General features: G+C 42.3%; 5 protein-coding genes and 1 long non-coding RNA gene across 18 annotated transcripts; 5 read left to right on the plus strand and 1 right to left on the minus strand.

Annotated features, from left to right (window-relative positions):
* Positions 1-7,648: 7,648 nt before the first annotated feature.
* On the minus strand, positions 7,649-13,940 carry idh3g (isocitrate dehydrogenase (NAD(+)) 3 non-catalytic subunit gamma). Its single transcript, XM_054608978.1, has 12 exons — positions 13,814-13,940; positions 13,463-13,510; positions 12,574-12,671; positions 12,369-12,484; positions 12,187-12,247; positions 11,872-12,004; positions 10,476-10,609; positions 10,256-10,358; positions 10,008-10,154; positions 9,110-9,204; positions 8,927-8,987; positions 7,649-8,561 (listed from the first exon to the last, which is right to left on the minus strand). The coding sequence occupies exons 1-12, from the start codon at positions 13,892-13,894 to the stop codon at positions 8,460-8,462; spliced, it is 1,179 nt and encodes a 392-aa protein (XP_054464953.1). The 5' UTR covers positions 13,895-13,940; the 3' UTR covers positions 7,649-8,459.
* A 181-nt stretch (positions 13,941-14,121) lies between these two features.
* Positions 14,122-20,090, plus strand: fam3a (FAM3 metabolism regulating signaling molecule A). Of its 2 annotated transcripts, none has more exons than XM_054609002.1 (10): positions 14,122-14,432; positions 15,101-15,132; positions 15,230-15,337; positions 15,689-15,712; positions 15,843-15,969; positions 16,325-16,383; positions 16,484-16,534; positions 16,632-16,716; positions 17,746-17,872; positions 18,881-20,090. In XM_054609002.1, exons 2-10 carry the CDS (start codon positions 15,120-15,122, stop codon positions 18,977-18,979), a joined length of 693 nt encoding a protein of 230 aa, XP_054464977.1. In that variant the 5' UTR covers positions 14,122-14,432; positions 15,101-15,119; the 3' UTR covers positions 18,980-20,090. The 2 variants fall into 2 exon arrangements, with proteins under 2 accessions (XP_054464977.1, XP_054464978.1); XM_054609003.1 differs by having other exon boundaries at positions 14,122-14,428.
* A 1,249-nt stretch (positions 20,091-21,339) lies between these two features.
* On the plus strand, positions 21,340-29,982 carry LOC129099626 (uncharacterized). The gene is made up of 3 exons (XR_008531644.1): positions 21,340-21,458; positions 21,823-21,883; positions 29,795-29,982. It is a non-coding gene; the product is annotated as an uncharacterized LOC129099626 (long non-coding RNA).
* Positions 29,983-30,258: 276 nt separating this feature from the next.
* si:dkey-151g10.3 (serine/threonine-protein kinase WNK2) lies at positions 30,259-59,910 on the plus strand. The gene is made up of 24 exons (XM_054608687.1): positions 30,259-30,396; positions 30,487-30,987; positions 40,451-40,623; positions 41,049-41,269; positions 42,449-42,606; positions 42,781-42,869; positions 42,998-43,217; positions 43,448-43,778; positions 44,982-45,787; positions 46,358-48,517; positions 48,801-48,844; positions 49,569-49,704; positions 49,811-49,927; positions 50,024-50,125; positions 50,227-50,275; positions 50,395-50,547; positions 50,648-52,761; positions 52,962-53,208; positions 54,959-55,044; positions 55,141-55,478; positions 55,746-55,981; positions 56,061-56,156; positions 56,240-56,403; positions 56,728-59,910. The coding sequence occupies exons 1-24, from the start codon at positions 30,259-30,261 to the stop codon at positions 57,295-57,297; spliced, it is 9,249 nt and encodes a 3,082-aa protein (XP_054464662.1). The 3' UTR covers positions 57,298-59,910.
* Positions 59,911-60,998: 1,088 nt separating this feature from the next.
* phf8 (PHD finger protein 8) lies at positions 60,999-70,522 on the plus strand. Of its 2 annotated transcripts, none has more exons than XM_054609404.1 (22): positions 60,999-61,283; positions 61,865-62,169; positions 62,381-62,466; positions 62,577-62,703; positions 62,910-63,070; positions 63,198-63,339; positions 63,578-63,764; positions 63,890-64,052; positions 64,176-64,263; positions 64,765-64,871; positions 64,964-65,055; positions 65,854-65,943; positions 66,072-66,353; positions 66,466-66,548; positions 66,645-66,814; positions 66,900-66,985; positions 67,196-67,317; positions 67,625-67,956; positions 68,079-68,174; positions 68,265-68,374; positions 68,460-68,820; positions 68,913-70,522. In XM_054609404.1, the coding sequence occupies exons 2-22, from the start codon at positions 62,072-62,074 to the stop codon at positions 68,999-69,001; spliced, it is 3,072 nt and encodes a 1,023-aa protein (XP_054465379.1). In that variant the 5' UTR covers positions 60,999-61,283; positions 61,865-62,071; the 3' UTR covers positions 69,002-70,522. The 2 variants fall into 2 exon arrangements, with proteins under 2 accessions (XP_054465379.1, XP_054465380.1); XM_054609405.1 differs by having other exon boundaries at positions 60,999-61,171.
* A 608-nt stretch (positions 70,523-71,130) lies between these two features.
* On the plus strand, positions 71,131-115,419 carry huwe1 (HECT, UBA and WWE domain containing E3 ubiquitin protein ligase 1). Of its 11 annotated transcripts, none has more exons than XM_054608390.1 (82): positions 71,131-71,239; positions 72,959-73,024; positions 77,288-77,338; positions 77,512-77,581; positions 79,109-79,207; positions 80,058-80,264; positions 80,375-80,527; positions 80,622-80,684; positions 80,853-80,930; positions 81,051-81,098; positions 81,186-81,354; positions 81,440-81,540; positions 81,766-81,916; positions 82,023-82,150; positions 82,256-82,396; positions 82,526-82,631; positions 82,768-82,875; positions 82,965-83,066; positions 83,233-83,313; positions 83,526-83,632; positions 85,120-85,297; positions 85,385-85,476; positions 85,559-85,779; positions 85,909-85,966; positions 86,797-86,973; positions 87,158-87,403; positions 87,771-87,904; positions 87,997-88,109; positions 88,205-88,387; positions 88,512-88,728; positions 88,831-88,953; positions 89,082-89,319; positions 90,550-90,924; positions 92,766-92,888; positions 93,550-93,645; positions 93,788-94,057; positions 94,999-95,151; positions 95,284-95,411; positions 95,539-95,620; positions 96,044-96,220; positions 96,330-96,881; positions 96,992-97,187; positions 97,405-97,572; positions 97,663-97,811; positions 97,900-97,966; positions 98,787-99,010; positions 99,094-99,305; positions 99,406-99,588; positions 99,918-100,090; positions 100,179-100,318; positions 100,914-100,989; positions 101,179-101,277; positions 101,415-101,542; positions 101,627-101,786; positions 102,199-102,427; positions 102,550-102,728; positions 102,821-102,910; positions 103,361-103,521; positions 103,642-103,684; positions 104,511-104,888; positions 105,101-105,311; positions 105,697-105,821; positions 105,907-106,127; positions 106,285-106,676; positions 106,861-107,515; positions 107,638-108,352; positions 108,466-108,557; positions 108,993-109,149; positions 109,473-109,605; positions 109,810-110,012; positions 110,112-110,353; positions 110,920-111,022; positions 111,304-111,453; positions 111,585-111,830; positions 111,919-112,036; positions 112,128-112,268; positions 112,360-112,647; positions 112,846-112,951; positions 113,211-113,328; positions 113,778-113,959; positions 114,273-114,463; positions 114,560-115,419. In XM_054608390.1, exons 4-82 carry the CDS (start codon positions 77,537-77,539, stop codon positions 114,660-114,662), a joined length of 13,770 nt encoding a protein of 4,589 aa, XP_054464365.1. In that variant the 5' UTR covers positions 71,131-71,239; positions 72,959-73,024; positions 77,288-77,338; positions 77,512-77,536; the 3' UTR covers positions 114,663-115,419. The 11 variants fall into 11 exon arrangements, with proteins under 11 accessions (XP_054464365.1, XP_054464358.1, XP_054464367.1 ...); XM_054608383.1 differs by having other exon boundaries at positions 109,473-109,604; positions 109,797-110,012; XM_054608392.1 differs by having other exon boundaries at positions 104,511-104,825; positions 109,473-109,604; positions 109,797-110,012.
* Positions 115,420-125,453: the final 10,034 nt, after the last annotated feature.

A 125,453-nucleotide genomic window follows, 5' to 3' on the forward strand; every position in this document is an offset into this window, starting at 1 on the left:
AAGCCGTGACAGGGCGGTAATGACGCTGTGTCAATGGGCCAAATGGGATGGACTGTCAAGTTTCAGTGAATGACATGGAATTAGTTGTTCTCTTCTCCACTTCCTTCCTGCTGTGATGGACACGTTTTATGGCGAAGTGAAGGCCATCTCTTTGAAGTATGCCACATTACACATTTCACAAGTAAATGCAGAATATGAAGGGAGACCATGTAGATTGTTGTATCACGGACTGAGGTTAGGCTCTTTCTACAAAGTAAACCATCTCTGGGTGGTCCCTGATCTTCCTAGATCTTCAGCGGATGTCCTGAGTACTATAGGACATATGGAGAGTTACATAAATATCCCAGCCTGGCTCATAGGGTAATTTAGCAGGCAATCAGCCTGAATAACTCCATAGTTTATAAATACAAACCACGTCATTTGTCGTTGGTGTTCAAACATGTTCTAAAGATGAAGACATCCTGAGGAAGAGCAACATGTCCAAGTAAAAACCAAGTAAAACCAAAATGTCTTGATTAACTTTTAATGGGAGTTTACAACACTGAATGGGTGTGAACAAAGGTGTAAAGACAGACAGAAGGAGATATATTTAGAATGCATTCTTCTGTGTGTCCTCTGTGTTTAGTGGAGCAGAGCAGGGATTAGGCCTGATTTCAGTATCGTATTTCCTTGGAAAATGAGCCGGCGATGTAGGGAGTTGACAGTGTACAAAAGGCGTCAGAGCTTGTGCTTTGTTGCTGTCCTGAATCCCTCCGTCAACCCACACTCAGTTTCTCTTCTGCTTCTTTAATCCCACCTGCCTCCTGGAAGGACTCCCCCCTGTTTCCCTCCCTCCCCAGGCTGCCTCTCCTTAAGCAGAATTTTAAAAGCACCTTTCGGGGAAACGCATAAACAGATAACTTCTGAGGACTCTTTAATGACGATGATGATGTTTTAGTGTTTAGTGTGGACACAAAGAGAGTGTAGAAGAAGACGTTTTGTTGGCCTGTTAGCTGAAATGAGCCAGAACAAGTCACAGTAAGTACCACGCAGTCACATTGTGCACTGCTTAAGTCAGTGCAGGAGCCAAGATATGGCAAAATAGATAAGGGCTGATCCTGTGTGAAGACTAAACTGTTAACACTAGTGCAACATAAAGTAATTGCTTGGAAAATGACAGCATGAAGTCATAGCAAAATCTAGATATTAAAGCCATATGTTGAACACAAAGTCGATCTTCAGCTGGGTTCTGTGCGTTGTTTTTCTAAGATTAGGCAATTGATGATGGGAAGGCATGGATAAGGAAGGTGGAGGAGCTTTGAAGTGGGTAAAGGGAAGGGGCCAGGCAGGTATGTGCATTTGAAGGGTTGCTGAAAGAAACATCAGGTCAGCAGCAGTGAAAGAATGTGAGGAAAAAAAAGCATAAGTGCTGAACTTTGCTCCTCAGAGCCAATAACAACTCAAGGATATGAATGTTGAAAATCATATATTTCAAATAAAGCCCATACAAGCGCAACATAGTGCTACTGCTACTACGCACATAATTCCATCTTCATCCCTTCCAAAAGCAGGATAAAGGTTGGAAATAAAAATATATAACCACTGTCATTGTTTTAATATTCAACTAAGAAAAATATCCTAAGTGATAAAACCTAATGGCAGTACATCAGTCGAGAAAGGTAAAGTCAGAGGCAGAGGCGGCTTACTGCTTCATTCTATCTGTATTTACCCAAAGACTGGTTTGATTGTTGGACTTTTCAAAGATGGCAAGATAAAAGAGGAGATGGATGGTAGGTCACTGCTACATTGTGTTTTTATATTTGCCTTGTCTTAGGTGGCTTTGCACCGAGTCGCATCAGGTATGTCACTGATTAGCCTGCCCCGAAGCCGGGTGTGTTCCTGCTGCTAGTAAAAATCTCACTGTGCTTCCTGTCTGCAGCCTCACAGATTGTTCACCAGGTCCGTGCACGCCACAAACTCATCCCACAGTGAAAAGTCAGCATACTCGCTTCTTTCATTAGAACATAATCAATACAAACTTGTCTTACTTGAGCACCATCTGCTACAGAAACCCACTTCGGGTTGCGTTAGAACAATGGCACCCCCTCCACCCCAGACTGCAAATTTCATTTTAGGAACCAGACGCCGTTTATGAAGAGCAATGCAGACAAGAATCCTGGCAAAGCTGTCACAGTGAATGCAGATATATAATCAAAGCTGTGTTTTCTGGTGGATTTGCGGAAATCTGTTTTCATCAAAACTCTTTAGAGATGGTTCGTCCCAGGAGAGTGGGGAGAGCACTGCAGACATTCAAAACAAGGGAGGGGGTCAATATACATAGAAAAGAGGAAATAGTGCCAGATTATATGAGACAGAAAAAAGGGAGAGACTCAAGAGACGCAACTCAGGATTACGTTTAACTAATGCTGTTAAGGACAGGTTATGGATAATGGTACAGCAGGAAGAATTTGGAGTTAAAGTAATGGAAAAAAACAACATATTAATGTCACATTTCTCATTTTGGGAGTTTAAGAGGGATTGAACATGTCTTTTGGTATGACATAGCATTTACTCTCTTAATAGCATGTGTCTGGCAGCAGGTGGGGTCCCGGCCAGGTCGAGGAGATGAACGCTCACAGAGTTCACGGAACTGAGTCACTGGTCGTGGATGAACCTCAAGACATTTATTAGATTAAACTACATGAGTGTCACTAGCTTTGTTTTGGCAACCAGAAGAACACACAGTTTTTTTTTTTCAACTGGCGAATACAGAACTGGAAAGTGGGGGGTTGCCGAGTTGTCAAAGTGCCAAGACGTTCCGATTTCAGGGGAGCCGGGTTGTGATGACATCAGGGCAGTGTAATGCAGCTTGTCATGAGTGCAGCATGCATGACTTGATGTAATGTAACTCTGACAGTGCCACCTGAACTCCCAGCTAGCGCACAGACGGTAAAACATTTGATAGCATTAGAGACAGATCTAAAGAGAGAGAGAGAGATTAAAAGAGAGAGAGAGAGAGAGACAGAAATATTGGCAAGCATGGAAGAATTGTTTCAGATGGAACAAATAGCCCATCAATAGCCCCTCAATCACTGCTTTACCTCTCCTCCCTCCCTTTCTTCCGCTCCAGTATACATCTGGCCAAAGTGCAGCAGTGACCTAACTGTTTTCTCTCTGATGAGGGACAACACATCAACATTCTCAGGAAACCTAGCTAGCAACACAACTAATTTATCATAAACATAAAACCAAACAGAAATAGCTCACAGGCTCCCCTCACTCTCACTATGCAAAGAGGCTTGCAGTGCTGGGGAGAGGGTGGAAAAAAAGTGTGTGAGGTAGGGAAAGTGAGCAAGACCGACAGGTTCCTATTTAGACACAATGCAATAAAGCACATTCATGCTGACACCCCTCCCCCATAACCCAACATTTAACCACCATGGACCTCACACAGGGCAGGACCATGTAGAGGGCTTCCTCGTATATAGCACAGGTGGAATCGGTTTCTCTGCCTGGAGCTAAAAGCATTGCTCCAGTAAAAGCATATGCAGATGTGTACATAAATATAAATATATGACACAGGTATGTTCATACACACAGCAACGCCCGGAGCATCAGATTTCACCCCCTAAGGAATAATGGGAAGCACTAAAGACTTACAAATTGATTTTACAAGGTGCAAGATAAGTGCTGGAGTCACATTAAAACAAGTGTGTGGGTTTATTTTAAAATAAGTAACTATGTACTATATTTAAACAATGAGGTCATAGTGTGGAGCCCCCTGTATCTACTAAGGGCTTTGAATCGTATCAGGGTGGTTGGTAAGAAAGATAGTCTCTCTGCGTGACCCCGGTTCAAGCATGTTGGCCTTCACGTGCTCCCTGGACTGTCCCTATGTAACGTAGTGCAACCCTAGCAGATGGAGGGATACATGTTCTGCAGGTGGACGAGCGATCAGCCTTAAACTGGAATAGTCGAGCAACCAAAACAGAAAACGGTTCTGTTCTTATGCATCACTTCAGTTTTATCGGAGCAGCAACGATAAGCACCTTATGCCCTCACTAGGTGGTATCCCTCTGGTGTTAAAACCATCCCTGTAAAAAAAACTGTGTGCAGCTCCTGATAAAGCGGTAGGCAGTAATCAGGTGCTTTATTGGCTCCTTTCAATTTGAAAGATAAGGTGGTGATGAACTGTGTCAACAGCTTACAGTGAACTCCCTGGTTATCAAACTATAGCTGCTACATATATCACACTATTCTTCCTCCCACTTCCAACCAAAACCTCACAACCCCCCTTACATTAGCCTGACACCCTATCTCTCCCCCTATCCTCCAGCCAAGTCTGCGCTCTCTCCCCCTCAGTCCTCTGCATGCTGTATCCCTTGACCTCCTTTCTACATGAAAACATCACCGCTAACCTCTCCCAACTACTCTTTCATAAGTCTTCTATCATAGGAGCTGTCACTGTAGAGGAAGACACTGGATGTCCCTGGAAAGAGAAAGATACACAGAGAATCCAAAACACACACACAGCTGGGCCCAAGCAATGGAGAATAGCTGACCACTGACGTAGCTTAATGTAGCTAAGCCATAGCTGTGGGGGAAAATAAAAAAAGCTCCATTAACAGAGAGCAGAGCCGGCTGACTGAATGCAGCTGTGCTCCGCAGAGCATGATCATGAGGGAAGTTGACTGATTATGATCACCTGCAATGCACTGCGTAGCGTAGCAGAGCTGCTCAACATGAGAGGAGGGGGCATATTCATATGAAGTGGAAATTACACACTGGATATTGGATTACACTGAGTGACTAGTAGTGTGTGTGTGAGGGAAAGAGTGACAGAGAGAGAGGGACTCTGGAAATGATCAGGAGCAAGCTAGGCAAGATTGATTGCCAAATAAAAAACATTTTAAATATCAGTATCATATCTCATGACTCAACCTATCAGATTAGCATTTATCTTCCAAAGGCGAATGAAAAATATTAAACTGGTGTTTAATCTACTAAACATCTCCTTCATTCCTCACCACTAAAGGTAAGGAATGAAGGTAGACGGAGATAGAAGGTGCAGGTGAAAGAGCAAAGTAAAATATAAAACAGCTGCGAATTTAATGACACACCGATATGAGTGTACATGGTACTACTAGGTAATTACTATTGTTTTGCATGCTTAGGCCTGTAATTTATTTCTTATACATCCTGCCATTCACGCCTCTCACGCATGCTCACCCATGAACTCCTGCTGTCATCATCTGGGGCTGTCAGTCCTGATATCAGCTGTTCTCATCGGCTGCTCACATCAATCAAGTAGCACAGCAACACACCTACATTGTTAGCCTATCATCTCGCTGCCCTCTCTTTTTAAATCAGATTCTGTCCCTGCCTTAACGACATTCATGCTGCTGTTAAACGAGCGCCCTTCTATCTCCCCATCACCACCCAGTCGTCACAGATTCATCCGCCTCGTCAGCCCCTCAGTCTCAGAATCATTAGCCACCACCAGCAGACTCCATGGGGGGATTTATCTTTGTGTTGCTTAGGTCAGATACCCCTCGATTGCAAATCTCCCCGTCACTATAGTCTAGAAAATCAGACAGCAGCGAGGGAAATTTTAGCTTTACTTCCTACAAAAAAAAAAAATCTCACTTACATCTAGTGGTTTCTGGTCATGCAGATAGTTTGCTTTAATTTGTGCTGGACAGTTTTTAGATATCTGTCTGTGTCTCAGCCTCCCCTCCAATATCACAATTTGTTTTGTGGTGTTCAAAGTTTGAAACATTGCTTTTAACATCTCTTTAAGTGTCCCCATTATTCTGGATAAACACAACATGCTGTGAACAGTTTTCATAAGGACTATTTAGAGCTCTGAGATCTGGAGTATCAGGGACACTGTTTCCTGAAAGAAAAGCTGGCGTTGAATTTTCCAAATGTGATTTCTCAATGCTGTCAGCACCACAAATGAAATACCATATACCTCATTTGTATCAGAATGGCAGCACAAACCTCAGAGATAGATATCTATAAAACTGGGCACATGAAACCAAAACTATTTGTATGGCTTGATGACATTTAGGGTAAGAGTTTTGGTTTCTGAAAGATGGGTGAACCAACCCAGTCTCTTATTAGCAGACTGGACCCCTTCACAGGTTTTTACAAAACTGAATGGTGGCCCTTAAAGTTTGACATGGCCGGTGATTCCTTGCAGCATCTCTCTCTCTCTCTCTCTCCAAACACTTGAACATCTGCCTCATGGGCCGGCTCTAGCGGAGGCTCAGGGGGGACTTAGGGGGAGGGATGGGGGGGAGACCGAGAGAGTGTGTAGTCATGGACAGTGATGAGGTAAACAGCGAGTGGAAGAAGACAACGAGAGAAAGCTGGCCCAGGGTGTTGAACCTTTTACAGAAAGTACAACAAAAATTGATTACTTCGAAATCTCTGTAGAGTGAATGACTGACATGAATGGAGAGGGAGTAATACAGTTAAAAACGGCCAACTGGCAGAGGCCAATGTACACGCATAGTAATCCCCTGGACATTTCACAAGCCACACCATTGTATATATGAATGTTGATTCCGGAGGACAACTAAATCTAAAAAAGGAGCCTCACCACTAAGTATTTCCTCGCTCAATGTGAATATACTTTAACGGAGAAAATAGTTTGTAACTTTCTCACAGAATTAGTCACATGATAAAGTGCCATTACAATGGGACGTGCCCTATCTTGTTGACCATAATCAGAGAAAGAGCAGCGAGCTGGGATTATTTGTACAATATATGTGAGCGAGAGGTCGCTGCTGAACCACTATAGAATGTATCTGCTCCTCCTCCTGCAGCTGGTGCCTCAGAGGGCCAGGGACGTTTTTCTTATAATGACTGTGTGGTCAGAGTATTAAAAAAGATAATAGATGGAGCAATAATTGATGGTTTGGTTTTACCAGGTGAAACTATAATAAATGGTCCGGTTTCATGCTATATGAGGATAAGCCAAAATCCTTCACGTTTGTCTTAGAAACTTGTAGTCTAAAGCCAAGATTCTGATTCCTAGAAATCCCTTAAAAAGAACCAGAATTATTTTCAATGCTGCCAATATGTGGATCTCATGGTCTGCTGATTCCCTACAGCTTTTTCACACTAACGTCAGAGCAGTAATTACATACACACAGTGATTCATATATTCTGCATTTTTGTTATTGCCAGACAGTGCATGTAACAGAGCGCACATGCACATACAGCTGTGCACAATTCGATCCAAGTTACAGTTTAGTGGCAACTCTAGAAAGTGGTGCTGCCACCTATTGGTGAAATGTAAAAACAGCAACTTCTTATTCAATGCTGCGAGTAAGATGTTTATGGAGCGTGAAATTGTTAAACAAACGTAAGGATCAGTGAGCTTTATCTAATTTGGAGAAAATAATCTTTATCCCCAGCTGAAGGCCAAATAGCTTTTCTCTTTGAAGCTGAGGCTAAGAATCTAGATACCTCTTAAAAACAAAATGTTCCTGTTTGATAAAGGCTTTATAAACTCAGCTGCCAGTTTTTATTAGTCCTGCTATACATCTGACCTTCATGAAGGTTATAATGTTAAAGTGTATGTATAGTTTTAAAATCTTTAAAACTAATTTGAGAGATGTTTCATATTCAAATTTTGGTCCAAAAAGATCACAATAAGGTAGGTTATTTCTTTATTTATAGTATTTGTGTTATACAGTATACATAACCACCCACAGATATGATACAAGTCTTTTCATATCCAACTTAAGAACTCTTGCCTGGTTTAACTAAAAGACAACAGCATATTTTTGTGACATGACCCTAACTTAGTTACCTTAATAAACATCTCCTCTGACACAGTATGTGAAATAGCTACATCACCATTTTAAAGTACAGTTGATCTGATGTGAACACGCAGGACAGTACATTTATAAAAGGCAACTCGATATTTAAGTTACAGTATGACAAAAAAAAAAGGTAAGGCATTAAATAAACATTGGTCTCTTTTTTAATAAAAAGGCAGTAACATAAATCGAATGTTGAAAATAAATAACGATCCACATTTACGAGTGCAGAGTTGAAAATGCATGGTCATATTAGGATATTTAACATATTTCTGACCCCAGCATGTGTCAGGCCACAGAGAGTCATTTTCATGTCTCATAACAATTTGTAAGACAACAGATTTTCATCTGAATTAACCTGATGAGCTCAGGAAATATCCCTACAGTAGGATTTATCATTTGATATAAGTGATGATGGAATTTGATCAATGGTAAACTGTTTTTTAATAAGTCTTGCGAAGGTCATTATTATATGTGAACCACACAGGTGCGGATAAGAGGTTGTTTGTACAGTTATCAGTAAGCTGTGTGCAACAAAAAAAAGGAAACGTTCTGATGCCAGCATAAGACCTGGCGCTATGGCAACAGACATGCATGGATAACCTGTTCAAACTCACACCTGTGTGTGTGCGTGTGCGTGTGTGTTTAGAGCTCGGATATGAGCGGCCCTTTACTCTGGATGAACTTCATGATGGACTGGACCACATCTGACGTGGTGCCCTGACCCCCAATATCAGCTGTGTGCAACTGAAAAACAAAAAAAGACGGAGTCACAAAACCACAAACTGTTAATAAAATACATAATACATATTATGTCTTAAAAAGAAAGCAGTATGCTGCCTTGCATGATAAGAAGATCAGGTGTTAAAATTAGCTCAAAGATTTAATTAATGTCAATGCAACACAATGTCAAATCAGAGACCATACAGTGTAGCACTTCATAGGAGCTTAGTGACATTGAAAGGACATGATGCTGCTTTGTGTTAATGTATTGTGATGCCCACTGGGAAGCATGCCAGTCCTGCCACCAGGGCCTCTAAGCCTCCTTCACATAACAATGGCGTGTTAGCTTTGTGGCAGTGCGACAGGTGAGGCGAAGACCGAAGACTTACCCTGGTTTCATTCATTGTGGTGAGGATTGCATTTCGGATCATACTTGCGTAGTCATAGAGCCTGGACACATACAGGAGAAAGACTTATTCATTCACTGGTAAACCACAGTGACACAAGCATCACATCTCAGAGGGAACCACAGAAAGGTGCATAGTAAAAGTATTTTATCTGGAAAAGCTTACTTCAGGTGGTCCAGCATCATGCAGCCGGCTAGCAGCATGGCAGTGGGGTTAGCAATGTTCCTTTCCGCAATACTCTTCCCTGTGTTCCTTGTGGCCTGAGAGACCCAGACAATAAGACCAGAAACAAAATCATATTAAATAATAATATTTAATCATTTTCATTGTCCCACCAGGGTTGAGAGGGTTACTTCAAAAAATAAATGAATTCCTTTACAATAACTAATAACCTGTTAAATAATAAAGTCTGTAATTTAATCCAAGTATCACAACATTAAAGTGATGTAACTTAGTTGATTTTCTTTTAAATTAGCTCAATACCAAATATGCAAATAAAGACAAGAGAAAAGAAACATGCTAAAATGTCTCCATTATTTGGTACATAAAGCACAAAAGGGGAACAAAATCACAGCTGTGAAATGTTGTCATAATCATCCAAGGTCTCTAATCATCTGGAACATTAGTGTTGCCGGATTTTAAACATAGAGCAGCAGCTGTACACATTTGAATTTATTCAAATGAACCTACATGCAAATTTCTCGGTTAGTCCTGTTTTATGTTTTGTTCATCTCTTACAAACCTTCTCTTTACGCTGGAATGCCTCTCTGCAAAAACAATAGTCTTGATGAACTGGAAAATGTGCAAACTTTCCTGCTTTGTGATAACTTGCACTGTACTGTGATGTTGTTCCCGTTTTCTACTTTACATACAAAATAATGGGGAAATTTCCACCCAGCTAAAGCAGTTTTTTAAGCCCATTTAGGCCATCGTGGGAGACTTGTGTTGGGAAATTTGAAAATTGTAATCCTTTTCTTGTATCTTAATTACGCAATGTTGTTCCATGTGTTACATTACTCCCCCCAGCATGTGTCCCACTTTCCATAAACTGCCAAACACTCACCGTTTCGAAGACAGCATAGTCCCGACCATAGTTAGCCCCAGGCACGAGGCCAGGCCCTCCCACCAGGCCTGCACACACGTTGCTCACCACGTTCCCATACAAATTGGGCATCACCATCACATCAAACTGCTGGGGCTTGGACACCAGCTGACAACACAAACAAACAAAGTAGTGGGTGGATAATTTAGACATAGCAACATATAGAAACTTTTCCAAACAGAGAGGTATGTAATTGTATCCTTCGTCACCTGCATGGTGGTGTTGTCCACAATCATGCTGTCGAATGTGATGTCCGGGTAACCAGACGCCACTTCCCGGCAACACTGCAGGAACAAGCCATCACCAAGCTTCCTGTTGCAGCAGGAAGGCCAAACTCAACATTTCTAGTACCAAGAAACTCCCAATATCACAGAAGATTCAGATAAACAGACAGTTCAGGCACAAAACCGTTGCCTCAGAGTAACTCACATGATGTTAGCCTTGTGTACGGCAGTGACCCTTTTACGACCTTTATCCCTGGCCAGCTTGAAGGCATAGTCGGCAATCCTGAGGGAGTTGTTCCTGGTGATGATCTTGAGACTCTCCACTACGCCTGATACACTCTAAAAGAAGACAGGATGGAGAACCAATGATGAATAACAGCAAAAGTTCAGGTAGTTGGTGCCGTTAATAATATGGTAACATTATTTGTGAAGCAGCATCTATAAGTGACACGGATCCTTCTTCTGTGTAGAAGGTAACATTAGGCTGTTACATATATTTAAAGGGCTTGCGCAAATTTCATATTAAGGAAACAGCATTAAATGTGGATCTGCCATGTCTTGGCAATAGTCTGTTTAAGGTCAAGATCTGCACCAGTTAGGGCTGCCCCCTGAAACTCTGTTCTAAACGGGAACCGGTTCCAATTTGGTAAAATGGCCAAGTATCAATAAGGTCCAGAGTTAATGGTTCTGCTATCGGTACTTTATAAGTTATGGAGTGAGAGCAGCGTTGCAAACCTCCTCACTGTGCCTGTCGCTTTACACGCGCGCGCACACACACACACACACACACACACACACACACACACACACACACACACACACACACACACACACACACACACACACACACACACACACACACACACACACACACACACACACACACACACACACACACACACACACACACACACACACACACACACAAAGTGTTGCTGCCTTTTACTCCATTAGATGCTGAGAACTCTCGTTGTCACAAATGCAATGAGTCACAAGTAAAGGGGATAATACCAACAATTTATGAATTTAAAACATTTGGCGAAGAAGTAGAACATAAATCTGCAGAAATGCAGTTTGCCACTGTTTGTTGAGCAGCTGTCCATCCACGTCTTCTGCACGTACCGTTAGCGATACCATACGGAGTTTGATAATAAGAATAGTCTAATAAATGAAAGCTTATCATCACTTATGTAATTGTTTAGCTGCAAATGTATTTTAAAGATTTTGGAACTTGTTTCACTGCTGCTCAAGAAAGACTATTTGTATACATCAAGAATAATAAAGCAATACTTATTTTCTGAATTAATTGTCTTTTTTCTCACAATATAATGAGTGAACAGATTAAGCAGTATCTATAAGAGATAACTATATCCATCACTAGCAACAATAATAAAGTATATCAGATCAGTGGGTTTTTTCAGTTCGTAAATTAAGCTGTATTGCATATGGTTAGTACCTCACTCCCATTTCAAAAAGAGAATAAAACAAGAGGAAAGCGTGGAGAAAGACAGACATGGAGAGGAAAGAAGTCTTTTAAGGAGAGAGTATACGCGTGGGTTTCAGGCAACAGTAGAATTGATTGTGTTTCTGTTCCGTCTGACCTCGTGCTCCAGACTGCTGTACTCCCCCTCCGTGTTCTCCCTGATGATCATGATGTCAATGTTCTTGTGGCGAGTCTGAACTCCAGGGAGTGACTGGCAGTGCATCACATTGGCATACAGGTCTAAGCTTGTGCTGTTAATACACACATGGAACAAGAGAGACAGAGAGAGGTGGGTGGTGTTAGGATGTCAGGAATAAACAAAAGGCCAACTGATAATACCAGACACAAAGGCACAAATGATGGGAGAAATGTAAGCCATCCGACAAAAGAGAGCCTATATCAAGAGAACTGAATATGCCATTAAAACTCTTACCGTAGGAGATTATTTCTGGATTTGACAGATGGCGCCATGGTATGATTGGTTTCTATGTTACCTGTCAGGAGAGTTAACATAGTATAACATTAGTGTTACGTGCTTATTATACACTACATGCTTCTCACAGCTGTGCTCTGCTTTCATGATCTGCTTGTGACAGAAAAAAAAAGTTTGCTTGCCTTTGAGGGCAACCCCATTACGACGAATGGCAGTGATGGCATTGTTGATATCATCCTCACTCTCCATGGCAGAGTTGACGTGCACCACCTCAAAGTCCACTGGGACACAGCTGAACCTACAGCATGAAGAGAGAAAACACAGGCTGAGTCTGAGACCAGTCTGTAGTCATCACTTTGAACAGGGTTTAGTTTTAGTCTCACCAACCTGAAAACCTCTCTGACATGATTGAGCAGCTCTGGACCGATTCCATCCCCAGGTATGAGGGTCACAGTGTGTCTGCCTCCATACTTTGCAGGAGGGGGCTGAAAAAATGGCATTTTGTATGTTATTAACTGCACTTCATTTAAAAGAACACAACTGGTGGTATCTGCAAGTTTTACCCTAACTGCAAATCACCTAATTATTAGGTGATTTGCAGTTAGGGTAAAACTTGCAGATACCACCAGTTGTGTTCTTAGGTCCTAATACATAAAAGAACAATGCTGTTAATAAACAACAAACAATGCTGTTAATAAACCTAAATCAGGAAAGAATAACTAATGCAGATTTATCCATAATTTGTTTGACATGTGATATTACATGATTTTATGACTGTAGGTCTTCTAGTCATAGTAAGAGATCTCTTTTTTTTTCCTACATCACAAAACACCAGCATGAAAAGGAAATGTCCCGCTTTGTTTTCAAAGGGATGCATTGTGGTATAGTAAACCACGTCAGAGTCGGCTACTTACAATGTCGTCTCTCTGTTGTTGAAGATGGACAGCAAGGAAAGCAGAAGGACAAGAGTTAGATAGTAGTAGTTTGATAGCCACGTAAAACCAAATCCTGGTAGTAGTGAGTACAGAGGTATTAGAACCTCTCCTTCACCAAGTGGTTGGAAAACAGGTATTTAGCAGTCCCAGTTTAGAATTAGAATAAATACAAAAAGTACCCCACCTGCCAAAGTTGAACCCAAAGCCATACAGCTTGGAAATACCTAGTCAAATGAAGAGCAGTGATTTGTGTGCATGGCATTACAAATACCATTACAACCAAATCACGTCTACTCATCCTCACAAGATGTAAACCCAGAGAGACAATCTGATTTACTCACACAATTTCCGGTCTTATTCCTGTGGCTTGTAAGAGTTGTTCCAAATACCTGAAATACAAAATACAGAGAGAGAGAGAGAGAGAGAGAGAGAGAGTTTTCTTTTACATGCATTTCATCATCGAAGGGTCCAAATTGTTCAGTAAAACTTCAACTCTATATCTGCTCTGTTGAAAAGATGTAGATGAATAGTACAATGATGCCAAATCACTTTACACGTTATGTTTACCATATGACCTTGTGTCCAGATGGAAGTCTCTAAGGCACTAATGTAATAAGATGCTCTTATATCCGGAACCAGACAACAACAACAACAACAACGACAACGCCCACCACCGATGTGACCGATCTTACTTTGACCGTATTTCCAAGGCGTCCACCCCAGAAGGGATTAATGAATTTGGACATCGACAGCACAGCAGTGTGGGCAGCCATCTTGACGTTTAGGAACTGGTCGCGTGCACGATTTGGAGGCGGCGTTGTGCTCGCGCATTATAGTTTTTGTTATAGTAGCAAATATTTATTTATTCAAGCATAGATTAATAGATTTTGTGACAATGCAAGGAGGGAAAAAACGTTTGATTACATATCTGTTAAACTTAAAAAAATGTTTCTTAAATAGTCACATAAATCCGGGTCACGTGAACAACTTGGCGCAGACTCAGTGGTGACTGTCTATATACGGAAGACAAGACAGTTTGGCATAGACTGTTTCACCCCCCCATGCTTGTGAAATGAGAAGTTACGTTATAACAGTCGTGTAAATGGTCGACTGAGGACAGTGACTACAGATTGTTTTCTCACTGAAAGCTGATTTACAGCAGAGGAGCCTCGATGAGGAAACAGCGAAAGAAATAACCAAAGTCCCTTGTGGCGAGAGCAACAGCTTCTCTTCACCGCCCACCGACGTTACATGCGAGCAAAGCTGAGAAGAAAAGGTGCAACAACTCGTCTGAAAGCGTGGAAACAGTAGGTACGATCTGTGCTCTCTCGTTTGTGAGCTCATGTAAGGGATTGATTGTGTTGTCAAAGGAGATACCATGTGCTGCTGCTTGTCTGCGATGCTTTGGGTTCATGTCACTCCTGCAGAGCCATCTTGAATGGGGGGAAAAAGGCTTGGGGTTAAAGATGTCATACTAAACTTGAGGGAAATGTTCCCAAATGAATTGTATTGGAAATGTTATGATTTAAGGGGTTAAATTTATTATTCATATGTACCGTTTTGATAAATGAATACTTGACATATTTAGTAAAACTCTTTAAAGTTGCATAAAAACAATACAAAATGCTAAGTGAAATTCTATTATTGCCTTTTGCTAAAACGCTTGGAATTTTTAATTTATTGTATTTGTTTATTTGTCCTCCTGTACAGTATATGATGTGGACCCTTGTGTCTGAAATAAAGTGAAATAATTATCCCCTACTTTATATATATTTAATTAATAAACTATTCCTTTTATTAACACAGTTTAAAATGTCCTATCATGGTAAATGGAAAATTAAAATATATTTTGATTACCAGTTTTTGACAAAAAAAAGACACTAAAGATTTGCAAAGTGTCGTTAAGAATGTAACTACACTTGGAAAAAGCTTGTCTGAAATTCAAACCAACCTTATGTAGCTTCTCTTTCTCTGTTTAGGTCTATGAGACGGTGAATCATGCGATTAACAGGTTGGTTAAAAATGTTTGTACAAGTACACTCCAGTGGGAACTTGTTGTTCCAGTGTAAATACCCATGTGTCTTGGCTAAACTGGTTTCTCTCGGCAGCCCCCCTTAGAGCCGTGGCTGTGCTGCTGCTGGTGGGGCTCACCTGGCTGTTAGCAAACACCTTATTTGGAGGAGAGAGTGGTTCATCTGTGCGGAGCTTCTTCAGCGGTAAGACAAGCAGTCCTGAAATGATTACTTAAAGGACAGGAAATGAGTTGAGAATAATTGATCAAACTAAAAATGGCAAACATGCTCGAGCATTTGGGGACTTGCTCTGTTTTGTAGAATTAATAATTGAGTATCTTTGGCTTTTGTACTGTTGACATCACCATGTGCTCTGGACTAAGGTAATGAGCATTTCTCACCATTATTGATTAATTGATAAAGAAAATAGTTGACTAAAGATAAGTTGTGAAGGTTGAAGCGTTTGTGACGAAGGGTCTGTTTAATTTGATCAAACAAAGCCTTTTTTTCACATGAGATCAGTTCATTTGAATGCAAACACTTTGTATTTTTCAGGTGCAAGCGAGAAACCAACAGCTGGTAAGTAAAATAAACTATAATATAAAAATGTTATGACTACTCTTCCTGTAAAGTATGATCATGATATGTTCAATGTTGTGCCTTCATTCGTGTTCCTTATCACCATTGACTATTATTTTGTATATTTTAGCGGAACCCCGTCCTCGAAGGTATAAATGTGGACTTTCAGCTCCCTGTCCCCCAAAGCATTTGGCTTTCCGCCTCGTGTCTGGTGCTGCAAATGTCATCGGGCCCAAAATCTGCCTGGAAGACAAGATGTGAGATTCAGTGCTTATCAGTTTGTCTCTGTTCATCTATGTCTTTGTCTCCCCTGCTGTCTTTCTTTATTTTATTTTTTTTGGTTTCACACTCTTGTTCTTTTTTCCCCCTGTGCTGTCATAACCAGGCCTCCAAGCCTGTCTGGGGAGCTGAATGCAAGTATTCTTTCAGTCTGTCTGTCCCCCATTTCTTTGTTTTTGTCTCTAGTCCTGGTTCTAATTATATATGTTGTTGTTTCTCAAGTGCCAGGCAGTGTGTACAAGTGTGTAGATTAATGTGAATGTTCACGGCAACGTAGTGTTCTCCTTAAGTGCCTCAGCTAGCTTTTCAATCATATCTGTTTCTGTCTCAAAGGTTAATGAGCAGTGTGAAGAACAACGTCGGCAGAGGACTCAACATAGCTTTGGTGAATGGTAAGCATGCCTCTTCCCCTTTTAAGCCATTGTGTTGCATTGATATGGTAAGCTCCTGTTGATTATGTTCTAATGACCGCTAACTGGTTCTTTGCTCCAGGGGTGACAGGAGAGCTCTTGGATATGAAGCCCTTTGATATGTGGGCTGGAGGTAATAGAAACCAGACAGTAATGCATGATACGTATTTCACATCTGGTACATAAGGCTATAAACCAAAGTAAATGGCTCATGTGATGTTCTTTCTTAGATATTTCTGACCTGTTGAAGTTTATCCGGCCGCTCCATGAAGGAACTCTCGTGTTTGTGGCTTCCTTTGATGACGCAGCTACAAAGTAAGAATCCATGATGTGCCATCAGTTCCAGTCCAACATCCCTCTCTTTTCTCTTTAGATCCATTCAAAGCAATTTTCACAGATAAATTGTCAGCTTACGTTTAAGGATATTTCATGTTGCAATTTAGGAAATCTTTTGTTGTGAAAATAACTGCTACAGAGAAAAGCATCTGTATATAGTATTTTCATTGCTAAACATCAGCAGGATCAATGTGTAATAAACCAACAGCTGAGTAAAAATCAATATATAATAAGCTAATTTGCATTTGGTACATACTATATATCTTTGAAGTTAAACACTGTGATAAAGCAAAGCTCAAATTGTCACTGACAGAGGTGAGCGGTTTCCTGCATGGGTCCAGGCCTTTTGAGTTCTAGTCTGTCTGATAAGGCAGGGTTAGCAGAGCAGATGGAAATTTTCATTTGAAGACAAATGCCCTGTGGGTAATGAGAAGCCCTTGTGGTGGTTTTGATAATTGCATTTAATCTGGCAGAGAATTGATTTGTTATTGAACACTCGATGCCTTTTGGCATGAGAATAAAGTAAATCTCTCCATTAACCTCAGAATGTCTTTTGGCTTAAAAACACTTCAGGGTTGTAAGAGGTTGAACCAGACAGATAAACTCTGAGACAATATTAAAGCACAAGAGGAGCCTACTGAGAAATACAATTGGCCTGCATTTCATTTCAGTCAACTTAAACAGAGGTTAAGCATTTACATGAACCCGTTAGCCTTTTTGGTTCAGGAGAATGGTAAATGGACTTTCTTTTATATAGCGCCTTTTCCAGTCTTCCCTCCAGTCAAGGCGCTTTACTCTGCATGTCAACATTCACCCATTCACACACACATTCATACATTGATGGCAAAGGCTGCCATGCAACATGCCACCTGCTCACACACTGACACACCGATGGCACTATTTGGGGTTCGTTGTCTTGCAACAGGACACTTGAACACACAGACTGGAGGAGACGAATCCACTAAATAATCATTAACCTGCTACCTTATCCTCATTTCTGGTGGACAGGATGAACGATGAGGCTCGACGACTGTTTGAGGATCTTGGGAGCACTGCAGTGAAGGAGCTGGCCTTTAGAGACAGCTGGGTGTTTGTTGGAGCCAAGGGCATCGAGAATAAGAGTCCCTTTGAGCAGGTATGTAACTATCGATGCTAAACTGTGGCCATGGGTACAAATCATCATCACCTTTTGATGTGATGCTCATTTAGTATAGCTTAGTTTATTTTGCACAATTTAAAGAATACACAAACATAACAGAGATAGATAATCACAGCGCAGGAAAAGGCAGAAGCCCACTGGGCTTATTTGAAGCCTCCAGCTATTTAGTATTATAATTTCACAATATTACAGGGAATACAACATTAATAACATAAGATATGACTGTGTAATATTGTTGAAAAAGTGTTTTTACAAGATATGATAAATACTAACAACAACGATACATTATCAACAACAAAAACGTAAGAAAACGTGATTGTGTCTAGATGTGTATGAGTGTGTGTGTGTCTATGTGTTTGTGCATGTTGGTGTGTGCAAGAAGGGGGAATGTGTTTGTTAATAGGATATTGGTTCATACATCTGCACTGACTCCTGAACAATAGTAATGCTACATGTCGCTATGAGTGAAACAAGAATAGATATCATATAAAACCTCAAACAAGGAAAACATGGACAATAATACACAGGGAAAGCAATTACAAAACCGCAATTAAATGGTCTTTTAAGCATCTTTTGAAACATTTCATAGAATGATAGAACATTTGCCTGCAGTTAAGTGCTTAGAGATGTTGTAAAAAGTAAATCCCCCCTGTGTCATAAAGATTAGTCGCTTACAGTTGGAATGGTAGGATGTAGTCTCTTAATATTGGTGGTAGTGTACACTGCAGATAAGATATCGCAATAAACTAAAGCCAAACGTTTTCCATATTAAATATCCATTCCACCCCTTAATGTAATAACGCATGATAAATGGTCGTGCTTCTATCCTTGTCCACCTTTTTTTTTTTTTTATATTTCAGTAACATGGTAATGCACGCAGTGAAAAACAGGCTGTTGTAAAAACGTACAGTTAAGGTCTGTGAATCCTGATCCCAGTCTGTTTTGTTGACATCAGTTCTGTTTGCCCATGGTTGTTCCCATTAGCGTATGAAGAACAGTAAGAGCAGCAACAAGTATGAAGGCTGGCCCGAGTCTCTGGAGATGGATGGCTGTATTCCTCTGCGGCCACCCCTGGAAGGATAGTTCTGTCTGACACTCTCTCACATACTGTACAGTAACACTCGGGGGGGGCAGCAGCGGCTCCAAATGAATGTTTAAAAAAGCCAGGGAATGGCTGAATGACTGAAACCGCCCCAAGATCTGGGCCACAAACAACATTTAATTTCCCCCTCTCATGGCTGTGGCATGAGTTGACTGCAAATATTTTCTTGGAACTTAATGTATTTCAATTTGCTGTAACTTGTTATAAAGGTTTTGTGCATTAAGCTTTGTGAGCCATATTTGAGCAGATATAATAACGTAGAAACAAGGATATTGTTTGTGTTGGGTTAGGAGAAAACTTGAGAGGCCAAATGTTTGATCTAACGGTGACTAGTGAATGGATGCAGCTGGAGTAGGTCTTCCAAAGCCATTGTAGGATATGGACGTTTCCTCTCTGCAAGCCTGTCTGCATGGTGTCAATATTCAGAGCACGACATGTGATGTTCAGCAGGCGAAATGCACACCTAACTGCAAACAAAATCCAAGTTAGCAGAAGAAAAAAAGAAACGGTTGAGGTACACAAATAGTTTAAATGTCCTACTAGGCACCAGGTCTGTGTGCAGATTTTAATCTGTTAATATACTTTCATCGTGTGATCCATATTTCAGTGATATTGATACTGTTAGCTACCATTGCTTCCTTAGAACTTGATGCACTACACTTATTGCTTGCCACATGTTTACAGATTCCTTCAGGCAAATCTGGCCTAGACCTTTATTCCTCTGATAAAACTATTTATTTTAATACTTTATTAGAAAACACAAGAGATTGATGGTGTGGGTTCATCATAACACTGCCTGTTGTTTCAATGTTGTCTCAGGCCTGCAAGAAATCTTCCAAAAGTGTGCTTTGGTTAAAGATTCACCCTAAGTGTGTGGTTGTGTGTGTTGTCTTTTTGTAAATGTTTAATGTATCCACCTGGCATTTTGCAAGCCTAACAATGAAGGAAATATACAGAAAAACACAGATGGTTAGATATCAGTTTTAGCTGCCTTTGTCTGAATTGTTTTATGTTACCTCTAAGTGTAAAGATTTTTATACAGAGCATCACAGCCAGTCTTTATAATGTGACAACAATAATGATGAATAAAACGGTCTGAATATTTCTTGTGTTGTTTTTTTCCTTGTTTTTATGGGTCCGAAGAAGTCTTGAGTCAACTGGCATACATGAAGAAATGCACTAGAGGGCGACAAAAGTCTAAGTCTGTGTGGGGTTACTCAGTTCATTCTGCTCAAGGCTTTTGTTTCACTAAACATATGTCGTGGTGGAGATAAACACTGCGGACAGAATGTGGAACGTTTCAGGTTTGACGGTCAATTCAGTGGCATCAAACCGTCCTGTTGCACATTGAATCTGAGGCCTGAAATGTAATTAATAGAAACCAGATCCATTTTATTGTGCCATTTAGCTGTGTTATGACCTATTCAAGTGTTGTTTAAAAAAAGTCGTGAATTCGAGTTGTATATGTACAGTGTTTACAAGCACTGTGGGTTATGTGATGTTCAAAGAGAGGCAGAGACCACAAGCATTATTGAGGTAGAATTATTATGTAGTTTAGCGTTTAAGATTATTATCTGGGCTTCTTTACTTACAGACTTACTCTTTTTGGTATTTCTTTATGTCCACAATAAGGTTTAAGATGAGATGCACATAATCTATTTCACTCTTTGTCTTGAGGGGTAATTTGTTTGCAGGCTCCATGTGTCTCTCAAGAAAACATAAAATAAATATTGTGAATTGCTTACACAATATGATTCAATGTCACAGAATAAACTGCAGTATGTACAATAGTTCAATTAGTATCACCTGGACCAACTACAACAGTAAAATGCTACATGCACATTAAGGCTTCTGTAATAATAATCTATACTTTTAAGTACATTACCCTGATTATTCTTGGGTTTGATGTTGAAATGCAGGACTTTTGCTTGTCACAGCATTTGTACTTCTTTCATTTTGGTCAATTATCTTAATACCTCCATCCCTGACACACACACACACACACACACACACACACACACACACACACACACACACACACACACACACACACACACACACACACGTCAACAATGTATTCAAAAGTGTTACAAAGTCATTGGCAATTGTAGAAAAACGGTAGAATGCAGTTTTAGGTTGACCGGCTGCTGCCCTGAAGCTGAAGCGTACGAGGGGCCTTTGAATGCAGCACTAAAGTCACATAACGTGCCGTTGATTTAAACACCCAGCAGCACCGCCACCTTGTGGCCGTTTAAAGTAACCGTCGGCTCTGATCGTCCTCAGCCCGGTGGCGAGCCGAGAGCAGGCAGGCGGAGCGCGCTCAGCGGGCTACACACGCGAACCTGCCGAAGGCCGTTGGACTCGTGCGTTGTCAATGATGCACATAAGTGAACGGTGGTATTTACCGGCTGTACGTGACCGGACAGCCGCACAACGTGGAGCCGTTAAACCGAGCAGCGGGTGAGAACATCCGTAAACCAACGGCCAACAACGGCTGAATTACAGCAAGTGCTCTCTCTCTCTCTCTCTCTGTCTCTCTGTGTCTCTCTCTCCCTCTCTCTCTCTCTCTCTCTCTCTCTCTCTCACAGACCGAGGCTCGACGACTCCGGTGGGATGTTTCGAGCCGACGCACCGCCACGAAGCTCCTGAGATGTGAAGAGGAAGAAACCAAACGGGACCGATAATTTTTTTTTCTAAAGCTTTTTTTTTTTTTTTTTTTTTTTTTTTTTTTTTTGTGAATGTATTTTTTTCAGTGGGTGTAAAAAAGATAATAATTTTGTGTACATGTTGTGAAATAAGGTTTTTTTTTTTTTTTTTTTAAAAGAACTACAGGAATCACAATAAATCCGGGGCTGAGCGGAGGAGTACTATGTGTTACATTGGGGGTGAGTCATGTTTGTTTATTTCATCTACAAATCAAATACTATTTATTTGTAATATAAAGATAAAAACCTCCAAGGAAGATATTATTGTATCCTGTCAGTTTAAGCACCACGAGATGGCTCATTAGCCCATGCATCCCCTCCTGCTCACATCCTCTGTGGACAGCGTTCAGTCAGGTGCAGACCTGCAGGCAGACCGCCACACAGGCCCTCATTCAGCCCAAGATTTAAAGATGCTCTTATGCTCTGGAGATACTAGAGAACAGGAGATTTAGGGATGTTCGTCTCAGTCACTACGCGTTAGTCTTGCATGGTGACTGTACTTTGTGTCTCTCACCGTTTGCATGGCGTTTCTGAAGTCAGCTGAGCTACCAGCTAGCCAATGGCTGCTCTCCATGGTGCTTGCACGTCCAGACAGCACTGTGTCGTAGCCTATAAATAACATACATTAGATGCATTCTGCCTCAGAGCCACTGACTACCACATGACCGGTCGCATCATAGGGTTTCTTTGCTCCAAGCAATCTCCACATATATATATATATATATATATATATATATATATATATATATATATATATATATATGTGTGTGTGTGTGTGTGTTTGGATAGAGAAATCAGATCGGCTGCAGATACATGAACATTAAATAGCATTCATATCAAGCGCTCCCTCCTTTACTCCTCTTGTATTTATTATTCATTGATAAATATTTGACAACATTGCATCTGTTAGTCGCACTGTAAGCCATAGTGCTGTGCTCAAAACATTAGTGAGGATGCTTCCTCTCCTGAAGCCTGACAGCTGCTAAATATGCGAATCAACACATGGCTGATAAAAAGAAGTTCAGAGACCGTTTGCAGGATTCAAAGTGGCTCAGTTGATATGAGCTCCAGCAGTAGTAAGCCACTTTAGTAACATGTAATCCCGATTCATCATTGGCTGATTAAGGAGCCTTTCGCTCACCTGGATTAGAGGAATCCCTCGGTAGGGGATGGTTGTGCTCGCTGAGGGGAAAGAAAGAGAACAAAAAAGCGGGGTTAGATAACACATATTCCCTCTGTCCGTCTCCCTCAGAGAACAGTGCTCTGTGTGTGCTACCTACACTCCACTCTCCCATGCTTGACCTGGATCGGACAAAAGTCCTTGTTATGTGTTCAGCCTTGAGTTTCCCTAATGGGAAGAGAACAATCATTGTGTGTTTGATTCTAGTGGCCGGCATTAGATATTTTTCATCAGATCCTAAAACCCTTGCTTATGACCAAAGACCCACCGGGAAGCAACCTGTGCCGAACCAAGTAGTCAGAGCAGCTTTAGTTGCATTATCTCCTGTACTGCTCTTAAATTACCTTGCTGGTGCGTGGGTTTGGATTGCTTTTAATATCTGTTCATTAAGACATTAACTTGTGGGCTCTAAATGTGGTGTTCTCTCTTCACTGGCCGTGTCCTGAACATTGTAATTAATTATAATTATGTTGCATAATCACAGTTTAAGCTTGGCAGCCTCCTGTTTTTCAAAGTGATGGCAGCAGCACGGACAGTCGGCTCTCTGATGGCTTACACCTGCCACTTACAGTGATGTTTCCTGGTTTGACTTCACGACAGAAGTCTAGCTGTTAGACATGGCCGTGCTGAACAAACAGGGCCTTTGTTTTTACCTGCCACTGTGGTCAACAGCTGAGCTGCAGAGTTCAGACGTAGACATGTGATCTTCAGAACAGTTTTTGTTTGACACTGTGCCCATTTGAGTTTTGTCCAGCAGCTCTCAGACCTTGTGCTTCCTCTGCCTCGTCTCCCCACATCACTCAGCCTCCATGTCCTCTTTAAATCTCTGTGAGGCTAACACTGAATTGAAAAAAAATACTGGATAGATTCAAGTGTTGCATCTTATGCCTTAAAAAAGTTATAGTTACTGGCAGGTATTGGTTTGGAGTTGATAGACAACATGCCTGAGGCTAGACTCACTCAGTCTAGTAATAGACAAAGGGATGATGTGCAAACTATTTAAGCTGGCAGTTGATAAAGGAAGTTAAAAGCTGCAACAATGTTCTGATAGTTCACTAGTGCCCTCATAACTTTACACCCGACAATACACCTGTACTAAATGATAACAAGTACGATCAATTAGAAGTTTGAGTTATAACTTTTTAAACTGAAAAGAAGAAAAAAAAGCTAAATACACAAAATGTGGAGTCAGAAAATTGGTCAAAGTGGACTGAATGAGCTCAGGAAAAATGTTGCTAAATTGCAAATTAAGATAGGGAGAATAAATTTAGGAAATCACTCTCTCAGTTCAGGCTGCAACTGACAGTTATTTCCATCATCAGTTATTCTGCTGATTATTTTCTAAATTAATTGTTGATAAAAGGGTCTATTTCCTCATTAGATTAAGAAAAAAAGTACAAAATTATCAATTTTTCTGATAAATTTAGTTATTATCAATTAAAGACAAGGTGATTGTGTATCGCGATATCTCAATATGATTTCAGCGCGTTATAATCCCATTGAAAGACAATTAATTATCATATTGAATTATAGCCCAGCCCTACATCTTCATATTGCTTGTTTTGTCCAACGACCGTTCCAGAACACAAACATTTGCGGTTGACTATCACATAAGACAAAAAAGAAGCAAATTGAGAAGGTTTAATAACAGAATGTTTATCAGATTATCAGAATACCTGACAAATCATTTATTGTTGATTCACCCAGCCATGAATCATTTAAGCTTTACAATTGTCTTTTTCTTTTTATCAATAAGAGCATATTAACAGGTTAACAGCAAATCAGTTCTTCACTCTGTCTCACTGTGACACTGGACATACCTACGGAAACTATTCCTATTCTATGTAATCACCTCGTGTTCAACATTATTCAACCACTAAAAGCATTCCTCCTCTCCTCTCCCCTCTCCTCTCCTCTCCCCTCTCCCTCCTCTCCTCTCCCTCTCCTCCCTCTCTCCCCTCCTCCTCTCCCCCTCCTCTCCCCTCCTCTCCTCTCCTCCTCTCCCTCCCCTCCTCCTCTCCCCTCCTCCTCTCCTCTCCCTCTCCTCCTCCCTCCCTCTCCTCTCCCCTCTCCCTCCTCTCCCTCCCTCTCCCTCCCTCCTCCCTCCTCTCCTCTCCTCTCCTCTCCTCTCCCCCTCCCCTCCTCTCCCTCTCCTCCCTCTCCCTCCCTCCCTCCCTCTCCTCTCCCCTCCCCTCCTCCCCCTCCTCCCCCTCTCCCCTCTCCCTCTCTCCCTCTCCCCTCTCCCTCTCCCTCCCCTCCCTCTCCTCCCCTCTCTCCCCTCCCTCTCCCTCTCCCCCTCCCTCTCCCTCCCCTCTCCCTCCCCCCCCTCTCCTCTCCTCCTCCTCTTTCCTCTCTCTCCCTCTCCTCTCCCTCTCCTCTCCTCTCCCTCCCCCTCCCCCCTCTCCTCTCCTCTCCCTTCTACAACTACAAATGTAGCCCGGCAAAAATTTAGCTATAGTCACTGCTTTCATTCACACAAACATTGGCACATATTTTATCAGGGAAAATCCCCCCAGCCCCCTTTTTGTCTGTGCCTCCCCCCCCCGTTATCTCTCTCTTGTTCTCTTTCACACACACATTTTTCCCACCCCTTCTACTAGCCGGCCCCCCTCGCTCCATCTCTCTCTCTCCCTCTCTCTCTGTTTGAAACTCTGCTGTCCGCCTGCTCCCACCAGCTACAATCCCTTCCTGTCCCCCTCGCCACTTTTTATTCACTCTTTTCATCTACACGTCCCCCTCATTTGCAAAAGCGGCACTGTCTGCCTGAACACACACACACACACACACACACACACACACACACACACACACACACACACACACACACACACACACACACACACACACACACACACAACGTGGCTTTTCCTTTGTCTGGCTTCCTAATTTTCCAGCGGCCGTTTGGTTCCAGGGGATTAACGCATGTATCCCCATAAAGTAAGGGATGAAAAAAAAGTGCAGGACACAAACAGGGTTGCACTGGATATGTTGTGTGTTTTATATATTGTGCAGGAGATTTGAGACTTTGTGCGTTTGTCTTTGTGTAATAGAGAGTGTAGAAGGAATGTAGGGCTTTTCTTCTTCTCCTTGTCTTAAAACTTTGAGCACAAATAACAAGAAGTTCTAGCAAAAACAAATGTGGCCTTCAGCGGGTTTAGCGAATCGAATAGAAATCACAGCTTTTTGTCATGAAGCAAAGATGTCACAATGATTTTCGCTGCACATTTCAGAAAGGATGAGGCAGCTGCAGGTGTTCTCCCCACGCAAGAGCCTCACAGAAGCCTGGAGGGCAGACAGGGTGCAGCACGTCAGCTGTTCACTTCTCACGTCCTTACAGCGCTGCTGGAATAAAGAGCAGACAGTGACTGTGACATGTGATGGAGGCTACATGCAGGAGTCATTTTGCTGTCCAAGAGAGATGTCACAGTTTCAGCTGCGGCGTTGGTTTTGTTATCTTCAACTTTGGTTTACCACGTTTTCCCACATGGGCAGTTGCTTGGTCATTTTTCGTGGTGTCAGGAAATTCCTTGCGACATTCTATCATTGAAAAGGGACATGCGGTTTGCCTCTGATGTGTGTTTTTGTCAGTGTATAAAAGATGAAAAGGTTGTGAGAGGGATAGAGAGAGAAAGAAGGAGTGAAACACAAACTTTGTTCTAGCCTGCTGGTGTGTGTCTGATATCTGTTTCTGTTTCTGTGTGTGTGTGTGTGTGTGTGTGTGTAAACTGGGAGGTGAGAGAGACAGTGATGGGACTGAACATGTTTGATGTACTGTGATAACAATGTCCGGTATGTGGCTTTCATGGGAACTCCTTGCCCTGGGGACATTGGCGAATAAGCTCCTGTTTAAAGGGCAGCTTCCCTCTCTTTATCGCCTGTTGTTTTTCCCCCTTTATGTTCCCCACATCCTTTTAGCCTTTACCTTTTGAGACTCACTGTAAACTACAGTATGTTCCCACTGGGTCACTGAAATGAGTAGTTGATAGAATATGAGGAAAGCTTTGATAATTGATCATTTAATTGATTGTTTAATCATTCGCCGGCTCTATCTTCTCAAGTGTAAGGATACGCTGCGTTTTAATACTGTAATTTTGAATTAAATATCTTTTGGCTTTTAGCTTTTGGTTTGACCAAAAAATTATATTTGAATAAATCACCCTAGATATTTGGCTAAAGAGTTCCTGTCAAGGTAGCTATCACATTATTACGTGTACCAGACCGTCATGGTCCTAATGACAGGACTGCTCTGTGTAAATACTACATCTACAGGATTATCCACTATAACAATACAGTACCTTGATTTGTCAAGTAATTAGGTCATTGGTTTAGCCAAAAAAAAACGACATTCACCTCGTTAAAATTTCCAGGAAAGAAACTATAAAACACTTTATATAAAGTTTCCTATTTGTAAATCAATTACAGTATAATGTGATAGACAAGTATATCCTATAGGTCATGTGATTTCATAATAATGTTTTGTTGCAGTATGGTATTACGTGTTTTAGCATGTGTCTGGGGAATGTGGCTGAACTGGAATTCCTCTTCAGGAGCCTCTTCTCAGTTGGTCTACTATCGGCCTATTGTGTTTTTAATTTGACTGACAGCCAGTAGCATTGCATGTCAGACTCATTTTCTTTGAGCCTGGAGAGACAACAGCGTTGACGTGAGTGTTAATGGCCGCCTTATAAAAGAGATAAAAGCTGCCGTGATGAGCCCCCAGTGGTCACGGTGGGCTTTGCTCATTAAAATTGAAGAAAAAAAGTCCAGACGCGCCGCCATGACTTTGACTGAACCCGTCTGGCAGTGAACAGCACATTTCAGGCGCCAAGATAGACATGTGTGCTCCTCGTGGAGAGCTTCATACCTAAGAGTGCTGTAACCCAAGCCGTGGCAGTGGCCCTTGAAAGTCCCACGTGTTCGGTTGTAAAGTAATATGTGTTGAGTTGTAAACTAATATGCAAAGTGAGTTAATACCCTGATCCAGACTGCACTTTTTACTTTCCGTTTACTGCACCAGTACACTCCCAGGACAGACACATTCCTTCAGAGCAGCCTTTCTTGTTGGTTAGCATCAGCACACTCTTTTCCTTTCAGTTCAACTGCTAAGAAAGGAGTGGTTACTTTGGGCTTTATTGCATTTGTAATTGGTAGACCAACCCTGTTTCTTAGATATTGGTTCCAGAGTGACTTTAGTCTTGTAGGTATCTTAATGAAGCAGCTCTGATGCAGCCACCCGGAGATCATTGGCTGCCAGAGAACAGCCGAGATATAATCCCTGAGAACAGAGGCGTGGTAGAGGAGAAGTGATAATAAATATGTCATCAGAAAGATGCCCTCGAGTGTGCAAACACACACACACACACACACACACACACACACACACACACACACACACACACACACACACACACACACACACACACACACACACACACATACACATATACACACAAACCCAGACAGTGAATGAACATTGCAGGGATCCCATAGGTTTCTTCCTTTTTCTCCCTGTTAAAGGGGTTTTTTAGGGGAGTTTTCCTGTGCCGATGTGAGGGTTCCGGGACAGAGGATGTCGCATGTGTACAGACTGTAAAGCCCTCTGAGGCAAATTTGTAATTTGTGATTCTGGGCTATATAAAATAAACTGAATTGAATTGAATTGAATATTGCCATATCAGAGAAAAACCTGCTGCATCATTTTCAACTTCTGCTGGCAAAAGATAACACAGAGGGGCAATTTAAGACTATCACCCTCCCTACATGGTTGACTGGCTATGCACTGAGTAATACTGCCGGCTACTGCCTGTACTTATGATAATCACAATCGTACTTGTGTATATTTATGAGCTCTTTGTTGCAGATGTGTGGAAGTCACTCCAGCATGGCCGGCAATCCCTCTGCGTATGAATTATTCACACTCAACCGGCCCATAGTTCATCATCCATATTTAATGGTTGGGAATCGCATACGTCTAACTGCAGCTTTCTGTTGACTAATGCAGCCATTGAACACAACTCAAGTCACAGGACGCTGATAAACATGCACTTGATGATTGATGAAGCCAGGTGTAACTCTTGACCAGGCATGCTGGGTATTCTTTGAGGACCCTTTGGTTGAAATGTCAAAGTTTATCCCATAACAAAGATGAAGCTTTTCTTTGGCAGATTGAGCAGATTAAATGGTTGCCCTGCTATATGGGTTTTGGGATATTCTTACCATATACGGGTACGCACTGGGCAGCCAGAGTTCACTACTGAGTTTGATTAATATTGCGTAATTAATTAACTCAGGTCACAGGCAAGCTGATAGTGGAAAAAGGCCATTTACAGACATCTGTACTTTCTGAGGTTCAACCCTTTATCTGATGACTGGAAACATTAGCACCAACTATGGAAATCTTCAGATCTACTCACATTACCGTTTCTCTAATGTTTGCTGCGTGTTGCTGCCTCGTGAGCTTAATTGCTGAAAATGCATTAGCAGAAGTTTAACAGGAAATCAACACTTTATGTTCTCAAGGAAAGTTGCAGAACTCTTTGCAAGTATTAGCAGTGGCTAGCTTCACAGGAAATAGCTGTTTAATCAGCCACAAATCTTCTTCTAAGTGGACTGTCAGTAGTTTATACCAAATCTTATCCAGTTTACACACACTTTTACACAGATATATGGGCTACTCTGACTCTGACAGTCTATTTTTTCAATAGTGCTGAGAGGAATTTCTTTGAGGTTACTACTTCTTCGTTTGGCCCTCGACAGTAAAGTGGACTCTGACTTTCCTATTTAAATGAAACTCATCAAACAAACAGAAACCAACTTACATTTTTCTAAAGAAAGTTAAATATAGTAACATCATAACAATAATTCCCTCAACTGACTGAATATTAATTCAATGTTTTGTTTCTGTCTTGCAGGATTTACTTGAAGATATTCACACAACAATTTGAAGGAAAAACACAGCAGCTTTCCCAACAGGCTTGAAGAAACTCCTGTTTTAGTGAGGTTTATATCCAACAGCGGGGAGACGTGTGGTTTACTTTGATAAGTACTGCACCTAAGGTGGATATAAAGTAAATGTAGGACATGGTGAGGAGGATAGTGAGGACAGAAACTCTCTCACAGCTGTAGTCTCACCCTCCTGTGCTACTGTAAAGCATCCAATAAAAGGAGACAGGTGGACAGAGCGCTGAGGAAAAGTGGGAAAAGGTCACCGTTTGACCAAGGACCCCCTTCAGTCACCTGCGGCACTGGAAGAACAGCCTGACGGGCTAGAAGGCGTGTGTGGGTAACCTCAGAAGGAGAGAGAGACGGGGACTGACGGAAGAGCAAAGGTTTGGAGGAGGAGGAGGTCGAGGAAGCGTGGGAAAGTACATTCCCCATGGCTACTGACCCAGGAGAGCCCACAGGCACCGAGGACTCCTCGGAGAAACCTGATGGGCAGAGGGAGGAGGACACGGAGCGGGAGGGCAGGGCCGACCCACAGAGGGAGAGGACAAACAGCAACCCCTCGGACTTCGCCTCCTCCCACACTCAGGAGAGGAAACCGACAGGAGGAGAGGATGGAAGAATCCGAGGAGAAGGAGGGGGAGGAGGGGAAGCCAGCCAGGAGGATGAGGAGAACCTAGTCAGGCCGATTTCATCCTCCACGCCCTCCTTACCAGTCGACACTGGCCAGAAACGACTGAGGAGGGAGAAGCGCTTCTTCAGGAAGAGTGTGGAGATTTGTGAGGAGGACGATGAGGTGGAGGTGACCCCAGAGGCGCCCCACAGCGCCCCTCACCTGGAGCTGTGCTCCTCAGACTCAGTCTTCACCAGCAGTGCCCAGCAGCAAGGGGCTGCTTCATCCTTTGCTGCCATAGGCCATGACCCATCCTGCCCCAGCTCCACCCAGGAGCCGGGCAAGGACGCACCTTCCTCCACACCCACCCAGAGGGGGAAGGAGAGGGATCGTGAGCAGGAGGAGGAGGCGGAGATGAAAGCTGTCGCCACTTCTCCTGGAGGCAGGTTCCTCAAGTTTGATATTGAACTGGGCAGAGGAGCCTTCAAGACTGTGTATAAAGGCCTGGATACAGAGACTTGGGTGGAGGTGGCTTGGTGTGAACTACAGGTAAGACAAACTTTTTGCTTTTTTTTTTTCTTCTTTTTTTTCACATCATGATGCAAAATATTCAAAATGTATTATCATATATTATGCATTAGCAGGCAGAATTATCTGAATGATAGAATAAACCCCAAATAATCTGGGCGGTAAATGGAAATACTTCATAACAACAAATAATATTTCCAATTAGTGAGCTTTAGAGAGGGCTGCATGGTGGTGTAGTGGTTAGCACTGTCGCCTCTCAGCCAGAGGGGCCTGGGTTCAATTCCCGGGCCAGACAACCTTCTGTGTGGAGCTTGCATGTTCTCCCCGTGTCAGCGTGGGTTCTCTCCGGGTTCTCCGGCTTCCTCCCACAGTCCAAAGACATGTACCTTAGGTTGATTGATGACTCTAAAATTGCCCGTAGGTGTGAATGTGAGTGTGAATGGTTGTCTGTCTCTATATGTCAGCCCTGCGACAGACTGGTGTACCCTGCCTTTGCCCATTGACAGCTGGGATCGGCTCCAGCACCCCCGCGACCCTTAACTGGATAAGCAGGTTACGGAAAAATGGATGAGCTTTAGAGAGCTCTACCCAACGTTGCTCTTTTGCGGTGAATAGTATTCGATGTGTCCTATGAGCTCTTCCTTCTGGAATCTGAGAATCTCTGCACGCTGTCTTTTTGCTATTCATACTGCGAGACTGCAGTTCAGTGGAGACCGGGGTTAAAAGGAGGAGCATCGCTTGTATTTAAGTGACAGCACACACTGAAAGTGGAGGCCTGGCCTTTTCTGGGGCTATTATGAATAATAGAATGACGAGCTGTCAGTGCTTCTTCCTGTTGTAATAGGGTGTCCGAGGAGAGACAGAATGTTCTGGATTAGCCTGAATGATAGTAGTCCAGTATTGACACTTAAGGTAAATATTAGGGATTGCATTATCGGTGTATTGCAGGGCTGTAGGTCAGGAAAGGGACTCCACGGCTCTACAGAAAAAGCATCTTGGGAGGTCAAGAAGGTGAATGTTCACCCTGGTTACTTACTGGAAAAATCTTTTTGAAGAAGCTGTCAGCATGTTTTTAAGTTTTTAATAGGGCTTGGCTATGTTAAGAAACAGTTATCACAATATTTTTGACCAAATACTTCAGTTACTATCAGTAAGGTGGACATAATGACTAAGTGGGTAAAGGCAAATATTGGAACAGCTAGAACTGACTCAGAAAATGACATCAATTTACTGTAATGCATCCTTTAAAACCAGGAATAATCAACACTTATGCCATCTGTCTAAAACGATATCTAGTCTCTTATCACAATATTGGTCTCATATGGATATATTGGACAGCCCGTGTATTAAAGTGAGAAGTTAATGTTTGTTATTAAAATGTAAAGTCAAAATGATGTTGCTAATTCGGCTAATTTTTACATGCTAGGGTTGCAGTACATTTCGTAGTCTACTCTTGTCTATTGTGTAATATAATGAAGTCTGAAATGTAAATAGTCATGTGAAAGGGAAGCTCTGAATGGGATGCATTTTGCGATCACAGAGCAAATAGGAACATTGTAGCAGATATAGAGCAAACGTTACTGTAAGAAACTCTTTGTCATGCATCGACAGTGGGAGGAAAATAATAAGAAATGTTAAATGTCTAATACCAGAGCACTGTCAACGTCTTTACAAGCTGTAGCCAACCGGTTTTATTATGCAGAGATGTAATGGGAATCATTGTTAGATGGTGTGACCCCAACATGATGTGGGAGACAGACTCGTGGAGGAGAGAAGAAATGCAGCCCTCTGACTCTTGGCCCCACAATAGAGAGCAGTGTAATGATAAGCCATCTGATTTGACTGCAGGCTTTGTTTGAGAAAAGTCAGTCATGTGTTTGGTTTGGAGCTAATTCCAAAACAAGAGCCTTGACTAATCCTTGAGATCAAGCTCTGCCTGTTGGACTGGCAAACAGCAGGCATGCGCCAATCACCTTTTCTGGTTTTACTTCAACACCTAGTGAATCAGCTTCACATCAGCAGTTCTGCTGCTCGGAATATCACGCTGCCGCGGATAATGTTCAGTCCTACTTAAATACTTGATGTGTACCTTTTTCAAGCGATCTGCTCAGCATGCAAAGACAGCCTGTTTCACCTTCATGACACAAAGGCACTGCCCTGTGTATAATGCCTTGCCTCAGGATTGAAAATAAAAAGACAGCAGGCTTAAGCTGATTTTGCACCAATATTGGATCGGCTAAATCCTTTTTTTTTTTGCACTGGGTCAAAGTAAATCTCATGAAGAAAAACTAGTTGTGACTGGTTATTTGTTTATTGAGCGTGAGGACATCACTGGCATTACATCAGTCAGAAATTACTCAGACCATTAGAAACACTCCATGCATATTTAACTGTCTAATTAAATGTGTATCATACAAAGACAGGAAGACAGTCTATTCAAAAAAGTAGACTGAGATTTGGACACAGAGCAACAGCATGGAGAATAAGGCAGAGTGTGAGAACGAAAAGCTCGACACAGTAGGTGATGGTGAGTGGGAGAGAGAGATAGACAGAGCGGGAGACGCCGAGTGGAGCAGAGGATTACCATGGCATCCCTCCCAGAGAGCAGCCGTGTAGCTAACACTGAGTTACCACATGCAGGGAGACACATGCAAACACGCACATACACACGGCGCCCTGGTAACCCGCCTATAGATCGATCCAGTGACACAGCCCACGCAGCACTCTAGTCTCTCAGGTCACATGATCCTTCCTAATTAGCCCACGTGACCAAAGCGTGTACACTGTTTCAATGACAGGAGGCATTTAGTGCACAATAGTGACCAGAATAGTGGCTAGCCGTGTTAATAATGAAGACTTGATGTAACCATTACTTTTTCCTGCTGGTGTTTGATGCAAAGATGAGTAATCCTCAATTACATAATACAATGTGGATGTATCCCAAATAGGGATGATAATGAACATCAATATTGTTGTCTTAATTTGTATCTAAAAGTGTTAATTGTGATTAAAGACAAACAATTATGCTCAGTTTCCTCACGCTTTTACTTTAAAATTCAAACAAGTCAATTCTAATTAAAAACACAGGTCCAAGAAATCAAACAACATGCAAAAAGTTTGTAACATAATGTGGGAACAGTGTGTTCAATGCCTCCAGTTTGAAGGCACTGGATGGGACAGGATGATAAACAGCCTGTACATGACGAGCCAATGCTACATCCACTATGAGCCTGCAGCCTGGGAGCACCACCTAGCTCTTCTTCTCCTGTGTCCACATAGAGGGGATTATCTGTCCAAATGCTGTTTGAAAGAGTGTGTAATTAAAGTTAACAGTCCGGACACCATCTATCTTCTTTCCTCTGTCTTTCCCTGGGAATTCCACGCCTAAAAGGGCAGAGCTATATATCTCCCTTGCTACTGCTTTGGTTGTATAGTTTCTCCGTCCGTGCCCCTAAGTGGATGTGTTTGTGTATGTCTTGTACGTGTATTACATTTGCAAATAGTGCAAGCTATTGCTCTCTGTCCGTCTGTGTCAACATATGTATCTGTTTGTGTCTGCCTGACACCCTCTTTCTCTCTTCCTCTCTCGCCCTCCCTCCCTCTATCACTTTTTTTTCTGTGTGAGTGAGCATGCAGAGTGATCCAGGGAGTTAATTACAGTGGGTGCCCGTAAGGCTGGAACAAAAACCCTGCACAGGCAGCATAACTCGGGCGGCAGAAACCAGACTGGTTCAACCCAGTCATCCCAGACTGGTCCAGCTCGGCTCAGCTCAGCCAAGCTACTCTCACAGGACTGCAAACACTAGAGCAGCATTCACGTCTGCAGAGCTGAGGGTTGCCATGATGATGATGATGATTGCCAACTGAAATATTTGATTTAACGTGTATTGTTATTGAGCCTTTTGGATGTATGTCTGTGGATAAATGCCAGCTTAGGTGGTTTCCTGCTAGAATCCCTGTGCCATGTTTGTTAGTGAAAAGGCTCATCCTTATTAAGGCCATTAGAGCCCTTTGACATGGTTAAAAGTTCAGCATGCAGCCGCTACGAAACCATTTAAGAACCCTTGTTCACCTCTACACAGTCGATGCCCCGGTTTGGTTGTTGACATTGTTATAATTGTTCACAAGGTTGAGGGATCATCTCTGGTCGCTGCCTGCTACTTGCCTCATGTTATAATTGATAGCTCTATTCATATCCTTTGATTAGAACAATCAATGTAGGCTTTGGTGAAAGTATTCTAAAGAACAATATCATTTGCAGAAAGACTTAGCAATATTTACAATTATTACATAATTCTTTGGCTCAGTGTAACAAATAGCAGCAAAAGACGGTTCAGCCACTGAACGGTTTGGGCAGGTAAAGGGAGGATAGACTATTGATGGGTGACTAAAATTAGGAATCAGATGGACTACAGCTGGACTGACTAGACCCGGATGGAATCGATCCAACCAAACTGACCAGACGCGTGGCTCAACTAGGACACCAATGGTTGCCAAGTGTCCCTCAGGCTATATCCCCTATTACCTAACCGACAATGGAGATTCAATCTTATTGAATGTTAGAGACATTACCACATAACACAGGCATTAACTGTATTGCCTAATCAGACAATCAATACATCTGAAGAACACGTGATCAAACTATTATGTTGTGATTATTATCTCAGGCATTTGACAAAAAAAGGGGAAAACTTTGTAAGTATCATTGATGTACATTAATAAACCTTTCACAACTTTCCACATGAGGAGCAGAACTGAGTACATATAGATATGAAGACCTCCTGCTCACTAAAAAAAGAAGAGGCCAGTGCAGTGCATTTGCTAAAGGCATCTATAAAGGTTAGTGAACTTGGCCCACTGGCCTCAGGTTCTAATCCGGCGTGTGGGCCAGCCCTTTTTCCAGCGATCTATTTTGTTAGTCCGAGCCGTTGTAGCTTAAAGTAATCTAATCCTAGCCACCCGCCTCCTCGGATATTCAAACAGTTACATGCTTATTCACAAACTGCAGAGCCATACAGACTACATACACGCTCATACATGTACAAATATCCACCTACAGCAAAACTAATGTTCCCCTTTGGGTTGATAGTGCACTAAACCAGCCCTTATTTATCCCACTGTATCTGAGGCACACTCCTCCCTCAGACAAGAATGTAACCAGGGAAGTCACTTCGTATTCAGTCCGTATGATATCTGATACTCCTGCAGTGTTTGCCAAAATAGATGTTTTAGGGCTCACATGCTTTGGCATCCATGACCCCAGCCTCTTACTATCTAGCAAATGTGCCTTGTAAGCCACATCCTGTCCATTTCCCCCAGTGTTTTATGAGGCTACTTAACCTGCAGCGTGACCTTCTGCTCTGCCAGATGTCTGATCCAAAAACATCTCATGGTGCACAACCAGGTACTCTGCTTACCAAGTTATAGTACTTAAGCCCCTGCCACGGAGGCACCTTGTGACAACTCAATCACATGACCAAACTGACTATGCAGGTATGCACAAAATATCAGGAACACCAAAAAATAGCATGTAATTAATTACAGTTACCCTGCATTAAATACTACATTTGTGAAACTTCTAATGTTCTATATTTGTTGAGACTGTATCAAAGGGGTGTTCCTGTATTGTAGGGGTTTCCTCGTTTTGTAAATGGATCCTGGGTGCTTGTCTGCTAATTCTGGACAAAAAAAAAAAAAACTACAGCAAAAAATCTGCCGTCGAGCTGAATAAGATAAGATAAGATAAGATAATCCTTTATTAGTCCCGCGGCGGGAAAATTTGCAAGCTTACAGCAGCATAGGGTAAAGTGCACACAAGAGACATAGTAAAAGAAGACAAGATAAAAATAAAAATTAAATTAAAAAAAAACAAGTATTATAAATAAGCAACAAAAACAGTAGAAAATCAACAATAACTGAAATATTATATTTACGGACAGAAAAAACTATTATAGCTATAATTGCACAGTGTATTGTATTGCACGTGTCATGTGTCATGTGGTCTGCTGGGAGCAGAGTTGGTTGTGCAACCTGGCAGCAGCTGGAAGGAAGGACCTGCGGTACCTCTCCTTCACACACTGGGGGTGAAGCAGCCGGTGGCTGAAGGAGCTGCACAGAGCTGCCAGGGTGTCCTGCATGGGGTGGGAGGTGTTGTTCATCAGGGATGATAGCTTGGCCATCATCCTCCTGTCTCCCACCACCTCCACCGTATCCAGTGGACACCCCAGCACACTGCTGGCTTTCCTGACCAGTTTATTCAGTCTCTTCTTGTCAGCTGCTGAGATGCTGCTGCTCCAGCAGACCACTGCATAAAAAATGGCTGATGCCACCACAGAGTCGAAAAAGGTCCTCAGGAGTGCTCCCTGCACTCCTGAGGACCTTAGTCTCCTCAGCAGATAGAGTCTGCTCTGACCCTTTTTGTAAAGTGCCTTTGAATGATTAGTCCAGTCCAGTTTATTGTTCAAGTGAACACCCAGGTACTTATAAGATTTCACAATCTCAATGTCCTGTCCCTGGATGTTCACTGGTTCCGGAGGACAGTGTTTACCCCGGCGGAAGTCCACCACCAGCTCTTTGGTTTTACCAGAGTTGATCTGGAGGCGGTTCCGCCGGCACCATCCTATGAAGTCCTGGTTCAGTTCTCTGTATTCCCTCTCATCGCCGGCGGAGATGAGGCCGACGACTGCAGAGTCGTCAGAGAATCCACATATTCCTGACAAAATCTCAACATAAATTGAATTTCATAATCTTCTTGGATTGCATCACTTTTTCTGCTCAGAATTAAAAAGTAATTCCATCACAAGGCAATGGAAATGTATATTTTTTCTTGGCTTACATGTAATATAGAGGGTGAGAATATATGCATTAGTTAAAACAGTGTGGCTGAACGGGAAGTTTATATATCTGCTTGTTTTGATTTGAATGGCAGCACCCACTGTGCTGTGATATACACAGTAAGACGAAGTGTCTGTATGATTAGCTACCTTGTTTACAGTCTTAGGTATTCATTAGGAGAACTGCCCCAAGATCTCCATTATACAGACAATCAAACGTGAATTAAAAAAATGATTGATTAGGGATTCTCATTGTGAGGATTACTATCTTCTTAGAGTGTTCACTTCTTCAGGTTGCAGAATTTTGGCCAGTCACCAAAGGGCTGTGTCATGGCTGCCCTTTCTCTCCCTCACTTTCTTCCTGTTTGTTTCTCTGTTGCTTCCCTATTTACATTTATCTGCTGGTTAGGAGGCCATGTGACATTTGTTTGTCAAATCTTTTTTGGGGGGGAGTCACTGTTTTACCAATGTTGGATCAATGTACTTTAGCATACAATTCCACCTTATTATCAGAATTTCCAAGAGTTTGTTCAGTACTATTCCCTTAAATGTACCACATAGGTCAGTGTGGATGAGGCCTCCTAGCAGCAGTAATTGTATTTTTTTCTTGCACTAAGCTGTCTTGGCAATGGAAAAAGGACTATGACTTATTAATGACACACTTGAAGAATGCATATTGCATTTTTCTAGAGATGTTTTTGTTGTTGTCGTGAATTTCTTTTTCTGAATATGGGCGTGTATGTGTGTGTGTGTTAGTCCAGGAAGGACTAACACAAAAAAAAGCAGGTTTTTGTCAGTCTGTCTAGACACAGTCTCACCAACTGAACTCTTTGTGACCTTTGCCGACCTTAAAACTGTCTGATGCTACACTCAGTGAGAGACATGATAGATGCTGAGGAGGCAGCAGACGGGGACACACTGGCAAACATTCTGTCTCTCACTGTGCCAGAAGCATAGAGATGCTCTGACGAAGGGGTGAGACAGAGGACAGAGGCACCCAAACACAGGCAGGACTCCCAGACAAAATAAAGCACACCACAAAGACGACACTTTAGATAAGATGAGATAAGATAATCCTTTATTAGTCACGCAGCGGGGAAATTTGCAACTTGTAGATATGGGCAGAGATGCTGTAGAGACAGACAGCATTGGGACCTAAGCATGGATAGATAAACCTGCACACAGTCAGGTAAACACACATCATTGCGTAAGCTTTCATCTACATAGTAACATGACGTAGTTGGTGTTAAAGTAATGAGCGCATGAGGACAGACCTAGGCTGGCTAACTTATTCTTGGCCATAGAAGTGCAACGAGGAACAGCCTGTTTGTTGATGCTACTTCCCGGGTGAAAGGGGAGGTGTGGAGCAATTGCTTCCACCATTACTTCCAGAAAAGGACACTGAACCAGTATAGACACAGAGAGGAAAATATGTCTGAAAAGATGAAACACAGACAAAGGGGGGAAGAGAACTAGAGGAAATAAAATCAGTGCATGCTAGAAAAAAACCACCATATGAAACATGCATTACATGGAAATCTGTTTATATACATCCAAATATCTGCACTACAGGGTTTCTCTTTGGAGAGATTTGTGTTAAAGAAAAAAACTCAACATCAATGGAATCGATCAGTAAAGAGCCAGTGTTATGATGACTTCTATATAGTTTTGTCTGTTTGTGTGACGCGACAATGGCTGCCAACCAACTGCTTGCAGATATCAAGTCAGACACAGACTGTTTTGTTTTTGTCTTTTCTGATACAGTATTATGCTTTTACATAAATGGTTAAAGGTTGCCTGTTGTTAAATGCAAAGACATGACAATGATCTCTTTAAGTGTTTTTTTTATATTTATACTTTTCAATATCATCAAAAAAAAAAATGCCCACACACAACAGGTCACAAGGTCAACAAAGGTCAAAATACCACACACCTGAAATGCTTTGTTATTTGTACACGTGGAAATAGCAGACAACAACTACGACAGTTGCTTGTGACAAGTCTAAAAATACACACTGACTTAAATGGGCCAGTCACAATTTCCTCCACAGTAAAATGCTTTGAATGTAAGATTATGATTGATTCTTCAATATTATATCACCAGCGCATCACTTGCATATTCATAAATACAATTTCCTATTGTTAATATATATGGAATTTAAAGGATAAGGGTGTTTTTTTGTCTGAACACAGCTGATGCTAGTGATGCGAGCACCAAGGGTTTAAGAAAATAGAAGAATATATATAAAAATACAAAGCAAAACCTGACATGATATAAAAAATACAATATTTTTTTAAAGAACAGAACAGAACACCTTCCCTGCATAGCATACAGAAGTCTTACATCTTATAAATAACCTATGCACCAGTGTTTGACAGAGAGATAAGTCAATGGCTGTGTCTGTTCCTGTGGGATGCTGCCTGTGCCAGTGAATTGGATTTCTGCCGCGTCCATTCTGGCCGCCATACTGGGGATGTGTGGCAGATGCAGTAGAAATGTGTTTTATAAAGCCAAGGGTTGGGTGTTGTCTCAGCACGGCTGCAACTCTGAATGGCTAGCACCATCCAGTGGCAGTAACAGTGTTTGCAGTTGTGGAATTGACAGTCAGAGTATGCATGCCATATAAGTTGTTGTGTACCTTTCACTTCAGGACCGCAAGCTGACCAAAGCAGAGCAACAACGCTTCAAGGAGGAGGCCGAGATGCTGAAGGGGCTCCAGCACCCCAACATCGTCCGCTTCTATGACTCCTGGGAGTCTGTGCTCCGTGGGAAGAAGTGCATCGTTCTAGTCACTGAACTCATGACTTCAGGAACACTCAAAACGTTAGCACAACTTCCCCATTTCTATTATTTTTCACTCTATGAAAGTTCTCTATATTTATGTCGTTTATTTTTTTTGTTTTTGCCAGTCACGTGACTGCACCCATTAGAGTAAATGTCGACCATAGGCAGCAGCTGTGCTGCAAATTGTTATCAATGAATATTGCACTTAAAATTATATACATTATACATCATCATTGACATGTCTATTAAAGGCCTAGAAAATGTAAAGTACTTTCTCTCACTTATGTCACCTGTAACAGTGTCAATTGCAGCTACAGCGCAAAACAGTAGCTTTAAACCTGCCTTCATAGTAAGCAAATATTAACACATTTATGATAGTGTTTTTCTCTCATGGGGATCATATAGCTATCCATCAGTGGCTGATTACAGATTTTTTTTTGTTTCCACTACAAAATCCTGCACAGTTACCTGAAGCGCTTTAAAGTGATGAAACCCAAGGTCCTGAGGAGCTGGTGTCGGCAAATCCTGAAGGGCCTTCACTTCCTTCACACCAGGACTCCTCCAATAGTCCACCGAGACCTTAAGTGTGACAACATCTTCATAACAGGCCCCACAGGCTCGGTCAAGATTGGTGACCTGGGACTGGCCACTCTTATGCGAACCTCCTTTGCCAAGAGTGTCATAGGTAAGCTACATAAATAGAACAACTACATCCAGGGTTCCTACACAGTATGATACAATTAGGGAATTCGATTTTTAGTCATTTGTAGGTATGTTAAAGTATAGAAAAAGTGTTTCCAGGCTATTGCGCCTATTCTGTTTTCTAAAATGTAATGTACAGAATTTATAAATATAAACTGATCATACAAGAAGTATGTCTTTGTTTGCATTTGGCCCTGGCCCCTAGTGCAGCATAAATGTATACCACTTTGTGAGAGAGCGAGGGCTAGAGCGAGCTTGGTGTCGTTGAAAAGCAAGGTTAGGAGAATGGAATGCAGCTGAACGCATACTCCTACACAAAGCTGCATCTACGCTGGTTCCTATCAACCTGCAAAACAGCTCTGCCCCAAGTGCAAGATATTCGAAAGTAGAATGTTGGCCAACTTTCTGCGTAGGTGTGCACCGAATGGCCACAATGGGTAAATGCAAGTTTTCCAAGGCCTGGTTGGTGAAGGATTCCAAATGGTTGAAGAAAGCAAGATGCAAACTTTGTGTGAAATTGTCCAACATCTCCAACATGGGAGAGGCCGCAATTGTAAGCCATATGCAAGGGCAAAAGCATAGTAGTCTTGTCACAGCATCCTCTGCACCCAGAGTCACAAAATCAAATATGGTCTAAAGAATGTACCAAGCGATCTTGGAATTTGGGTCCGGATCAGTATGCTATTTTGAAATAGAAAATGTTTAGGAACCCTGTGAACTTCTGAGAGCAATGCCAGGCATGTAGAAGCTACATCAGCAAACTGAGTCAGGGCCTTTAAATATACTTTTCTCTGCATTCAGCACTGTTCAGATTTTTGCAGAGGGCATCAATTGCCTGGAGATATAGATTATTATTGACAGAGTCTTTTTAAAATCAATGTGGGCTGCACTTAACACAAAGAGAGACCACTGATGAGATGTTGGCTCTGACAGCCAACTTAAGCAATGCACTGTGAGTACCATTAGCTCAATAAAGTTTAAATTCGGAAGCAAGAGCAATCACGAGGAAGATTGTTATCAGAGTTTCCATTCCTCTGTTGACTTTGGGGCATTAGTGCTTTGCGGATATTGTGATGATACAGATTGTTACAGTGACAGAGGTGGAAAAGTATTCAGCTGTTCTCCTTGTAACTGACTGTGAACCATCATCTGGTCTTAACAGGAACGCCAGAGTTCATGGCTCCAGAGATGTATGAGGAGCACTATGATGAGTCTGTGGACGTCTACGCCTTCGGGATGTGCATGCTGGAGATGGCCACTTCAGAATACCCCTACTCTGAGTGCCAAAATGCTGCTCAGATCTATCGCAAAGTCACAAGTGTGAGTCTCTTTGACTGCAATAATCTCAAGCAAACCCAACTCATTTGTGCTGATGACATGTGTAAACTATTCTTTAATAGTTTATTTGTAGTGCAATCCAAACTCGGTGTCTTCAAGGTTTATATACAATATCCCCAAACGTAATTTCATCGTTTCTTTCATTTTCTTTTGCAGGGTATAAAGCCAGCCAGCTTTGATAAAGTGAATGACCCAGAAATCAAAGAGATCATAGAATTCTGTATTCGTCAGAACAAGAATCAGAGGTAAGCAGGTTTCACTTTCATTACATGACAAACTACATTGTCTCATGCAGAATTCCTGATCAGGATCATAAAACATGCTGAGGCCTTTTTCACCATCCCTGCTCCTTTTGTTGTCTCTCCCTTGACAGACTCTCCATCCGAGACCTCCTGAACCACGCTTTCTTTGGGGAGGACACAGGGGTCCGGGTGGAGTTGGCAGAAGAGGACACGGGCACCCAGGACTGTCTGGCTCTCCGGATTTGGGTTGAAGAGCCCAAGAAGCTAAAGGGGAAGCATAAAGACAACGAGGCCATCGAGTTCAGCTACGACCTGGAGAATGATAGCGCTGAGGAAGTGGCTCTGGAGATGGTGAGATACAGGGACAATTTATGCCAGAGAAGTAGAACATGGGGTTCATGTGAGGGTCCAGTGTGAGTTAAGGTGGGCTGGGAAAAGGCTTTGATGCTTCAAAGCTTGCAGGAAGATAATGAGGGAAGTCCCTAACTTATCAGCCATTTCAAGGTACCTCCTGCTGACCTAGATTCCCTCAGCCTTCCGCTAGTCATTAATAACTCTCTCTCTCCCTCTTACTCTCTCAGGTGAAGTCAGGATTCTTCCATGAGAGCGATGCCAAGGTGGTTGGAAAATCCATCCGGGACCGTGTAAATCTGATCAAAAAGTCGCGGGAGCGTCGACAACAGCAGCTTCTTCAGCAGCAGCAAGGCTTGGAAGAAAAAAGAGACCCCTCTCTCACCTCCTACACCACTTCTCATCCATCCTGCCCATCCTCACTGGGGCCAGGGGCACCTGGACAGACCGGAGGAGGAGGAGGAGGAGGAGGAGGAGGGCAGGAGTCTGAGGAGCTGCCTGAAGTGGACCAGCATGTCAGGCAGCAACATATTTTCAGTGGGACAAACCTTAGTCTGCCAGGTAGAGTATGCACCTTCATTATATATTTCATACACCAGTATTTTATAAGAGAGGTACGCTATGAGTTAATATTTTTTTACATTCCTTCTTCTTTTTTTAAATTGTTTTTCACTCAGAAGGTGAGAGCATTGGGTCTGCCAGCTGTGAATCTTATGCAAGTGGACAGAGTCAGGCGTACTCCCATCAAGGGGAATCATACACCCACTCCCAGAATACTCTCCCCCTTACGGCATCTGTACGTCTATACGTTGTTTTAAATAACACCAAACTGATAAATTCATCACAGTATGAAATCTTTGTTTTAATAAGTCACATTGTCCATTAACTATTTTCTTCCTCTTCAGGGTACTGGCATATTGACTCATCCTCAAATGCACCCCATTGGTGAGAGTGGAAGTGTTCCAAATGTGCCTATTGGTCAGAGCAATAGTTTGTCCAGCATGTCCGTAGGCCAAAGTGGAGGGGGACCTGTTGCTCAGACATATCTTCAGCCCAGTACCATGGTTCCACAGGTATCACCAAGTGTCCCTCAACAATATTTTCAGGTGAAAATGGTGTTAAAACTAATTCGTAATAAAATGAAACCCATATTTACACCGTGGCTAGAACATTTAATGTTATTGTCAAAGGAAGTAAAGCTATGGTTCCACTACTTAATCATATTTTGGGTTCTTTACTCTTAATAACTATTTACCAAACCACAAATCCTCCTCTTAATGCTCTGCGATTGACCACCTGACTGTTTGTTGTACAGGGTTTCCCCCAGGAGATAAGTTAGTTGGTAATATGTAATGATCAAATTACATCTCAATTAAACATAATGTATAGTCTTGCTGTGTGAAAAAGTCCTTTTGCTCTTTTTACCTGAGCATTAATGTTTTTATTTATCAAAGTATATTTACTTTTTCCAACTTTAGCTGTCCAGTCTGTATTTCAGGTGAGGCAGCCTATCTGCCCTGTAAAACACTGTAGGAAACCCTGTTGTATAACATGAATTGTGTTGATAATTTATCCTCCTTGCCAAAGCTAATTCTTACCTAATTTTTTCACCACTTTCTTTTCCCACTCCTTTCAACACCAATCATCATTCTGTCATTATCACTGAGTAGTCACAAACATTCCCATCAGATGCATTTCAAACTGCCACCCCCCATGGGTCATTGGCCCCCTCACAGTCATACATACCTCCTGTTGCCCCACAAGCACCCATTAATGTTCCCACTACATCCATGTCATTCAATGATCCGGCTGGACTAGGGGGGACCATGGTGCCCCTCGCTCAGCAGACCCAACCCACTGCCACTCCCATGCAGCTCACTGACATCATTCCCCAGGCAGCACCCCAGCAAACACAGCCTGCCATGATCCCTCAGCAGACTATTGTCCAACAACAACAGATAGGGATGGATCCCCAGACCACCACCCTTCAGCAGCAGCAACAGCAAATGGAGGCCCAGGCCACTCTGCTCGAACAACAACAAGTTAGTGCGAATCAGCCACCAACGGGACATTATCCACAGAGCCTTTCAGCTGTAGCTGTCCAGAAACATCAACATGAGCCTCAGCAGCAGATCTATGTACAGCAGCCTGTTCCTCCTGTCAACACAACTCCTCAGCAGCAAGTATTACCTTCACAACCTGGTATGGAGCAGCGAGCTATGTCATTGCCACAGCAAGGGGAGCTGCCTCAGACTTACAAACAGCAACCAACAGGGGATCCTCATGAACAGACCTTGATACAACCGCAACTGCAACAACAGCTTCAGCAAACTCTGTTACAACAGCAACAAGCTATACTGCTCGAGCAACATCAGACATACGTCCAGCAACAGCTTGATCAGCAGCAACAAAAAGCACAGCTTCAACAGCAGCAGCAACAACAGGCCCTACTACAACAACATCAACTGGACCAGCAGCAAGCATTTATACACAAGCAATTGTTGGATCAACAACAGCAGCAAGCTCTTATTCAACAGCAACAAGAGAAGCAGCAGCAACAGCAAGGTCTTGTACAACAACAGCAACCACAACAAGCACTTTTACAGCATCAGTCAGAGCAGCAACAACAACAGCCTCCTTTACAGCAACAGCAGCAGAATCAGTTTTATAATCAAATTGGACAACACCAAAGTGGAATTCAAAACGAACCAGAGAAGCAACAACAAAGTGGACAACAGCAGCAACAAATGACATTGCAGCAACAGCAAAGTGGACAACAGCAGCAACAAATGACATTGCAGCAACAACAAAGTGGACAACAGCAGCAACAAATGACATTGCAGCAACAACAAAGTGGACAACAGCAGCAACAAATAGCATTGCAGCAACAACAAAGTGGACAACAGCAGCAACAAATTACATTGCAGCAACAACAAAGTGGACAACAGCAGCAACAAATAGCATTGCAGCAACAACAAAGTGGACAACAGCAGCAACAACTTACATTGCAGCAGCAACCCCAGCAGACTCAACAGCAAGCGGAACAATTGCAGCAGCAAGCCTTACTCCGACAAATTGAACAACAACAGCAACAAGCACTCATACAACAGCATCTGCAACAGCAGGCTATTTTACAACAGCATCAGCTACAACAGAAAGCTCAGCTACAGCAACAGCAACATGAGCAGCAACAAGTGCAACTCAAACAGCAGATAGAGCAGCAACAGCAAGCTCTGTTGCAACAACAGTTCGAGCAACAGCGTCAGCAACAAGTCCTGTTACAACATCAACAAGCAGAGAGATTACACCAACAGGCTTTTATACAGCAACAGATCCAGGAGCAGCACCAACAAGCAGCCATTATTCAACTTCAGCAAACTGAGAAGACGGAGGCTGTCCCTATTCCACAAAGTAACAGTAAGCAGCAGATTCAGCAGCAGCCAACTGATGTGCAGCACATGTGCAACCCAAAACTAAACGCCACTCAGTTTACACCTCATACCGCTCTGACGCAGCAGCAAGTGATGGAGCAACAGCAGCAAGCAGCATTGATCCAGCAGCAGCAAGCATTTGTTGCCCAGCCGCAGCACCACACCTCTATAATGGAACCTCATATTCCAGCCGGCACCGAAGTGATTCAGCAACAAACTCAACAGTTACCACAGGCCCAGGTCCCCATGGGCATTCAGACTGCGCACATCCCTGTTCAGACATCCGCTGCTGTTCCAGCTCAAGTCCTTACCCAGCAAGGACAAAGTGAGGCTCGTCCCCAGAGCCAGGTCCCAGTCCAGTTTATAGCCCAGTCAACAGTCCAAGCAGCTCAAGCTATGATTGAGGCCCAAGTATCTCCTCCTGCGCCAGTGATCCAGCAACAGACTCACGTCATACAGACCCAACAAATTCCTCTACAGACTAGTTACCCAGGACCTGCCCCACTCTCACAGAGCCAGGTAACTGCTCAGCCATTAATCCAGACTCAGCCTCTGCACCTGACAATTGGTCAGTCCCAGCCGCCACATGCTCAGGGCCCAACTGTGGACATTCAGATGATGGGCCAGCAAAGCCAAGCTACTGTCCATCCTCCAGCTGCAATTACCTCAATGCCCAGTCAGATCCAACACGAGACTCTTGTTCAGCAAAATGCTCAAATACCAGGACTCATGCAGCCCCAGCTCCATCAACAAACTCAAGGCCCGTCACCTTGCCAGATGCATGCTCAGGCTCCTGCTGGCCTTTCGACCCCTCAGTATGTCTCTCAGCCGACCCACCAAGCCATGCCAGCTGTGCAACAGGATGCAACTCATATTACACAACAGCAGCAGCAACAAGAGACAGTTCTGCAGTATCAACAGATGATTCTGTCTTCTGGCTCAGCTGGAAGTGTTGGAACAACAACAGATCATTGTCTCAATTCTGTAGCTGACCCTGCAAACTTTGTTGCCATTCCTCATCCTCTGCCGCAGGCTGGACAGGTCTATGTTCAAGGCCAAACAACACCACATCCAGTTGTTCAGGCCCAGCAGCAACCCCTAGGAGGCACTGCTGACTCTTCAGTCGTTCAGTCCATCTCCAAGCCTCCTATGCCTCAGTCTACTCTGCAATACCAGCAACAGCTACAGAAGCTATCTCAAGTGCAGCAACCACTAGCTCCGCCTCCTGCACAGGCCCAGTTACTGGCACAGCCCATCCAAGCTCCCATACAGCAACCACTTCCTATGCAGCAGGCTTTGATAGCCCTTGACGAGGGTCAGCTGCCCCGTGTCCAGTGTCCACCTGCTTCACATCTGATGACCCATCCTTCTGCACAGATAGTGGCAGGCGCCCCTCCATCTGTGCAGCACCAAGCCAAGCAGATGCTTCCAGCTCACACACACTCACAAACCAGCATTCAGGGCCAAACAAACTCTCAAATGCAGACACAAGTTCAGACACAAGTTCAGACGCAGGCTCATTTTCACACACAGACACACACTGAGGCACCTATTGCTGAACAGCCTGTTCTACCCCATGCTGTCTTGCTGCTGGCACAACAAATGCCCCTCAGCCCGTCTCATACCTCATGTCCCCCAACATCCCTACCATCTCTTCCATTCCTACCATCCCACCATCCCGCTGCTTTCCCTGTGCCAGAGCTGCCTACATCTCCGCCAGCGTCCGAGGTAACCTTACCAGGGCAGGCCGACTTTATACCCACCTCCCCTCCTCCTGTCACTGCTCTACAATCGCTTGACTCTAATGCCCCCAAACTGCCCCAAGCCTCGCTCCAAGACTGTGACCTTTCCCTGCTGGGCATTGCTCAGGTACAGGAAGAATGAAAGTTGGCTGTATTAATTAAGAAATAATTTGAATTTGCTGACATACTGGCAGAATGATTTTGAGTACTATCTAATGATATGAAAAGGCTTTGACTTTAATTCAAACTAACAAGTGTTAAATCTTAGAAAGCTTAAGTATATTCATAGAACAACAGCAATATCCATTATTACATTTTATCTTAACTTGCATTTGAAGTTGCTAATGTTTCTTGTGTCTTTTGTTCTTTAAACCTGCCTACTTTGTGCCTGTATTCATGTTACTCTACAGGATGGTCCGTACCTGTCAAGTACAGAAGGTCATTATTCATTAGGGTAAGTCTGATATCTTTACAATCTAATTTTTCTAAACTCTGTTTCCCCGATTATTCTCGTTGCATGTCCAATCACTCAGTATGTTGATCTGTCATGATAAACACTATATGAGAACTTATAAGGAGAGATTCTGAAGGCTTCAATCTTTCGTATTTCTTGCCTATACCTACTTTATTTTTTGCTGTGAGGCTTGCTAATGCAAGTTTCAAGTCAGATTCAAGGAACTCTCTCAATTTATAAATGCCACCTGTTGATGAGAATTTTGTTGAAATTTTTTAGAAATTTGTGATATTCTATCATTTGCCTAATCTACACCCTAAAATTGCCATATAAGGCTGCCTGTTTTATTCACAGTGTCAGTAGTTATAGGACCTAAGCTATAAGAACATATTAATAGTACAGCTAACAACAAATTTTTCAGAACAGCCCTCCAGTGTGTCATAAATAAAAGGGGTTAGTTGCTGCGCTGAAATATGGCAAATAAAATAAATAAAAAATATCAAACATAGAGGTCAACAATCTCTGCCAATATACCTGTGTAATGCATTTAGATTTATGTTTTTGTTATAAATGTACAGTATGCTGTTAATAAAGCCATATATTACATATACACATTTTCAGAGACTTACAGACAATGCAGTTACACTATGTGGTCAGTGTCTCGCTCTGGGACCTTTCATTTATATCATGATGTGTAACAACACTACTACTTTATCACCCACAGGTCTGTTCCAGCTAACGGAGAAGAAAGTTTTCAGCTCTTAGCCAATGGGAAGTTAGAGAAATTAAAGACTCAAAGAAGGGCTTCCTGTCAGAGGTTGGAGAAAGTTTCACATCAGTTTCAACTGAGCATGCTCCAGGTGAAAAAACTGCAACGAATAACCCCTTATGTTGCTAAATCACGTGAACCAATAGACATTTTTAAAATGACAACTATATAATGTAAATGTTTGTTGTCCTCCCTAGGTGTCAGGCAGTGGGGACAACATGGTGGAATGCCAGTTGGAAACCCATACCAACAAGATGGTGACATTTAAGTTTGACATTGAAGGGGATGCACCAGAGGACATAGCAGACTACATGGTAGACTGCTCGTGTTTTGCCATCGTCTGCATTAGTTGTAAAAAGTAGTCATTCTATGCATTAATAATGTACTGTTTGGTTGCATTTTGTTTGTAGGTGGAGGAGGACTTTGTCCTTGGGGAAGAGAAAGAAACATTTGTTGAAGAGCTTAGAGGCATAGTTAAGAAAGCTCACGAAATTCTTCAAACACATTCACAGGTATATTGAATTCCTTATTTCAATATTTCACCTTCTCTCCTCTTCTTTTTTTCAGTTTTTGATTGAATAACGATGCATTTTAATCTTTATGTCCTTATTAGACTGGATCAACTGACCAGTTGCATGTGAGCACTCCCACTAGCTCTTCAGGTGAGTTATGAACATAATTGTTTATTAGTCACAAACAAGATAAATTACAGTATGAGAAAATGCTTTACATTCTATAACTTAACATGTTATGTGTAGTATAATGTCTTTATAATTTTCAGCGGACTCAGTGCCCCATTCCTCTCCAGTGGGACGCTGGCGCTTCTTTATCAACCAGACCATCCGCCATAGAGACTCTCTATCAAGTCAGGGAGCAGGAACGCCTCCACCCACTACAGAGATGAGGATACCTCAGTCTCCTACAACAGAGAGAGGTGAGCTCTACCCAGGTCACTTTTAATGCTGCTGCTTATTAATACGACTGACATGACATCATAACAGAAACTAACTATGTGTTCCTCTCTGTGGCTGTAGAAAGTGAAGGATCCCTGAGTCTGGAGTCCTTGACAGGCATGGCCTTTCCCCCCTGCCCCACCCTTTCTGCCACCTCCCCTCCAGTCTCCACTGTCTCAGCCCCTGCCTCAATGGTCCCCTCAGCCACCACTAACCCGACTCCTCACACAACTGCCTCTGAAAGCATTTCTGCACCGGCCTCCACTCTCGAGGCTTCTTACCCTGTAACTGCTCCAGGTGGTCTTGAACTGCCAGTCCTCACCTCGGCTTCTGTTGACCAATTTCGCAATGTTCCCTCATCCATAGCAATACCTGCTGCTGCTAACTTCCCCAACTTGTCCACTGCTCCTATTGTTGTGTTTCCCGCACCCACCACCATTCTCCCTGATGTCCTCACATCTCCTGGAAGCAGTGGTTGCTCCACTGTAGGTCAAAGTATAGGGGATACAGTGACAACTGCTCAAAGGTCATGTGTGCCTGCAGCGGACCAGTCGTCAACCTCTTTTCATTCCCCTCCTCCTGCTGCTGCAGTGACCTCTTCTGCAGTAAGCCAACTTGGCATGGAACAGCAGCAGACTCTCGCTCAGGGGGCCAAGCCAGCCCCACAACAAGCTCAACTACCGCAGCCACAACTACAACCTGCATTACAGCAACAGGTACCAGTAGTTCAACAGCAACTGCAGGCAGAGCAGCTTGAACAACAGGCACAACAGTTACAGCGGGAAACACCACAGCAACAACAGCAATCCCAACATCAAGTGTACCAAGAACAAATTCAGCTGCAGCAGGAACGGGCTCTGCAACAGTCTCTCCAGCAGTTACAACATCAGCAACTAATGCAGCAACAGATACCACTTCAACAACAGATGGCTGAGGTGCAGGTGTTGCCTCAGACCAGACATACAGAGTTGTTACAGTCTGCGCCTCTTCAGCAGTTTCTGCCACCAATGTCCCTACAGCAGACCCAACAACCCCTTCTCCAACAGCAAACACCACAGTATACCCCACAGTTACTGCAGCAGCCTCAGTTACAACAGATACCGCAGCAAGTTATGGCACCCCAAGCTGCTGTAGTGCCTCAACAGCAGGCCCACATTGATCCCCAGCAGCAGCAACAGTTGAACCTGCAACAGACAATACACTTCCAGCAACAGCAAATGGTGCAACAGCAGCTACAGCAGCAGCAACATCAGCTGTTTATGGGTGCTGATCAAGGCCAAATGCTACCCCTGTCAATTAGTCAACAGTTTCTTCAACAACAGGCACAGCTAAGTGTTAACCCTGTACAGCAACAGCAGATTCCACAACAAACCCAGAGCCCTGCTGAGCTGGTACAACAACACATACAGTATCAGAAACAGCTGCAACACACTGAGCAGCAACAAGAGATGGTTCAAGCCGTGGACACACCCCAGAAACAGCAGCAGCTCCCACTGCAGAAGCAGTCCTCTTTACAGATATCCGAGTCAGAGGCGTCCACGGGAGAGACCAGTTTTACAGAGGACACATGCAGCTACTCCACCCCTTTTCACCCTTCCTCCGACTCCTCTCTCCCGCCTCTTCAACTGGCCACCACTGAAGCCCCCGTACCAGCTCTCTCCCTCCCAATGACACCATCCCCTGCTCAGCCTTCCTCTGTGGCCGAGTCAGACAGTGAAGGCCCCCCCAAAATTGAATTTGTAGACAATCGCATAAAGACTCTGGATGAAAAGCTGAGGAACTTGTTATATCAGGAGTACAGCAGCGGGGCGGCCCCGGCCTCTGGCCCCACATCGGCTGCCTCCACATCAGCAGGAGGAGACGAGTCATCTGAGCCACAATCGCTCCATCACTTGTCTTTCCACCCACCTGCCTCCTCTTCCGATACTTCCCCTCACTCATCATCCTCCTCTTCTTCCCCCACCACCTCCCGTTCCTCCTCTACCTCCCCTGACCCAGAGAGAGATGGCACAGGAGGGAAAGCTTTCTCAGAAGTGCCCAACTTTGCGGAGATGGGCCCCGTGGAGCAACAGCCTGGCCCATCTGTTCCCTCCACCTCTGCCTCGTCCACCCCGCCTACCTCTCTCCTGCCTCCCAATCAGGATGAATCGGCTGGGCCCCAGCGTCCACCTGTACCAGGAGAACCGACCATACTTGTGAGTGAAAACCAAAGATTAGATTTTAGAATTTTTTTTAATACATTTTGTCTTCAAAAGTACTGAATTTACATTATTTTTATATTTCAGTGTATCGCCGTTTGAAGCGGTCTGATATATTTGTTGAGGTTAAATGTTTGTGTGTCTCTCCGTTTTGAACAACTCCATGCAGCCACTATTAATTTTCTGAACTGTTCTAGGCTGTACCCCCACACTCTGACACCAGTACCACTGGAGACGCATCGTGGCCCCCCAATCAGCACCCGATCCCCCTCCGGCATGGACACCAGAAGCACAATGCAGGAGGTGGATATTTTGGCCTAAACCTGACATGTCCTAGTATCAGAAATCCTGTTAGCAAGAAATCCTGGACTCGCAAATTCAAAAACTGGGCATGCAAACTGCGCCACTCCGCCAGCTTGTTCAAGAAGCCCAGAGTCCAGCAAGGTAGCGTCCTCTTAGGGATCGAGAGCGAGAGAGAGAGAATGGGTTGTTGGGGCATGGACTTAAATCTAATTCTAATATCTAGTACTAGTTTTAACATAGTAAAATAACATTCTTAACCACCAGGAATTAATATCTGTTAATGTTTAAGGATGTTAATGTTTACAGCTAAAGAATCTTGCTTTTTTTTGTTTATTGTAATGTGACAATATTGTTCATGCAATGTAAGTGTTTACATCACTACATACATTATTGTTTTGTTTTCTTATTTTCTTTTTCTGAATTCTTCTTTACTTTATTTAAATTTCTTGGCAATCTTTCCTTTTGCATGGGTTGCTCACCCTGGGGCGAGAACAGAGGAGTGTAGACGAGGGCTGAAGATTGGCTCAGTGTAGGAGGAGGTTGGCATCAAAAATCTGATGCCCATCCCAGTGCAGATGAGCTCTGGAGTAAAGCCCAGCTGTGCCTCGGACCGTTACATACCCTCCATATGTCACCCCCCTTTTTGCCCCAAGTCCATAAGCACAGCCAGCAGCAACCATCTCACCTCCACGGCTCAGTGTAGACAGCACCATGAAACTCACTTCATATCACAAATAAGATAGATGCTAAATTGCTAAACTGGTATTATGTAATCAGTTCAGAATATGTCTACGCTCTCTGTGGCAGCTACTACAGAATAGCATTGCTCCATGAGACTCTACTTTATCCTATAGTTGTAGTAGATGCATTCATGAAGATTACGTTCTCATTTGAATTATCTGTAAAATGTATTGAGATTATGATGAAAGTCCTCATATCTAATATATATTCTGCACATTAGGGATTATGAGTTACTGTTGTGCATGGGTAAGCTTTTCATACAGCTAAGATACACACTGTTAAAGTTTTCAAGCCATCTTGCATGTATCTGTGTTTCTATGTTTAATATTTATAGCTGAACCTTACATCCTTTGCTACACGTTCACCTGCATGAGCACACATGTTTTGTTCTACACAAGTGACTAATAATGGATCGTTATCTGTAAGTAACACCTATATCAGTCTGCATATTTATATATGTTGGTTTTAAATTATGCAGTGATTATCCATGTATACACTTTGCTAATATAGTAATCCCAAATATCAAACACACTGAACAGTATCACTGTGGATCTGAGCACAGATCTCAATGTGATACTGGTCTTTGTTGTCTGGTATATGAGTGGGAATATGGTGAGAATGAGAGAGTGGATGTGTGGGTGGGTGGGGGTACTGTGTTGTAAACATTCAACTGCCATTTCACGATGTGTTTTCTTTTAATTTAATGACCCACTATAATTTAGTTTTTAATGAAACAAGCATTTACCACCCCTCCCACACGCCCATTACACATTTCTCTAAAGCATGATTATTTTTTTACATCCACAAAAAACATTAATTCTTAAATTTGTTGTTTATAATTTCGAAAAAATACTTATAAGAACTCAACATATGATGACACATTTCATAGACCTGCACGCAAGTCATTTAAGTCAGAAGTTGATAATGTGTGACATTAATGAGTGATTTTTAACACTGTGCCTTTTTGTTCATGCCCCACGTCTCCATGTGCATCTGTATTTGTCTCTGTCATGTACATTTTTCTGTGTCTGTTGCTTTTGTGTGTGTCTACCTTGTCATTTATGTGCTCTTTATACCCATGTCTCTGTGTTCCTGTCTTTGGGTCCTTGTCTCCCCTTTTTTTTGTTTTTCATTTCTGTCTCTTTATCAGACGGAAGTTCCAGCAGTCAGACACTTAGAGAGGAGAAGGAGGCACCACCGCCAAATCCACCTCATTCACGCAAAGGACGATTTCAGGTAGGCGCCATAGTACCTATTTTATCTTTGCCACTAAATTAGTCTGAGCCGTCATTGCAGTCTGGACAAGCAGCGTAATGTGTCCTCTGCCATCAGGTGACTCCAGTGACCCAGTCCTCTCCCCCGAAGGCTGCGCCATCAGGCCACGTTAGCTCTCACAGGAAAGTGGGCCGCTTCTCTGTAACCCAGGCTGAGACTAAGAAAGAGGACAGGCATACTGACAGCTCCCCTGTGTCTCCTGTTTTGGAGAGGGAGAGAAGGAGATCTCGGGCAAAGGACAGCGAGAAAGATGAAAGTAAGAGGACCCCAGCAATGGCTCACCTGCCTCGAGGTCACGGACACAGCCACTCACCCCTGGGCAGCAGCGATGATGACGATGAGTGTGAGATGGAGGATGAAGACCTCAGAAAAGAACTACACAAGCTCAGAGAGAAGTAAGTCAGCGAAGGGAAAGATTTAACATAGTTATTTCAGAGTTCACAAAATATTTGTCTCTTCATTTATTACATTTTCTTTATCTTGTCTCCATTGATTGTTGTGTCTTGCCTTCGTAAGGAATGTTTTAACTCTTTACCTCTCTTAACCTTTTTTGGTTTTGCATATTCATTGTTATAATTTTTGTCCATCTTCATTTTCAGTTCCTGATTTTACTGAACCTTTCACCACCTGCTGCTCCGTGTTTTGCGTCTCCTCCTCTGCAGGCACATCAAAGAAGTGGTATCCCTTCAGTCCCAGCAGAACCGAGAGCTGCAGGAGCTGTACAGACAGCTGCGTTCCCTCAAAGACCAGCGGCAGAGTCTGCCTGTCTCTCTGTCCCGAATGACTCCTCTTCCCACGGGACCTCCTCTCCTCTCTCCTCGAAGGCCCAGGCCTGCCAAAATGAAACTCCGGCCCCGGCCTCACTCTCACATGGATAACAACGGAGTTACACACTCTGGTACAAATTCTTTCTCTTTCACTTTCTCTTCTTCTGTTGCTTGCTTTCTATTTGAATGTTTATTGTATCTCCCGTCTAGGGATTCAGCAGTCAAGTAGTTTCTCGGGTGGTGAACAGAGTAGACTGCTTCTATACTGCAGCCCAGAGCACTGCACTTCACTGCCTGCTAAAAGAGGTACAGTTGGTCAAAAATATATCAGGACAACACAGGATTTAGTGATAATCAGTGGTATGAAAGGTGCCCTCATTTCTCCACAGATCACAGTCCTCTTAGAAAAAGCACATTCACAGATGAACTGCACAAGCTGGTTGATAATTGGACGAAGGACGCGGTGGGCCCCGCTCTGCCCAAGCCTTCGCTGAATCAAATTAAGCAGATTCAGCAGGTGCAGGAGTTGGGAGGCTGGAGCCAGCCGGCTGAGGTAGGACTACATAATATACATGTGCTTTAATAGGAAATAACCTTTAACATACAGTCGGAGGGATTGATGATGTTTTTTCATAAATGCTGTGGATAAGGTTGTGCTTTTAAAAATCACTGGCTCTTTATTATAAAAGATGTGTATATCATCAAATAGTATTAAAGGAAGCCAGACAGCATTTAGTTGGTTCTAATGTGGAGTAGCGAAATCATTTTGGGCAGAAAAGGCAGAAATATACATACGTTTGTTCCAAGAGCCAACAGTACAAACAAATGATGTTTGTGCAGTAATATTCCCTCATTACTTTTACTATATTCCATACAGGTGGCTCCACCAGGTTGGTTTTCAGTTGCACCACTGAACCCCGCGGCACCTCCGACCCCTACCAGCTTGCCTGTGGCAGCCCCTTCCCAATACACAGGCGGAGGAAGCCTGTCCAACCTGCACTCTCCGGGGGCCCCACCGCAAACGCACATGGCTCAAGTTCCACAGATGCAGCAAAGTTTACACCTCCATCAGTCTCTCCCCCTCCAGCAGATGACCTATCAGCAGTCCCAAATCCAGCAGGTCCCGCAGCCCCAGGTGCAACCTCCCGTTCAGTCCCAGTCACTATCACAGACACAACCCGTCACCCAGCTGCCCCATTTACAACCTCAAGGCCAACCGCTGCTGCCTTCCCAAATGCCCACATCTCCGGTGTCCACGGCCACGTCTCTGCTGCATGGCAGTGGCACCACTGCACCTACAGATAGCACGGCTGCTGCTGGGGGGGCATTTTGTTCCTGTTCTTCTTCTTCAACCTCTTCCTCCTCTTGCTCTACTGCTGCTCTACCTTCCAGTGCCAAAATTCACCCAACACCCCAAACCTCTACTCTTCCTCTGGGACAGAAGTAAAACCAAGGTAAAGAGTAAGGTCAATATGAAGGTGCAAAAGATGGAAACACTAAGTGGATCAGGATGTAAAGCAGATCCCTTTGGAGTGCTTGTTCTGTGTATGAATGAGGGAGTTGAGTCTGCAATGAATATATGGATTCCAGTGTACTTTATGATGAGATGGGGAGTGAATGTGAGAGACGATAGATTATAGTATGTACAGACAGTGGGGGTAACATGGAACACAGCGGCTGGGGTTTATGAATCATGATATGTTTGGGTGTTGAGATGTATAAATTCTTAAATGAATGAGTGTGTGTGTGTGTGTTTATGTGCGTGAGTGTTTATTGAGTATCCGAGTACATATCCCTTTTGTCCCTTTATGGAAATTAACCTTCATGTTTTTGTTTTCAAACCGAGACAGTTGGACCTGAACTCTCCCTAAGCAGAGACAATAAGGACAAAATATTTGACAGTGTGTTTAATTTGTCAATGCTTACAGTAAAAGGACTATCAATTTAAAAAGTGCAATTAGTAATGGTCATCTAAATTGATCAGCATGTATTGTATGGATTTGTCTGTAAGGCATAAAATATTTTTGTAAAAGCACATTGATGAAAACCAGACATATAGAAGATCTTCTCATAACCATTTCATGAAACTCTAGGCCTACAGCACAGGGCGTTTCAGTGGACAATGAATAACCCACAGCATGTTAGTAGAGAAAGGCAAAGTTCTGGTTACAGTCATTGCAAAAAGCAACCAAACACACTGTTGCAGTGTTGTTCAGCATGTGCTTCATTTTTATTAATTTGTTTTGCACTCGTAACACAGTGAGTGATGTGATAAAATTCAGATAAATTACTGATATGAAATATTTCATCTGTGTTCTGTGGATACTTGGGTACACTCAGCCCAAGACTGCATGACCTCATGACTAACTTGACTTGCCAGACTGCACACAGCTTGAACTTGCTGTATATTGATGAATCTCATATTTAGTATTTGCAGCCTACTGAGAATTTGTCAGTCATGAGTAAATTGTCTTTCAATACATTTGATATTTTCGCTTGCTGTTCGGGCTCTGCATATCAAAGTATATCACAGTGTCATACTGAGGAAGAAGATGAAAAAGAAAAAAACTGCCAAGTATTGCCATTATTGTCTGGGGAGACCATATGGGTTATACCCATATTGCCTTTTTAAAATGACTGCATTTTTTGTGGGTGTGTGAGTGTATATTTTTTCGGTGTGACAAAGCTTTGTGATAGTCGCTTTTATTCAAAGCGGCCTCTCAAACGTCTCTTTACCCAAACTAAAATGTTTACCCTGCCAATGTTTTGGGCTTGTTTCGTCAAGAAACACAACAAGTGAGAGGTTAGTCCGTATAATGGATGTAAGCTTGATGTCCAACACTGTTTTCAGATCCTCTCTTGCCTATTTGCCAACTTTATTTGGCACTGGACAAATTCCTTGTTTCAATTGTAAACTATTTAGTCTTTGACCATAAGGCTGTCAGTTTGAATGCATAACTGTGGGCCATAATTGTGCTTTAAGCACATTGCAAAAGGTTTACTCAAGTCAGAAATGTCCCATTTCTCTATTCTTAAGCACTTAATTTGTAGATGTAGAGACACAGAGTAATATATCAGCAGTGGATATATTACTGCACATTTTATTTGGTCATCAGTGCGATTATCCAAACACACATTTGACCAACAACAGTCAGGCGTTAATACACTCTTTGACATAATAGGTAGCCTGTAGACAAAGCAGCATTTGTGTTTTATTAATGATAGAAAGACTGTGTGACACTGAAAAAAAAAACCCAGATCGTTCTGGTAGTTGAAGACTGCTACATGTGAGTCAGAGACATTTAAAACATGAATGGTTAGGGAGGAGGAGTTTGTGCTAAAGGGTACGGTTATTCAGAAACTGCATAATCTAGAATATAACAAAGATTTTCCACATTGTCACAGAGATGTAGTTCATAATTAGTGAAGGTGAGATACTGTGCTGTCATGTCTGATACTAACATGTTGACTGCAAGCTACAGCCTAATAATCATGATTCATGATGTGGAGCTGGCTTTGTCCTTGAAGTGTTACCAAAATGTTATCTACAAGATAAAGATTATTTTTGTATTTTGAAATGGGGTTGTACAAATTGTAATATTGTGTTCACATTATTATAAATCTGAGGTTCTTTGAAACTAGAACACTGGTTTTCATCCGTGTTTACATGGGACTTCCCTATCTTGATATACCTCTCTGAGTCCTGACAGGCCAGGGTCATATAAGAATATATTATGAGACGTTTTGGTCATTTTTGACATCTTATTCCAGTTTTGAACCATGACAACCTGAAAGATACATAACATACTTACATGAGTTTTCCTATTAGGCTGCAGGTCGGATTTAATTCACTCACAAATTAATATAACAAAATACTGGGGAGTCCCACGATGGCATGACTGAGAACCAATGATAAATGGACATTTGGGCAGAGAAACCTCTAAAAAATTAAGTATGTTGCTGGTGATTTAGCCTCTGTAAATTGCAACTAATTCAACTGTTGATTTTATTTATGTTTTGTAACTAATCAAAATAAATGATGTTAAACATCAAAGTAAAATGGTGTGTGGATTATTTACGTTTAGCTTGGCAAAACTAGGTACTCCTACACACCGTAATGTCTTCATGTGGAGGTTTGAGGTTTAGTTTGGATTATTTGACAAAATTCCAAATACAGTAGTAAAAATGAATGTGTATAAGACATTGTCAGGAATAATGACAAAGTCCAGGACTTCTTTCCGTCGTGGTCACTGTTCATCCTCACCACAGCAAGATGGAGACAGCCGTAAAACGTCCAAAGCAGGAGTCGTACGCCAAAAAACAATCATCTGTGGTGTGTGATGTCCCATATGCCACATCCCAACACTGCAATCAGGTGGTACAGCAGACTTCATCACAAGATCAGTTTGAAGGATAAGCAGTCATTAAACATTCCATTCATTTTCAAATCTGAAAAAATGGTATGTATTTATTAAGGTAAATGTGATTTAAAGTTAAATAGTAACGTGCAAAAACACAGGAGGACCAACTGAGTGATAAGGAAAAACATGAATTCATTAATTACAAAAACAAAATATATATTTCTAATTAATGTAAAAGTCTGGTACATTAAACTACTTCTAAAGCGTTTCCCAATTGACAGTTCAAAGTGTCTTGACTGACACCTTCAAAGTTTCCATACTGAATCGTGGGATCAAAATTAAAGTGAAGATCATGTGAAATTGTTGAATTTATGAATGTACTTGCACATTTACTGACAAGTATTTGTTTAACATAATTATTATTAATAAAACATGTTTGTAGGTTACTGAAACCTACAAACCTACAAAAACCTGCAAACTGTTTTTTATTCCTTATTTATAATACTTGTTTATATTTCATTTTATTTTTATCTTGTCTTCTTTTACTATGTCTCTTGTGTGCACTTTACCCTATGCTGCTGTAATCCTGCACATTTCCCCGCTGCGGGACTAATAAAGGATGATCTTATCTTATCTTAAACACTATGGTAACACTATGGCCTTTTTGAAATGTTTCTGAAACTTTGTTGCCGCATTAACGCTGCGCAACGGTTTTTTTTTCCTGAATGCAACTCCACGTTTGACTGTCTGCAACTTTATTGTTCTTTCAATAGCAGACAGCGACGAACGACCGTCTGACGCTACAGCCTTTGAAATGGCGTTGATGTAGTTCAATTCGCCGTTATTTTGTAGTTATTGTGCTCGTTTTGGTTGCCTCATATTTTAGTTTTCTGGTCAAGTGTAAACTTCTGGACCTGGCCTCTTTATTTGGGCATTACGGAATTCATAAACAAAAATGTGGTAAATCAAATTGTTTATAGTTTACGTTGCATAATAAGGCCGCAGCCAGCCCCGAGCTTGCGTAGGGATTACAGCGGCGTGTGTGCGCTCGGCCTGCCGCAGCTAGGTTTTGGTGAGTTGCTAGCGTTAAATATCGATGAAGAAAACAAACGACTCCTCTTTGTTTGGCTTAAATGTTTCATCTGTGTTGGGTTTGTGCAGCGGTTCCTTCACGTTTAAAAGCTAAATGAATTGCACCGATATTAATATAATAATATTCACAGTCGGTTAGCTTCACTACATTGGTAGCTTGTGTAGCTAACGTTAGCCTACATGCTAAACACATTAGCTAGTGCTTTGATAGCGTGTTTACAAACAGTGAGCTAACGGGACGGTGGCCTGCTGTTAACAACTAGCCCCAGTGAGGAGAAGCAACATGTTTATGATCAAAATCAAGTAATGAAGTAGAACTCTTGTTAGGTTTCGTTATTTAAGGAATGTGAAATAGTGATACTCTTATGATGATTGTTACACCAACCAAACGGCTGTTAAGTTGACTGAGTTGGGTCTCAGGTGACAAGAGCAGCTGTTATGTCTCTCAGTATTAACATTATGGATCAATGAGCTATGAATGTAACTTAGTTGCGTTATTCACGTGTCTTATGGCGAGCTACTAACATTTTATTTTTAACTTTTTTTGTTTTATTTCAACAGGTTTCCAGGTGAATCCCGGTGGACATGTGTATCAGTAACGGGAATCTGGAAGTGAATTCAAATACAATAACCATAACATTACCCTTGCAAACGTTACATTATTAATATACATATTTAGTTTGTTGAATAGTCCCCCCCCCCCCCCCCACCACCTGATTTACATTTTGACATTAGTTTAAAGCTCATTCCCCCACATACTCACTCAATATGGCATCGGTGCCAGTCTACTGCTTGTGTCGGCTGCCATATGATGTGACACGCTTCATGATCGAGTGTGACATTTGTCAAGACTGGTTCCATGGAAGGTAGGTCATTTTCAGATTACACACTGCAGTGATCATATTGTGGTCACTGTGCAATGAGGTTCAAATATTATGTTGAGTGAATTATGATGTGGTTATATCTGTTGTCTAAGTTGTATGTTTCCTGTGGGTATAGTCGGTGTTCGACCCACCACAGTTCATTCAGCTATCATTTCTACACGTTCTGTTTGATATAAGAGTGTTTTCTGTGTAGCTGTGTTGGAGTGGAGGAGGACAAAGCAGCTGAGATTGACCTCTATCACTGCCCCAACTGTCAAGTCACCCATGGGCCATCAGTCAGTAAGTTACCAATCCTTAAATATATATTTCTTACATTGTTATGATCTTACTGGTTTACTTTAACATAAAAACAGGTGTTAATTTGTTTTCTCTGCCTCTCCTTTTCTTAGTGCGCAAACGCCGCGGGGGCAATAAGCAGATAGATGGTGGTGCTGCTGGAGCAAGAGATCCAAGTCGGCCTGTGAAGACAGGCAGCCCTCAGTTTGTTAGGGAGCTACGCAGCCGCAACTTCCCTGGGTTAGTTTTCTGCAAAGGTCAAAAGTTTAAATATATATTTTTTATTTATGTTTTTTACTGCCCAACCTTCGACTGTTTCTGCTCTTATGTCCGTTGTAGAGCCTATGCCGATCTGGAACATAATTGTTGGGCACTCTGTTTTGAATATTATCTACCTGTGATCACAATCAAAACTTGTGCATATGTCTGTTTGTGTTCTATGACAGTGCGGATGAAGTCTTGCTAAAGCCGTCTGGGGCCCAGCTGACAGTTGAGTTCCTGGAAGAGCATTCATTCAGTGTTCCTGTCATGGTGCTGAGGCGTGATGGCTTAGGCATGACCCTTCCTCCAGCATCATTCGGCGTCAGCGATGTGGAGCATTACATCGGTAAAGATTATACTTTTTAATCAAAATTCATATATCTGCACTGATTTATGTTAAGATTTTAAGGCTAATGTGTATAAGGGACATTCAAATTTGTTTTCTCAAACTTTTTGTTTGGTTCTAATTGCAGGTTCAGACAAACAGATTGACGTGATTGATGTTTCTCGCCAATGTGACCTGAAGATGCGGTTGGGAGACTTTGCTGAATACTACAACAGCCCCAACAGAGAAAAAGTGCTCAATGTCATCAGCCTGGAGTTCTCTGAGACCAGGTATACAAAGATTTTACCGACCCTTCAGTTTCCCATTATCGTGCATTGTCTTGTTGCTCGAGTAAAATGTTTACTTCTCAATAGATGGAGAAGTAAACATTTTACTCGAGCAACAATTGCTCTGAAAAACAAAATAAATGCAAATTCATTGTTTTAAGTGAGGTTGTGTTGTTGCAGGTTAGAGTTGGGTTGAAGTTATGTTTTGAAGACTAAAGATAGTTGCTTGACTCGTTTTAAGGCTCTCAAACCTGGTGGAGACTCCAAAGATTGTGAGGAAACTTTCCTGGGTGGAAAACCTCTGGCCGGAAGAGTCTGTGTTTGAACGCCCCAATGTGCAGAAGTACTGCCTAATGGGAGTGAAGGACAGCTACACAGACTTCCACATTGACTTTGGAGGCACCTCAGTATGGTACCATGTCCTGAGGGTGAGAAGGAACATTATTTCAGTCCTGTTTTGGAAGTTTCAGTGACACTGATTGCAAAACATGTATCTCTCTTTTTTTAAAGGAATTGGTTTTTTTTAAGAGCTTGTCTCTCTTTGTCTATTCAGGGCGAGAAAATCTTCTACCTAATTTCCCCCACTGCAGCCAACTTGGCACTTTTTGAGCGGTGGAGTTCCTCATCTAACCAGAATGAGATGTTCTTTGGAGACCAAGTTGATATGTGTTACAAGTGCTCTCTCAAACAAGGAAACACCTTGTTCATTCCAACAGGTGAGCCGTAATGCTTCTGTTTGTTTTTGTTGGATACCTGAAAAGGGTTCTAGCATAGTTGTGATTGTCAAACAAGTCTAAATCAAATAATGTTTACACTTTTGTCATTTGTTTTTCTTCCAGGGTGGATTCATGCTGTGCTGACTCCAGTGGACTGCCTGGCCTTCGGAGGAAACTTTTTGCATAGTCTCAACATTGACATGCAGTTGCGGTGAGTTTTCCTCCAAGTGCCATGCCAAGTCCATGTGACCTTATTATGGCCGTCTTTTGACTAAAATGTTATTTTATTGTTTACATTCTCACGAGTCTATAAGAGCAAGAAAAAGAGAGGGCGGGGTGAGAAATGAAACAGAAACCTAATTTTACTTGCTAATTGTTTCAATGCAGTCACACACTAAACGCAGAAATTTAACCAGGAAAAAACCCACTTGGCAGATCCCTGCTTCATCGATGACAGACGATTGCCTTTCTGTGGTTATCTCCCACAGGCCCCTACGATATACTGTAATTTGCCTGATCTTTATGACTCTTCAGACAAACTCCAACATCAGTGCTCCAGAGAAACTTTTAGCCCTGAACAGCTGTTGTTCCTCTCTTCTAGTTCCTAAGGCTATTGCTATTCATTTCTGTTCACATCTCTACAGAGGTACGGCAAGTTTTTGGCAATAACCACTAATGTCTGACTTTCCCTGTGCTGTGTTATCATTTTTAGGGCATATGAAATAGAGAAGAGACTGAGCACAGCAGACCTGTTCAGTTTTCCCAACTTTGAGACTGTGTGCTGGTATGTTGGAAAGCACCTTCTTGATACCTTCAGAGGTGAGGGAGTTAAATTCATTTCATAATATCCATGCCTGTTTTTACTGTATGTCATTTTGATATTATTAATCATGTGCTATTCTGTCCCACAGGTTTGAGAGAAAACCGCAGACATCCTGCCACGTACCTGGTTCACGGAGCTAAGGCCTTGAACAATGCCTTCCGCACCTGGACCCGTAAAGAGGTTTGCAAAATTGTTTCTTATCTTTTCCCTTTTGTATCTGACTTTTTCCTCTCTTCACTCTTTGATTCAGTTTATTTTCCTCCATAGCTAATTTTGAAATAGGTTAGAAAGTTTTATGTTTAAAACTTTAGTAGAAGTTTTAACATAAAAGTATTAGATTTGAAAAAGGGGTAATGCACATTTTTCATCTCAAAAGGCAACATTGAATTGTAACATTATGCTATTTTGGTAAAACGTTTATTCACTTTCTTGCTAAGAATAAGAACATTATTACCACGCTCATATCTGTCTGTTAAATATGAAGCTACAGCTAGCAGCAGGTTAGGTTAGTTTAGCACAATTAATTCCTACAAAAACCTCTAAAGCTCACTAATTTGTTTGTTAAAAGAGTATAGAAATGATAGGTTACGGTTTTAAAGGGAGTTACCTGTCTGACTGTTTGTTGACACTGAGCAGTTACCAGGCAATCAGCAGAGACCCCAGGTTGATGCTGGTCATGGCTTAGAAATAATCTGGCATATAACCCGTCATAAAATGATGTTTTTTCATTTTACACAATCAAGCTATAATGTGTTAATTAGTGAGCTTTGGAAGGGTTGGTAGGGAGATGATGGTAACATTTCTCCGAGCCACACAGCCTGTTTCTTGTTTCCAGTATTTTTGCTTGGCTAACTGGCTGCTGGCCGTAGCTTCTGGAAACGGATATGAGAATGATAGTGATTATTTTGTGTAACATAATATTAGATGTAACTGCAAAATATTGTGTATAATGACTGATTGATGTATTCCTACCCTCAGGCTTTAGCAGATCATGAAGTGGAGATTCCAGAAACCATCAATACTCAGTTACTAGTGAAGGACCTGGCCAAGGAGATTCGCTTGGTTGAGGTAAGTGGTAGAATAATTAAAAGTGTGCATGTTTTTAGCTTTGGTTTGATTTTTTTCTGAATGTGTTTAAAGTAATACGACTATTACTTTTGAGTTTTCACTCACTAGACAGTACTCTCTCTCGATAGGACATCTTCCAGCAAAACATTGGCCGCAGTGGACCTCAGTTTCCTGGTTCGCCACTTCCTAAAGCTCCTCTGACCACCTCTCAGAATTCAGGACGCCCCCCTGGAAAAAAGAAAGGAACCAAGCCCAAGGAGGTGATGGGGGGTCTCGGGCCCCCAGTAACCAAGAAGAAGAGTCAGAAGGGGCTCCTTAAGGCAGAAGCAGGAGAACTTGACCTCATTGAGATCCAGACCAAACATACACTCAAAAAAAGTCAACATGGCAAGTCCAAAAACAAGAACAAGGTACGAAATTTGCAGCCATTCGTGATGGCAACGGGAATGCTTATCCAGCATTTTATTTTAGTTTGAATGTTTCATCTTCATATTTTCTTACAATTGGTATCTGTCTTTCCAGCTTGAGTTGCCTTTAGATGGGTTTGAAAGGAAGATAAATAAAAGCAAACTCAAACTTGTGCTTACAAATGGAAAGCTCAAAGGGTAAGCTTTGCAGCAATTTGGTGTGTTTTTTATTACTTTTGTGATCTTATGGTCTTCTAAGGTTTTGGTTCTTACCTGCTGATCCATTGGTTTTAGTAAGAAGGACCGCAGCAGTAATGGTGCGGGAAGGGCAGGAAAGTTCAAACATCTCGCCATGGAGGGATCCAGTCCGTCTGACTTTGAGTCCGAGGATGAGCTGCAGATAGACGAGACCCCTCCTCCACGACGCAAGCCTGCAGGACCGAACAAGAGAAAGAAAATAAGTGGTAAGAATTTGACTTTAATCAAGAGTTTTATGAACGCTTAAATGAATGTTGACTGTAACCTAGCTGTGTTGAAATGGGCTATCAGGTCTTCCAAGGAAGTTGCCGAGAGCCAAACCCTGCTCTGACCCCAATCGCATCAGGGAGCCAGGAGAGGTAGACTTTGACATTGAGGTGAGATTTTTATGTATACACCAATCAGATTTTTTGGAGCCAGTTGTGAATGCCATCTTTAAGCTGTAGTAGCCAGTATCAGCAAATCAGTCACTCTCAAAGACAACAAAAAAAGACTTACTTCACAAATGCCATGGCTGGATACAGCTGGAAAGAATCTGTAACTGTGAATCAAAACTAACAATAGCATGTTTATGCATGTGGCTTCAGGAGGATTACACGACGGATGAAGACGCACTAGCCGCCCACGGAGTAAAGGGTGGCGCGGGGGGCATTCTGGACTTATTGAAGGCCAGCAAGCAAGTTGCAGGCTTGGACTCTGCATCGCTCAGGTTAGAGTGATTCTTTTATTGTTGTATTTATTGAACGGTCAAATTCAGGAAGAGTTTGTGATGGTATTTGAGAAGTTCCTTGGTGTTTGATGCTATTTATTTGAAACGCACTTCCTTAGCTTTTGATACCTGCAACTAGAGCAAAAGAATACAAGTTGTAATAAATGTCTTGCTGTGTTGTTGCAAGAATCCAATAACATTTGAAGCTTGCACAGTTCACATATTTGCAATGGCTCTGTCACTATGCTAAGTTTAGGAGGTAATTTTAGAGATGCTGAGTGATTGTTCAACTCTGTCCTTCTCTCAGTGAGGAAGCCCCAGCCTCTCCAAGTACTCGTGATGCCATACAGGGTATGCTGTCCATGGCCAACCCCCCTTCCTCGTCCTCATCTTCCTCCTCTTCATCTCCCCTATCCATTTCTGGAGGCCTGACAGAGGGATTAGGGGTGGTCAAGGAAAAGGGTGGCAAGGCTGTATGGGTGACTGGAGGGGTCAAAAAGACAAGGACTCCTGAGAAGAAACCTGTAATCCAGCGCCCTGGCAAACGGCCAATTAAACGGCCAGTCCGTCACCTTAGTGAAGACGACAGTCCAGACGAGCAAGAGACTCTGGGAACCTGTTTTAAAGATTCAGACTATGGTGAGCGAGCAATACATTCAATGACTAAAACCTGCTGCTGTACAAATCAATGATCGACAGAATACTAAAGTTTTTACTTGTCAAACTAATGTGTAATCATGGTAATCATTTTTTTGTTTTAGTTTACCCGTCCTTGGAGTCTGACGAGGAGGACCGTGCTAACAAGGCAAGGATGAAGCGGAAGAAAAACTGGGATGACACACCTTGGAGCCCCAAAGGTACCTGGCTTTAACATGTTGGCAAGACAGAACAAAATGCTTTCTAGCTCTCTGAGAGTTGATTTCTTAAGAATTTATTTTCATTCATAGCCAGGGTGATGCCCACGCTACCTAAACAGGATCGACCAGCCAGGGAAGGGGCTCGAGTCGCATCTGTAGAAACTGGTCTTGCCGCAGCTGCTGCCAAGCTGGCACAACAAGTGAGTTGGGACACAAAGCTTATTGGTCTTTGAAGTACGTGTCTAGTAAATAATGTGTTTGATTTATTTTTTTATTATGAACCAGGAGCAACAAAAGCCCACAAAAAGGAAGTACACCAAAAAGCAGCGTCCTCCGGCTCCTGTAGCCCCTCCCCCCCCTGTTCAGACTGAGCCAGCCCCTCCCTCACCACCACCTGCTCCAGAGACTGCAGCAGACTCCAGCCCAGACAGGAGGATGGATTATTACTCTGCTAGTCTGTTGGACCATGAATACACTGCAGGGCCAGGACCCTTTGGCCCTGGAGGCCCCAGAGGCAGTGGAGCCATGGCCCCTGGTGTATTCCTCACTTCACGCCGACCTTCACTTTCTCCACAGAACAGCAGCTCTCACTCTGCTACATCCCCTGCAGGATTAGCCAGCCAAGGCACAACAGGAGTCGGTCAAGGTAAGCATTCATGTAAAGCATTGACGGCATAATTTCATATCTCTGTGATGGCATATTTTCTCATGTATTTTCCCCTTTCACTTTTAATTTAGGGAAACGTCCAAAGAAAGGACTTGCAACTGCAAAACAGAGACTTGGAAAAATTCTGAAAATTCATCGTAACGGCAAACTTCTCTTGTGAGAGATGTTGGAAGAATGGCTGAAAACTTAAAAGTGGGAATGAAGAAAAAAGCTTTTGTGAAAGTAGGTCTTAAGGAAATAGAGATAGTGATTTATATTTTGTACTCTATATAAATGTGTTAACTGTTTTCAGCTGTTATTGAACCTCACGATCTCTTGTCCTACACCATTTACTCTGCCCATTTATCCATATCTTCTAAAATGGTATTTCAGAGGCATATGTGTGACTTTAAACAAATGGTAGTTACTTCTTTGTGATCACAAACCATTTGACATTGGCAATTGGAAAATGTGACGCACATCTCAAAATGTAGGTGGACATGGATTAAACTAGCATGTTAAATTTACAAAACCCAATTGTTTATTTTATTTAGGCATATTTAGGTGGTTCTACTTATAGAAAGACGTTATACTCTCCATCATACATTTCAAAAAGGGAAGGAAAAACAACACATTTTCTAGTCAGGTAAAATGTAATGTCTGTATTTAACACACAGTCTTGCAGTTGTCTTGCAGTTGTCTTGAGTTGTCTTTCTTTATTTCTCAAAACACTTTTCTTGTATGCTGATTACAGAATCCCAATCTTGACACAAAATAAGCAGTGGTGCAAAAATTCTGTGTATGCAAATGGTCAGCAGCACCCAAATTTCCACAGGTATAAGATGATGTTTGTACAACTCATTTTCCTCCATAATTTGTAGCTATATACACAAAGGTCAAAGTGCTCAACTGATGCCAAGAGTAACATCACACAGTTCTATTTATTGTGATCATATTTATTTTAACAAGGCATCCTTTTGCCATCTCTCAGCTTGTTGAATATGGTATGTTTTACCACTTCATCGTCTTGTTCCCTACTTTTATTATTTTCAACCACTCAATACCTGTACAAAAATTGTATCAATTGCTTTGTTAGATTTTTTTTTTTACAGTTTGTTGTCATTGTAAATATTTGTAATATTTGTAATTTATATAGCTACATTGGAAGAGTAGAAAAGTTGTATGTGATGAAGAAACTAGTTTCCTGCCATAATTTGTGCCCCAAGTTTTGGTAGCAGTCTTGGGCCAGATCTAGATATTTCCAGGGATTGCACTGGTTCTAAAAACGTCAGCAGAAGTGTAGATTTAACTGTGTGAGAACATTTTGAAGGCGCAGGACACAAGTTGATATGTAAATATATGTTGTAATTTAAGTTCTTTTATAGTTCAAAAACTTTGAAATCTTTCTTAACATAACTTGTACATGATACATTGCTCTATTTGGAAATATCTGATTTTTTTTTTTTTTTTTTTTTTATATTTGTACGCAGTAATTGTCTTGCTGCTTAGTTTGTCATGTTGTCCTGTCAGTGTAATAGTGTACATGTTCTGGAAAAAAATGCCCTTGTCTTCTAGCATCCATGTATTATTTTTTTTTTAACTATTGTTGATATTCACTCTTGTGTTGGTGTGTACTGTGTGTTAAACATGATATGTTTAAATACAACCTGGAAAAGATAAAATATACATTGGGCAAAATTAATTTTTTTGGTTGATTTTATTTTAGGACTGCCAAATCACCAAAGTTTGATTTGCGGTACACAAATGCATGGTTTTCAGTTTACTATGCTTCAATCTACTGGAGATCTCTGTTTTCATTGGAGTCACCCACAAGTGGGATTAATGTAATTATTGGAATATATTGGAAAGTTGTCATTAAGACACAAGTAATATTGTGTTGTATTAAACACATCAACACTTAATGATTTTCTTTCTCATGAAATTACAATATAATATAGTTAAGACACTTTAGATTGTACTTGAATTAGTGGCGCCTACAGTTTTTCTGTCTTTTTGTTGTTGTACGAACTATTGTACAAATACTTTCACATCAAAAAAAAAAATTCCATTACTCAACTTTCCCAGTCCAATCAGGGGTTACATGCATTTGTTATACAATTGCCCAGTCTTTATTTCTTAATTGTCAGTGAGTTTTAATACATTTTTATATTCAACTGAATTAAAATATATTTTTCATAAATCTTGGAGAACTCTGCTGTGTGCTTTCGTGTACACATCTAATCAGAAGGTTGATGCTGGACAAACAAGTTAATAAGGCCGTGTGCCCTCTTTCAGACGAAGACCCACTGGTTTACAAGGGAGTGCCCTGAGTAAACGCAGCAGCAGGTATTCTCGCGAGATCCAAATTGCCCTACCACTCTAGTGCAAGATGGAGAAGCAAATGTAACACGCATTCGAGGTAAGCAGAAATAATAATTTCATGGTGTTGCCATGGGTTTTGGCTAACTAGTGGCATACCTTTATTTTCCTTAAAAACTGCAGTCGATGTTTTACCACCGTCACTCCGATCCGAGACCCTAAAACGAGAGTATTTCACGGCTAAACTACGGATCCTCTGCTCTGTAAACCGCCATTTTTAATTTAGCCATGATCCCACTGATGGAGCATTGTGCGGAGCTCTCGCTGCTAGCTAGTTAGCTCGCGCGAAACCCGCAAACATACACGCCACACGCACATCTACATACTCGTGATGACTGTGTGTGGGTATGTGCATCTCTGTGCCGCTTCAAGTCAACGCGTTACCCCTTCAGTGTCTACTCCCGGCCCTCGGCAGTGATGACGCGTTCACCGGTGAGAGTTTAAACGTGTGTTGGGTTCCAGAATGGACTTTTCGTAATCTGCTAGCGCGAGCGTTAGCCGTTAGAGCCGAACGAACGGACGCTAGCCTGGGCTGCTAGCTGCTAGCTGTTAGCTAACGGCACCTAGCTAGCGTTAGCTGGTAACTTTGCTAACGTTTACGCAACCACTGACTTAACTGCGTAACGTTGGGCAGCTGCTTTCACGGTTACAACCAACCTGACGTTTGCTTACTCGGGAGTGAGTGTAGTAGTGTGTGTTGTAGTGTGTGTTGTAGTGGGCTAATGGTACTCGCACTGAGCTACTACCCAAGGCCATTAACGTCACTGTGTTTCATGAAACAGATGAGCAGGTCCACAGCGTCGGTATGCACGTTACTGCAGCCCTGTTGTTTGTGGATGTAACGTTAATTAATCAGGGAGGTGTCGTAAAGTGAATTAAGGGATTAGGGAAGCATCGCACAATAGGCTTACAAACGCAGATCATAGTTGTTTTTCTTTGAAAGCACGTTGTGATGCCTTTCAGTTCACAGACCACATGATTTGAAAGGAAACTTGGTAAAGTGAAAATCTCAGCATCCCCTTTTCTTTGGTCTTTGTCATCATCTGAATGAGTGTCCATAGTGATGACATGACAACAGGAGTGGTGGACTTGTTGCTAAGAATGCTGCATTCTTATTGATTTATTCTGCAAACTAGGGCTGAGTTTATTCATTCATACCTGTACCTGGTAGCTGGCACACTGACGCTTAGGCAGCTGAAAAGTAGACCTGTAAATGTTTTGTCTGGAAAAAGTACGAGCGTAAACTCCAAATTTGGGGCACCTTAGTTGAATTTCACATAGTCATACTACATGTCTTGTGATTTTTAATTATAGGTTTGAAAAAATACAGTTGCATGCTCATAGCCAAGATGCAAAAAAATGATTTACAAATCTACCAGCGTTTTGACATGTCAGACTTCTTCAGGGTATTTTATTACAGCGTGTTGTATCTAATGAAGTGGGCGGTTATTTAAAATGATACATGCCGAATATTACAATTCGTTTTATCTTATCCATCCTAACTATGGCATGTACAGGCAAAGCAAAAGCAAGTCTGTATTGGGTCAGTGGCAGAAAGAGCTCATCAGTTAAAATAGAGTTTCAGGTATTAATTTGAACATCAGGATAAACAATTGTTAAAGAGTATGTAACTGATGACCAGACAACATTGTGCAGTTTTAATAGAACTCTACTTCCCCCTGTCAGTAAAATTGCCAATGATCAAGCTGCCTGAATCTTCTTTCATATCTGATTTGAGTGTTTATGTGTTTTTGGATAGTTATAAGAAACTGAAAAGCAAGCCAAGGATGAGAATGGTGGATCCATTGAACCGAAGCTGTTTCTGGTATGTACTGCTAGCTTATTTACTATACTGACTAAAGCTGTTCAGATAAAACACGTGGATATAAACCAGGGATGCAGTTATTTGCTTCCAAGCATTTACCCGCCTACAAAATAAGTAAACTACTACTATTTCCACATCGGAAGTGGCAGTGGAATAAGGTATATCAATTATTTTGTTTGGCATACTAAGTAAGTTCTTCACATTTCTTAATAATAAAAATGAAGGATTGTGTAGCTTCTCAGGGACAAAGCATTTTCGTTTTTGAAATTATACTTGATATATTATAGAAGAGTTTCATTAAGTGGCGTGCCATCTTTTGTATTATATCTAACTAAAAAGCAAGGAATCTTTGTCTGTCTGTATGTCCTTTCGAATATCTTAAGAACCACTCATCCAATCTACTTCACACTTCTTGGGTGTATTGCTGGGGACCCTAGAGAGGGCTTTTGTCAAATCTGGTGCAATCTAGACATGCAACACGTTCAGTATTAATACACTTCAAATAAACGGGTGAACATCGCTCTGTGTAGAGTTGGAACTTCAGCAAGTCGTCCTCACCAGGCACACCGCAGCTCAATGGGTGCTTTTCAATATGATAACTTATGCTTCCTCGTGTCCTCGTTTCCTGGTGGATATTGTTCTGTCGGCAATCATGGAGGATCTTCAAATCCATTAAATGCCCCTTGAAGAGACAAGGACAGAGGAGGCTTCTAGAGGAGCTGAGAGCAAGGAAACACCGGTCTAATCTTTATGGAAGTCTTTTTGGCAAGTAAAAGAGGTGTGACACAGCTGGAATAATCTCAACCCAGGCAGGACACTACAAATGTAACTGTATTCATAGGTTGCAGTTATTTAAGATGATCAAATGGGCAATCAAACTTCCTGCCCTTTAGCCAATTCTGTGGCGCCTCGTTTATGCACCTTTCCAACCGCGTTCCTCAGTGACATTTCACCTTGATGTTACTTATGTTTTTATCTTGAATATATGCTACATCCAATTCAACTGTTATAATCATGACGTGATTTTTACGAATGCAAACAGCTGCTGAAGTAAGATCATTATATCAATAACGACATTCAAATTTGCTGTATTTCATGCTTTCATATAGCTAGTTAGCTATGTATGTATGCATGCATGCATGCATGCATACATACATACATGCATGCATGCATACATATACACATACATACTCAAACATTGCCAATTGAATTAATAGTAAATATTTAGGTTTTCATGACTACAGTTATACTTATCTGATAGAGATCATAAAATACAGCAGCAACAAAATAATGGACAGATGATGCAGCTGTGCCACACATCCTATTTAATTGACGTCTCCTTTAAATGATGGCTCTGAGGCAAGGATGTCATTTTGTTAAAGGCTCAATGCCTCTACTCCTCGCCTCTTTCTTTCTCACCTTCTCTGCTCGCATCTCTTGTATTTTGTGAATAAGACACAAGGAAAGGAAAGGACACATGCTAGCGTTTTGAAAAGTACCCACCGAAGACACAAGGAAAAAGAGAATCGAGGACACATGTTACATTGATAGGAAGCGAAACACCATGTTTGAAAAGTACCCATTGGTCCATGAGCGGTGCAGCTCACTTAACAATCGAATTGCTCTTTACTTCAGAGTCAACATGAGCGGATAGCCACCTGGAAGCAGAATTGAAACCGATTGTATTTCCCTGGTGTATGACTTGATACTAACTAATAACACTAATAACATTACTGCCAGATTTTTTAAAATTGAGAGAAAAGCTTTCTTTACATTCCTCAGCTTTCAACACCCAAGTGTGAATACAGTTATCACAAGTTATACTGCAAAGCAGGTACTGTTTTGGAAATTGTCTGACATTTGATGGCATTTACAACAGTAATAATAAAGCTTACAGGTTAATATGAATTAATTGAAACTTTTCCACCATCATAATGTCAACTAATGTTAACGTTAGTTCTTGGAATATAAAACATCAAACAACTTTGTATATGTATTTCATCCTAGATTTAAATTTTAGAGGCAATATGAACAATAAATGCGCTCATATTCCAATATTGCGCTTGTTTTTCTTTAACATTTGTTTTAGTTTCATAACAGGTTCAGTAGCCAATTCAATAACAGTTTGTTGTTTCAGTACACTAGTAACAAACATTGCTTTTGTCATTAGTAATAATGCATTGACTTAAGACTTAAAATGACAATGCTTTTGTAATAACACTACTGATTCAATTGTCCTAAAAAAATATATTTATGTCAAAAAAAGACTTAATTGCATAAAACAGTGAAGATGACTAGACATTGCTCTTGTATACTGATGTAGATTAATTAGGCTGGCTGAAGAATAATGAATCAATCACTTGATAACTGATGACTTTCTTCCTTGCTTCATTGTTTTTCTGGTTTAGTCATAACCAAATGTGCTGCTGCTTTAGTCAATATGCTCTTTAATATTTATGCACCTATACTGCAGCTGTGGTGATGCGTTGTTTCAGTGCTACAATCAGAAATGCATGTGTGTTTGACAGCTGTGCACCTGATAGCATTAGATGAAAATAATTGTAACGACTATGTAGTCATATTAATCATTATTCTAGTGTTTTTGGTCGTTTGCTGCGGATGCTGTCATTTGGAGACCTGTGTTAATCTTAAATGTTAAGCATCGCATAGGATATTAAAGTGCTGCTTTACACATAGGGTCGATTGGCTTAAATGAACATGCACTGCATCGATAAACAGTGGCCACTCATTCCCAACCGGAGCGTTATTCACTTTTTGCACACTACCCAGAGTCATGATGACTGTGCCAGCAGCTCGAGCCTCCGTCCTGTGGAAACTAGCGCGGATCATGAAACTGACGGATGAACACACTTCTCCATAGAGTATGTAGCCGGTAGTCAATCTGCATGAACGCTGAGCTGAAAACAAACCTCTCCGTGTCACGGTAGACCCTTCCGGCCGTGATTCAGCGCGTTATTATGCGTTTCTGCCTGCTAGTCTACTAACGCTAGCTAGCTGGCTGTCTGGCTAACGCGTGCTACGGCTGTCTAGCCCCCGAGGATCCCGGGTGGGAGCCGTAACACAGTCACGCTACCGGCTCCACGTACTCGACACGAGGCCGTCGGGCTGCCGCGGATCACTGTCGGTGCTCACGGGCTCGTTTCACTCGGGACGGGGCGGGAGTGAGGATTGCGGGTTTCCATCGCGGCCTCCGCAGCCCCGACCTCGATTAGTCCAGAGCCGGGTCCGGACAGCGTGGCGGGGTTATGAGATCTGGGTTGACAGCTCGGGCTCAGGTGGCTAACATTGCTTGTTGTTTATTTTTGTGTTACGTTTTACATGCTTGACGTTTCTTACACACGTGACTTGTTTGAGATTTGGCTGAGTTGTGTGGTTCTCAAACGCTTTGAAGTATTTGGAAAAAGGATCGTTTGCTAACGTCACCGGTAGCTCGCAGCTAGCAGGCTAACGGGCTAGCGTGCTAACAGGCTAGCGGGGACTCCGTGTGTACGGACCAAACACTGCGTGACGGTGAGCGTCGCGATGTCTTGTTTCGCCAGACGACCTGACAGCCGGTCACCGAGCAGGCCGATGTCGTCGGTGACTCGTAGCTACAGCCTCGCGTGTGCGCAGTGACTTGTTAACAGTTGGTAAATAACGTCGCGCTGTTAGCCGCGGTGACGGTAGCTCGGTAGCTGTAACTTAAACCGGTCAGCGTCCAGTCACTTGAGTTGATGTTGGGAAAGCAGCATACATCTGTTTTACTGAGATACCACTTGAATCAGAGTAAAATGCAAGAAACGTCAGACACGTTAAGTAGGGCCCAGCCTGGTTTAATTAACTTTGTGTGGTATGTAGCTAGTTAGCCACTAGCTATTGATCTGTCTGTCTGCTTTGTGATGTTCAGACCTTGATACCTTAATCGAGTTTTGTATCATCACATTTTAATTAACTATTGTAAATGTATTATTATTATTATTACTAATCAGTCATTTGTGATCTGCAACATATTTGTTAAAGGAAATACCCATATCCACGCCTCTTGCTTATTAGTTGAGTGCTTTGTAAAAAATGATTGATTGAAATTAACTGACTTCTGTTTGGGTGTGTGAATAAATATCTAACAAACAAATGCACAGAAAGAGATGATCCTTTCTTGAGATTGAATCTTTTAAACTATTGTACATTCATTTAAAATTGGGGTTGTAATGTGGTATGTGTGACATTGTTAATAGTTTGATCTTTTTTTACATCATTTTACAGATAACGTGACTGGAACATGCTGTTGAGTGGGTATTGCCAAATTTATTCTCTGTAAGTACATTTTACGTTGTGTACACATGTGGAGTTATAAACTCTTAATCTGAATGTCTCATTGTTTTTAGAATTATTTGATTTATAAATAAATATTTGGATTATTTACAAATAATGAAATGAAGTTCAGCATCACATGATGTTTTCTGATGTACATGGAAATTTACCAACAGGAGCAACAAATAGAGATTATCGACAATGAAGGTCGACAGAAGCAAGTTAAAGAAAACTCCTACGGAAGCTGTGAGTATGCTTCAAGCTTACTTGGGTTTACTAACTCCACCATTATTTTAATAGAGTTGGGATACCCAAGCTGAGCTTTACTATGACCAAATGTGATCGGAAACCATAGTGGGGGAATAATCCAAAGGATTTTCTATACAACAGGAGAGCTTAGTAAAAGGCGTTGCATACTATGTGTTGGAGGTTTGATATTTGTATTAACAGCAGTAGAAGCCTGGCAACTTCATCTCTTCATGAGATATTAGATATTAGAGCACTAATAACTAGAGATTCACCAATCGATTGGCTGCTGATTTAAATTTCTGGTTTTCAGCTCAGCTATGATCTGCTACTAGCTGATTGTTTAAATTTTTTTGCTGGTAACATTTACAAATATGTCCAGCTGCTGCATGATAGTTTAAAGTCAGCACAGAGTGGTCCAGACAGTAACGTCACAGCCAAAAACACAAGATGTTATCGTTGTGAAGGTTCCTCAACACGAGTCAAAAGGAATTAAAGTTTGCTGTTTTTCACAACTAAAAGTCCAAAATAAGGTGGTTGAACCACCTTAAAAACATTGGAACAAATAATTTAATCATACACTTAATATATTGTAATTCATTCCCATACATGCTGCCAAGAGTAATCGCAATGAATGTCTGCCGACAGCACAGGGTCTCTCCCTAGCGCCGTCCTGCTTATATCAGAGATTAATGGCTATCGTTAACAGAGGTTGCATTGACTTGCATTATGCTGCATTCAAGATCTATACAGTGAAATTGAGTACTAGGCAAAGGTAAATTATGTTGTAAAATATGATCTTGTTGGATCTAGTTCATGGTGAGAATCTTGAATTTATACAGTTGTTTACAGGAAATGTTTTCATAGCAATATAAAATGGGTATTAGAGAGGGGATTGTGATCTGTATAACTTTCTAACACTAAAGTTAGCTCTAACTTAGAACTTATTATTAAAAGTACTATTTCCAATATTTTTTTAATCAAAGCGAGTATTTAAACAAATACAAGGATGTATTTCCTTATCATTTCAATTGTGTGTCTTAATGCAAATGACCACTATGTATGACAATAACACAGCATTTTCTGTGGTGTACAATAACGACATGAAGTTAGTCTGGAGCCCTGCTGTCAATTATAGTTCTTGGAAAGAAAATAGGAATCAGCAGGTCAGACTTAAAATAAGTATTAATCAATATTAAGGTTTCTGTCTGTTATGCTGCCAGTATGTTTAATCAGAACTGCTTGATGGCTGGTCGACTGTTCTGAGCCAACCATTATAGTGCAGTGACACATTTTAGGGCAATATTGTCATTGTTTGGTCTTCCTCATAAGTGGGACAAAAACACCGGTACAACAGGTCAGCACTGTTTCCCCTTACTTTAAATACACAGAGGAAATGCAGATTTGTATGTCTTGGCATGTCACAACATCACTAATGTGTGTTATACTACGCTAGTAGAAAAGAGGCATAGGAGGTCCATGCACTCGGTACTGACTAACCATTTTATGCCTCTTCTGAACCAACAGCCTGCTGACTGCAGGATACTTATAGAAAAGCTCAAGGCATGCAGTGATGAGCAACTACTGGTGGAGCTGCAGCACATCAAGACCTGGAATATTGGCAAGGTAAGCCCCAAAGAGAAGGGGAGAGGTACCATCCTTAGTCTTTCTTTGGGAACTCTGTCAGTTCCCACTAGTCAGTAATGATTATGTGGAATATCACTGACGTAACATTCCAGGAATTTGACAGGCATTTGGACACGTCTTAGACTGCGTCTAAACAATCATTCTGCTGTGCCGCACATCATTATTTTAGGCTTGTACATCCTCTTCCAAAATACATAAATAAATTCCGACGTATATATGCCCTATCAACATTTGAAAGGAGAATACCACAGGGTAAGTTAGAGATGACAAAAAAATTCAAACCAAAATGCTTTAGTGTTAATGTGGATGTACTCTTTGACTGCTTTCCCACCAGGATACCCTGGTTGTTTAAACAATAATTACTATTTCCCTGTTTGTATGAGCATTTATGTTCTAAAGGGTAAAGAATAAGATGGGCACATGACAAGAACAGGTATGCAGTGAGTGCAGAGAGTATGAAAGCAAATGTGGATGCCACCCTGAATATACACAGATTGTTTAAACATCTCATGGATGGTGGTTTTCAGCAGTGTTATTTGGACACTGTTCAGATGTCCCACATGTAAAAAACGATTGATTATAACCACTTGATTAGCTAAAAAAAACAAACCCAAACAGGAAAACAAGCCAACTAAGGAGTTAAATGTTAAAAGGCATTTCACATCAGGTTTACATTAGGAAATATGTCATATGCTCGTATCGGACTTCATCCATTCCAAATACCCTTTTGTATTCAGAAAGCAGTCCGTTGTTTTTAACTTTTTTTTTTTTTTTTTTTTTTTTTTTTTTTTTACGGCATTGATAACTGAATATTATTTATCTTCAACAGTGTGAGCTGTACCACTGGGTGGATCTACTGGACCGCTTTGATGGCATACTGTGTGATGCAGGCCAGACAGTGGAGAACATGTCATGGCTGCTGGTGTGTGACCGTCCTGATAATGGACAGCTCAAAGCCCTGCTTTTGGCAGTGCTTAACTTCACAGCCCTGCTCATTGAGTATAGCTTCTCTAGGCACCTCTACAGCTCCATAGAGGTAGGCTTGAACCTGGTACACCCTAGACCACTACTCTGCTTTTCTGGGAAAAGTAAAGCAGCTCACTAACTTTAACCCTCTTTCATCTATCTCTCCTACCCCTTTTACAGCACTTAACCACCTTGTTAGCGTCATGTGACATGCAGGTGGTCCTGTCTGTGCTGAACCTGCTCTATGTGTTCAGTAAGCGCTCAAACTACATCACAAGACTGGGATCTGACAAAAGGACGCCTCTACTGGCCCGTTTGCAACACCTGGCCGAGGTATAGTGAATGCCATTGTTTTATATTGCCATAATTCCAGCTGTCCCTCAAGAGAAAGAGCTGTATTGTTTAGTCTCTTTGTTCCCTTCTGTAGAGCTGGGGAGGAAAGGAGAATGGCTTTGGTCTGGCAGAGTGTTGCAGGGATCTGCTTATGGCGGTAAGAATTTTACAATGTGCCGTTTTAATAATCGTCTCTATCAAATACCTACAGCTATGGGACTATTTGTTTTATGTTTATGAATTAAGGCTGTCAAACGAGACTAATTAACCACTAAAAATATACTATCATCCCTTACTTTGCTGCCACCTGATGGTACATGTGCAGAAGTACCCGCCCAGTGCCACCACACTGCATTTTGAGTTCTACGCTGAACCGGGCCCTGAGGTCAAAGTAGAGAGGAAGGTAAGGACCAAGATATTTATTTATGCAGTCATCATGTAATAAAAAACAAATATATTTGGGGAATATTTTGTTGATGACTTAACTTCTTCCTTAACTTTTGTGAACTCCTTTTCCTTGCAGACAAGTAGTAACACACTACACTATATTCACATCGAGCAGCTTGACAAGGTACAGTCAGAAAATAATTGTCTCATTAACAGTTGAGCAATAATACCTTGGATTCTTCAACCTACACATGTTCTTTGTCTTTTTTAGATTTCAGAGAGCCCATCTGAGATCATGGAGTCATTGACAGTGATGTACAACATCCCTAAAGACAAGCAGACCTTGCTGTTCACACACATTCGACTGGCCCATGGTTTCTCCAATCACAAGAAGAGGTTGCAGGCTGTGCAGGCCCGACTGCATGCTATCTCTATACTGGGTGAGTAGAAGCCTTCTGCCCAAGATAAAGTGACAAAGGTTTTTGTTCCAAGTTTTAACTTCTGATGTTTTCTCTTTGTTTGCAGTGTATTCAAATGCACTCCAAGAGTCAGCCAACAGTATTCTGTACAATGGCTTGATAGAAGAGCTCGTGGATGTATTACAGATTACAGACAAACAGCTTGTGGTAAGAAAGTATTTTGCATTTTCTGCTTAATCGCTATGTCATCACACTAAATTTCTATGCCGTGGTGCTCTATTTGTAAAATTACATTGGACATATTTTGCTGCTTTTGCTGATCCCTTTTTAGATGATCTTAATTTGTTTACTCTACAGTGTTGAGGCAGAAGTTTCATAAAGCCCCTTTTCATGTTCAGTTTCTGAAATGCTGAAATTGAGTTTGTTCTTCAGGATATCAAGGCAGCGTCTTTGCGCACTTTAACTTCGATTGTCCATCTGGAGAGGACGCCCAAGCTTTCCAACATCATCGACTGCACCGGAACTGCCTCCTACCATGGCTTCCTGCCGGTGCTGGTGCGCAACTGCATACAAGCAATGATCGGTGAGGATGCAGCCAAAGCAAACGTCTTTGGGTTTAGTGTGTGCTGCACAAGAGAGTGGGACATTTAAAATGAAAGCTTTGTAAACTTTTGATTTATTTTTCCTAGATCCTCTGATGGAACCTTACCCGCACCAGTTTGCCACTGCACTCTTCTCATTCCTCTACCACTTGGCTAGCTATGATGCTGGAGGGGAAGCCCTTGTGTCCTGTGGCATGATGGAGGCCCTCCTGAAGGTATATCCTGATTCTTCAAATACGGCATTTCCAATTGTGTTTTCTTTTTTTTCTTCATTTTTTTTATCAAAGTTTGCCCTTTTTAAAAAAATCTTACTTTTGTAGGTCATCAAGTTCCTGGGTGACGAGCAGGACCAGATCACGTTTGTGACGCGAGCAGTGCGGGTCGTGGACCTCATCACCAACCTTGACATGGCTGCCTTTCAGTCCCACAGCGGCCTTTCCATTTTTATCTGCAGGCTAGAGGTTAGTTATGCACTTTGCATTTCTCATTCCTGAAACAGCAGCCTTTAGCTACAGAGTCACTGAAGGTTCTGCTAAGCCCCTGGACTGACTAGTTCTTCCCTCCATCTCTCTCTCAATCGCTTTGTGTAGCATGAGGTGGACCTGTCAAGGAAAGAGTGCCCTTTTGTCATCAAGCCAAAGATCCAGAGGCCCAGCGCAACTGTTGAGTCTGAAGACATGGACACAGACATGGAGAGTAAGTCACTCCCCATCATAAATTAATATCCATAAGTCAAGGCTGTAATTTAAATTCTAGTCTATTCGTCAATATCACCAAATAAGAAAGTATCCCCTGGCTGTTTTGTTGATTTGCCAACATTATGTATTCTCAGTGTCAGAGGTTGCCATGGAAAGCAGCCCTGGACCGTCCACATCTTCTGGTTCCAGACCAGAAGCGGACCTCCGAGCACAGACCAGTGCTTCAAACGCGCCTCGTGCAGGTACACACAGCATACGCACACAAACCCCCCCCCAAAAAAAACTTGTCATTATTGTATTCTGTAGTCACTATGACACTCTGTCTCTCTAGGTATGCAGTGTATACCCCAGAGGGCAGCGCTGTTAAAGTCGATGCTTAATTTCTTGAAGAAAGCCATCCAGGACCCTGCCTTTTCTGATGGTATTCGCCACGGTGAGTCATTGGCAATTCTCTTACAAGTTGGATTGATTTGAGATCAAATGTTTTGTAGTCATCTTGTTTAGAAATATGAAACAAGTTAGTAAATTGTTGCCTCAAGAATGCAATATGCAAATCTTGGTTGTTAAAATGTGTACATGTTCCCTCTTTTTCTCACAAGTAATGGATGGGTCGTTGCCTACCTCACTCAAGCACATCATCAGTAATGCAGAGTATTATGGCCCTTCACTGTTCCTCTTGGGTGAGTTAACAGTAGCCCTCCAGAAAAGTTCTTTAAGCACTATTCTAACTGAGTAAAGTGCTCTCACTCTACTACAGAGATGTCATATTAAACTGGGTGTCAAATGGAGGATCGATTCGAATGTAATGAAATTTGTTTTCATTGTTTTGGATTATGATCTCCTTTTTTCTTTTTTCCCCTTCTGCTGTTGTCTTCGTCTTTTGGGTTTGTAGCGACGGAGGTTGTGACGGTGTTTGTGTTCCAGGAGCCATCCCTGCTCTCCTCCCTGCAGGATAATGGTCTCACTGATGTCATGCTGCATGCCCTTCTCATCAAAGATGTGAGTCTCCAGCACTTCTCTTCTGCCTCCTCCTCCTGTCTCTGATGGTTAACACCAGTTCAATATTATCAGTTTCCTTTTATCTCATTGTCTCAGCTGTGACTAGTATTTTAAAGATGGCTAAAAGATTTACAATTTGATGTCAATATCATACCCTTGTGCTCAACTCTTCCTTTGCTTTGATATTGGTTGACTTTAAGTGTAAAGCGGTTGCCTTGTATCAATAGATGATACCAAAACATACCTGAATCCCTGTGTGCAGATGCTGAATAGGGGGAAAGGTAGTCTTAAAAGAACACTCTGACTCCATTCAGTGTTTTTATGAAGTGTAAAGATAAAACGATATGTATTGGAAAATCAATACAAAAGATTTGGATGAATAGAAGACACCAAATCCTACTAAAATTTTGAGGGGAAACGGTAAAAAAAATAGTTTTGTCCGTCATCAAAATAGCCAGACTTTAGCAGCTTTATAGTGTCATCTGTGTGTATGAGCTGGGAGGGGGAGAGAGAGAGAGTGTGAGATGTCTGTATGTACACAAGGGGAGAGGCGGCGGCTCTGCCCCACCTCTCTGCTATTCATACTGAGAGGAAGGAAAGAAGAAGAACGCAGTGATCTAGTCTGCAATCTATGGAGGATGTCGGAAACGAATAGGATTTAAATTTGTAAGGCGATCATATTGTACATGGGAGGGGGGAAGCTAAGCTACATTCAACAGCACTACACAAGAGTTCTGGCTACCTTCTTTAAGTTGTTGGCTAAACGTTAATGAGTTAGTGCTAGTGCTAATGAATTAGTATCTCAAGCTACCTCAGACTTACTATGCCACTGTTTGCTCACCGATGGCTTCTCTTGGCTACATCAAGCCTACATCAGTGCTTTAACTAAACCAGAAACCTGGAATTACACTACACAGTGTTGTATTCAAGCTGGCTAAAATGTGTAGCTCGCAGTCTAGCTGTGCCGGATATTAATTTAGCCAGATGGCAAACTTGGTAAACTTTAACAATGGATACTTTAACCATGGATGTATTAACGAGCACTATGGATCCCCACGTTCCTAGTTTCCCACTGCTAGAATCACCTCTGGCTCCTTGTGTCTTACTGCTATACTAATAGCAGCTAGCTGTGTACATATGCTATCACCATTGTGGTCATTGTCAGTGGATCCAGTGAAATAACACTTGTCTGTGCATTAAGTGTTTCCAGTAGATTTAGGATTCTGTTTGACGACAAATGTTACCTTATTGTTTTCACATTATGCAAACATTTAAAGATTATAGGGTAATATCATAATTTATTTGCAACCATGGTCGATGAGCTGCAGCGAGCCATATTGGTATAAGATGTACTATGAAAGTATGAATCATATCAGAGCTGGATCCAGTGCGAACCAGCACTGTTAAAAAGGAGCAGGTCTATGTTGGATTTTTTTTTTTTTTTTTTTTTACTGTAATTTCAAGTTCTTCATTGTGTCTCTGTCCAGGTTCCTGCTACCCGTGAGGTGTTAGGTTCTCTCCCTAATGTGTTCAGCGCCCTGTGCCTGAATGCAAGGGGCCTGCACTCCTTCGTTCAGTGCCAGCCGTTTGAGCGCCTCTTCAAAGTGCTTTTGTCCCCTGACTACCTGCCTGCCATGCGACGGCGACGCAGCTCAGACCCATTGGGTAAGTTACACTGTATGCGTTGTGTTATTCAGATCTTCCTTTGTGGAACCTGCTAGAATGGGTGACATGTTCTGGATATGGCTTCAGGTGACACTGCATCCAACTTAGGGAGTGCTGTGGATGAGCTCATGAGGCACCAACCCACTCTGAAGACTGATGCTACTACTGCCATTATTAAGGTAGCGTATGTTCATTCACAAGAGATCTTTCTAGTGTTACCACATGGTTTTGCAAGATAATTAAAGCAAATTTGTCATACAGTTACTGGAGGAGATCTGCAACCTAGGTCGAGCCCCTGAGTACATCTGCCAGAAACCGTCTATCCAGAAAGCAGATGGTACTGTTGCGGTGCCACCAGCACGCTCCAGCCACGCTGCTGAAGAAGCTTCAAGTGAGGATGAAGAGGAAGAGGAGGCCCTCCACACATTCAGCCAGCAGCAGGGGGAACCAGAGAGCAACAGACAGTCAGTGCCACTTGAACTGTATGACGCTGAGTTCATAACACAATAGAATAGAACAACTCTTTACAGACTTTATTTTCTTCATGTCAATCAACAAGATTTCAGATATTAGCGTTTGTAGTCATTCTGATGATGTGTGTCTTCTTGCAGGGTCGTGGGCACTGAGGAGCGGATACCCATTCCTCTAATGGATTATATCCTGAACGTGGTGAGTAGGAATTCTTTGACAATTTTAGAATTAAATATTTCAAGCTTTAAAGCGGAGCTCACCCAGTGTTTCTCACACGATTTTATGAGACTATGGTGGGTGGACCTGGGACTTTCTAGTGGGGTCACAGCCCCATGCTTCCCCGGAAGACTTTTTTCCACGTTATTGAGCGGCTAGGTCTATGAAAAGTTTTCTTGTTATAAATTGTGAGTTGGCAGTGGTGGAATGTAACAAAGTACATATAAGCTAATCTAGTACTGGACTTAAATACAATTTTGAGGTACTTAGCTTGAGTATTTCCTTTTTATGTAACGTTATACTTCTACTCCACAACATCTCTGAAGGGAAATATTGTAATTACTTTTAACTTCTAACATAACACAACATTTATTTTACAATATTAGTAACTATTTGGGCTACTTTGCAGAGCCAATTCCTTACGACAAAATATAAATCAACTAATAAGGCGTGAGTCACTTTCACTTTCTATAATACTTTTTATTTTTATTTTCATTTTTTATTTTTATCTTGTCTTTCTTCTACTATGTCTCTTGTGTGCACTTTACTCTATGCTGCTGTAAGCCTGCACATTTCCCTGCTGCGGGACTAATAAAGGATTATCTTATCTTATCTTATCTCTTAAGCCAAACTATAAGCAGTCGCTGCGCAGCGCTGCATTGGAAAAGTGAAACTAAAATTATTTTGGGTTCATTATGAAACCGTGGCGGAAAAATAGACTTTGGTGGGCCGCCAGAGTCTTGGTGTTTATTGGAAACAATGCTCAATTAATTTCACACACGTCACTGATTTGGGATGCACATGTTTTCTAGATGAAGTTTGTGGAATCCATTCTAAGCAACAACACCACGGATGACCACTGTCAAGAGTTTGTCAACCAGAAGGGGCTGCTTCCTCTGGTTTCTATTCTGGGCCTGCCCAACTTGCCCATCGACTTCCCCACCTCTGCTGCCTGCCAGGCTGTGGCTGGTGTCTGCAAGTCCATATTGGTGAGCACAAAAGAAAGATCACTGTTTGTGATATATATTTTTTTCTTCTTTGTTGTATTTATTTATGAGGAACAACAGACATAAACATCACTATCCTGTGCCAGATGTAGCAAAATGACTCATTTTGTTTACACAGTTGCTTAATTTAGACTAAAGTGTTTTCCCCTTAATTTCTCCCCGTTAGACTCTCTCTCATGAGCCTAAGGTACTCCAGGAGGGCCTGTGCCAACTGGACAGTATCCTGACGTCTCTGGAGCCACTTCATCGACCAATTGAGGTGCCTGGTGGATCTGTGCTTCTCAGAGAACTGGCTAATGCGGGCCATGTCACCGACCCAACGTTGTCAGCCCGTGCCACACCACTGTTACATGCTCTTACTGCAGCACATGCCTACATCCTCATGTTTGTCCATACTTGCAGAGTAGGACAGGTAAATATGGATGCATTTTCTTAATGAACAGAATAAACAACCCCTCTTCCTGTTTTACCTTTAATTGATCTACACTGTAGAGACTTTGTGTTAATCTGTATGTAAAAGATGTAATTACATCCACTGTGTATATCATGCAAAGGGTGATAGATTTTTTTACAGGCCCTTTTCAAAAATATGCCTTTTAAAGCTAGTTTTGACTCCAGAGTCTATTCTATTTCCCACATTCATTGACTGATGTATGCAAAGTTGTGCTCAAGTGGCAAATGAGTTAACTTGTTATGGGCAGATACCATCTGGGGAGGGTTTCATATTTTTACTCCGAATGGTCCAGCGCTCAGAGTGTTTCTCCTCCTTTTCTAAACAGAGTGAGATCAGAGCTATCTCAGTCAACCAGTGGGGCTCCCAGCTCGGCTTGAGTGTTCTCAACAAGCTTAGTCAGCTCTACTGCTCTCTGGTTTGGGAGAGCACCGTGCTGCTGTCCCTTTGCACGCCTAACAGGTGAATTTCTTATCCTTTACACCCTTTTCTTTTTTTTTTTTAACTGTTTGATCAACTGTAATTCTGTAACACCTCTTGCCTGTGCCCAACAGTCTGCCTCCAGGTTGTGAGTTTGGCCAGGCCGACATGCAGAAACTGGTGCCCAAAGAGGAGAAGCCATCTGGCAGCACTGCAGCAACCACATCATCTGGCTCCAGGAGAACTGGTAATTTAACCATTTAACTTTGTTCACTTAAGAACACCATGTTTTTGGTGGTTGGACACCCTCCAACCTCTTCAACCTCCTCCACCTTTATCTAGCAGAGTCTGAGGCAGTGGCTGTGGATTCAACTGCTGGTGGACTGTTGGAAAGCATGGGTCTAGATGGGGACACTTTGGCTCCCATGGAGACGGACGAACCCACTGCAACAGACCCGAAGGCGAAGTCCAAACTTACCCCAGCTATGGCCACCCGCATCAAACAGATAAAACCGCTTCTCTCTGGTAAGAGCATTTCTATGTCACATGATATTTTAACAGATATTTTTTTCAAAAACAAAATGTCCTCAATTGCCTTAAGTCCCTCTGAGTTTTATCGTATGGCACTAACCTTCATGTGTCTTTCCAGCTTCATCTCGATTGGGTAGGGCTCTGGCTGAGCTCTTTGGCCTGCTGGTGAAGCTGTGTGTGGGCTCCCCAGTGCGCCAACGCCGCTCTCACCATGCCACAAGCACAGGCACTACCCCCACGCCTGCTGCCCGTGCCACTGCCTCTGCCCTGACGAAGCTCCTCACCAAGGGTCTGAGTTGGCAGCCCCCACCCTACACACCCACCCCTCGTTTTAGGTAAGGGCAGACTACCACTACCATTACCTCCATTGTTACCTGTGCTATGCACACATAGCTGATATGGAGTGTCGTTTTCTTTTTTTCCTTTTCGTCTGGCAGGCTGACTTTCTTCATCTGCTCCGTGGGCTTTACATCCCCCATGCTGTTTGATGAGAGGAAGTACCCCTACCACCTTATGCTGCAAAAGTTCTTCTGCTCTGGTGGTCATGATGCCTTATTTGAGTAAGTCCCCCCACATGTTCCAAGATATATCACGATCAAGAACAGTATTTTATGTTAAAATGTTTCTTCTTAATATCCATAGTATTTTAATGTCTATGTTAACCAGCAGTTTTATTGGTTGTGTGCAGGACATTTAACTGGGCCCTGTCAATGGGTGGGAAGGTGCCTGTTTCTGAGGGTCTGGAGCATACTGATTTACCAGATGGGACAGGGGAGTTCCTGGATGCGTGGTTAATGCTGGTGGAAAAGATGGTGAACCCAAGCACTGTGCTGGACTCACCCCATTCCCTGCCAGCTAAAATGCCTGGGGTCACACCCACCATGCCCCAGTTCAGTGCCCTTCGGTTCCTCATAGTCACCCAGAAGGTCAGTATCCCCTAGCTATAGAAATCAAATGAGGCTATTGCTGCCTTTAGCTAAATCCTTTTGGGTTTGCCTTTTTTCCACATGGGAAGTCAATTATAAATTATGTATATCATTCAAGTGGGTAAACTTGTGAGAACACAGTTGCACATGGACACCATAAGATTCTTCCCTGCTCTCTTAGCAAAAATTGTTGTTCTCTGTTACATTTCTGCATTTCAATGCCATGTTGAGAAAATAATATGTTTTGTTATGAACATAAATAACACAACAGTAGGGCATTCACAACTACTGCATTTTAAGTAGTCCTTGAATACTTCTCCCAAAAAGTAGTTGATTAATTGCAGTGAATGCATCATGTTTTTTCCCCCCGAAAACATACAACCAGTGAATGGTTAACTGATGTAGGTGGGACGTACCCAGGCTCGGAGAGGTCTTTCCCAAATGAGCAGAGATTTGTCTAAACTCAGTGAGCTTGTCTGGAGATACTCTTTGACTGCAGTAACAGTGTGACTGCTTTCATATAGGGAAAGCCAACCCTTTAATACAGCCCAGAAAATTTAGAGTGTTAAACGCTGCATTTTTTTGCATCAATTATTTCTAAGTGTTTATTCATGTTTAGGAAACATTTGGGTGGCAGGTGACTCAACCGTAAGCACCCTCTCAAAGTTCCTCTTGTCACAGAGATGCCCTGTGCCTGCTGCAGACTTATGACATAAGTGCCACATATCCTCTGTCACACACTTGGAGATTTCCTCCTCATCTTTTCCTAACATAATGTGTCATTATGAGTCCACAAGTGCTGTTTTTACGCCCTGTGTGTATGGTGTACTCGCACCTCTCTCAGCACTCCGCGTCTCCTCATCCCTCTTGTGTGTTCAAGTGCATTCAAAGGCTACAACCTTTTTGGTCTGAGCCCCCATGGCTTCCTTTTTGAAAGAAATACAGTTTTCATTATTGATCAATATGTTTATGATATTTAATCTATATTGTAATATGACTTCTGAGAATTTGGGAAACAAAAGCTCATTTGGACATGCACTGCCGTGTTCACAGCAGTAGTTGGTTCATTTGGACTCCTTGTGACCCTGTTGAAATGCAACAAACTCTCGTGAATTCTTAAATAAGCTGTATAGTTTGGCATTATTTCCAATCTAGGGATGAGAGTCGGAGGCTTTGCTGTGAATGTATGTTTGTGCTTCATTATTGTAACACAGTTTCTTCTTTATCAAGGCTGCATTCAGTTGCATCCGCAGTCTTTGGAACAGAAAGCCACTGAAGGTGTATGGAGGCAGGATGGCTGAATCAATGCTTGCCATCCTCTGCCACATACTGAGAGGGGAGCCTGTAATTCAGGAGCGCCTGACCAAGGAGAGAGAGGGGGCGGTGCGCCCGGATGACGAGGCGGCCTCCACTGTTTCTTTGGCACCCAGCGGGGCCCCTGTAGCATCTACAACAGCTGGAGAAGCACCAGCAGCAACTGCAACAGCACCTGCAGTGCCAGCAGCAGCAGCAGCAGCAGCAGCAGCAGCAGCAGGACCAGCTGAGGATTCAACCAATCCTCCCCCCCGCCGAGAGCCCCAGGTTAACCAGGCCCAGCTTACACAGGTATGTGGGAAAGCTGTCTTACACTAGAGCACCTTTCTCAGTTCATTTTTTTAAATGTCAGTTGTTTCTTTCTTACCACTGTTAATGTTACTGTGAGGAACTTAAAAACTGGTTATGAAACAATCTCAATTTAATACTGATGACTCTATATGGCCTTCATAAGTAAACAAGACCATCAGCGAAGAGATGGGCTATTTCTATATAGTTATTCTTAATGCTTGTGATCAGTGTAACTGCTCGGGGTTCCGTGCAAATGTATAGGTACAGAGGGACAGACCTAGATCATTCTTCCCTGCTGCCTTTGACTGGCAGGAGGAGGAGTAGAGTTTAGCAGCATCTCCTCTGCCGCCCAGGAGCAGAGCATTGCTTCACTGCTACACCTGTCCCAGCTGGGAGCCGAGACTGGCACCACACTGCTGGTGACCCAGGCGGTCTTACTGGACCTGCTGGAGGCACGGAAGAATCGGAACCGTACCGAGCAGGCAGTCAGACCCTGCTGCAGTAAAATAAGAGGTGTTCTAAAGGGAATCTGGTACTCGTAAATATTACCACTTTCGTTCACAGGGATTGCCGAAGTCAACCCAAAATGATAGTTCCTTGTAGTAACTTTAATGTTATACTGTTTGTAAACACTTTGTCATAATACTGGGCTTTACTTTCTGGGCTAATAGTCAAGGAACAACTGGTGACAAACTGTTTATATTTATTTGTTTCTTCATTTATATTTTCTCAAAGTGTGGTATTGTATGTAGTTTGACAACTTTTTCTGCATAAAGGCTGTGGTTTTTTCCTGCAGCCTCATTATTTTCAGCTTACTGTAAGGAAGTTTTGACAGCACAGGTAAACTACGTAATTGTATATTGGCACTACCTGTATGAATATAGAATGTAGGGGTGCAACGGATCATAAAACTTAGGGTTCGGATCAGAGTCAGAAAACAACCTTCGTCCAATACTCATTTCCACATTATATTAATGCATCATAATGTAACTGAACAGAACCTTCGTTTGTTGGCCATCAGCAGTGCTGCCATAGTTCTTTACGATGTAACATTATCAGAGATCAGCAACTAGAAAAGCATAAATGCAGATGTCCTGATCGCATATTTTACTGAATATAGGCAGATAACGATCGGCAGTAAAACTTTATTCCACACTATGATTGATAACGTTAAACTGTTTAATTAATCTGCCGTTCACATGGGTGCCGATACGTTTAAAGGGGGATCTGTATGTATCACAGATCGCCAATGGTCCGTTACACCACTATAAGACAGAGGGGCTGTATTTACAAACCTTCCTCCCTCGTATTCTGTATGCACTGAATCCTGGGCCACCATTTGTTTTATAACAGGGAAGGTGCAGAGAGAGAGATAGGCGCGCACAGGTCCGCCAGCAGCAACTCGACCAGGTATAAGAGCCATCGGGGAGAGTTGTAGAAATTCAGTGGAGAGGGAAGCATTAAAGAATATAGAAAAGTTGGAGATTTAGGACTGAAAAGGGAAAGAGCAATTCAGAGAGGATTATTGAGATTCATCTGTTTTTTGAGGCAGAATATCAGGATAGTGTTGTGATGGAAAGCGGTTGGATTTGGTGTTTTAAAAAAAAAAAAAAAAAAGTTTTTGTTCACTCATTATTCCCAAAAGAATGGAACACATGGAGTGAGTGGAATAGTGTCCTCATCCCTCATAATATAGCAAGTGTCTTTGAGTTTACCTCACTATTTATGTCATTATGACTATTTATGTCATCATAACCCCCCTTTCTTTATTTTTGGTTCTTTGCTCTTGACAGCATCTCTGTTAAAAAAATGCTTCTTCACCTTTGTGTTTGGTGTCATAGCTGATGGATATGGGTTTCTCAAGAGAGCATGCCATGGAGGCCCTACTGAACACCAGCACCATGGAGCAGGCCACAGAGTACCTTCTAACTCACCCTCCTCCACTTCTTAGTGGAGCAGTAAGAGTAAGTATTACTTGACAGAACACACACATACTCAAATGCTTTGTTACTTTCATAAATGGCATTTCACTCCCAAACAAATTATGAATATTCATGTTCAGATTTCTGGTTTCTCAAGTAAAGACAGTGAGCTCATATGCTTCCGTGGCAGGAAATAATTATAATAAACAGCCTAATTGATATTATGCTATCGCTATCATATATGGTCTTGTTTTATAGTATACCTTTCACAACTACTACATGTAATTTCTGACTCGGATTATGTCAATATTAGAACGTAAGCTAATGCACTTGGAAATAAATGGTTCTCTCTATGTGAACATGACAAGTATTTTACCCCTCTTTTGTAGGCTACTCACCATCACAAGCAAGTTCAGCTGCTATACTTCCCTGTTGTCTTTATGTTCGCATCATTCAATGATTATTCCCATTATGACATTGATGTCCAAGAAAATGTATTATTCCAGTGAGCAGCTGTCATTATTTCATTGGTTTGCTTGTTTTTATCAGCATCCAAAATTTGCAAAAATTGAACCGGCTTTGGTGTTGATTTGCTGTTAGAGGTAGATCTCTCTAAATTGACGTGTGATTTATCCGTGTTTGGTCTGAAAAGACTTTGGGTAAAATTTAGTCAGCTGAAATTGTTCCCCATTGTTCTATCCAGGACCTGACTATGTCTGAAGAGGACCAGATGATGAGAGCCATTGCCATGTCACTCGGGCAAGAGGTCAGCATGGAGCAGCGGTCTGATTCTCCTGAGGTGTGTCTCCCTCACTGCTCAAATAACATGGGAAAAAAGCATTTATTTCTGAACTGTCTGTCACTTAATGAAACCTCAATAAAAATAACTTGGCCTTTTAGCTGAGCAGTTGTTGAGATTGCTGTTTCTGTATCTGCATCAGGAAGCAGCACGTCGGCGTGAGGAAGAGGACCGGAGAGCCAGGGAGCGGGCAGAGGAGGAGGAGGCCCGCTGCTTGGAGCGCTTCATGGAGGCTGAGCCGCTGGACCCCAAGGAGCTGCATACCTTCACTGACTCCATGCTGCCCGGCTGCTTCCACCTTCTGGATGAGCTGCCTGACACAGTATACCGACTATGTGACCTTTTGATGACCGCCATTAAGAGGAGTGGCCCGGAGTACAGAGAGCTCATCCTCGGCCAGGTTGTCCACCAGGTCAGTAGAGAAATGCAGCTTTGCATTGCAGTTTGCTCACTAGAGCCTACAATGCATGGACACTGCCGTTCAAAAGTTTGGGATTGCCTGTCACAAAAGCTTGATTTGTTAAAATCAGATGGCTGGGAGGAATACTGTACTATATTTTGGGATTGTCTTTCATTGTTATAGGTTGTAGAAGGTCCTATTTACAAATAGATGGTGTTTTCTATGAGGGGTTTGTATTTATTTTTTTACAGGACAAAGATACCTCTTAGCAATAGTTGAATAAAAATAGAAGAAAGCACCAGTCATTGGTTAAAAAAAAAAAAAAGTGATGCAGATTTAAATAGAAACAATTTCATGTTTCAGTGTCAAATGCACAGTACTGCCTATAGCAAGTTGGAATATTAACATGTGTTGCTTAAGAGAAGTACTTTTTAAAACATCAAAATAGAAATAGAAGGTTAGTGTAGGGTTAACTGTATTTGAATTGGATCACAGAATATCAGCTGAACCATACTGTGGACTGACAAATCACAGTTTATACTTTTTCAGTGCAGAGGGCCCGAAGACACGCGGCTCCCCAAAATATTTAGAGGTCAAAAGTATGCACTGTTGTGGTTCAATAATGATCTAGGGTTACTTATGACCAAATGATTTAAGGGGACGTGGAAGGAGAGTTCATTCTGGTTTGCTTAAATGGCAAGTTGAGTGATATCTTACAGATGCTGATTTACTTTCAGTTAATACAATTTGTCTTTGAAATTTAATCGTTAGGCGTTTCAGAGTAAAAGCTTTACTCCTACCTAACATGTCTTGAATGCAAATGAAGCTTAGTAGGCCATAATGTACGTTTGTATGATTCATTTGTTTTAAGTGAAGGAAACATCTTTAAAAGTCAAGTTTCTTGCAATAGAAGCATTCTTGTTCCAGCCTGATTGTGTTCATGTCCTGTGTAGGTGTGGGAGGCAGCAGACATACTCATCAAGGCGGCTGAGCCCCTGACTACCAGCGACACAAAGACTGTGTCTGAGTGGACCAGGCAGATGGCCACACTTCCCCAAGCCTCCAAGCTTGCAACAAGAATTCTGCTGCTCACGTTGCTATTTGAGGTAATAGAAACGCACTCATTGACATTTGTAAGCTTGAAATCTACACTAGCCTTGGGTCCTTTTTTTTTTTCTTTCTGATTGTTGTTCTTCTACCCTTATCCCAAACAATCATTTATTTCTCTGTTTTGGTAGGAACTGAAGCTGTTGGGTGCCAGGGTAGTGGAGAACAGCGGGATTCTTAATTTGCTGATTAAGCTGCTTGAAGTTGTGCAGCCTTGTCTACAAGCTGCTAAAGAACAGAAAGACATCCAGACACCTAAGTGAGTTTGCGCAGCCCTGCCTACTTATCTTTACTTGCAAATGTTACACCAGCTCTTCACTCTAATTTGTTTGTTTTGTCGATTTTTATAGTCAATCATAAAAAAATATGACTTCTTCTTTCTGCAGATGGATCACACCAGTACTGTTGATCATTGACTTCTATGAGAAGATGGCAGTGTCTTCAAAGCGCAGGGAACAAATGAACAAGGTACAAGTCAACTTTATTAACCCAAACCACAAATAGAGATTACAATTGTAAAGTTCGATAGATCATTTCATGAATAGAAAGAGTAGAAGTTGAAAAGAGTAAATAAGAAGCGTTGATACATTCATATGTATATTCACCAATATTGAGGTACATGTACTTTACTTGAGTATTCCCATTCTAAGTGAGTTTATACTTCAAATCAGTTGCATCTCAGACAAAAATATAACACTTTTAACTTAACTACATTTATTTGACAATATTAACTATTGGCTACTTTGCAGATTCGTATTCTTAATACAAAATTTTAATCAACTAATAAACTATGATGTATTTATTATCATACAGTCTTAATATTAAGTATATAAAGCATTTGCAATGTGCACCTCTTTTGTACAATTAATGAGTTCTCTATTGCCTCTTTAGTATCTGCAACCCAATGGGAATAACTGGCGATGGTTTGATGACCGCTCAGGCCGATGGTGCAGCTACAGTGCATCAAACAACAGTACTATTGACTCAGCGTGGAGGGCGGGGGAGAGCAGTGTCCGCTTCACAGCTGGACGCCGGAGATACACTGTGCAGTTCAACACCATGGTGCAGGTATACACAAACACTTTATCCACTGCCAGAAAATCCTTGGACTTTATGTTTGGTTATGTTGGAGTTAACTGGGTTCTATTGTTTAATTCAAAACCTTTCTGGTTGGCAGGTAAACGAAGAGACCGGTAACAGGAGGCCAGTGATGCTGACTGTCCAGAGAGTGCCTCGCATGCCTAAGCCTGCCAAGACTGGTAGCATTACCGACTCAGAGAGAGAAGAGGGAGACAAGAGCAAAGCAGAGGAAACCCAGACTGACCTGGACTCAGGAGCAGCAGTGGAGATGAGTGTTCCTAAGGATGAAGCCAGCCAGCTGAAGGAGACCACATCTGGCCCCTCATCTTCTCTGGAGCCTGATAACGCTCAGAGCACTGATATTGTTGTACAAGGCCTGACTGAGGACATGACCACCGTTCTCATTCGTGCCTGTGTCAGTATGATTAGTGTTCCTGTGGACCCAGACACACTCCACGCGACATTGCGGCTGTGTTTGCGCCTTACCCGCAATCACCAATATGCAATGATGTTTGCTGAGCTGAAGAGCACACGGATGATTTTGGGGCTGACTCAGAGTTCCGGCTTCAACGGCTTCACCCCGCTTGTTACTCTGCTGTTCAGACACATCATAGAAGATCCGGCCACGCTGCGGCACACCATGGAGAAGGTTGGTATATTCTTATACTGTGTGGATAATATTTTCCAATAGAAATAAAAATATATATAATAAGTCCTTTCGATACCGTTAACAAATTCCTGAACAATCTTTTGCCATAGGTGGTGAGGTCCGCCGTGACCAGCGGAGCAGGTAGTACCACTTCAGGAGTGGTGTCCGGCAGCCTTGGTTCCAGAGAAATCAATTACATCCTTCGCGTCCTGGGCCCTGCCGCCTGCCGTAACCCTGAATGCTTTGCTGAAACCGCCAGCAACTGTGTCCGCATTGCTCTGCCTGCACCCCGGGGAGCTGGCACAGGTGAGTGTGCAAGCTTTTCTAAGAAGTTGTGATAACTTTTTTTTTATATAAATGTTTCTGTGTACAGACTGTGAAAACAACTTTCCTCAACCGATGTCAATAAAGAATTTTTTCTGAATCTGTTAATTGTATTGATAGATTTATTTATTTAGCTATCCAGTTGTGTCTGCATTTTTTTTTAACCCTGATAATCTAATTCTGAATCTTTTTTCTACAGCCTCTGATGACGAGTTTGAGAACCTTCGGATTAAGGGGCCCAATGCTGTGCAGCTGGTTAAGACCACTCCTCTGAAACTGTCCCCCTTACCAGCGATCCCTGAGACTATCAAGGAAGTCATTTATGACATGCTCAATGCTCTGGCTGCCTACCATGCTCCTGAAGAACGTAAGACATCTTCATAAGATCCTGACAGTTGGAAATAGTAATTTGAACGTTTCAGCTAAATGTGTGTGTGTGTGTTTGTGTGTGGAACAGCTGAGCGTCCAGAAGAACGTGCAGCAGTGGTGCCTGGTGGACCAGACCTGTGCCAGATATTGCAGGACGTTGGGGATGATGTTTACCAGCAGTACAGACTCACTCGACAGGGCAGCGACTTTGACTCCCAGTCTGCATTCCATATTAATGTGAGTCTCATTGGCAACTTTTCCTGTATTAAATCAAGAAATGTGTCATTTCCTCAGTTATTAATAAAATCTTGTTTCCTCTTCTTAGGCTCAAGTGTTTTCTGCTGATGGAGGCGTGGCTGAGTCTTCCCAGTCTGGCACACCGCAAGGAGAAGGTGAGTCTAAAAGTTTTTGTGTTTTTTTTAAGTATGCAAGAATATTTGTGAAAAGTAACTGCACATATCAGGTACTGTCATCCCTCATCACATCGTGTGATTGTTAGTTTGTTGTTCGTTTGTTGTTACCGTTCGTTGTCTATGATAAAGCATTGTATGGCATGGTAAAATATTCAATAAAGGAATATAATAAAAGTCTGAATGCCAACAGTCAGGGTGCAAAATTATCATGTTATGTTTATACAGTTTGACTCTGCAACAAATTATAATATAATTCAAAATTGGCTATTGACTACAATATCAATCGCCTTGCTGTGGCGGGATGTTTTAAAGCAATTTTCATATTGAACCATTTTCTTCTGTATTTCAGTGACTGTACGCAAGCCATGGCAATAACAGCTCTCAGTAGTTTTTTCCCATTCCTTGGCTTTAGCAGATCCCTTAATTCGGCTTCTTCTTATTTTCTCTTATTTATTGTATTATTGAAGAACTAATTATGCTAATGTACTCTTCTCATGAGCAAATGCTTATTTACACACTGGTGGCATTCATCATGGATAAGCTGGTCCTTTACATCCAAAGTTAGGAGCAATTGCTTAATCTGGCTCATACAAGCCTACCATACAGAAATTAAGAAAAGTTAAGATAATAACACAAAAATGTTCTTGCATGATGCCCATTGTTCTGGATTGCTTATGGTAATTTGCTATGTTAAGATTTTTTTAAATGTGCTCTAGATCCACCATATAAGTGTGTGTGTGTGTGTACTGTATATGGTCTGTTTTGTTTTTTTCTTATTTTGCTGTCATAACTTCCTCAGCATCAACACCAGAAGAGATGCGGGAGGAAAAGAAAGAGCAGGAGGGAGAGAAGAGTACCAGCTCAGAGGAGAGTAAAGCAGCCAAGGTAAAGGCAAGCAAGCCTCTAATGCCTACCTCAACCATCTTGAGACTACTGGCTGAACTAGTGCGCTCCTACGTGGGCATCGCCACTCTGATTGCCTCCTACTGCTACACCGCTGGACAGTCCGAGCTTATTAAAGAGGTGGGTAATGAACAAAATCCTGTCCGCCTTTCACACACACTTGTTTTTTCTTAACTTGCTTTGACCTTGCTGTATCTCAACAGGACTGTAGTGTTCTTGCCTTTGTGCTCGACCACTTACTGCCTCACACCCAGAATTTGGAGGACAAGGATACCCCAGCCTTGGCACGCCTCTTCCTAGCCAGCCTGGCAGCTGCCGGCACGGGCACTGATGCCCAGGTGGCCCTGGTCAATGAGGTGAAGGCTGCCCTTAGTCGCGCACTAGCAATGATAGAAGGTCCTGAAAAACATGCCAGGTAAGCAGCATAGAATATCAGTAAACCAACCTGATATTGATACTGAAACTGTTCTGAACGAACCCAAAGTCCCATTTTCACTCTGTCCTCTTTTTCTCAGGCTTCAGGCGGTGATGTGCATCATCAGCACCATCATGGAATCTTGTCCCTCAACGTCCAGTTTCTATAGCACAGCAGCAGCCAAGACACAACACAACGGCATGAACAACATCATAAGGCTGTTTCTTAAGAAAGGACTGGTCAATGATTTGGCACGTGTGCCTCACAGCTTGGATTTGTCAAGGTATGTTTAAACCATTTTCATTTGTTTTACAATTTAGATGGTAGGAGACCAGGAGCCTCCATCACGAAATGTGATCTGCAGATTAGGTTTAAGGAGGCCTGTGGAATTGTTTACATTTTAAAAAGCATTGTGTTGATCCTTAAGGGCTCTCCTGCATTACTCATTTTAAGCTTAGTTAACCATATGATGCAAACTTGCTATTTTACTAAATTACTATATATTAATAGTTATATTTACCAATCAACTTGGCTTTGCAAAACAAAAATGATTCGGTGTATAAAATCAGTGTAAATTGACCGCATATTCTTCCTTCATATCATTTGGTTTAGTCCCAACATGGCCAACACAGTAAATGCTGCCTTGAAGCCTCTGGAGACTCTGTCCCGAATTGTTAACCAGCCCAGCAGTCTTTTTGGGGGCAAAGGAGGCTCCAGCAAGAACAAGGCTGAACATGACACTGTGGGCACCGCAAGGGACAGCAACAGCAACACTCAGGACCCAGGTATGCACATCAGATAAGATGAAATACCAACACTCTAGATCCAGTGATTCCCATTATGTCCGTTGCTGATTTGTGGCATCTATTCCAGGAGAGTCTGGTGAGGCAGAGCCAGTGGAGGGCAACCACAGGGTTCCGGGAACAGACAACGACCTGATGGATGGAGAGACGGAGGGAGACACGGTGGTCATTGCTGGTCAGCCAGAGGTTCTCAGCACACAGGCTATGCAGGTGATTGACATTATATTACAAGGAATATTGCCCATTTCGACTCCCTTACAGTCAAGATGGGGGCAACGATTATTTTTTATTTTTTAAAGGGGCATTTGTATGCCTTGAGTGGATCATAAGAGATTCAGTATAAAATTAATCTGCAAATGCTCCGGTTCAAAATGAGACCAAACTGTTGCTATTGTTTTGAGCCTCGCTGATTGCCGGCGATGCCTTTTGCTACCGAAGCAGTTGCTGGTAACTTGCAGCCCCTACCAGCCGGTTAAGAGAAAACTGAAATGTTGCATTCAATGACGGTATGAACAGTCAATAAAATAGGTTGATCTCATGAATTGTGATTCTTTGAGCAAAGTCATAAAATGAGCACAAAAATGACTATGCTTATGGGTCAAGTTGTATGCAAGATTGGCTGTAGAAAGACATAGAGATGCACACACAAACATGGTCCAATGCTCTCTTCACAATCCTGGCTGAGAAAAACAATGGCTATAACATTAAGATGGATATTACAAATGTAAATGATACAGCTCTAAGGTGTTTAGTCCCTTTCTTCACTGAATGGCTGACATTTGTATTTCATTTCCTGTGATTGTAGGTAGAAAATGAATTGGTGGATCTGATTGATGAGCTGCTGGAGAGAGATGCTGGCACTGTCAACAGCACAATAATAGGTAAGCCACTCAATTTACTTGTAAGGGAAAGTGAGTGTAAATGGTAAACAGGCAAGGGAAAGTAGTTGGGTGCACAACAGCTAAACATCAGCTACTGGATACAAATCATATCTATAAAATTGCAAACAAAGGTTAATGGCACACAGGCAAGAAAACCCAGAGCTGATGTATCACTTTTTGTTCTGTCAGTGGGACGCAGCGGTGAAGATGAATCTCAAGAGGATGTGTTGATGGATGAGGCCCCCTCCAATATTAGCCAGACATCCACTCTTCAGGCCAACCGGGAAGGTAAGACATTAGCACAACAGAGCTTTGTGTGTTGATCATAGCAAATAACTTAACAGTTGTTGCAACTGTTTAACTGAAGGCTTCTCAGTTTGTTAAGATCTTCTTGTAAGGGACACTGTGTTTCTCTCTTCAATCAGACTCCATGAACATCCTGGAACCAGAGGATGAGGAGCACACACAGGAGGAGGATTCAAGTGGCAGCAATGATGATGAAGACAGCCAGGATGAAGAGGAAGAGGAGGAAGAAGAGGAGGAGGAGGATCAAGTATGGATTAATGCAATGAGGTTCAGTAAACACATTTTGATTCTTGCTTATCCTTAAGACTCATGGCTGCTACTTTTTCTTAAGGATGATGAAGAAGGAGATGAGGATGATGATGATGAAGGTTCAGAGATGGAGTTGGATGAGGACTTCCCTGACATCAATGCGGCACCACACATCCGCTTCGAAAGGTTTGACAGGGATGATGACCTCATCATAGAGTTTGACAACATGTTCTCCAACAACGGTAAGCAGGATGATTTATTAACATTTACTAAAATCAAATTCGATTTTTGTACAAATGCCTAGTCCCAACCCCAAATTATCAATTTGAGTTTTGGATGAAGTTCATCAGAATCACATACAATTTGACTTATTTTTTGCAGAAAATCTTTTCCTTTTGAAACCCTAATCAACTGTTAGATATTGTGTAATAAATCAGAACCGCTTCATACTTGTAAAAGCACATCTTCAGCCTGATTTTCCAAAGACGGTTTCCAGCTACATATTACAATGGGTAGACCTCCTCCAAAGTAGCTCTTCTCACATCACTTACAAAATGAATTTTCTTTAGCTTTGTTCTCATAAACATTTCTTGGGGTTGTGCCATAGCTGTCCCCCTAATGTCTGCCTACTGTTTTCTGTTGTTTTTCCATCAGCTGACATCCCTCCCTCCCCAGGCAACATCCCCAGCTCCCACCCACTGATGGTGCGCCATGCGGACCACGGTTCCCTCACCCTAGGTGTGGCAGGCACTAGCAGCCGCCTGGCACAGGGCATGGGTCGCAGCCAGCGAACCCTGCGGCAGCTCACTGCCAACAGCGGACACACCATCCATGTCCACTACCCTGGCAATCGCCAGCCAAACCCTCCGCTCATCTTGCAAAGGTGAAAGCATGTTTTTTGGTTTCCGTGTTAAACGCACATTATCTTTGCAACATCTGTTTCACCACTATTCAGAGTTTGAGATCTAATGCTAATTAAAATGTCTTCTCTATTCCATTCTTTAGGTTGTTAGGCCCAAGTGCTGCAGCAGACATTTTACAGCTGTCCAGCTCCCTGCCTCTGCAATCTCGTGGTCGGGCCCGCCTTTTGGTCGGAAATGAGGATGTGCACATCATCGCTCGTTCTGATGACGAGTTGTTGGATGACTTTTTCCATGAGCAGAGCAGCACTGGGGGACAAGCAGGTGAGAATTACTATAGGTTGTTGATATGCAATGGTCTTTTGGCTCAGTATTAGCCTGCATTACTAACATGGTTGTTCCTTTTGTGTCTCTAGGTACCCTCTCTAGTATTCCAACTGCCTTAACAAGATGGACAGATGAGTGTAAAGTGCTGGATGCTGAGAGTATGCACGACTGTGTCGCAGGTAGGTTGGTCTTAAACTAGAGACTTTTCTTAATGGAATCAATAATGTAGTGACAACATGTAGTGGAGGCTATTGGTGCTTTCAGAAAATATTGCAATATTTTTTTAATAACGGATCACTTTTAATTTGGATATGTTGGCCAAGTAGTTAGACATATAACATTTTTTGCTAATGAAATCCCAATGGAGCAGGACACAAGAACCTTTATTTGGGTGATAGTGTTGGCAGAAGCGAGGGTGGGATTCACAAAGAGAAAGTCAGTAGGACTGAATAATACAATTTTGTCCCACATTATTATTTAATTTCATCCCAATATTGGACCAATGGAAACTGTTTTACTGACTTGGATTGCACCAGGCTTAAGCTAAGGTGGCTTTGATTTGACTTGTTACAACTTGTTAGCTACAGCTACCGCAAAGGGTGAATACTGACATGTGTTTCTGCTTTCAGTTGTGAAGGTGCCTATCCTGCAGCATCTGGAGAGTCTGCGAGATGAGGAACTGGAAGAGCGTAGGGAGAAGAGAAGGAGGCAGCTCGCTGAGGAGGAGGAGTCTAAGCAGAATGACAGAAGGGCCTCTGGAGCAGAACAGGCCAGGGAACAGAGCCTGCAGGTTGTCAAAAAAATACATGTTTGTTGGCTCTGTAGGAGGAGGATTTTTCAAACGAAGAAGTGCTTGCATCTTTTGCCATTTTTATTCACTTGTTTGATAATGTCAACTGTTTTTCCATAGGGCTCTGGATTGGGTACAGTTAATGGTGCAGAGAACACTGCAGGTACTGACATTTGTATAGATTCTGTTTTTGTTTCTGTCTTAATGTCAACATTGTTTTTTGGAATAAACACATCTCAGTGACGGGCACCCAGAGGCAAGCAACCTGCAGCGCTTGCTGTGGGATGAGGTAGTAGTTTGTATAGTTTTAGGATCACACCAGATCTGGGAGATAACTATACAGTCTACTGTCTTTCCTATGGCAATGCTATACCAGCTGGACATCGCTATGTGCTGCACTGGACCCATTCTTAACCTGTCGTGAAACTGTCTTCCACATATTTACATATCATCTCTGGAGTACAATGCTGCCTGTTATATATATATATATTGTATGTTCTGCATTCTCCTGCTGCAGGCTGTGCTGTGGTGAGGTAGTAAGTTGTGTTGTTGTAGGGGATCAGGATTGTGCACCCCGTTCAGGAGATAACTATACAACTTACTGCCTTCCTCAGTGGAGGCCCTTGTCATCTATATAGAAAATGATCGGCATATTGGTATTTCAGTGCTGTGTGCTGTTGGCATGTGTGCTAGATTTTGATATACATACCTTGAAAGGGGTTGGAACAGTTTGGGCTGCAATTGTGTATAGGAGAACGGTTTTCTGTGCCTGGCTCATTTGATAAGTAAGCATTGGTAGCTGTTGGAAAGCATAGCAAAAAGCCACTTGTAACAAATATTCAGTATTATTTTCTTATCGAGCATTTTACTGTTTATAAACCATCCGTCATGATTAGTCACTCTAAAAATGAAGATGAGTTCAGAAATCTCTAAAATGTCTAATAACTATATGACTGTCTTCACATACGATTTCTCTCTGGACGTTGCAGAGGGTGAGCAGGCTCAGGGTGGTACGGTGTCATGTCTGGACCCTCCCAGGGTCTCAGAGGGCTTCCTTACTGCTCCCCCATCTGGAGAGGTCACTCCCACCACACCTGCACCTCATGAACAGGCCTTAGTCTCCCTAGAGACACCGATCAGTCAGCAGGTCCACCAGCCAATTACCGACCTGCTGCTGGCTGAGTCGCATGCAAGTTCACTGGCTGCTCTGGCAGGGGCAGGCCTTCCACCTTTGTCGGCAGCTGACAGGCCAAACAGTGAAGCAGAGGCATCTCAGATGGAAATGTCCCCGGCACCCACAATCGGTGAGAGAGTCGGAGGAGGTGGTGGAGGTGGAGGAGGAGGAGCATTGGATGAAGGCAGGGAAGGTAGACTAACTTTGAAAACTCTGTTTATACAGACTGGCCAACAGTAAGGATACACATCTGTAATGTAAATGTTGTTGTTGACCATGCTTGTAGCTAGTATCTGTCAAAGTCTTCTGAACACTGAAATACAAATCAGTTGCCCAAAGAATTTTGCTACAGTACATTGATTCACACCTTTCCTAACCTTACTCACACTTTTTTTTTTCCCTCAGCCTCCCTCAGTCCAGACATCGTGGAGACCTCAGAGCCTGCAATAGTGGGTGTGTCACAACTGGAAGGGTCACCCATGGATACTAGCAGCCCTGCCTCTGCCACTCAGGAAGAAGCTGCTCCCAACCCTGCCCAGACCACCCAGCTGTCTCAGGAGCTGTCTGGCAGCGGGGAGAGTGGGCTGACTGATCGGCCAACAGATGCAGAGACTGGGTTAGTAGCATCCCTAACCAAACGTTCAGAAGCGGTATCATTTACCCTGTATCTCTTGACCAGATGACCATGCATTTTTATTAAAATGTTCCAGATTGTGTAAAATGCGTACCCTTTTTTTAAACCGCCAGTGCATGCTTCCTCTGTTTCAGTCCGAAACTAAACAGGGGGAAAGAAATTGAGCTGAAAGCCATAATTTCCCACCAGCTTCTTTTGCAGCATTTCATTTAATATTCAGTTGGGAAATGTAAAATACATTGCATTCTTACTAAGGTATGCAGTGTTTTGTATGCCCTTTGACTGGTTTCAATTTGACAGTGTGTTAATAGGTTGAGTAATTAGTCACATAGGGCTCTGGATTGATAGCCTTTTTAATTATTTACAGCTCTACTTCTGTCTCATCACCGGGGGAAACTATGCCCAGGAGTGATAGTGCTGACAGCCAGTCTCAGGCCATCCAGGAAGAGCCCCTCCCATCCACCAGCAATGATGATGAGGACCCTCTTGCAGGTAACATTTTTTGTTCTCATACTTTTCCCTGCAGTTTTTTCATATTTTATAGAAATATTATATCATGGTATATTTGTCTTGGCAGGCATCAGTCTGCCAGAGGGTGTGGATCCCTCTTTTCTGGCAGCTCTTCCCGAGGACATCCGTCGAGAGGTGCTGCAAAATCAGCTTGGCATCAGACCACCCTCCCGTCCTCCTGCTGCCACTACCTTGCCTTCCACTACAGCACCTGTACTGGGAGGACCAGGGGTTACCGAGGTCAGCCCTGAGTTCCTGGCAGCCTTGCCACCTGCCATCCAGGAGGAGGTAAGAGACTCCTCCTTCCAATTACATTGCAGACAACACAATGCTTACGATTTAGATCTGCAAACGGGAAGAAATATAAAATACGATTTCTTACCAAAGATGTAAAGGATCACAAAAAAGTATTTCTCCTAACGAGGAATGTCATTGGTTGTCTTAGGTACTTGCCCAGCAGCGGGCTGAGCAGCAGCGCAGGGAGCTATCCCAACAACCCACACAGGGAGACACTCCTCTGGATCCAGTCACCTTCATCCAGACGCTGCCCTCAGAGCTCCGGCGTAGTGTCTTGGAGGACATGGAAGACAGCGTGTTGGCTGTCATGCCCCCGGACATTGCTGCTGAAGCAGCCGCGTTGCGTAGAGAGCAAGAGGCACGCCAGAGGCAACTGATGCATGAGAGGTTGTTTGGTCATAGCTCATCTTCAGCCCTATCAGCCATCTTGCGCTCACCAGCCTTCACCAGTCGGTTAGGGAGCAATCGTGGCGTCCAGTACACTCGACTTGCTGTGCAGAGAGGAGGCACCTTTCAAATGGGGGGAGGAACAAACCACAGGTGAGAGGAGACTGTCATCTAATAGACTGTTTTGAGAATTAGAATTTTGCAGCATTTTTTTCTTTATTAAATACAATATGTAAATTCCTGACTTTTTGCAAATGTCTTAGATGGTCTTGATCAAATCATACTGCACTTCTGACAGCTGACAAACTGAATATATGTTATCCTTTTGTTTCCTCAGACCATCCAGTTCCAGCGTGGACTCCTTGTTGCGTCTGCGCGGTCGGTTGCTGCTGGACCACGAGGCCTTGTCTTGCCTGCTGGTTTTGCTGTTTGTGGATGAACCAAAGCTTAACACCAGCCGTCTGCACCGTGTGCTCAGGAACCTCTGCTACCACTCCCAGACTCGTGGTTGGGTCATTCGGAGCCTGTTATCCATCCTCCAACGCAGCAGCGAGAGTGAGGTGTGTGTGGAGACCACACGACTAGAAGACTCTCGTGGCAAGAGGAGCACCCAGGGAGGCTGTGGAGGAAAAGGGTCTGCTACTTCCTCCCTCTCCTCTTCATCCTCCTCTTCCTCCTCCTCTTCCTCCTTAGAGCTACTGAACAGGGTAGAGTCTCGCAGCTCCAGCCAGCTTTCCTGGCTCTCTGTTTCTATGGATGCAGCCTTGGGCTGTCGGACAAACATTTTCCAGATTCAGCGAGCATCAGGGAGGAAGCATGCTGACCGTCACTCAGCAGGGGGTTCAACAGGATCTGGGACTCTGGCAGGAGTGTCAGGCACTGCTGCGGGAGTCACGTGTGCTGGAGGTGGAGGTTCCACTGTCCACATCCACCCACAAGCTGCTCCAGTGGTCTGTCGACATGTTTTGGACACACTCATCCAGCTAGCAAAGGTGAGAGTCCATCTATCTTCATCTACATCTGATTTATCATTTATTTTAGGTTGCAAATTTTGAAAAAAGTAAATTAAGTTATAATAATTAAAGTCCTTTTTATTTATTTTCTGTCCCTGCAGGTGTTCCCTAGCCACTTCACTCAGCAGCGCTGCAAGGATCTGTTAACATCTTCGTCTGACCTGGACTCTCGTCTTTGTTCAATAACCTCTGTGGGAGGGGGTGGAGGTGGGGGCTCCAGGACAGGATCTCTAGGTAACCCAAGCGCCAATGCCTCCAGCACCCAGAACTCCTTCAGCTCCACTGCCGCTACTCTCCAGTCCCTGGGAATCTCCACTGATTTTTGGGACCTTCTAGTCAAGCTGGACAACATGAATGTCAGCCGCAAGGGCAAGGCCTCTATGAAGACAGTGCCTCTGGGGGGCAGTGCAGAGGCTGAGGGGGCTCAGTTAAGCCTGGAGACCTCTCCTCTGGGCCAGCTGATGAACATGCTGTCCCACCCTGTAATCAGACGGAGCTCCTTGCTCACTGAAAAGCTGCTGCGTCTGCTCTCCCTCATATCCATTGCCCTGCCTGACAACAAGGCCACCGAGGTGCCTGCTGGACACCCCACCCCACAGGCTGCCATCCCCACCACGGCATCCAGCTCAGGAGTCACAGCCCAAATCACAACACAAGGCACGATGTCAGCGGGCTCTATCCAGCCTACTGTGTCAGTCTTGGGGGCCTCTGTGGGAGCTGTAGTCCAGGGTACATCCTCAGGGACAAGTCTAGCAGCCTCCCAGACATCCTCTACAACAATCTCTATACCCACGTCCACTGGAATGACTTCTACAGGTATTGTTAATTTATTCCAAAATAAGTTCATTAGTTCATTTAGATTTAACGGTGTAACATTGATCTCAGCAGAAAATAATGTGTATATTTTCTGGCCCGTTTTGCCAACACAGGAAAACTGAGGGGCGCTACAAGCAGTACTGAGTTTGACAACAAGATGGCCTCCAGTGGACTCACAGAGAAACAGCTTCAACTCTCTGTGGAGGTATGGGGGGGGAAAGTCATTGTTTGTCATTAATACTGTCATTGTGAAATAAGTGAGATAACCCACAAGTAATAAAATCAAAAGAATGCCTAAGAAAACAAATGTTTAAGATGTGCATTCCCGGGGCATCTTTGTAACTTGTTGCAGGCTGTTCATAGTTGAGGAATGACAACAGCAGTGTTTTTAGCCAGATGGATCAGTTAGTCCAGTCATCCAGCATAAATTATATTGACCAGTGTCCAGAGAACTGTCTTTTCTTTCCACAGTTGGACTGTGATACAAATAGGCACTTTTTCTTAGGAGCTTTTATATAGAAGTATTGACAAGATCATCTTCTCCTTTTCATTGTTTTGGACACAGGGCAAATGTTCTGTGTTGTGTGTTTCTTAGACCTTTTTGTAATTTATAAATAATCATTTTCCTCCTCCTTACAAGGTGCTGACATCTCACTCATGTTCAGAGGAGGGTCTAGAGGATGCAGCCAACATCCTGCTGCAGTTATCTAGAGGAGACGGCGCCACCAGAGACACTGTGCTCAGACTGCTGCTCAGTGGAGCGAGACACCTCGGATACACTCTTTGCAAACAGATCGGTCAGTGCTGGAAAACTGCACAGATGCTTATGCTCCTATTTAAACACATTGTGTAAACTTATCAGTTGAGTCCAACTTGGGCTCAAGGATATATGATTAGATTTTGAGAATGGTCACTGTGACTTAAGAAAAACAAAAATTTTGGCCATGACTCAGGAATTCATGTGCTAATTTACAACCTAACACAAATGTTTAAAAGGAAAAAATAATAACGTGATTACATTTTGGACAAACATGGATGGAAGCTGAAACTTTATACTGGTCGGAAGAGGCTAAAACCACAACACTTTAATTCTGTTTTAAATTTTCTCTCCCTCTCTCAGGCACATTGCTTGCCGAACTTAGAGAATACAACTTGGAGCAGCAGAGACGGGCACAAGCAGATTCACATTCCCCCGATGCACCACCTGAAGATACCTCCCTCACAGGCAGACTCAAGGGCAAGATGACTAGCAGGTTAGCCAGTGATAGTTCTGGGCCACCCAGTGACTTTAGGTTGTCAACACACATGCAAAAGATTCTGTGGTAGACTGATTTTGTTTAACCTGAACCTGTATTTAAATTGGCGAAGCCCTGTAGTTTTCAGTTTTTGCATGAAAGTAAATTTGTCACAACTACAATTTTCCTTTACCTTGTATGCGTTTTTTGGCTTGGGCACAGGTTTGACGGATCGGAGAGTGTGGTCATTGTGGCTGCACAAAAACGCACTCTCGGGGGACGTGAACTACAGCTTCCCTGTATGAGCTCACTAACCTCCAAGACGTCGACGCAGAAGTTCTTCTTGCGGGTGCTGCAGGTCATTATCCAGCTGCGTGAGGACACACGGCGTGCCAACAAGAAAGCCAAACAGACAGGGCGACTAGGTAAGAAGATGTTACATATACACAGTTTTCTTGACGTATGCATACAACATCCTGATTATTTATCAAGTGAAACAACCTCCTCCCTCTTCCAACATCCAGGCTCCACTAGTTTAGGCTCAGCCAGCAGTATCCAGGCTGCGGTGCGTCAACTAGAGGCGGAGGCTGACGCCATCATCCAGATGGTGAGAGAGGGTCAGAGGGCACGTCGGCTCCAACAGGCCCCCCCACCCACCGCCTCATCTGCTTCTGCTGCCGTCGCTGCTGCTGCCGGATCCTCAGTGGCGGCCCCCCATGCCCCCACTGGTGCTGCTCCCCCTGCTGGCACGGCTGCTGCTTCCACGGTTAGCATGGGCTGCACTGATGGCAGGCATACTCCTACTCACACACCGCACACACTTACAGTAGTAGAGCATTTGAAAGCTGAAAGATAGACCTTTTATGATATTGTAAATGACATAATGTGGTGTGCAGTCACCATTCGGCCTGATATCTGGTAATGCACAGTGACAGCTGCTGCCATGATGAACATTGGCAGCTCTATTGACAGAGAGACAGATTTGCCAGTGACAACTGCATCTTAAATCAATGTCTTTGCCTTGACATGTTTGATTGTTCAAATGATCCAAATATGAATGTCTTGCCTGCTCAAAACTGTTTGATCTGTTTCACTTATGTGTCTGTTTGCTGGCTGGCATGGCTTCATGCTTTTGGCCCTCCTTCCTTCTGTACTCTGTTGCAGTTCCCCTCCTCTTTCAACGGATCATGGGAATGTCATTATGCATGGCAAAACACAAAAGATGGTTCCTGTGACGAAAACAAATGCCAATCATGAAGTATTCCATGTTTTTTCCTTGTTGTTCATCCTGTGTCTCTGTCTCTCTGGTCCTTCCTGGTTCGTTTTCTGTAGTCTGAAGTACAGTCCATGTCAGAAGCCCAGGCTGCCCAGAGAGATGAATCCCCAATGGATGTGGACCAGCCTTCTCCTCTCGAGCAGGACCCTGCACCTCTGGGTAGGACTTGCTTACAAACTGTTAATGACAATTTAAAAGACCTGCGGATTTGCTGGTTTTTGTTTAGTCAGTAAATGACCTTCGCATCCAGTGAGCACAATGTGTCTACCTTTCTTTGATAGTAACAATAATAACAATGTTAACATAGTCTATAGAATGAAGACATATTCACCAACACTGAAACAATTTTTGGGGGCTGTAAAAACAAATACTTTAGTCACAGTTTATGACAGCATAACGCATGTACAATGGTTCAGTCTATAATAAAATATATTTTTCAGATGAGGATGGAAACGGACAGTCAGAGAGTGAGGAGAGACTTCCAGACCTCCCACTTCTCAGCGAGCAGCTGTTGTTGGATGAACTATGGGACATGCTCGGGGAGTGCCTGAAAGAGCTGGAGGAGTCTCATGACCAGCATGCCGTACTGGGTAGGTGGAATCCTTCTTAAGAAAATGCATTTCTTTATGCTGTGTGTGATTTTGATATAGTGGTTTTGTCTCTTGAAGGAGTATGGTTGACTGATTTCCTCCCATAATGATGTTTTCTTTGTTTCCCCCAGTTCTCCAGCCTGCTGTGGAGGCCTTCTTCCTAGTCCATGCCACAGAGCGAGAAAGCAAACCTCCTGTGAGGGACACCCGGGAGAGCCAGCTTTCTCACATCAAGGATGAGCCTCCACCGCTGTCGCCGGCACCCCTCACACCTGCCACACCCTCATCCCTAGACCCATTCTTTTCCAGGGAACCATCCTCCATGCACATCTCTTCAAACCTGCCTCCGGATACGCAGAAGTTCCTCCGCTTTGCCGGTGAGCCTTAAAGTTTTGAGTAAGGAGAATGATAAAGCTGTGTTCTGGTGATGGAGTGTCTAACGGGACTCATTCTTCTTCCTTGTAGAAACTCACCGCACAGTGCTTAACCAGATCCTGCGCCAGTCCACCACTCACTTGGCTGATGGGCCTTTTGCAGTACTGGTTGACTACATACGCATCCTGGACTTTGACGTTAAGAGGAAGTAAGTGGCATTATCTCACACTTCTATCTTACACTTTCTAATAAACAGTTATTGTTTTCTAAAATTACTGACTTACTGGCCATCTCTGCAGGTACTTCCGCCAGGAGTTAGAGCGACTGGATGAAGGTCTTAGGAAGGAGGACATGGCTGTGCATGTGAGGAGAGATCACGTGTTTGAGGACTCCTACAGGGAGCTGCATCGCAAAAGCCCAGAGGACATGAAGAATAGGCTGTAAGGCTCCATTGCCCCTCTATCCACATGGGTGTTCTCTCAATTCAGAACCACTCAACCTGAATCACACTCTGCTCCCTTTCCATTACAGATACATTGTGTTTGAAGGCGAGGAGGGCCAGGATGCTGGAGGCCTGCTGAGGGAATGGTACATGATCATCTCCCGGGAGATGTTCAACCCCATGTACGCCCTGTTTCGCACTTCGCCAGGCGACCGGGTCACCTATACCATCAACCCCTCGTCCCACTGCAACCCCAACCACCTTAGCTACTTCAAGTTTGTGGGTCGTGTGGTGGCCAAGGCAGTCTACGATAACCGGTTACTGGAGTGCTACTTCACCCGCAGCTTCTACAAGCACATTCTGGGCAAGAGTGTCAGGTATTTTAACCACTCACAGTTACAGCCAAGTATCCTAATTGTTCAAGACGTGTTCATTCTACACTAAATGTCCCAACAAACCATGCATTATTGATTGCTACACTAGATGGTGTTGCAACCAGAGAGCTGGTTGGCTATATTTGCAGACCTTTTCTTGAATATGTACATAATATGGATGTATTTCTGTGGTCTTGCCAGGTACACAGACATGGAGAGCGAGGACTACCCATTTTTCCAGGGTTTGGTGTACTTGTTGGAGAATGATGTGTCCACGCTGGGCTATGAGCTGACATTCAGCACAGAGGTTGGTGTCTGCTCTCTGAACGTTTTAATTAGTGAATAATTGGTTCTCATGCTTTATCTTCTTAAATGTTGAAATTTGGATAAGGCCTCAAGGGTTTGAATCTCAAATGCTTTATGCTTTAATATCATTATTTCTGTAAATGTGTAATTTGCAATCTGATGATTTTAAAATACTGTTAATGGATACCATCTGTGACCAGCAGTGAAATATCAAGCTGAACGAGTGATACTGAAAGCCTGCATGTGCTCTGTCTGTGTAGGTCCAGGAGTTTGGAGTATGTGAAGTGAGAGACCTCAAGCCAAATGGAGCCAATATCCTGGTCACAGAGGAAAACAAAAAGGAGTATGTGCACCTGGTATGCCAGATGAAGATGACAGGTGAGATTGGGGTTCTTTTACCAAATATGTGATAACTCATTAGCAGTAGGAATATAATTATGCCTAGTATTACAAAAAAAAAACTACTATTAGTCACTCCAAATGGGTTAATCTATATATATATTATAAAGATACAACATTTTAGGTGTTCAGGCTGTGTATGAAAGATTCTCGATGGTACACAATGAAAGCACTAGGTGGCAGCCCTCTTTTGAACTAACGGTGCAGCAGAGAGCTGAAGGTGTTTCCCTCTCAGATAACGCTGATTTATCATAGGCAGCACCCTCCAGCTGCTCAAATACATTATTCTGTAAATCTTTGTATTTCCAGATGCTTAATTGAAAATATTTCCACCAAATTGGATGATGAAATAATGTTAGTTGCATTAAAAATAAAGAATATTGTATTTACTACAGAAAGATCTCAGTGTTAATGTATATCATTTCTAGGTGCGATCCGCAAGCAGCTGGCAGCCTTCCTTGAGGGATTCTACGAGATCATCCCCAAGAGGCTGATCTCCATCTTCACTGAGCAGGAACTGGAGCTGCTCATCTCTGGCCTGCCCACTATCGACATCGATGACCTAAAGGCCAACACTGAATATCACAAATACCAGTCCAGCTCCATCCAGGTATGCATGTGTAAACACGTGTACTACTTTATTATTTGAATACATATGTACATATGTTTGAGTGAACTTATACGGGTATGTTAGTTAATTGACTAGAGCAAATCTAGGAGATGAAGGATTTTTTTCATTTGGCTTTTACCTAAATGTTAATTTCAATGCAGATTCTGTCCTCACCTCTAGCTCAGTAGAAGCCCAGTTTTCTCCAGTACAGAATAAAAAAAGACAAAGCTATGTTGGGACACATTTATATCTCGGCTGCTTTTGTCTTGCATGTTTCCAATTTTTTATATATTTAATTTTTTTTGTACTAAAGATCCAGTGGTTCTGGAGAGCCTTGCGATCCTTTGACCAGGCAGACCGGGCCAAGTTCCTACAGTTTGTCACTGGCACATCCAAGGTTCCTCTCCAGGGTTTTGCTGCTCTGGAGGGCATGAACGGAATCCAGAAGTTCCAGATCCACCGTGATGATCGCTCCACTGACCGCCTGCCATCTGCTCATACCTGGTAAACACAGCAAGGCATTCATTATGAGAACAGTATTAGCAAAAACACAATTGGGAAAATGTAACATTGTTTTTTTTTTTCCTTTTTTCCTCTCAGCTTTAACCAGCTGGACCTCCCAGCTTACGAAAGCTATGAAAAGCTGAGACATATGCTGCTGTTGGCCATTCAGGAATGCTCGGAGGGATTCGGACTGGCCTAAACTATGAGACTCTATTCACACACAGACATGCATTCACACACTTGATTTAGATTTGCCTACTCCAGACACACTCACACTGATAACCTTTGAACGCACGCACACACTATCATAGACATTACTGGATTACTTGTTGAATGGCCTAGACTTACTGGTTTCTATTCCATATAAAACAGATAAAACCAGCAAGTGAAATGGACTGATTGACATTGCATACAACACAGAGAGCCTCATGTTGACACGATTGTGTCTCCCTTCCCAATTTAATGGCAAATGCAAGAGTGGATTCAGAGGATAAAACATGGACTAATATAAGAGACGTTTTCTTCATTTAGTTTGATTTCTCTGTACAAAAGGTTTGGGAGTTTATTATGTTTAATCTTTTTTGTTCTCTGGCTGTGTAAAAAGAAAAAAGAGAATGTTGTTTGAACAGGATGGTTATAAAACCTTTGGGGAAAAAATGTTGGTTGTTTCTTGTTGCAAATTTGTGACCTCACAAGCCTTGATAATGGGGAACATTTTTATCGGGGGTATATAAACAACGTGAGAAGTTTTGGAGATATTCACAAAAATGCACTTTTCAAAGTTTTGTGGCATTTTTAAGGAAGGATGGTACAAAAAATGAAGAGGAAAAACTGAAGGAGATTAAAAAAAAAAGTTAACCATAAATTCTAGAGTATTTTTGGCTATTAAATCGCTGACCCAGCCTTGAGCCTTTGAATCAGAGTGGAATAACTACATGAATAAATGCATAAAATTGCGTCCATTGTCTCTTTTAACAGTGTTGTAATCATTACTTGAAGTGAATTCATTTCATCGAAATTGAATGTGTTAATTGTGTGTAATCACACCTAAGTACTATTTAATTATTGGACAACTTCAATAGAAATATTTTTATTGGCAGTATTTTGATACAGTCAGTTTATCCAGTGAGTCCCCAATGGTTCTGAGACCATTGAAATCAATCCCACAGTTTACACTGACATTGATCCCAGATGTGAATCAGATAAACTGTCCCTCATGACAATATCAATCAAATACAGTAACAACATGTGTTGAATGATCTAATCCTAGAGCACATTTCTCATGCGCTGCCCAAAGCCTTTAGGTTTAAATGATCAGTTGGAGCGTAAAAGGATCTCGTTGCAGCGTCGCTGTCATTTCCAAAGCTGACATCGGACTGGTTTGCCCTCCAGTTGGAAACGATTGTCACTAACTTTGATTATGTCACTGTGTTTGTGTTGACAAATTGAATGTGACAAATTACAAACTTCCTTGAATTTCTTTCGTAGGAATCTATATATCATTTTTACGGGTGTTGTCAAAGTCGTCATCTGTATATGTTCATGCAACATATCAGGGTTGGAATCATTTTTCACCTTTTTTTTTTTCACAGGGTTCAATTATTTTAATTGCTAACCTAAAACAACAGAGCCACTTTGGAGAGCTAGTTCCAGCCAGTGTCCTGATGCGTGTCAACATGTCTGCAGTCTATTCATTCATTGCCATGGTTTTGACTGGATGAAGACTGAAAATAATTTGCCTCAATTTACAAATCAAAGGACCCAAAGCTCCTGGATCAGTTTACATAAACTATTTGTAATCCCTCTGTCTGTTTACATTAGTATTCTCTTAACTCTTAGAAGCCATTAAGTCAGTGAGCTTAGAACTGGTAAATTACTAAATCTGGTTTCACAATTACAACTTTAGAAAAACATCTTTATTAGCTAGCTCATAAAGACCAGTAGTGTACATTTTTGCCAATAAACATATATAGCATTGTCAATTTATATGATTACTAAACATACAGTAACCTATAACTTTAACAGCAAAAAAAAAATCGTTTTAGGAAATCGATTTATTAAGCTGAACGCCATTTGCCAATCCTTTGTGAGTGTATGTGTAAGTGCTTTCTTGGATATAGACCTGAACCCAAGTTTATTTGAAAACACCTCATGCTAAAAGTGTAAAACATATCTCCAAACCCTTTAACACTCCTAAGCCCAATTACAATCCAGCCCCTTAAGAACACATCTATCTTAGTTTGAGCCGTTTATGAGTAAATATTTGTCAACAATTTTTACGGAGCCCTGGACAAACTCAAAACGGCATTTCGGGTGACCTGTTGGGGCGGCTGGTTGAGTCAGCATCTATGAAGACTCGCTGTTGGACGGTTTTAGAATTAACACTCCCTGGTAATTGGTTTGGAATGGCACTTAATATGGTGGCCAGGAGTGGAAGTGGGTAGGGAGAGGGTTTAGGGGCCTGATTGGAATGGGGCCCTTGTTTTCAAGAAAAATATGTCACCAGGGATTTAAAGCTGATTACTTTCTGTGTTCTGTGTAAGCCACAATATTCAGTTGAAGAATACTTCTGTTTGTTCTGCCTCTCTGGGTTTTTTCATCCCCCCGTTTGGCTCTTCGCTCCTCCACTAAAGCCCCTACATGTCTGCAGTTTTCACCTGTCGTTCCCTGTTTTTCCTCTCCATCCTCCCCAGTGTAACCATATCCTTCTACCTGCTCTTGCGTGGTGAATTTGTTCCACTTGAGGACCCACTACAACAGTGGAAATCGAATCCCCACCACCACCACCATCGCTGCAGGTGTTCCTTTGCTGCCCCTTTGTCCCTCCCCCACCCCGACTGCAAACCCACACACCCGATGCAGAATAGGGATCATCCATGTCTGATTTGGTGTGTGCTGAGGCGTGATAAATTAAATTACAGTGCTGTCATGCAAAGATTCTAGACCCCACAGTAAGGCCTGGTTTTTACAGTACATTGGCTAGCCCCCCCCCCCCCCTTCATGTATGAAGCACAGATGCAATTTTCTGCCAAGCTTGACTCACATAGTCTGTAAGCATCTGTTGCTGCGTGGGGGCTTTGATTTGCAATTAAAGAGGAAAAATAATTAAGTCATGCATGGAATTTGCCTCGCAAAATATTTCACAATAAATTTCCCCCCTAAATGGGTTAACTTTTCTGCTACTCATTTCAGATTTCCCATCAAAGAATGATCTTTCCTGTAACTGTCAGAGATTGAGAAATCAGTGTTGCTACCAAATGAGTTGTTGCAGTACACTGTGCCGGGCCCTCCACTGGGTGGGGATCATCAGGCTACGCAGAGTAAACAGGATGTTCACTGCCACGCTTTCTCCATGTCAATGCATTTTGGTTTCCAGTAAAGTCCCTCTGATGTTTTCCATTTCATCCTCTGGGAACAACTTAGGGCGGAGTTTTGCAAGAATTAAAATGGTCTGTGTGTTCGGTGCCACTGAAGCTGTTAGTCTGTAAGTGATTAACGGTGTGACAAATTCAGAATTTGTCCAACTATGGTACCTCAGCTTACAATGTGATACATAAATGGTTAGTGTATGGCTTTTAAAGGCAGCAGAAATCAACTAGAGTTTGGTGACTACACTAAAAAACAAGAACTTAAAGTGCACCGAAAATGGTTATGTGTCCTCATCAGTGAGGGTGGAGCTGGGGAGGAAATGAAGGCCGGTGGAGTTGATTAATAATGACAACTTTGTGTATGAGCCAGAAAGCTCCCAGCCTAATACATTTTACTGCTGCTGTCTGCAGTGTCTCTGGAATAAATCACAATATTACAGCGCTCGCAAAACAAAATGATAAAAGGTTTCTTTAGCACAGAGCCCAAGCCGAGAAAGAGGACAATATCAGTTCATTAAAGTAATTGGTTTAATGTTTCAAATTAGCTAGAGAGATTTCATAATGGAGCGGAGGTGATGCTATTGGATAACCCGTCCTTTGCAGAATTCATCATGCTCCTCTGTTCCTTCCTGGCTTGTTGATCCTCCAGAGCACTAAAATGGGAAAGGTGAGGCTTGATGAATATTCATAACCCGTTAACACTGGCTTCATCTGCAGAAGTAAACCAGTTAGACGTGTTGCTATTTACGGGGTGTGACCACAGCTTCTCATTGTTTATCTTTCCGTTAATTCAGTGTGGTTTATTCATGATGGATGTTCCAAATATAAAGCATCCCTGTGGACTGTGAATTTGATAGTCTCAATCATTCTGTTGGAATGATGTTGCACTCTTGTACTCAGAATGTCTTGCAGCTAACGTATAGATAAAGGAGAAACTTGACGTATCAAGGTGGACAGGAGCAGCCCTCAGTTTTGACAGCGGTGTGACGGTTTGGCGAGGGTGTTATGTTCTGTTGTGAATCTGTCGGGTTTGTCATCACCTCTTGATTAGGCTGCTATCTCTGCTCAGCCTGTGAGGACGAGGACCGGGGGGGAGGAGAGCAGCAGAAATGGGGACAGGGGACAAATCTTTTTGCCTCCACATTGTGTTTCAGGTACTTATATATTTGTGTGTTTGTGTGCGATTTGTCCTTTAGGGATGAGTGGACAGTCAGCTGTGGAAAAGTTGGGCTCAGGTGGGTGCACATAGTCTGGCCTTTGGTCACAGACACATCTGCTGAGACCACAGAGTCCAGATCCAAACCAGAAGTGACAGTCTGTCTACTGTAAAGGTCATAGTCTTTATTACCTCTTGAGCTTCCAAGTATCTGTGGTCGCTATCTATTTACCACATTGCATCTTTACTCCCTCCCCTTCCAGCTTCTCCCTCACCACCCCTCAGTGGCACAGCAGTGGGCACCTTGTGGCATTTTAGAGGAAAAAACCACTGCATGAAATTCATTCCCGTCATATTACAGATCATCTGATGCGGTCATCTACTGAAGGTTATCATTTGGAGACGTAATATTGTTGAGCCACTGACAGAGATGTAATAAAGTAGGAGGCAATAACAGCAGTGACATTCAGCGGCATAATCTGAAATAAACGTCTTATTTATCTGTAAATGTAGCATGTAATGTTCTCAGTGCACTCCTCCCGGTGACATTTTCATGACTACCTCATTGCACTGTATTAAAAAAATCATGGGATGATGTAATTCCTACATGATGCATTGTAATACAGGATAAAGGACAGCAAGGGTTCATTTCAAATTTTAGAGGAAAAGAACCTTGAAATTAAATAAAATAAATAGTTAAATTCACAGTCATTATTTTGCTTTAACAACATGGCATACTGTGCAATAACAAATTCTATGCAAAACCTAAATTTGAATGTCACTGATGAAAATTTGACTATAAATAATCAGCAAATTGCCATTTCCCCTCTGACTGAGCGCCCTCATTTTGTTTTGTGCGACAACAACCTTTCCTTGATGGTGCTCTAACCTTTGGCGTACCACTGCACATTTGTTTTGTGGCTGACCCGTAGCTATTTACAGTAAACATGCTTAATGAGTTGTGCTGGTGAGGGAAGTGCTGGTCATATCTGGCAGCCGGGCAACTCTGAGCACGCAGGAAACCAAATCAGTCATTTCCCGCCAATTAGTGAGTGATTAACGGCAGGCTGGCTGACCTTCTGGCCACCTAATGACTTTAACTGGATCAATGGATCTCCAATCACCACATCAGCAACGGTGCAGTCAGTGGAGCGGCCCTGCAGGAGCAGAGAGTAGTAGAATCTACCTCTGACTTCCCACTTCTCACTCTTATTCTAGCGTTGGCCTGTCACCTCTCTTTCTCCCTGTAAAATTGTCACATCAGTGCCCTTTTTATGTTTTTCCCTCCGATCTGTTGGCTCACTGCCATCTTTTTTCTGTCACTCTGTGGCTCCAAGCGCCTCTTCAACACATTTAAGCACATTCTTATACTTTCTTTTAACCCATTGTTACCTGCACACTCCAGAGCAGCAGTTGAGACTAGGACTGCAACAAATGGTAATTTACAATGTCGTTTCATTTTTAATAATACAAATTTTCTTTTTAATTATTTTATCTTTTGAAAAAAGGGAAATATCCAACACAAGTTCTCAGAGCCAACGGGTCTTTTTCACAGCATACTTTTTACAGCAGGAAAAACCCAGGTGTTAACATCAATGATGGATCTCTTCTACTCAAGTGACCAGTGAGCCAGCATGCATAGCTGTTGATAATAAAATCAATGATGTTCCTCTGTGAAAAGGGTCTATGATATAAAACTCTCATTTCATAAGAAGGAACCTGCAAATTTTCCCTGATAAATGACAAATTGCTTATCTAAAGTTTTTGATTTTCAGTTGATCAACCAATCAATTAATTATCTAATTGTTTCTGCACAAGTCTAGACGAGCCCTCATATTAAACCCCTTATCTAGCTGCCAACTTCTTTCCTCCTAAAGGCGCTAGTGCCTAACCAGCAAACACACTGTCCTTACTCACAATGTTGTTCCACTTATGTAATGACACAATCTTCCCAGGTGGAGCTGTTGGTGTAGTTGCTGGAAAATTATTCAGGCTGCAAATACACTTTTGCCGCCAAGGGAATGTTGTTTTAGTGGTTCTTAGAGAAACCAACAAGACACTTTATCGATGCTCTTCGCTTACACACATCATTTATTTTTACAACACGGAAGAGAGGGTAGTACTTATATGTGAACCGCTTTAACTCTGATACAATTAATAATACAAGGCAGCATGGACTACAGGTTATGTACTTTATTTAATAATGCAGAAGCAGACATAAACAAATGATTAATATGTATGAAATGTTTACAACGGAAGAACAACGGGGGGTAATATTTGTGGTTATGCCTGTATACATTTCCTGTCAATTTCCTTACCGCCCTTTTTCCCTAAAACTGTTTATGCTATTAACCCCATTGGCCACTTTATCACTGACACCCATTTCTCATTAACTAGGATTTTTCTCTAGGAATCTTTTTCCTCCGCCATCTGTGTCCACTTAGCTACATTTGGTTTTGTGCATCTGCTAAAAGTTCTAATTTCTTTACAGTTACATTACATTTTTTTCTCATTCACATTTATTTCATGTTAATTTGAAGAAACAGAACAAACATCCACCAATATCCATCACATCTTCTTCTATGACACAGTATCCTCTTGGCTCTTTATGCTTCACTCTTTTGTGCTCTCCATCACAGTACTTCTTTCCCTCTCTCTCTGAACCTCCACACCCATACTGCAGCCATTTGCTATATTGCCTCTGTCTCCTTGCTTTTTAAGCTGATGGACTTGTCTCTCTCTCTCATTCTCTCTCTCTACGTCTTTTGCTGACTGCATCTGTTTTTTCCTGCAGCTCTGGACTTTTAAGTTGTTCATTCATAGCCTTCCCTTCTCTCTCGCTCCACCCTCCCGTCTTCCTCCTCATATATCATTCCATCTCTGCCAGCAGACTCGCCTACAGTTCAGTCGGTAGGAAAGAAAAATGAGCAGAAAGCTTTTGCAAGGGCAAGTGAGAAGTTTCTCACAGGTGAATGGTTTTGAGTGAAGGCCCGGCCGGTAGATTCTGCATTGGGGAGTGACAGCTGAGCTAAATGTCTCCTCACAGATACATTTATACTTCAGAGTTCAGAGAGGTGGGTTAACACTCCTGCCTGTTTGATTTTTTCTTAAACATGAAACTCTATGTGGAGATGAAACAATGAGAGAGAAACAGGAGAGACATTATCTCTATTGATCGCTCTGTCCACATTAACCCGTTTTCACTCGTTTTCAAATGAAAACGGGGTTTTAGATCTCCTTCCACACACGTGCGTTTCAGCATCGTTTTCGAAATTATGTGCATCCAGACTTGCTCCCCTGAAAACGAATATCACGTGACTATTCACGTACAGGGTGCATGCATGCCGGTGTAAACAGGACGCACATTGGTTGCTTGGGTACAGATAATAGATTACACTACTCTTGATACTCGTTGTGCTTGATACTTAAGAACTTCCTCTAAAGTCTTCCTCATAAACTCAAACAGACACATGTCGTGGAAGTTTTTAGAAGTTTTATTTTTCAAGCTTAGTTACAACACTGCAGGTCTAACTCTATGTCTCCCACACAGACAGCACATGTACTTTAAATGAACAGTCATTAAACAAAGTTTACTAGATTATGGGTCCATACATCTGGTCAACACACGTTCTGTAGGACTGATGACGTCACTGGACACGCCCCTCTAATCTCTCCATATCAGCTGATTCCAGCTGAAGCTAAAGAAGTGAATCCCCTCCGGGTTGCCATGGGTCCTAAGTCCCTACATGTTTGAACATCTATGTACAAACATTTGTAACCAATACCACATTCTCCATGTTGAATTAACCTGCTAGTCGATCGGTATCAAGGCTGTTGTTGTTGTTCTCTTCCAGAAAGGGTCACGTGGTAAGGGGGTGACGAATCAGGGAATGACACGTCATAACTGCTAAGAACCAATCATATAGCGAACGCCGGTGCCTACGTCATCGTTTTCGGACTTCTTAGTTTTCCGTCATCCACACTATCAGGAAAACGCGCCGTTTTCAAACTCCTCTGTCCTCGGGAGCGTTTTCAAACTTATTCGTTTTCGGTGCCCTAAAACGCGGTGTAGTGTGGACGCTCGGTGCAAACGCAGAAAAAGATATGCGGATTCATTTGAAAACGGGTTAGTGTGGACGGGAGGCTTATTTACTTATTTATATGTACTTATTTATATGTACTTATTTACTTCCATCTTCCACTTTCTCCTGCCCTCTAAATAATATAGTGTTGGTTTAAGCTTTAATTGCTTGGTCTAAACAGAGCCTGTGGAGATGAAATGACTCAAACGGTGGTTCCGACTGTGAATCCCATTGACCATTAAGTCTTAGTATCTTCCCGTTGATAAAGGAAAATCAGTTTTCTTACGGTAAAATCGCCTTTATGTTGCCTTAGTTAGTTAGTTGTTAAGTGCCCAGCACACATGGATATACAAGACACCAAAAAAGTACTGTTTTAGTGATGAAACTTTAGTAAAACATGCATATAACAAAGAAAATCTGTCTCTACAAATAGAAAAATAACTAACTTTCCTAAGAAATAAAACACCACCTTTCTCTTCTTTTCATTCCTTTCTCTTCATGGCTCTTCCCCAAATCTTACATAAATGTACTACTACTACTACTACTACTACTACTACTTATTTAATGTAAAGAACAACAACAACAACAACAGCTGTATGTGATTGCAGACTAATCCATCTTTGTCATGTCCGCCTCATGTTCTTCTCACATTGAGTTTTTGTCTCCCCTCCTGGCGTCCATCCAGCCACAGTTTTGACCCTGAACTCTCAGCCTTTCTTCAGCCATCCAGCCTCTCCTGAGGATAATGGCAGAGGTTCCCACCTATCTAAACTGGCTTCATCAATCATTATTCCCATGCTGTCTTCCCCCGTGGCAGCTTTTGTCTGCATGCCTGGCATATCCTCTGGCAGCAGTGGCAGATGGGCACGCTGACACCCTCGGGTTGGAGAGGCACAAGGAAAAACTACAGCAGGTCAGTGGGGATAGTGGTGTTCTGACTGTACATGGTGCTGACCCAATTACCTGAATTGTTGTCAGTACTTTGTTTCTAGGAACAAGTTTGGAATGATTGCGATGGCTACATGTCATCATATCTGTTTGTTTATGTCTCTTCTCCGGCATAGTTCAAAACTGATTTGAAACATATATCAGTGTTTGTGTATTTCTTGGAGGGATGAAAGCTTCCCAGTCAACTACAGAGTGAGTATGTTGTAATTTGATTCTAGTCTATTTATCTTTTAAGTACAGACGAAAACATATATTGTACAATGTGCTGTAAACAAAGTGACAGAAAAAGACAATTAGATGATTAATAAAAATAATTAATTTGATATATTCTAGCAAGAATAAGTCTCTCTACAGCCTGTGATGGTTCTATTAGGCACTGTGGTGATTATAGCTAAAGTCTAATGTCGACATGCTGACATGCTGCAGGTATAATGTTGTAAACCCGTCCCCTGTCATTATAAGACATTTAGAAAAAATAATCCAGGATTTCTCACAGGGCAGGAGGAGAAGTGGATGAGTCACAGGGCTTTCAATCAGTTTGAGACTAGTTTTATTGTACCAAAGTGTTTGTCCGGTGTTTTCAGTACTGATGTTATGTTATTTATTATTTTACTTAATTGGTTTTGTCGCCCAAACAGTTTTGTTGCATAAACACAAGGATGTGTTTTTGTTGAATTCACAACGTTAACCAGGTGTGACTACCGAAGGGTTTAGAAAGTAACGCCAAGAGATCGGACAAAGCATCAGTTTGTGACAAGCTGGAATGAGAAAGTGTTTTCAGTATCTTACTGTAGCTTGTGAGCATGCTAACATTTGCTGAGTAGCACTAAACATAAAGTACAACTAAGTGTGGGAGCAGCATTAGTTTTGTTTTTTTAAGTATTTGGTCATAAACCAAAATATTGGACTAACTATATTTCTGACCTGATGATGGTGCTAGATGAATCAGAGGATCAACAAACTTAATTGATCCTGAGGGGAAAATGAATGTATGAACCAAAATTCATTTCAGTCAAAAGCCATAAATGTCAACCTTGTGTTGGCACTATAAGAAAAGTCTGGGATCACCAAAATCATTAGGATTCACCATCCTGACAGGCCGACATTGCCATCGAGACAACCATGCCGTTAACGGGGCTAATAGAAATGACAAAAAGCTGTTTGTATTAAATACTTGTACATGGCCCCTCACAAATTTAATAGCACAAAAATGAAAGATTAGCAGAAAAATAATACCCTTAAGACGCTATTGGAAATATATGTCAAAGTACTCCAAACAGAGAGGGGTAAGCTTTTCAACAGTCTGCAGTCAGCAATGGGAAAAGCTCAGTGAGTTTGGGATTTTAACTTAGAGCATGGATTTGAAAAGAGTAATTGTTTAGAGGATCCAAAGGGTTTTGTGGGTGGAATAGGACTTGGGAGGTTTAAAATATAAA

The sequence above is a fragment of the Anoplopoma fimbria genome, chromosome 12 (assembly GCF_027596085.1).
Source record: "Anoplopoma fimbria isolate UVic2021 breed Golden Eagle Sablefish chromosome 12, Afim_UVic_2022, whole genome shotgun sequence".
Taxonomy (NCBI): domain Eukaryota; kingdom Metazoa; phylum Chordata; class Actinopteri; order Perciformes; family Anoplopomatidae; genus Anoplopoma; species Anoplopoma fimbria.

What these genes read in the sequence shown, in the direction of transcription:
- huwe1 (XM_054608383.1), top strand. Translation starts at nt 77,537, where the DNA reads ATGAAGGTCGACAGAAGCAAGTTAAAGAAAACTCCTACGGAAGCT. An exon ending in TTCTTAGTGGAGCAGTAAGA is followed by an intron (nt 92,889 to 93,549) that starts GTAAGTATTACT and finishes TGTTCTATCCAG; the next exon opens with GACCTGACTATGTCTGAAGA. An exon ending in TCGGCCAGGTTGTCCACCAG is followed by an intron (nt 94,058 to 94,998) that starts GTCAGTAGAGAA and finishes TGTCCTGTGTAG; the next exon opens with GTGTGGGAGGCAGCAGACAT.
- fam3a (XM_054609002.1), top strand. An exon ending in AAGCGAGAAACCAACAGCTG is followed by an intron (nt 15,713 to 15,842) that starts GTAAGTAAAATA and finishes TGTATATTTTAG; the next exon opens with CGGAACCCCGTCCTCGAAGG. An exon ending in ATCTGCCTGGAAGACAAGAT is followed by an intron (nt 15,970 to 16,324) that starts GTGAGATTCAGT and finishes TCTGTCTCAAAG; the next exon opens with GTTAATGAGCAGTGTGAAGA.
- phf8 (XM_054609404.1), top strand. Translation starts at nt 62,072, where the DNA reads ATGGCATCGGTGCCAGTCTACTGCTTGTGTCGGCTGCCATATGATGTG. An exon ending in TATGGTACCATGTCCTGAGG is followed by an intron (nt 63,765 to 63,889) that starts GTGAGAAGGAAC and finishes TTGTCTATTCAG; the next exon opens with GGCGAGAAAATCTTCTACCT. An exon ending in CACCTTGTTCATTCCAACAG is followed by an intron (nt 64,053 to 64,175) that starts GTGAGCCGTAAT and finishes TTTTTCTTCCAG; the next exon opens with GGTGGATTCATGCTGTGCTG.
- si:dkey-151g10.3 (XM_054608687.1), top strand. Translation starts at nt 30,259, where the DNA reads ATGGCTACTGACCCAGGAGAGCCCACAGGCACCGAGGACTCCTCGGAG. An exon ending in CGTCAGAACAAGAATCAGAG is followed by an intron (nt 42,870 to 42,997) that starts GTAAGCAGGTTT and finishes CTCCCTTGACAG; the next exon opens with ACTCTCCATCCGAGACCTCC. An exon ending in CTACACAAGCTCAGAGAGAA is followed by an intron (nt 55,479 to 55,745) that starts GTAAGTCAGCGA and finishes CCTCCTCTGCAG; the next exon opens with GCACATCAAAGAAGTGGTAT.
- idh3g (XM_054608978.1), bottom strand. Translation starts at nt 13,894, where the DNA reads ATGGCTGCCCACACTGCTGTGCTGTCGATGTCCAAATTCATTAATCCC. An exon ending in GGAATAAGACCGGAAATTGT is followed by an intron (nt 12,672 to 13,462) that starts GTGAGTAAATCA and finishes CCATTTTTTCAG; the next exon opens with CCCCCTCCTGCAAAGTATGG. An exon ending in TGGACAACACCACCATGCAG is followed by an intron (nt 10,155 to 10,255) that starts GTGACGAAGGAT and finishes TTGTGTTGTCAG; the next exon opens with CTGGTGTCCAAGCCCCAGCA.